Source organism: Bufo gargarizans, chromosome 5, assembly GCF_014858855.1.
Source record: "Bufo gargarizans isolate SCDJY-AF-19 chromosome 5, ASM1485885v1, whole genome shotgun sequence".
NCBI classification, from domain to species: Eukaryota; Metazoa; Chordata; class Amphibia; order Anura; family Bufonidae; genus Bufo; species Bufo gargarizans.
Genome location: NC_058084.1, coordinates 349734861 through 349879039, shown reverse-complemented (window position 1 = coordinate 349879039; position 144179 = coordinate 349734861). Strand labels below are relative to the sequence as shown.

The window sequence follows — 144179 nt, the reverse complement described above, 5'->3', positions numbered from 1 at the left end:
AACCAGCACAGAAGCAGATGCCTGGACCCCAAGCGGGATGGAAGCATGGCAGTCTCAGGCAGAGCTGCACATAGACTAGAAATACACACAGACTAGAGAGTCACACAGACTAGAGATTCCCCTACTGGGGAAGCCAGGGACCCTCTCATGAAGGCAGGACAAACACGGGATAGGAACAGAAGCAAAAAGGAACTACAGACAGACAAGAACAGACAAGGATCAGAAACAGTAGGCACTGCCAGGCAGGATATGGGACAGAACTACAATCAGATGCAGTGGCGCACTGCTAGGTGAAACAAGGAACAGACAGAATAACTTTATACAGGGCAGGTACAGATTAGATATGGACATAACATCAAGCACCATCACAGAACAGGTACAGGAGATAAGACAAGGCAATAACAACATACACCAATGCAAAACCAGGCGACACCACACTGAAGGTTAGATGGTGAAACCCCCTGGGTCAGCAGCAAGGGGCTACACCTAGCAAGACAAAAGATAGACTGACCTCCTGGGTGAGCGGCAAGGTGCTACACCCAGCAAGACACAAGAAAGACTGACCTCAAGTTCCACAGCTCACAAGTAGAAATAGTTGGATAATGAGGGCACCTGATAAGCCACACCCAGGCACAGATCAGGGGAAGTTAACCCCATCAGAACAGGAGTACAGAACCATAAAACGCACAGGCTGCAGTACAGTATGTTGCCCCTGGCAACCAGCATACACAAAGACCACCACAGCCAGTAAGCCAGAGCACAAACAACTCGTGCAACCATACACAGGCAGCAGTTCACAGAAGACACTGCAACCAGCACGTAGCCCTAAGTAAACCAGCCTGCATAGGAGGCAGCCTGTAGCCAGTATGCGAGAGGGAATGCAGCCAGCCTACACGGACACAACTGTCACAGTGAACCGCACATGTGACAGCATTATTGCAATCTTACTATAAGGCAGTACCCCATTTAATACCCCCATTTAATACAGACCCCAAATTAGAACCCACATTTATCCTGCACACGACCGTATATGTTTTGCGGTCCACAAATTACCGATCTGCAAAAAAAAGGATGACGTTCCGTATGACATCATTTTTTTTTTGCGGATCCGTAGTTTTTTTCTTTTTGCAGATCCATTGTAATAATGCCTATCCTTGTCCGCAAACTAGAAAAAAAAGGACATGCACAATTTTTTTTGCGGGACAACGGAACGGACATACTGATGCGGACAGCACACGGTGTGCTGTCCGCGTTTTTTAAGGACCCATTGAAATGAATGGGTCCGCATTATATCCGCAAAAAAAACTGAACGGACATGGAAACAAACAACGTTCGATATGCAACTGACAATACTGGCTAATCCCTCAGGCTGATGTTAAAAACTAAGACTTTAGCCAATGTATTCCAGTCAGGAACACAACGGAACCCTTTTGCACCACCGTCAAGGTATCTCAGTGTGGCATGGGTCCTACCACTAGACTACCTATGGTGTGTGAACACGGTCTGAGAGGTGCTAAGATCCAACTCACAGTGATTTATGTATTTGTATATTTTCATCCACACACTATGCCATCTTGTGTAGGATGCCTTTGTGGTGCATGTGGTCCGCTGCCGACATCCTCCATTGTATCCATTTTTGCTGGGGATTGCCGCTAGCAATGGATCACATGTGGAGGAATTGCTCCCCCGGTTATAAACATGATCCAGTGTTTGGGGTTTTGAGCATTTCCTCCCATTTAGGCCACTTTATTTTAGTGAATAGACTTAGGAGTATCCTCCAATTTATTCAGACCCCAAATCAGACTGCTGCTGTCCCCTGAACCTGCTCAACCCACTGGTGGATCCGGGGGGGGGGGGGGGGGGCAACGAGGCAATTGCCCCCCTCGAGCTGGCGGCGCGGCCCTGCTCAGAAGTAGGGGGCGGCGGCGGCGGGGCACAGGGAGATGAGCGCTTCCATTGTGGAAGCGCTCATCTCCATAGTCATCAGTATCGCCGTCCTCAGGACAGCGATACAGATGGCTGTGCTGCGGCAGGGAAGGGAGAGACATGTCCCTTTCCCTTACTCTTATAGGCTGCCGACCTAGTCCCCGCAGCCTATCAGAGGCCAACGCAGACGGTGCAATGACATCATCGCGCTGCCTGAGCCATACAGCATGGGACACAGGCCGAAAGAGGCCTGCATCACATCGCTGACATAGAGGTAAGTATATATATTTTTTTTATTTTTTTTTATATATATATACAATACTTTTACTGGCACATTGGGGAAGGCTCTAGTTACTGGCAGTGCTGGCACATTAGGGGAGCTTTTGTTACTGGCACATTGGGGGGGCTCTTATTACTGGCACATTGGGGGAGGCTCTTATTACTGGCACATGATGGGGGGGCTCTTATTACTGGCACATGATGGGGGGGCTCTTATTACTGGCACATGATGGGGGCTCTTATTACTGGCACATGATGGGGGGCTCTTGTTACTGGCACATGATGGGGGGCTCTTGTTACTGGCACATGATGGGGGGCTCTTGTTACTGGCACATGATGGGGGGCTCTTCTTACTGGCCCATTATGGGGCGGCTCTTGTTACTGGCACATGATTGGGGGCATCTATGGGGGCACATTTTACTGGCACATGATTGGGGGCACTTGTTACTGGCACATTATTGGGGGCACTTATTACTGGCACATTATTGGGGGCACTTATTACTGGCACATTATTGGTGGGCACTATAGGGGCATCTACTGAGGCCACAAATAAGGGGTATTTTATATAGGGGGCTCTGTACAGTAGAATTTTATACTAGGACACATTATGGTGGGTACTATGGGGAAGGGGGAGAGGAGTACTATGGGGTCATCTACAGGGGCACTAAAAAGGGGTATTTTATACTTGCAAATTATGGGGGAAACTGAGGGCATCTACTGGGGCCCTATATATGGGGCATTTTATACAGGTACATTATGTGGGGCACTAGGAGGAAGGAAGGAGAGGAGCACTATGGCGGTATTTACTGGGGGCACTATATAGAGGTATTTTATACTGGCACATTATGGTGGCAGTATGGGGACATTAGCTCAACTGGGGGCATTACATGGAGAATTATTTCTACTGGGAGAGTGCATTATGGTGGGCTTTATTACTCCACCATGGTATGACCGCCTAGTAGCAGCACCAGCCTCTCCCTGCTCTGCTATCCCTCTGCCCCTTCTCCAAATCCTTATTAGGAAATCGTTATCTTATTAGAATAAAACACATCAGCTCCACCGAGCCCCCCAGCCAAAGTGTTGAAGTGGTGTCCGAGATCCAAGTATTTGTAAGCCAAGTATTTGTAAGTTTTCATGTGAAATATGTCTGTTATACACATATAGCATACACTGTGCCACACAATATACAGTATACCTCTACACTATGTAGTCTGTTCTATAAGAACCATTGTTTTGTGGCGGTGGACAGAAAATAATCTGGAAGTGCCCCGAGACCAGGCTCTGGATCCTCCACTGGCTCAACCCCTCCATCCCATAAATGCAGACCTCAGAGCAGACAAAAGAAAATAGTCACCTCTCCTCCAGGCGCTGCCAACACTGTCGTGTCCTGGCATTGCACAGTGTCAAGTCCTAGTGTATGCCTACGCATGCTGCGTCCTGAAGTTGTACTTTGTTAGAACATAAGGCAGTGTTGGTGCCAACTGAATTGTATTACCAGTGCACTGCTAGCGGTGCTACAGCATATTTACCGCTCCATGGGACTCCTTTCCTGTACTAATGAGTGCTTCCACAATTGAAGCGCTGATTTGCTAATAACTAGGGATGAGCGAACTCGAACTGTATAGTTCGGGTTCGTACCGAATTTTGGGGTGTCCGTGACACGGACCCGAACCCGGACATTTTCGTAAAAGTCCGGGTTCGGGTTCGGTGTTCGTCGCTTTCTTGGCGCTTTTGTGACGCTTTCTTGGCGCTTTTTGAAAGGCTGCAAAGCAGCCAATCAACAAGCGTCATACTACTTGCCCCAAGAGGCCGTCACAGCCATACCTACTATTGGCATGGCTGTGATTGGCCAGAGCACCATGTGACCCAGCCTCTATTTAAGCTGGAGTCACATAGCGCCGCCCGTCACTCTGCTCTGATTAGCGTAGGGAGAGGTTGCGGCTGCGACAGTAGGGCGAGATTAGGCAGATTAACTCCTCCAAAGGACCTGATTAATCGATCGATCTGCAGCTGTGCATCATTGAGCTGCTGAAATTCAATTGCTCACTGTTTTTAGGCTGCCCAGACCGTTTGTCAGTCACTTTTTTCTGGGGTGATCGGCGGCCATTTTGTGTCTTGTGCGGTGCTGCGACCAAGTGCATCCAAGCTGCGACCAAGTGCATTTAACCCTCAATGGTGTGGTTGTTTTTTGGCTAAAGCCTACATCAGGGTGAAGCTGTCACACCAAGTGCATTTAACCAGCAATAGTCTGTTAATTTTTTGGCCATATACTAGATCAGGGGCAAGCAGCGCCCGTCACCAAGTGCATTTAACCCTCAGTAGTGTGGTTGGTCAAGCTGTCACACCAAGTGCATTTAACCAGCAATAGTCTGTTCATTTTTTGGCCATATACTACATCAGGGGCAAGCTGCGCCCGTCACCAAGTGCATTTAACCCTCAGTAGTGTGGTTGGTCAAGCTGTCACACCAAGTGCATTTAACCAGCAATAGTCTGTTCATTTTTTGGCCATATACTACATCAGGGGCAAGCTGCGCCCGTCACCAAGTGCATTTAACCCTCAGTAGTGTGGTTGGTCAAGCTGTCACACCAAGTGCATTTAACCAGCAATAGTCTGTTCATTTTTTGGCCATATACTACATCGGGGGCAAGCTGCGCCTGTCACCAAGTGCATTTAACCCTCAATGGTGTGGTTGTTTTTTGGCTAAAGCCTACATCAGGGTGAAGATGTCACACCAAGTGCATTTAACCAGCAATAGTCTGTTCATTTTTTGGCCATATACTACATCAGGGGCAAGCTGCGCCCGTCACCAAGTGCATTTAACCCTCAGTAGTGTGGTTGGTCAAGCTGTTACACCAAGTGCATTTAACCAGCAATAGTGTGGTTATTTTTTGGCCATATCCCAGTCTAATTCTGTCACTAAATCCATACCGGTCACCCAACGCCTAAATACTAGGCCTCAAATTTATATCCCGCTAAATCTGTCGTTACCGCTGTACTGTTGTGGCTGGGCAAGTTATTTAGTGTCCGTCAAAGCACATTTTTTGTTCAGGGTTGAAATACAATTCCCAATTTAGCAATTTCATAATTTAGTGGTTTCTGCTATATCAGAGCTATTTGAAATCTATCCCTAATAGGGTATATAATATTCAAGGTGCACATAGGGTCATTCAGAATAACTTCACACACACGCTACTGTGCATTTCCAAGTCTAATTCTGTTAGTAAATCCATACCGGTCACCCAGCGCCTACATACTAGGCCTCAAATTTATATCCCGCTAAATCTGTCGTTACCGCTGTACTGTTGTGGCTGGGCAAGTTATTTAGTGTCCGTTAAAGCACATTTTTTGTTCAGTGTTGAAATACAATTCCCAATTTAGCAATTTCATAATTTAGTGGTTTCTGCTATATCAGAGCTATTTGAAATCTATCCCTAAAAGGGTATATAATATTCAAGGTCCACATAGGGTCATTCAGAATAACTTCACACACACGCTACTGTGCATTTCCAAGTCTAATTCTGTCACTAAATCCATACCGGTCACCCAGCGCCTAAATACTAGGCCTCAAAGTTATATCCCGCTAAATCTGTCGTTACCGCTGTACTGTTGTGGATGGGCAAGTTATTTAGTGTCCGTCAAAGCACATTTTTTGTTCTGGGTTGAAATACAATTCCCAATTTAGCAATTTCATAATTTAGTGGTTTCTGCTATATCAGAGCTATTTGAAATCTATCCCTAAAAGGGTATATAATATTCAAGGTGCACATAGGGTCATTCAGAATAACTTCACACACACGCTACTGTGCATTTCCAAGTCTAATTCTGTCACTAAATCCATACCGGTCACCCAGCGCCTAAATACTAGGCCTCAAATTTATATCCCGCTAAATCTGTCGTTACCGCTGTCCTGTTGTGGATGGGCAAGTTATTTAGTGTCCGTCAAAGCACATTTTTTGTTCGGGGTTGAAATACAATTCCCAATTTAGCATTTTCATAATTTAGTGGTTTCTGCTATATCAGAGCTATTTGAAATCTATCCCTAAAAGGGTATATAATATTCAAGGTGCACATAGGGTCATTCAGAATAACTTCACACACACGCTACTGTGCATTTCCAAGTCTAATTCTGTTAGTAAATCCATACCGGTCACCCAGCGCCTAAATACTAGGCCTCAAATTTATATCCCGCTAAATCTGTCGTTACCGCTGTACTGTTGTGGCTGGGCAAGTTATTTAGTGTCCGTTAAAGCACATTTTTTGCTCAGGGTTGAAATACAATTCCCAATTTAGCAATTTCATAATTTAGTGGTTTCTGCTATATCAGAGCTATTTGAAATCTTTCCCTAAAAGGGTATATAATATTCAAGGTGCACATAGGGTCATTCAGAATAACTTCACACACACGCTACTGTGCATTTCCAAGTCTAATTCTGTCACTAAATCCATACCGGTCACCCAGCGCCTAAATACTAGGCCTCAAATTTATATCCCGCTGAATTTGAATACAATACATTGGGCCAAATAATATTTTTGTTGTTGTGGTGAACCATAACAATGAGGAAAACATCTAGTAAGGGACGCAGACGTGGACATGGTCGTGGTGGTGTTAGTGGACCCTCTGGTGCTGGGAGAGGACGTGGCCGTTCTGCCACATCCACACGTCCTAGTGTACCAACTACCTCAGGTCCCAGTAGCCGCCAGAATTTACAGTGATATATGGTGGGGCCCAATGCCGTTCTAAGGATGGTAAGGCCTGAGCAGGTACAGGCATTAGTCAATTGGGTGGCCGACAGTGGATCCAGCACGTTCACATTATCTCCCACCCAGTCTTCTGCAGAAAGCGCACAGATGGCGCCTGAAAACCAACCCCATCAGTCTGTCACATCACCCCCATGCATATCAGGGAAACTGTCTGAGCCTCAAGTTATGCAGCAGTCTCTTATGCTGTTTGAAGACTCTGCTGGCAGGGTTTCCCAAGGGCATCCACCTAGCCCTTCCCCAGCGGTGGAAGACATAGACTGCACTGACGCACAACCACTTATGTTTCCTGATGATGAGGACATGGGAATACCACCTCAGCATGTCTCTGATGATGACGAAACACAGGTGCCAACTGCTGCGTCTTTCTGCAGTGTGCAGACTGAACAGGAGGTCAGGGATCAAGACTGGGTGGAAGACGATGCAGGGGATGATGAGGTCCTAGACCCCACATGGAATGAAGGTCGTGCCACTGACTTTCACAGTTCGGAGGAAGAGGCAGTGGTGAGACTGAGCCAACAGCGTAGCAAAAGAGGGAGCAGTGGGCAAAAGCAGAACACCCGCCGCCAAGAGACTCCGCCTGCTACTGACCGCCGCCATCTGGGACCGAGCACCCCAAAGGCAGCTTCAAGGAGTTCCCTGGCATGGCACTTCTTCAAACAATGTGCTGACGACAAGACCCGAGTGGTTTGCACGCTGTGCCATCAGAGCCTGAAGCGAGGCATTAACGTTCTGAACCTGAGCACAACCTGCATGACCAGGCACCTGCATGCAAAGCATGAACTGCAGTGGAGTAAACACCTTAAAACCAAGGAAGTCACTCAGGCTCCCCCTGCTACCTCTTCTGCTGCTGCCGCCTCGGCCTCTTCTGCTGCTGCCGCCTCGGCCTCTTCCTCCGCCTCTGGAGGAACATTGGCACCTGCCGCCCAGCAAACAGGGGATGTACCACCAACACCACCACCACCTCCGTCACCAAGCGTCTCAACCATGTCACACGGCAGCGTTCAGCTCTCCATCTCACAAACATTTGAGAGAAAGCGTAAATTCCCACCCAGCCACCCTCGATCCCTGGCCCTGAATGCCAGCATTTCGAAACTACTGGCCTATGAAATGCTGTCATTTAGGCTGGTGGACACAGACAGCTTCAAACAGCTCATGTCGCTTGCTGTCCCACAGTATGTTGTTCCCAGCCGCCACTACTTCTCCAAGAGAGCCGTGCCTTCCCTGCACAACCAAGTATCCGATAAAATCAAGTGTGCACTGCGCAACGCCATCTGTAGCAAGGTCCACCTAACCACAGATACGTGGACCAGTAAGCACGGCCAGGGACGCTATATCTCCCTAACTGCACACTGGGTAAATGTAGTGGCAGCTGGGCCCCAGGCGGAGAGCTGTTTGGCGCACGTCCTTCCGCCGCCAAGGATCGCAGGGCAACATTCTTTGCCTCCTGTTGCCACCTCCTCCTTCTCGGCTTCCTCCTCCTCTTCTTCCACCTGCTCATCCAGTCAGCCACACACCTTCACCACCAACTTCAGCACAGCCCGGGGTAAACGTCAGCAGGCCATTCTGAAACTCATATGTTTGGGGGACAGGCCCCACACCGCACAGGAGTTGTGGCGGGGTATAGAACAACAGACCGACGAGTGGTTGCTGCCGGTGAGCCTCAAGCCCGGCCTGGTGGTGTGTGATAATGGGCGAAATCTCGTTGCAGCTCTGGGACTAGCCAATTTGACGCACATCCCTTGCTTGGCGCATGTGCTGAATTTGGTGGTGCAGAAGTTCATTCACAACTACCCCGACATGTCAGAGCTGCTGCATAAAGTGCGGGCCGTCTGTTCGCGCTTCCGGCGTTCACATCCTGCCGCTGCTCGCCTGTCTGCGCTACAGCGTAACTTCGGCCTTCCCGCTCACCGCCTCATATGCGACGTGCCCACCAGGTGGAACTCCACCTTGCACATGCTGGACAGACTGGGCGAGCAGCAGCAGGCCATAGTGGAGTTTCAGCTGCAGCACGCACGGGTCAGTCGCACTACAGAACAGCACCACTTCACCACCAATGACTGGGCCTCCATGCGAGACCTGTGTGCCCTGTTGCGCTGTTTCGAGTACTCCACCAACATGGCCAGTGGCGATGACACCGTTATCAGCGTTACAATACCACTTCTATGTCTCCTTGAGAAAACACTTAGGGCGATGATGGAAGAGGAGGTGGCCCAGGAGGAGGAGGAGGAGGAAGAGGGGTCATTTTTAGCACTTTCAGGCCAGTCTCTTCGAAGTGATTCAGAGGGAGGTTTTTGGCAACAGCAGAGGCCAGGTACAAATGTGGCCAGCCAGGGCCCACTACTGGAGGACGAGGAGGAGGATGAGGAGGAGGTGGAGGAGGATGAGGATGAAGCATGGTCACAGCGGGGTGGCACCCAACGCAGCTCGGGTCCATCACTGGTGCGTGGCTGGGGGGAAAGGCAGGACGATGACGATACGCCTCCCACAGAGGACAGCTTGTCCTTACCCCTGGGCAGCCTGGCACACATGAGCGACTACATGCTGCAGTGCCTGCGCAACGACAGCAGAGTTGCCCACATTTTAACCTGTGCGGACTACTGGGTTGCCACTCTGCTGGATCCACGCTACAAAGACAATGTGCCCACCTTACTTCCTGCACTGGAGCGTGATAGGAAGATGCGCAAGTACAAGCGCACGTTGGTAGACGCGCTACTGAGAGCATTCCCAAATGTCACAGGGGAACAAGTGGAAGCCCAAGGCCAAGGCAGAGGAGGAGCAAGAGGTCGCCAAGGCAGCTGTGTCACGGCCAGCTCCTCTGAGGGCAGGGTTAGCATGGCAGAGATGTGGAAAACTTTTGTCAACACGCCACAGCTAACTGCACCACCACCTGATACGCAACGTGTTAGCAGGAGGCAACATTTCACTAACATGGTGGAACAGTACATGTGCACACCCCTCCACGTACTGACTGATGGTTCGGCCCCATTCAACTTCTGGGTCTCTAAATTGTCCACGTGGCCAGAGCTAGCCTTTTATGCCTTGGAGGTGCTGGCCTGCCCGGCGGCCAGCGTTTTGTCTGAACGTGTATTCAGCACGGCAGGGGACGTTATTACAGACAAACGCAGCCGCCTGTCTACAGCCAATGTGGACAAGCTGACGTTCATAAAAATGAACCAGGCATGGATCCCACAGGACCTGTCCGTCCCTTGTCCAGATTAGACATTAACTACCTCCCCTTAACCATATATTATTGTACTCCAGGGCACTTCCTCATTCAATCCTATTTTTATTTTCATTTTACCATTATATTGCGAGGCTACCCAAAGTTGAATGAACCTCTCCTCTGTCTGGGTGCCAGGGCCTAAATATATGCCAATGGACTGTTCCAATGTTGGGTGACGTGAATCCTGATTCTCTGCTATAACATGCAGACTAATTCTCTGCTGACATGAAGCCAGATCCTCTGTTACGGGACCTCTCTCCTCTGCCTGGGTGCTGGGCCTAAATATCTGACAATGGACTGTTGCAGTGCTGACTGACGTGAAGCCTGATTTTGTGCTATGACATGCAGACTGATTCTCTGCTGACATGAAGCCAGATCCTCTGTTACGGGACCTCTCTCCTCTGCCTGGGTGCTGGGCCTAAATATATGCCAATGGACTGTTGCAGTGGTGGCTGACGTGAAGCCTCATTCTCTGCTATGACATGCAGACTAATTCTCTGCTGACATGAAGCCAGATTGTCTGTTACGGGACCTCTCTCCTCTGCCTGGGTGCTGGGCCTAAATTTATGAAAATGGACTCTTACAGTGGTGGGTGACGTGAAGCCTGATTCTCTGCTATGACATGAAGACTGATTCTCTGCTATGACATGAAGACTGATTCTCTGCTGACATGAAGCCAGATTGTCTGTTACGGGACCTCTCTCCTCTGCCTGGGTGCTGGGCCTAAATTTATGAAAATGGACTCTTACAGTGGTGGGTGACGTGAAGCCTGATTCTCTGCTATGATATGAAGACTGATTCTCTGCTGACATGAAGCCAGATTGTCTGTTACGGGACCTCTCTCCTCTGCCTGGGTGATGGGCCTAAATTTATGACAATGGACTGTTGCAGTGGTGGGTGACGTGAAGCCTGATTCTCTGCTATGACATGAAGACTGATTCTCTGCTGACATGAAGCCAGATTGTCTGTTACGGGACCTCTCTCCTCTGCCTGGGTGCTGGGCCTAAATTTATGAAAATGGACTCTTACAGTGGTGGGTGACGTGAAGCCTAATTCTCTGCTATGACATGAAGACTGATTCTCTGCTATGACATGAAGACTGATTCTCTGCTGACATGAAGCCAGATTGTCTGCTGACATGAAGCCAGATTGTCTGTTACGGGACCTCTCTCCTCTGCCTGGGTGCTGGGCCTAAATTCATGACAATGGACTGTTGCAGTGGTGGCTGACGTGAAGCCTGATTCTCTGCTATGACATGCAGACTGATTCTCTGCTGTCATGAAGCCAGATCCTCTGTTACGGGACCTCTCTCCTCTGCCTGGGTGCTGGGCCTAAATTTATGAAAATGGACTGTTGCAGTGGTGGGTGACGTGAAGCCTGATTCTCTGCTATGATATGAAGACTGATTCTCTGCTGACATGAAGCCAGATCCTCTGTTACGGGACCTCTCTCCTCTGCCTGGGTGCTGGGCCTAAATATCTGACAATGGACTGTTGCATTGGTGGCTGACGTGAAGCCTGATTCTCTGCTATGACATGCAGACTAATTCTCTGCTGACATGAAGCCAGATTGACTGTTACGGGACCTCTCTCCTCTGCCTGGGTGCTGGGACTAAATTTATGAAAATGGACTGTTGCAGTGGTGGGTGACGTGAAGCCTGATTCTCTGCTATGACATGAAGACTGATTCTCTGCTGACATGAAGCTAGATTGTCTGTTACGGGACCTCTCTCCTCTGCCTGGGTGCCGGGGCCTAAATATCTGAGAATGGACTGTTCCAGTGGTGGGTGACGGGAAGCCAGATTCTCTGCTATGGGACCTCTCTCCAATTGATTTTGGTTAATTTTTATTTATTTAATTTTTATTTTAATTCATTTCCCTATCCACATTTGTTTGCAGGGGATTTACCTACATGTTGCTGCCTTTTGCAGCCCTCTAGCCCTTTCCTGGGCTGTTTTACAGCCGTTTTAGTGCCGAAAAGTTTGGGTCCCCATTGACTTCAATGGGGTTCGGGTTCGGGACGAAGTTCGGATCGGGTTCGGATCCCGAACCCGAACATTTTTGGGAAGTTCGGCCGAACTTCTCGAACCCGAACATCCAGGTGTTCGCTCAACTCTACTAATAACGTCCCTCCCCCACACACCCCTTCTTTGGAGGCTGCATGTTTGAGACCCATGCTGTAAGGCAAGATTAAATGTTAACTTTTGAGAAAAAAAAAGAACTTTCTTCTTTAACCCACTTTAATGATGGTGCCCCTCATGAGCAGAGCGGGCTCCATGGCCACCGGTTGCATACTGTTTTAAACAGCAAGCACTCAGATCTAATGTCTGCGAGGATCGGGGGAGCCAGATGCAGTTTGCAGAAGCTTCTGTCCTAAATGAACAGAAGCTGCTACACATTAGGGGTAATTTATTATTAGATATATGCCAGTTTTCTGGTGTATATCTGCCGCAGATTGTGGCGCAAAGGTTATTTACGCTACAATCTGCGACTTTTCCTTGCACGCCAAGTCTAAAAAAGGGGTCGTTGTGTGGCCGGGAAAGGGGACGGGCTGGCAGGCCCATCTCATTTATCATTTTCTACACCTGTTTTAGACATAGAAAATGGTCTAAATTTAAATCAGCAAGGAAGTTGGCTTACATTTAGACTGGCGGTGGATGTGCCGAAGTTATGTAGAGGCATGTGCCTCTTCCTAACTTCGCTGGATCCACCGCCAGCACACAGGGTTATTAGGACCAGCGTCTATAACACCAGTCTTAATAAATGACCCCTATGGTTTATTTCTCATACACTCCAATGTTAATGCATTGGAGCATATGACAGAAGCAATCTAATGATTGATTGTTATAGTTCCCTAAAGTGTGGAAAAAATAAAAAAATAAAAAATAAAAAATTAAAATCATCCCCTATTTCCTGAAAAATAAACAGTATTTTTTGCCCTATAAAACACACTCCCCCCCCCCCCCAAAACGGGAGGAAAAAGTTTGTGCGTCTTATGGAGTGAATATAGGGGGGAAAAAGCATGTCCGGTGCTTGTGAAGTCACTGTACCTGCTGTCCTGCGATGAAACGGCTGTTGTGATCCGGCCGCGCTTTTGGTGCTTGGTAGGAGCCAGACGTGCTGCGGGTGTTCCTAGGCTGGGACTGGCCGGGCTGCATATGGTGATGCAGGGGCCGGTCGGTTCTGCGGGCTGTCCGTGGTGGGGACCGGCCAGCCCGAAGTGCTGCTATGGAGGAGGGAGGAAGAAGAAAGTTGGAGCGGTCAGCTCAGGAGCAGGCAGAAAGAGGGGAGGAGCAGACTTCCATGTCACACATGCCTGCTCCGCCTCTCGTCTCCGTCACTCTGCTTGCGCCTACAGTGTTTTAGGTATGATTTTCTGCTTTAGGTATGCCAATAACTCTGCTTGTCAGTGAATTGACATTCAGAGCCTGAAAACTTGTCCTTCTTTGACCATGGTCTTCTGTTTGTCTGTCTGTCTGCCCAGTCAGGGCAAATTGCCCGCCCCCCAATAAAGTGCCCCCCCCCCCCCAATAAAGTGTCCCCACCCTAATAAAATGATCCCCAATAAAGTGACCTCCCCTAATAAAGTGACCCCACTCCTAATAAAGTGACCTCACTCCTAATAAAGTGACCTCACTCCTAATAACAGGGTGTCATCAGCAGATCCCCCCATAATATTGTGTCAGCAGCAGAATCACCCGCATGTCAATATTATTTTAACACACCTTTGGTTCAAAAAAAAAAAAAAAAGTTATTTTCCTCCTCTAAAATCTAGGTGCGTCTTATGGGCAGGTGCGTCTTATGGGCAGGTGCGTCTTATAGGGTGAAAAATATGGTAACTAAAAATATGTATGAAAAAATAAATAAAGTACAGATCGCTCTGCAAAATATGAGCCCCCACACAGCTCCGTACACATAACTACAAAAAAGTCAGAATATGGAATAAAAAGTATTTATTTTCTTTTCAGTGTTAAAACGCAAGAAAACTATACATGTGTGGTACTGCTCCAATCATACTGACCTGGAGAATGAAAGTAACAAGTCAGTTTTACCATATAGAGACTGCCCTGGAAAAAAACAAAAAAAAAAAACATAAAACTGTTTCACCCATTTGGAATTTTTTTACCAGCTCCCCCCTACATCATATGAAATACTAAATGGTGCAATTAGAAAGCGCAATCTGTCCCGCAAAAAAAAACAAGCCCTCATAAGGCTATATGAATGGAAAAATAAAAAAGTTATGGTCCTGGGAAAGACAGGGAGTGAAAAACGAAAATGCAAAAACAAAAAAACGGGTTGTTGTTAAGGGATGTTTATACACATCAGACAATAGTTGGCTGAAACTGTCAATTTTGGCAGCTATCTAAAATGTATAGGCAGCTTAATATATATTTTTTTTTTAAAGACAGAAAACACTAAAGCTAGCACAAACACTTGTCAGGTCCTGACTTCACTATCAAAAGCTACAATCCATACTAAATTATGCTTTGAATCATCAACCTCTCCTTCCACTTAGGTCTAATGCCACTCTTTGTCAGTCAACCCTCTGGCTTAAAGGGGTTCTGCACTTTGTTTAAACTGATCGGCGGGGGTCCGACACCGGGACCCCCGCCGATCAGCTGTATGCGAAGGCAGCAGCGCTCTAGCAGTTTCACGGCCTTCTCAAGTGAACAGAGCTTAGCCGCACCCACGCTAGTTGATACTAGTCTTGACGTCACTGGGCCAGCGGTAAACAGTGAGAAGGCCACGGCGCTGCTATTGCGCCGCTGCCTTCTCAAACAGCCGATCGGCGGGGCCCCCGTGTGTCGGACACCCGCCGATCAGATGCTGATGATCTATCCAGAGGAAAGATCATCAGTTAAAACAAAGTGCAGAACCCCTTTAATCTTTAAAAGTCAATGTTGTTTCCAAAAGGTTTTCATAAATCAAATGAAGAAACTTTGTAACACATAATATTACAGGACAATGCCTCTTTCTTTACTTTTCAGCTACTTCTTCCCAACTATAGAACCCTTCCCCTTCCCCTTCTGCACTGATCAATTACTCTCAATTTCCAAGTAAAAGGCAGAGATGAAATGTTTTTTGAACTACAGGTTCAATCAGCTACTTATAGAAGTCTATTAAGAAGGGGAAGGGAAGAGCAGCCAAAGCGTGAGTGGCATAGACACACAGAGATGGCGCTGCTGTTTATAGTAGATGTTTCACTGTCTCATCATTGTGCTGAATATGGCAACTCTGCTCAGTACACTGCAGTAAAATGTCCCCCATGTCGCTGCTGATTTGGTGTGTGTGATACATGGGGGGCATGATCTCCTCAGTGTTTTGTGTATGGGAGACATTATCATCAGCGGTTAGTCTCCACGCATTGGCATGAAGAATACTGAAAAATGAAAACTGCTTACTGTCAGCGCAGAATGTTCCAAACCTGCTCCTATCCCTATCTTCACAGTGCTAAGAGACACACTGGGAAGATAGTTCTGTGCTGACAGTAAGTGTGCTCTGCTATTGTTAAGCACTGGCAGTCCTGACCCCTACTGTCTTTCCTCCTTACTTAGAGAGAAGAGCAGGGGAAAGGTATAAACTAGAAAATCAGCAATTGGCTAGTACTGACAGCAAGTCAGATAGGCAAGGACACAGCGGAGGCAGTGCACATAGAGGTAGGCAGTGGCTAGGGTAGTAACAAGAGCCTGGAAGCCTGCTTCTGTATTCTAGACTCAGGAGTCTTTAACTCTCAGTAGAATGCTGAAGATGGACTCTCCTTTGCAATGTTCAGTTATTATGTTGCTAAGAAGACTCTACACCCTTTTTTCTACTGAAAAAAAACCCACAATTCCCTAATAAAATATATTACAAACTATATTACAAAGCCATAAGGACTTTTTATATAATGTAGAGAATCACTGTCCCTACACTATTTTAAAACAATGAAATGACAGTTACATTTTACAAGCAACACAAAATTGCACAAATTGCATAAAATGTACTGCAGACTATCTGTTAGGCAACTAAACCAAGAATCCAAACAAAGTAAAAAAGAGCAAAAGACAAAACCGAACATAAGCTCCTTATGTGTCTTCGTTATTAGCTCTTTTTTCATCAGATATCACAGTTGCGGACCATAAAAAATACAATAGATAAGCAGTGCATCGTTCTCTCAGGCTGCAGTCATGTATTCTCTCCCACCCTCTCCCCCATCTGATGCTAGTGCACATGAGACAGGAAGTTTAGGAGCAGAAGCTCTGGATAAGTCTTTTCCACACAGTGAGTGCGGCGACTTTGTTAGAAGGAATCTCGTATTTACTAATAGCACAAAATAGATTTGGTAACAGCACCATCCATAGTACATACAGCTGAATAGCGAATCTTCCTGTTACGCAGTGATAATTTCTTCTTTCAAGTGTGCAGATTTGCCTTTCAAAAGCTTTAGAAAGCTGGGTAGCATGTGAAGGTATGCTACAAAACAAACCATATGCATAGTAGATACGGTTGTCCTGATATTATATTTATGTATATAGGGGCACATTTATTAAGACCTGAGTTTTAGACGCTGGTCTTAATAAAGGCCCATAGCTGGCGGTGGTTCCGCCGAAGTTGTAAAGAGGCGTCGGCCTCTGCATAACTTCAGCGCATTCAGTGCCAGTTCTAAATGTAAGACAGTTTCCGAGCTGTCTTACAGTTAGACCATTATCTATTGTGCCGCTCCCCATCATTGCACCCATCAGATGCTGTGTTCATAGCTGATCGCGGCATCTGACATTAATATTAAGTTCTATAATTTAAAAAAAACATACTTACCTCATCCAATTGATTGCAAAGATCCTTCTGATGCCATCTTGAGTGAAGATCTAGCGTGAAATCTCATGCAACACGTGATGACGTGGCGTGGTGACGTCATCCGTCACCGCGCACAAGATTTCACTCGGGATCTTCAATCAAGATGGCAGTGGCGGGCTCTTCATGCTCAAACGGATAAGGTGAGTATGATTTTTTTTTACCCCATTAACCACTCCAGGACCGCCGTACGCAGGATTGCGTCCTGCCGGCGGCCCTGCTCTTCTAGGTGGACGCATATACGCGTCCTCCCGCGAGAGCCGAGATTTCCTGTGAACGCGCGCACACAGGCGCGCGCGCTCACAGGAACGGAAGGTAAGCGAGTGGATCTCCAGCATGCCAGCGGCGATCGCTCGCTGGCAGGCAGGAGATCCGAATTTTTTAACCCCTAACAGGTATATTAGACGCTATTTTGATAACAGCGTCTAATATACCTCCTACCTGGTCCTCTGGTGGTCCCTTTTGTTAGGATCGACCACCAGAGGACACAGGTAGGTCAGTAAAGTCGCACCAAACACTACACCACACTACACCCCCCCGTCACTTATTAACCCTTTATGAACCCCTGATCACCCATGATCACCCCATATAAACTCCCTGATCACCCCCCTGTCATTGATCACCCCCCTGTCATTGATCACCCCCCTGTCAGGCTCCGTTCAGACGTCCGTATGATTTTTACGGATCCACGGATACATGGATCGGATCCGCAAAACACATGCGGACGTCTGAATGGAGCCTTACAGGGGGGTGATCAATGACAGGCGGGTGATCACCCATATAGATTCCCTGATCACCCCCTGTCATTGATCACCCCCTGTCATTGATCACCCCCCTGTAAGGCTCCATTCAGATGTCCGTATGATTTTTACGGATCCATGGATACATGGATCGGATCCGCAAAACACATGCGGACGTCTGAATGGAGCCTTACAGGGGGGTGATCAATGACAGGCGGGTGATCACCCATATAGATTCCCTGATCACCCCCTGTCATTGATCACCCCCTGTCATTGATCACCCCCCTGTAAGGCTCCATTCAGACGTCCGTATGATTTTTACGGATCCATGGATACATGGATCGGATCCGCAAAACACATGCGGACGTCTGAATGGAGCCTTACAGGGGGGTGATCAATGACAGGCGGGTGATCACCCATATACACTCCCTGATCACCCCCTGTCATTGATTACCCCCCTGTTATTGATCACCCCCCTGTAGGGCTCCATTCAGACGTCCGCATGTGTTTTGGTATCCATGGATCCGTAAAAATCATGCGGACGTCTGAATGGAGCCTTACAGGGGGGTGATCAATGACAGAGGGGTGATCACCCATATACACTCCCTGATCACCCCCTGTCATTGATCACCCCCCCTGTAAGGCTCCATTCAGACATCCGCATGTGTTTTGCGGATCCGATCCATGTATCCATGGATCCGTAAAAATCATGCGGACGTCTGAATGGAGCCTTACAGGGGGTGATCAATGACAGAGGGGTGATCACCCATATACACTCCCTGATCACCCCCTGTCATTGATCACCCCCCTGTAAGGCTCCATTCAGACATCTGCATGTGTTTTGCGGATCCGATCCATGTATCCATGGATCCGTAAAAATCATGCGGACGTCTGAATGGAGCCTTACAGGGGGTGATCAATGACAGAGGGGTGATCACCCATATACACTCCCTGATCACCCCCTGTCATTGATCACCCCCCTGTAGGGCTCCATTCAGACGTCCGCATGTGTTTTGGTATCCATGGATCCGTAAAAATCATGCGGACGTCTGAATGGAGCCTTACAGGGGGGTGATCAATGACAGAGGGGTGATCACCCATATACACTCCCTGATCACCCCCTGTCATTGATCACCCCCCTGTAAGGCTCCATTCAGACGTCCGCATGTGTTTTGCGGATCCGATCCATGGATCCGTAAAAATCATACGGACGTCTGAATGGAGCCTTACCAGGGGGGTGATCAATGACAGGGGGGTGATCAGGGAGTCTATATGGGTGATCACTCCCCTGTCATTGATCACCCCCCTGTCATTGATCACCCCCCCCCCCCCCCTGTAAGGCTCCATTCAGACATTTTTTTGGCCCAAGTTAGCGGAAATTTTTTGTTTGTTTTTGTTTTTGTTTTTTCTTTCAAAGTCTCATATTCCACTAACTTGTGTCAAAAAATAAAATCTCACATGAACTCGCCATACCCCTCACGGAATCCAAATGCGTAAACATTTTTAGACATTTATATTCCAGACTTCTTCTCACGCTTTAGGGCCCCTAAAAAGCCAGGGCAGTATAAATACCCCACATGTGACCCCATTTCGGAAAGAAGACACCCCAAGGTATTCCGTGAGGGGCATATTGAGTCCATGAAAGATTGAAATTTTTGTCCTAAGTTAGCGGAAAGGGAGACTTTGTGAGAAAAAAACAAAAAAAATCAATTTCCGCTAACTTATGCAAAAAAAAAATAATTGTCTATGAACTCGCCAGGCCCCTCATTGAATACCTTGGGGTGTCTTCTTTCCAAAGTGGGGTCACATGTGGGGTATTTATACTGCCCTGGCTTTTTAGGGGCCCGAAAGTGTGAGAAGAAGTCTGGGATCCAAATGTCTAAAAATGCCCTCCTAAAAGGAATTTGGGCACCTTTGCGCATCTAGGCTGCAAAAAAATGTCACACCTGTGGTATCGCCGTACTCAGGAGAAGCTGGGGAATGTGTTTTGGGGTGTCATTTTACATATACCCATGCTGGGTGAGAAAAATATCTTGGTCAAATGCCAACTTTGTATAAAAAAAATGGGAAAAGTTATCTTTTGCCAAGATATTTCTCTCACCCAGCATGGTTATATGTGAAATGACACCCCAAAACACATTCCCCAACTTCTCCTGAGTACGGCGATACCAGATGTGTGACACTTTTTTGCAGCCAAGGTGGGCAAAGGGGGCACATATTCCAAAGTGCACCTTTCGGATTTCGCAGGCCATTTTTTACACATTTTGATTGCAAAGTACTTCTCACACATTTGGGCCCCTAAATTGCCAGGGCAGTATAACTACGCCACAAGTGACCCCATTTTGGAAAGAAGACACCCCAAGGTATTCCGTGAGGGGCACGGCGAGTTCCTAGAATTTTTTATTTTTTGTCACAAGTTAGCGGAAAATGATGATTTTTCTTTTTTTCTCTTTTTTCCTTACAAAGTCTCATATTCCACTAACTTGCGACAAAAAATAAAAAATTCTAGGAACTCGCCATGCCCCTTACGGAATACCTTGGGGTGTCTTCTTTCCAAAATGGGGTCACTTGTGGGGTAGTTATACTGCCCTGGCAATTTAGGGGCCCAAATGTGTGAGAAGTACTTTGCAATCAAAATGTGTAAAAAATGGCCTGCGAAATCCGAAAGGTGCACTTTGGAATATGTGCCCCTTTGCCCACCTTGGCTGCAAAAAAGTGTCACACATCTGGTATCGCCGTACTCAGGAGAAGTTGGGGAATGTGTTTTGGGGTGTCATTTCACATATAACCATGCTGGGTGAGAAAAATATCTTTGTCAAATGCCAACTTTGTATAAAAAAATTGGAAAAGTTGTCTTTTGCCAAGATATTTCTCTCACCCAGCATGGGTATATGTAAAATGACACCCCAAAACACATTCCCCAACTTCTCCTGAGTACGGCGATACCAGATGTGTGAGACTTTTTTGCTGCCAAGGTGGGCAAAGGGGCACATATTCCAAAGTGCACCTTTCGGATTTCACCGGTCATTTTTTACACATTTTGATTGCAAAGTTCTTCTCACACATTTGGGCCCCTAAATTGCCAGGGCAGTATAACTACCCCACAAGTGACCCCATTTTGGAAAGAAAACACCCCAAGGTATTCCGTGAGGGGCATGGCGAGTTCCTAGAATTTTTTATTTTGGAATATGAGACTTTGTAAGAAAAAAATAAAAATAAAAAATCATCATCATTTTCCGCTAACTTGTGACAAAAAATAAAAAGTTCTATGAACTCACTATGCCCATCAGCGAATACCTTAGGGTGTCTACTTTCCGAAATGGGGTCATTTGTGGGGTTTTTCTACTGTCTGGGCATTGTAGAACCTCAGGAATCATGACAGGTGCTCAGAAAGTCAGAGCTGCTTCAAAAAGCGGAAATTCACATTTTTGTACCATAGTTTGTAAACGCTATAACTTTTACCCAAACCATTTTTTTTTTTTGCCCAAACATTTTTTTTTTATCAAAGACATGTAGAACTATAAATTTAGCAAAAAAATTATATATGGATGTCGTTTTTTTTGCAAAATTTTACAGCTGAAAGTGAAAAATGTCATTTTTTTGCAAAAAAATCGTTACATTTCGATTAATAACAAAAAAAGTAAAAATGTCAGCAGCAATAAAATACCACCCAATGAAAGCTCTATTAGTGAGAAGAAAAGGAGGTAAAATTCATTTGGGTGGTAAGTTGCATGACCGAGCGATAAACGGTGAAAGTAGTGTAGTGCCGAAGTGTAAAAAGTGCTCTGGTTATGAAGGGGGTTTCAGCTAGCGGGGCTGAAGAGGTTAAAGGGCAAATTGATTAGTTACCACGAAGCACTAGGAAATTTAGCTTCATGGCAAATTGAATTTTCCCTGAAATTCGAATCAAAATCCACTTCGGACACTTTGATTTGCTCAACACTAGTGATCTCTACTGTCTAAGGCTAGTTTCACACTGGCATACAGTTTTTTTGTCCATTTGAATCCCAGCACTAATGCCGGAAATGAATGGACTACTGCAGGGAAAGTTAGTTCTCAGCTTTGCCGGAACTGTTTAGAGCTAGTGTGAAACTAGCCTAAATAGAAAATGTGCACCTTGTAACTCTCACAGTCATCTCAGCTTTACCAACCCTGTGGCTTGTACTAGGGAACCATATGAACTCCATGTACTACTATACAGACTCTGTGATTCTGGGCCTAATGTGACATCACAATGAAGGTGCTATTACACTGCCCAGTGTACGGGCAGTGGGAACCCCGATGGATGAGAACAAATCCATTTGTGATAGTTTTCACTGGCTTGCAAACTGAATGCTGGTGGAATGATTGCTAGCGTGGTTGTTCATTCCTCATTCTGTTCTATTCATTAATGGCAGCACATCCCTGATTACATAGATATGCAATGCTCATTCATCAGCTGATCAGCTGCTTGATTATATGGGCCAATTATCAGGAACAAGCATTCCTATGAACGCTTGTTCGCAATAATTTGCCAATAATCATGCAGTCTAATAGTCCCTTTACAGTAGTATATTCCAGGAATGTGGATTTGTTATGTACAAAAATGTATGGCATATTTTTTGTCTTGCGTAACATGTACATGACAGTCAATTACATGGTAGCTAGTACGTAGGAGTTTTACAAATATCTCACACTTCATTATGTCTGTAGAAATTTATGCAAATTGTTATTAAAATGAAGAGTGTTTAAGATTGTGGGAGCCAAATCCAGATATTTTCCGAGGCAAAGTTCCAGATAGCAATGAGGAGAGATATGTTTTGGCAAACAAACAAACTGCAAGCAGTGGTGCCGGATGCGTTTTACTCGGTATGTTGATGATACAGTTACTTGATTAAGAAGAATGGCGGCACTGTAAATAGTGCCTCATTTACACGAGCAGAACTGAATACTCAAAATTAACACTTCTTATGTTTAGCCACTTGTCTTGTCAATGAGATTAGAGTCCAGATGGTAAATGTCTTGAAGATGTCAAGACTACTTCAGAGCAACACAATAACTCACAGTAATCATCATTTGCACAAGTGATCTAAGCAAATTCTAATGACCGGTTCAAAAGTGTAGATGGCTCATGTAAATGAATGATCACAGTGTACACACAGAACCGGACACCATCTATGTCTGCTGCATACCAGCCTAATTATGTGTTGACATATGTGATGTGCCGTGAGGAGAAGGTTTGCGTTAAAGTCAGACAATGGTTAGATAAGGACAGCCTTTGTTTTTACATAAGAAAAAATATAGATATGTTGAATAAATTTGATAAAATGCACAAATATGGTGCTATATCAGGCAACAAATAGTAATTGGATATGAGTTGTCCACGCAAAAAGAATTAGTCTATATTGCATTTAGTGATTTGTGTCTCAACAAGTTGACGACTAAAGCTAGTCATACATTTTAGAATGTAGAATGCTTACCGGACTGACACTTATCCATCCTGATCCCACAACATTCAAAGCAGAGCACCACCTAATAAAGGAGTTGTATCAAGTTTGGAAGTTATCCAGTATCCACAACATAGGGGATAACTGATGAGTGGGGGTCTGACCACTGGGCCTCCCCACCGATTCCAAGAACGGAGGTCCTGTTCCTCCAATCTTAAGAAGTGGCAGGGCACATACTCGACTCCATTCATTCTCCATTGGACTGTCAACTGTTGGCTATTTCTAATGGTCCTATAGAGAATGAATGGAGTAGGAGGGCGCATGCTTGACCTGCCGCTCCTTCAGATTGGAAAAACAGGAACCCTGTTCTTGGGATCGAAGGAGGTTACAATTGTTGGACCCCCACCGATCGGTTAGTTATCCCCTATCCTCTGGTAAGTGGTTAACTTCAAAACTTGGCATCACTCCTTTAGAACTTATCAGTGACTTCTACAGAACAAATTTCTTTGAGGTCTGGGCATTCTTAATTTTGGTGGTAGTTCATGCTCACAGGCTCTGTCAATAGGTTTTTGGCATGTAGTTAATAATAATAATAATAATAAGTCAGTATAGATAGAAATAGAATTAAGGTTCTCTAATTTTATTCATTCTCTATAGGACCATTAGAAATAGCCAATAGATTCTATACCCTAAAGGTGTTTTACCTGCAGATCATTCAGGTGCATGATTTATTTTCATGGCCTCTGGATATAACACCGCTTCTGTTGTGCAAATCAAGTTTGTCCAATGCACAGTTTTTTCTTGTCAAATTAAAAGTAAAAAAAAAAAAGTTAAGCCAATTAAAGCTCTATGGAAATATTGCAGCTTGTAGCACAGAAGTAGCAGAATAAGGACACCTTGTTAACTTGGAAGTAGAGATTTTGAGGGACATGCTGCACAGTACACGAGTGTTTCAACCTTTCCTGTGAAGATTCATCAATTCTTCAGCAGCTCCTGTGAAAAATCTTCATGACATGATCTGACTGGCTGCACAGCCTTGTGAATTCTAATCTTGACTACATTTTGACATGGTCTTGTCATATGAATGCTGAGCTGGTGTCCAGACAGACATAATAACCCTTAATTGACTATTCTTGATATCACTGTAATGTTTCCCATTTATAATGAAATTTTGCAATCCCCAGCTACAGGCATTTTAGGTATACAACAAATTGGCTTGGCATTAACAGGTATGAGTTGCTGACTGTCGGAATATGTTCTGAAACATTGCACCTCTTCTGGTAACCTTTCCAGCTGTCTTTGAAATTGTGAGGGGAAAAAATGAAAGTGTGCACGTGTTGTTTGGAGGTTAGACGAGTGCTAGTAGTGCACTAATGACTTGTGGAAGGCAGGGGGATAGAAGGCAACGAGAGAGCAACTACAGCTGGCTGCTAACCAAAGAAATATATTAATGCCAGAGGAACAATAAGAGGAAACCATAACATTGAAAAGACATATGTGTGCTGCCTTCCCCGGGAGTCACATATATATCGTGTAGTTTCAGGACAGGTTATTTTTGTCTACTTTACACTTTATTTGATGGTATCCTGTCTAGGTCCATTGGGGTTCATAATTTAGAAAAATCATGTAAATAATATATGTGAAGAACATGTATCATTTTGTTTTTCATCCAGGAGAATTGGAAAATCCTTTTTAGCGCTACATAATAAAATACCAAAAATATTCTGGCTTAGCATCTATAATTGGTTAAAAAAGTTCCTTCTTCAGTTGTAGCTGCTTTCTTTCATGTGTCATAGGCACTATATAAGATCCCAGCCGGAGAAGCCATGTATAGTCTGAACTTGTACATTTATGTGACAGGATGTTTGGCAGAGAGAGAAAAGCAAGCTTATCTTTAGACACACAATACAACTAGTTTAGGGTCAGACAGGGAGAGTGTTAGGGATGATACTAGCTTGTTAGATTTAATTAATTGATAGAGAGAGAGGTTTTAGCTAAGGACAAGACAGGGTCAGTGTACTTTAATCTAAGGTACTGAGCGTCATCCATTTCCGTCCAGTGAAACTCTACTTGCACTGCACATCAATATTTAAAGCTACAGTATTCAATTTTGTTCTTAATGTCTGTCAGCTAGCTACCAGCCCAATTTATATAAAAAATACAATCAGAGAGAGCAATCTTCTACAATATTAATGCTGGTGCTGATAGGACCAGTGGCAGGAACCCAGTTTGCCATCAGTATACTGTCTGGTCCAGCCTGCAGTGTACTGTCAGAGGGAATATTACATGTGGTAGGTGGCATCACCGTGCTGAAGCACACAAAATTGTCCTCCACAAGTGTGGAAAACATTACATTTGTATAAATGAATCAGGCATCTATTTATGAGGATCTTGACACATGCCAAGTAATTGATCTCCCATTGCTGACAGTAGAGACTAGCTAGTTATAACCAACCCATTCACACCAATGCTGCTGTCTGCCTGTCGATCATGTCCCATACCGTAATTCTGCTGCTGCACCTGCTATTTCCCCTGCTGCCACTATTACTACTCCTACTCAGCCACACATCTCCTGCCTTGTCTGTCAGGTTGCATGCTATACCTGCTGCTGCTCCCAAAAATGGAAGAATTTTTTTATGGCTTTTGTTAAAGCAAAATATATTGCTTCTTCGCTTTTAAGGAATTCAGGCATACTGTCACTGGCACATGTATTTAGCGGTAGAATTAGTGGCGATAAATATATGTATTTTATTTTACATAACACCAAACCTGTTGCTACTCGATAAAAAGGGATAATTTTTGGAATGTTTGTTCAAAACAAGTCCTTGCCTGTTGCAATACTGATGTGCATGCATAAACACTGGCATCTTCCCCACAAAAAGGGACAATTTTTGGAACTTTTTTCATTTTAAAAGCCATAATAAATTAGACAGTTCAAAGTGTTGTAAAACAGACTCTTTGCTACCGCCGACAAACATGCATTTACCCATACCCATACATGTCACTGTCACTTTGACATCACTAATATTGTCTTGGAGTTAGAGCTTGAAAGGGGTTGGATAAGGTCCTAGGAGACCCCAGAGTGTCACACGTGACTTTTTAGGGCAATCTGACCACTTTCAATTCAGGTCAAATTTATTCATATCCGAATTACTGTAAATCTGCCAAATGTTTTGTTTGAATCAGACCCAAAATTAATTTCAAGAAATTTGTTTATTTCTAATTACAACGAATCCTTAAAAATAACAAATAATAGTTTTTGTAAATGTATATAAAACTAACACCTTAATTTCAAGGTACAGACATTTGAAGGAAACTTTTCTCTCTACCTTTTGACACCATCATATACAGATAGATAAGTATAATAAATTATGGATAGATAGATAGATAGATAGTAGAATCTACTTAAAATGCTTGGCAAATATGTGCATACATCATTTATCTTGTTCTGATCTTTTGTTACAGCATATATTATAGCGCAGAGCTGCATTCATAATTCTGCTAATTGGCATTGAAGTAGTAAACAAGCATGGTCAGCAAACATTCCCCTAATAGATGAAAATAAGCCATAATACAAGTCGAGGCTGCAACTCTGGAGCAGCACAGGATGTGTAAGGAAGTATGTTTATAAAATGGTGCTAAACTTTTTAAGAATCTCGTAAAGAATTATTGTGAATTAGTGTTTAAAGGTGAGCATATTTAGTTGTATTAAAGGACACTGATAGTGTACACAATTTTAAAGATAACCTGTCACCACTAAATGCAATCTACAGGCAGAATATTATAGAACAGGACAAGCGGATTGATATATAGTAAAACTTGTAATTTATACATTTATATCTCTGCTTTTCCTAGCGTAACATCACACCTGTGAACAACGCCTAGTACACATGGGAGGTGTTGTCATTGATTGATAGCATTCTCATAACACATCCCCGTGGCCTAAGAACTGACCACATTGGTTTTACTATGCCCAGCTCCTCCTGCTCTATAACATACTGCTTGCAGATTACACTGCATTTTGTGGAGTCAGATCCTCTTTAAAGGGGTATTCCCATCACAGACTTTTGGGTACATATCGCTAGGCTATGCTCCCATTGTCTGATAGGTGTGGGTCCCACCTCTGGGATCCGCACCTACACCGTGAATGGAGTGGGGAGAGTGGTGGCTGGAGGTCCCCAGGTTTCCCGGGTTCCGGCTACCGCCAAGCACTCTCCCCATACAAGTGAATGGGAGCACACTGCACTTGCGTGGCTACCGCTCCCGTTCATATCTATGGGGCTGATAGAAATAGACGAGCCAACGCTTGGCTATTTTTGATGGCCCCATAAAAAGGAAATGGGGGGCAGCTGCTCCAACTGTGTTCTAGGTGTACCTATCAGACAATAAATGTTTCTACTGAATGGCTGTACATCGAGACTTGAAAAATGTGAGGAATCAATATCGAAAATGTATTGGAAAATTAGAGAACATTCCATTATATAAAAAATAACTATAGCTAAATATGGAATGTTATAAATAGTATAATAAACAAGTGCTGTTCACATGTCACATTTGCATATTGTAAATCTGACACATATTGTACTAGAAGATCTGCAGTAGAAATTTGAAGCTAACACTTAGATGTCTGCCACGGATGTGCTGCAGGTTTGTAGCAGATTCACACGAAGATTAGACCGGTTATCAATCAGCGGGTCTAATCCTTAGCTTTTACTTTGTCAAGTAAAATGCTTTTTGCAGCAGGTTTTTACATTGGAGATTTCACATGCATGAGATGTGTACTGTGGTCAAATTTGATGTAGATATCACAGCACAATTCGCACCCAAATCCAAGTCAGATCTGATGCGTGAACCTTAGGCCTCTTTCACATCTTAGTGAATCAAGAACGTGTGCTGTACATGTTATCCATGGGCATTGGGAAGAATAGGTATCCATTCATTTCAAAGTGCTTATTCAAGCATCCTTGACACCCATGGTCAATGGAAAAACAGAGGAGACACGCATTGCTTTGGTCCATGCCCATTAAAGTCCGGTCTCTCGGCTGTTTTTGTAAACTCGGCCACCTAGGATCAGCAGGTGGCCCCATATCATCATGGAAACAGCGAGGCGGGGAAACCACTTTAATATGACTGGTTTTGACTTGATGCCTTATATAATGTATATTCTGTCAAACTGTAACTGATGGGCAGTTTTACCCATATCATTTTTTGTAGGAGACAAAAAACTATGACATGGATAGGGATTATGTTCATAATGCGTGAACACAGTGGGACTATACACATTCTGAGTAAACACAGTGGGACTATACACATTATAAGTAAAAACACAGTGGGACTATACACATTCTGAGTGAACACAGTGGGATTATACACATTCTGAGTAAACACAGTGGGACTATACGCATTCTTAATAAACAAACACAGTGGGACTATACACATTATAAGTGAACACAGTGGGACTATACACATTCTGAGTAAACACAGTGAGACTATACACATTATGAGTAAACACAGTGGGACTATACACATTCTGAGTGGACACAGTGGGACTATACACATTATGAGTGAACACAGTGGGATTATACACATTCTGAGTAAACACAGTGGGACTATACACATTCTGAGTGGACACAGTGGGAATATACACATTCTGAGTAAACACAGTGGGACTATACACATTCTGAGTAAACACAGTGGGACTATACACATTCTGAGTGGACACAGTGGGACTATACACATTCGGAGTGGACACAGTGGGACTATACACATTCTGAGTAAACACAGTGGGACTATACACATTCTGAGTAAACACAGTGGGACTATACACATTCTGAGTGGACACAGTGGGACTATACACATTCTGAGTGGACACAGTGGGACTATACACATTCTGAGTGGACACAGTGGGACTATACACATTCTGAGTGGACACAGTGGGACTATACACATTCTGAGTGGACACAGTGGGACTATACACATTCGGAGTGGACACAGTGGGACTATACACATTCTGAGTAAACACAGTGGGACTATACACATTCTGGGTAAACACAGTGGGACTATACACATTCTGAGTGGACACAGTGGGACTATACACATTCTGAGTGGACACAGTGGGACTATTAACATTCGGAGTAAACACAGTGGGACTATACACATTCTGAGTAAACACAGTGGGACTATACACATTCTAGTAAACACAGTGGGACTATACACATTCTGAGTAAACACAGTGGGACTATACACTTTATGAGTGGACTTGGTGGGATTACACACATTATGAGTGGATACAGTGGGATTATATACATTATGAGTGACTTGTGCATCTCATCATGTTGGCTACAATGAGTAATTGACCTTTTTGGTTATGATTATAATAGATTGGTAATATAGCCATGATATTACGTTTATAGAAAAACATCTCCCACCCCATCTATATGTCTATTTGAATATCAGATTTGTTTCGTATTCTTTCATTTCTGAGCACTGCTTATTCTTATTTTTTTATTTGGCCTTAAATACAACAGAAGATAACAATTAGACTTCCCTAACACAAATAACAAGTGCATTCTCAACTAAGCAGATTACATGAACTGAAAATGCCTTCAAGGATTGACAGGAAGCACAGCAGAGGCCTCTGCTTGACTTATTAATAACACAGAATACAAGAATGAGCCCAGCACTGAAATTTACTCTACTTCCCAGACAGTACTATTAATACATATTGCAGAGGAAAATGGGATATTAATATCTGAAGATGACATAAAGCTGTAGATTTGTAGCTTCATTGTAAAGGAGCCAGCTACTTCATGGTTCTCCTCACAGTCCGATAGCTTATGAGTCAAAGAGTAGGGGGCACGTGGTAGTAAGAGTTCTATACATCTGTACAGCTATGTATAGTCTTCACTTAGTAATGTACATTTTCCAATACTAAAAATGATTTCAGCTCAAAATAATGATATTTCATATACAGTGCTGACCTAATAAGAGCTATACTGTTGGAAACTTGGACGCGTTTGAAGCCTCAGGCTGGGAAAACAACTGACCTCATAATGTCATAAACTATAGGTCCAGAAATCTGAACCTGAGTTTTCTACACGTGAGTCATTTTAACAGTAGGTGTAGAGAAAAATGGTTGTTGAATTATGAAATTACGTCTCTGTATGTCCTGTTGAAGTATAAAATAGTACAGACATGTAGGATTTATGACACTAAAAATTAAGCATTTTTAAACAGTATTTATGGTTCACTGCCTGGATATTAATATACATATTAAAAGGGGTTGCCCATCATGTCAACATTTTTAGGAAAGTTCTCAGAGTAATTTAAAAAAATGAAAGAATCTATACTCACTCTTACTAATCTCTTGCAGCTCCTGTTCTAATGCCTATGGCTCCCCTATGGTCTCTCCTTCTTGGTCTGGTCTTAGCACGCAGGATTTCTAGATTAAAGTGACCCTTAGGTTCAAGAGAAAAAAAAATCAATAACTAGCGAATGAACAGAATACTTACAGTATGTGGTGTGCTCATTTTAATCTTTTCAGCTGCAGATCCATCGATTAATGGACCCCCTTCCCTTCTGTCATCTAATATGTCCGCACCGCCTCTCAGACTACATGATGCATCATGATGTGGTTTGGTAGCCTAAGACACTTCCTGCTGCCCTCGGATTGGCCAGCACTGCTCATATGACCAGTGGTGGTCAATCCAACAGCATGACTGGATAAGCAGGAAGTGTATTGGCCTACTAAATACACATCAGGTAGTATCAGGTGGTTTAAAGAGGACCTGTCACCTCACCTGACATGTCTGTTTTAGTAACTTCTTGCATCCTCCATATAATAATTCTGGAGCATCTACTCTGTGAGACAGTGACAGGTCTCACACAGCTTAGAGGAAAGGAAGGGGTGGATAGTGCGGTCCACACCCCTATTCTACCACAGGTGAGGCAAGCTGGAGATAATAAGGGCTGGCATAAAGCACCTCCCAGGGTGTCAGCAAGGGGGAAGTGTTGTCTTGGGACAGAGACTGTGAAAGAGGCCTGGAGGCTCTGTGAGTGTGGTCTCAGCCAGGCAAGGCTGAGGGGCCACGAGGCTGGGTGGTAGCCTGGAGTTGGGGGACGTAGCGACGCCTGGGAGGGTCGCAGGGCCATAGTCAGGCAGACTACTGAACCCAAATCCCCCACAAGAAACAGTTAACTGGAGACAGTGGGCATACTGTGCTCTGTACAGCAAGGAGGCTGTGGGACATTTGGCTGACAAAGCCGCATGAGTTCACAAGGTGTGAACTCTGACCTAAGTGAGTCAGGAAACTTTGTGTTTAGTTAGAGCCTGGACGGGCGAGTGCTTATTATTTTGTCATTTTGTTGTTTCTGGTGTTGCACAATAAATGCAATGTTTGGACATTATATACGTGCCTGGTGAAGTAACCTGTGAGAATGACCCCCGGAGAAGAGCTAAACCCCCACAACTCCTATGACTCCATGTTGTGCCATTCCTCTGTTATTTGTACTAAAAGTTGTAAAAAGGTACCTGGAATCATCGTGGATGGAAGGTATGTGTCACCGAGGTTCCTTGCCTCGGTGAAGTAAGAGCCGGTATTTTATGTGTCAGCAGCAGCTATTGCTAATTGCCCCCTTGAGATTTAGCATGGCTGTCATAGCTGATCTGGGACGGCTCTTACTGGGAGTAGTCAAAGTGCTGGATGGGTGGCTACTCCCCATGTTCCAGGCTGGGTTTTGGCATGCATAAAAAACAGACAGCACTGCAGGTGGGTGGATTTACCTCCCTCTGATAGTGGAGCTCAGGAGTCTGTGTGCCGTGAACTGAGGGCTGTGCAGGGATTTGAGGTTTGAGCCAGCATGGAGGACTCAGGCCCCTTTAAAGAGGAACAGGCCGCCTATGGACTTCATGAGGCTGAACTGCTAACAGGGCGTGAATTAACACCCAGGAGAAAAAGGTGACTTTTATTGCTTATGGGCTTTCCTTGTGTGTGAACAAACACCAAGCCACCTGTGTTTTGTGATACAACTTATCTGCATTTTGTTATACACTAGTGTTGATCGCGAATATTCGAATTGCGAATTTTATTTTTTTTGAAAAATCATTCGAATTGTGAATTTTAATCGCGAATATCGGCATTTCGAGAATTCGCGTATATTTAGAATATCGCAAAATATATTCGTAATCGTGAATATTAGTTTTTTTCTAAATAACAGTTTATGCAAATTTTTATGCGAAAATAAAAAATAATGCCTGGAGATCACGAATTTGCGAATATTTGGCGAATATTCACCCAAATATTCACGAAATATCGTGAATTCGAATATTGCCCCTGCCGCTCATCACTATTATACACCAATGTGTGAATAAACACCGCTGTTTGATTCAAGAACTGTGTACTTTGCCTCTATACTACATCTGCTAGTCCTAACTACCAGAGCGATTCCCCACAAAGTATATAAATAGAGTTGAGCGAACACCTGAATGTTCGGGTTCGAGAACTTCGTCCCGAACCCCATTGAAGTCAATGGGGACCCGAACATTTCGGTACTAAAAAGGCTGTAAAACAGCCCAGGAAAGGGCTAGAGGGCTGCAAAAGGCAGCAACATGTAGGTAAATCCCCTGCAAACAAATGTGGATAGGGAAATGAATTAAAATTAAAATTAAATAAATAAAAATTAACCAAAATCAATTGGAGAGAGGTCCCATAGCAGAGAATCTGGCTTCACGTCACCCACCACTGGAACAGTCCATTCTCAGATATTTAGGGCCCGGCACCCAGGCAGAGGAGAGAGGTCCCGTAACAGAGAATCTGTCTTCATGTCAGCAGAGAATCAGTCTGCATGTCATAGCAGAGAATCAGGCTTCACGTCAGCCACCACTGCAACAGTCCATTGTCATAAATTTAGGCCCAGCACCCAGGCAGAGGAGAGAGGTCCCGTAACAGACAATCTGGCTTCATGTCAGCAGAGAATCAGTCTTGATGTCATAGCAGAGAATCAGGCTTCACGTAACCCACCACTGCAACAGTCCATTGTCATAAATTTAGGCCCAGCACCCAGGCAGAGGAGAGAGGTCCCGTAACAGACAATCTGGCTTCATGTCAGCAGAGAATCAGTCTTCATATCATAGCAGAGAATCAGGCTTCACGTCACCCACCACTGTAAGAGTCCATTTTCATAAATTTAGGCCCAGCACCCAGGCAGAGGAGAGAGGTCCCGTAACAGACAATCTGGCTTCATGTCAGCAGAGAATCAGTCTTCATGTCATAGCAGAGAATCAGGCTTCACGTCAGCCACCAGTGCAACAGTCCATTGGCATATATTTAGGCCCAGCACCCAGGCAGAGGAGAGAGGTCCCGTAACAGACAATCTGGCTTCATGTCAGCAGAGAATCAGTCTTCATGTCATAGCAGAGAATCAGGCTTCACGTCAGCCACCAGTGCAACCGTCCATTGGCATATATTTAGGCCCAGCACCCAGGCAGAGGAGAGAGGTCCCGTAACAGACAATCTGGCTTCATGTCAGCAGAGAATCAGTCTTCATATCATAGCAGAGAATCAGGCTTCACGTCACCCACCACTGTAAGAGTCCATTTTCATAAATTTAGGCCGAGCACCCAGGCAGAGGAGAGAGGTCCCGTAACAGACAATCTGGCTTCATGTCAGCAGAGAATCAGTCTTCATATCATAGCAGAGAATCAGGCTTCACGTCACCAACCACTGTAAGAGTCCATTTTCATAAATTTAGGCCCAGCACCCAGGCAGAGGAGAGAGGTCCCGTAACAGACAATCTGGCTTCTTGTCAGCAGAGAATCAGTCTTCATGTCACAGCAGAGAATCAGGCTTCACGTCAGCCACCACTGCAACAGTCCATTGTCATAAATTTAGGCCCAGCACCCAGGCAGAGGAGAGAGGTCCCGTAACAGACAATCTGGCTTCATGTCAGCAGAGAATCAGTCTTCATATCATAGCAGAGAATCAGGCTTCACGTCACCCACCACTGTAAGAGTCCATTTTCATAAATTTAGGTCCAGCACCCAGGGAGAGGAGAGAGGTCCCGTAACAGACAATCTGGCTTCATGTCAGCAGAGAATCAGTCTTCATGTCATAGCAGAGAATCAGGCTTCACGTCAGCCACCAGTGCAACAGACCATTGGCATATATTTAGGCCCAGCACCCAGGCAGAGGAGAGAGGTCCCGTAACAGACAATTTGGCTTCATGTCAGCAGAGAATCAGTCTTCATGTCATAGCAAAGAATCAGGCTTCACGTCACCCACCACTGTAAGAGTCCATTTTCATAAATTTAGGCCCAGCACCCAGGCAGAGGAGAGAGGTCCCGTAACAGACAATCTGGGTTCATGTCAGCAGAGAATCAGTCTTCATGTCATAGCAGAGAATCAGGCTTCACGTGAGCCACCAGTGCAACAGTCCATTGGCATATATTTACGCCCAGCACCCAGGCAGAGGAGAGAGGTCCCGTAACAGACAATCTGGCTTCATGTCAGCAGAGAATCAGTCTTCATGTCATAGCAGATAATCAGGCTTCACGTGAGCCACCAGTGCAACAGTCCATTGGCATATATTTAGGCCCAGCACCCAGGCAGAGGAGAGAGGTCCCGTAACAGACAATCTGGCTTCATGTCAGCAGAGAATCAGTCTTCATGTCATAGCAGAGAATCAGGCTTCACGTCAGCCACCAGTGCAACAGTCCATTGGCATATATTTAGGCCCAGCACCCAGGCAGAGGAGAGAGGTCCCGCACCAGACAATCTGGCTTCATGTCAGCAGAGAATCAGTCTTCATGTCATAGCAGAGAATCAGGCTTCACGTCAGCCACCAGTGCAACAGTCCATTGGCATATATTTAGGCTCAGCACCCAGGCAGAGGAGAGAGGTCCCGTAACAGACAATCTGGCTTCATGTCAGCAGAGAATTAGTCTGCATGTCATAGCAGAGAATCAGGCTTCACGTCAGCCACCAATGCAACAGTCCATTGTCAGATATTTAGGCCCAGCACCCAGGCAGAGGAGAGAGGTCCCGTAACAGACAATCTGGCTTCATGTCAGCAGAGAATCAGTCTTCATATCATAGCAGAGAATCAGGCTTCACGTCACCCACCATTGTAAGAGTCCATTTTCATAAATTTAGGCCGAGCACCCATGCAGAGGAGAGACGTCCTGTAACAGACAATCTGGCTTCATGTCAGCAGAGAATCAGTCTTCATATCATAGCAGAGAATCAGGCTTCACGTCACCCACCACTGTAAGAGTCCATTTTCATAAATTTAGGCCCAGCACCCAGGCAGAGGAGAGAGGTCCCGTAACAGACAATCTGGCTTCATGTCAGCAGAGAATCAGTCTTCATATCATAGCAGAGAATCAGGATTCACGTCACCCACCACTGTAAGAGTCCATTTTCATAAATTTAGGCCCAGCACCCAGGCAGAGGAGAGAGGTCCCGTAACAGACAATCTGGCTTCATGTCAGCAGAGAATCAGTCTTCATGTCATAGCAGAGAATCAGGCTTCACGTCAGCCACCACTGCAACAGTCCATTGTCATAAATTTAGGCCCAGCACCCAGGCAGAGGAGAGAGGTCCCGTAACAGACAATCTGGCTTCATTGTCAGCAGAGAATCAGTCTTCATATCATAGCAGAGAATCAGGCTTCACGTCACCCACCACTGTAAGAGTCCATTTTCATAAATTTAGGCCCAGCACCCAGGCAGAGGAGAGAGGTCCCGTAACAGACAATCTGGCTTCATGTCAGCAGAGAATCAGTCTTCATGTCATAGCAGAGAATCAGGCTTCACGTCAGCCACCAGTGCAACAGTCCATTGGCATATATTTAGGCCCAGCACCCAGGCAGAGGAGAGAGGTCCCGTAACAGACAATTTGGCTTCATGTCAGCAGAGAATTAGTCTTCATGTCATAGCAGAGAATCAGGCTTCACGTCAGCCACCAGTGCAACAGTCCATTGGCATATATTTAGGCCCAGCACCCAGGCAGAGGAGAGAGGTCCCGTAACAGACAATCTGGCTTAATGTCAGCAGAGAACCAGTCTTCATGTCATAGCAGAGAATCAGGCTTCACGTCAGCCACCAGTGCAACAGTCCATTGGCATATATTTAGGCCCAGCACCCAGGCAGAGGAGAGAGGTCCCATAACAGACAATCTGGCTTCATGTCAGCAGAGAATTAGTCTGCATGTCATAGCAGAGAATCAGGCTTCACGTCAGCCACCAATGCAACAGTCCATTGTCAGATATTTAGGCCAAGCACCCAGGCAGAGGAGAGAGGTCCCGTAACAGACAATCTGGCTTCATGTCAGCAGAGAATCAGTCTTCATATCATAGCAGAGAATCAGGCTTCACGTCAGCCACCAGTGCAACAGTCCATTGGCATTTATTTAGGCCCAGCACCCAGGCAGAGGAGAGAGGTCCCGTAACAGACAATCTGGCTTCATGTCAGCAGAGAATCAGTCTTCATATCATAGCAGAGAATCAGGCTTCACGTCACCCACCACTGTAAGAGTCCATTTTTATAAATTTAGGCCGAGCACCCAGGCAGAGGAGAGAGGTCCCGTAACAGACAATCTGGCTTCATGTCAGCAGAGAATCAGTCTTCATATCATAGCAGAGAATCAGGCTTCACGTCACCCACCACTGTAAGAGTCCATTTTCATAAATTTAGGCCCAGCACCCAGGCAGAGGAGAGAGGTCCCGTAACAGACAATCTGGCTTCATGTCAGCAGAGAATCAGTCTTCATATCATAGCAGAGAATCAGGCTTCACGTCACCCACCACTGTAAGAGTCCATTTTCATAAATTTAGGCCCAGCACCCAGGCAGAGGAGAGAGGTCCCGTAACAGACAATCTGGCTTCATGTCAGCAGAGAATCAGTCTTCATGTCATAGCAGAGAATCAGGCTTCACGTCAGCCACCACTGCAACAGTCCATTGTCATAAATTTAGGCCCAGCACCCAGGCAGAGGAGAGAGGTCCCGTAACAGACAATCTGGCTTCATGTCAGCAGAGAATCAGTCTTCATATTCATAGCAGAGAATCAGGCTTCACGTCACCCACCACTGTAAGAGTCCATTTTCATAAATTTAGGCCCAGCACCCAGGCAGAGGAGAGAGGTCCCGTAACAGACAATCTGGCTTCATGTCAGCAGAGAATCAGTCTTCATGTCATAGCAGAGAATCAGGCTTCACGTCAGCCACCAGTGCAACAGTCCATTGGCATATATTTAGGCCCAGCACCCAGGCAGAGGAGAGAGGTCCCGTAACAGACAATCTGGCTTCATGTCAGCAGAGAATTAGTCTGCATGTCATAGCAGAGAATCAGGCTTCACGTCAGCCACCAATGCAACAGTCCATTGTCAGATATTTAGGCCCAGCACCCAGGCAGAGGAGAGAGGTCCCGTAACAGAGGATCTGGCTTCATGTCAGCAGAGAATCAGTCTGCATGTCATAGCAGAAAATCAGGCTTCACGTCAGCCACCACTGCAACAGTCCATTGTCAGATATTTGGGCCCAGCACCCAGGCAGAGGAGAGAGGTCCCGTAACAGACAATCTGGCTTCATGTCAGCAGAGAATCAGTCTTCATGTCATAGCAGAGAATCAGGCTTCACGTCACCTACCACTGCAACAGTCCATTTTCATAAATTTAGGCCCAGCACCCAGGCAGAGGAGAGAGGTCCCGTAACAGACAATCTGGCTTCATGTCAGCAGAGAATTAGTCTGCATGTCATAGCAGAGAATCAGGTTTCACGTCAGCCACCAATGCAACAGTCCATTGTCAGATATTTAGGCCCAGCACCCAGGCAGAGGAGAGAGGTCCCGTAACAGACAATCTGGCTTCATGTCAGCAGAGAATCAGTCTTAATATCATAGCAGAGAATCAGGCTTCACGTCACCCACCACTGTAAGAGTCCATTTTCATAATTTAGGCCCAGCACCCAGGCAGAGGAGAGAGGTCCCGTAACAGACAATCTGGCTTCATGTCAGCAGAGAATCAGTCTTCATGTCATAGCAGAGAATCAGGCTTCACGTCAGCCACCAGTGCAACAGTCCATTGGCATATATTTAGGCCCAGCACCCAGGCAGAGGAGAGAGGTCCCGTAACAGACAATCTGGCTTCATGTCAGCAGAGAATCAGTCTTCATGTCATAGCAGAGAATCAGGCTTCACGTCAGCCACCACTGCAACAGTCCATTGTCAGATATTTAGGCCCAGCACACAGGCAGAGGAGAGAGGTCCCGTAACAGAGGATCTGGCTTCATGTCAGCAGAGAATCAGTCTGCATGTAATAGCAGAATATCAGGCTTCACGTCAGCCACCACTGCAACAGTCCATTGTCAGATATTTAGGCCCAGCACCCAGGCAGAGGAGAGAGGTCCCGTAACAGAGGATCTGGCTTCATGTCAGCAGAGAATCAGTCTGCATGTCATAGCAGAGAATCAGGCTTCACGTCAGCCACCACTGCAACAGTCCATTGTCAGATATTTAGGCCCAGCACCCAGGCAGAGGAGAGAGGTCCCGTAACAGACAATCTGGCTTCATGTCAGCAGAGAATCAGTCTTCATATCATAGCAGAGAATCAGGCTTCACGTCACCCACCACTGTAAGAGTCCATTTTCATAAATTTAGGCCCAGCACCCAGGCAGAGGAGAGAGGTCCCGTAACAGACAATCTGGCTTCATGTCAGCAGAGAATCAGTCTTCATGTCATAGCAGAGAATCAGGCTTCACGTCAGCCACCAGTGCAACAGTCCATTGGCATATATTTAGGCCCAGCACCCAGCCAGAGGAGAGAGGTCCCGTAACAGACAATCTGGCTTCATGTCAGCAGAAAATCAGTCTTCATGTCATAGCAGAGAATCAGGCTTCACGTCAGCCACCACTGCAACAGTCCATTGTCAGATATTTAGGCCCAGCACACAGGCAGAGGAGAGAGGTCCCGTAACAGAGGATCTGGCTTCATGTCAGCAGAGAATCAGTCTGCATGTAATAGCAGAATATCTGGCTTCACGTCAGCCACCACTGCAACAGTCCATTGTCAGATATTTAGGCCCAGCACCCAGGCAGAGGAGAGAGGTCCCGTATCAGAGGATCTGGCTTCATGTCAGCAGAGAATCAGTCTGCATGTCATAGCAGAAAATCAGGCTTCACGTCAGCCACCACTGCAACAGTCCATTGTCAGATATTTAGGCCCAGCACCCAGGCAGAGGAGAGAGGTCCCGTAACAGACAATCTGGCTTCATGTCAGCAGAGAATCAGTCTTCATATCATAGCAGAGAATCAGGCTTCTCGTCAGCCACCACTGCAACAGTCCATTGTCATAAATTTAGGCCCAGCATCCAGGCAGAGGAGAGAGGTCCCGTAACAGACAATCTGGCTTCATGTCAGCAGAGAATCAGTCTTCATGTCATAGCAGAGAATCAGGCTTCACGTCACCCACCACTGCAACAGTCCATTTTCATAAATTTAGGCCCAGCACCCAGGCAGAGGAGAGAGGTCCCGTAACAGACAATCTGGCTTCATGTCAGCAGAGAATCAGTCTGCATGTCATAGCAGAGAATCAGGCTTCACGTCAGCCACCACTGCAACAGTCCATTGGCATATATTTAGGCCCAGCACACAGGCAGAGGAGAGAGGTCCCGTAACAGAGGATCTGGCTTCATGTCAGCAGAGAATCAGTCTGCATGTAATAGCAGAAAATCAGGCTTCACGTCAGCCACCACTGCAACAGTCCATTGTCAGATATTTAGGCCCAGCACCCAGGCAGAGGAGAGAGGTCCCGTAACAGAGAATCTGTCTTCATGTCAGCAGAGAATCAGTCTGCATGTCATAGCAGAGAATCAGGCTTCACGTCACCCAACATTGGAACAGTCCATTGGCATATATTTAGGCCCCGGCACCCAGTCAGAGGAGAGGTTCATTCAACTTTGGGTAGCCTCGCAATATAATGGTAAAATGAAAATAAAAATAGGATTGAATGAGGAAGTGCCCTGGAGTACAATAATATATGGTTAAGGGGAGGTAGTTAATGTCTAATCTGGACAAGGGACGGACAGGTCCTGTGGGATCCATGCCTGGTTCATTTTTATGAACGTCAGCTTGTCCACATAGGCTGTAGACAGGCGGCTGCGTTTGTCTATAATGACACCCCCTGCCGTGCTGAATACACGTTCAGACAAAACGCTGGCCGCCGGGCAGGCCAGCACCTCCAAGGCATAAAAGGCTAGCTCTGGCCACGTGGACAATTTAGAGACCCAGAAGTTGAATGGGGCCGAACCATCAGTCAGTACGTGGAGGGGTGTGCACACGTACTGTTCCACCATGTTAGTGAAATGTTGCCTCCTGCTAACACGTTGCGTATCAGGTGGTGGTGCAGTTAGCTGTGGCGTGTTGACAAAAGTTTTCCACATCTCTGCCATGCTAACCCTGCCCTCAGAGGAGCTGGCCGTGACACAGCTGCCTTGGCGACCTCTTGCTCCTCCTCTGCCTTGGCCTTGGGCTTCCACTTGTTCCCCTGTGACATTTGGGAATGCTCTCAGTAGCGCGTCTACCAACGTGCGCTTGTACTCGCGCATCTTCCTATCACGCTCCAGTGCAGGAAGTAAGGTGGGCACATTGTCTTTGTAGCGTGGATCCAGCAGGGTGGCAACCCAGTAGTCCGCACACGTTAAAATGTGGGCAACTCTGCTGTCGTTGCGCAGGCACTGCAGCATGTAGTCGCTCATGTGTGCCAGGCTGCCCAGGGGTAAGGACAAGCTGTCCTCTGTGGGAGGCGTATCGTCATCGTCCTGCCTTTCCCCCCAGCCACGCACCAGTGATGGGCCCGAGCTGCGTTGGGTGCCACCCCGCTGTGACCATGCTTCATCCTCATCCTCCTCCACCTCCTCCTCATCCTCGTCCTCCTCGTCCTCCAGTAGTGGGCCCTGGCTGGCCACATTTGTACCTGGCCTCTGCTGTTGCAAAAAACCTCCCTCTGAGTCACTTCGAAGAGACTGGCCTGAAAGTGCTAAAAATGACCCCTCTTCCTCCTCCTCCTCCTCCTGGGCCACCTCCTCTTCCATCATCGCCCTAAGTGTTTTCTCAAGGAGACATAGAAGTGGTATTGTAACGCTGATAACGGCGTCATCGCCACTGGCCATGTTGGTGGAGTACTCGAAACAGCGCAACAGGGCACACAGGTCTCGCATGGAGGCCCAGTCATTGGTGGTGAAGTGGTGCTGTTCCGCAGTGTGACTGATCCAGTGCGTGCTGCAGCTGAAACTCCACTATGGCCTGCTGCTGCTCGCACAGTCTGTCCAGCATGTGCAAGGTGGAGTTCCACCTGGTGGGCACGTCGCATATGAGGCGGTGAGCGGGAAGGCCGAAGTTACGCTGTAGCGCAGATAGGCGAGCAGCGGCAGGATGTGAACGCCGGAAGCGCGAACAGACGGCCCGCACTTTATGCAGCAGCTCTGACATGTCGGGGTAGTTGTGAATGAACTTCTGCACCACCAAATTCAGCACATGCGCCAGGCAAGGGATGTGCATCAAACTGGCTAGTCCCAGAGCTGCAACGAGATTTCGCCCATTATCGCACACCACCAGGCCGGGCTTGAGGCTCACCGGCAGCAACCACTCGTCGGTCTGTTGTTCTATACCCCGCCACAACTCCTGTGCGGTGTGGGGCCTGTCCCCCAAACATATGAGTTTCAGAATGGCCTGCTGACGTTTACCCCGGGCTGTGCTGAAGTTGGTGGTGAAGGTGTGTGGCTGACTGGATGAGCAGGTGGAAGAAGAGGAGGAGGAAGCCGAGAAGGAGGAGGTGGCAACAGGAGGCAAAGAATGTTGCCCTGCGATCCTTGGCGGCGGAAGGACGTGCGCCAAACAGCTCTCCGCCTGGGTCCCAGCTGCCACTACATTTACCCAGTGTGCAGTTAGGGAGATATAGCGTCCCTGGCCGTGCTTACTGGTCCACGTATCTGTGGTTAGGTGGACCTTGCTACAGATGGCGTTGCGCAGTGCACACTTGATTTTATCGGATACTTGGTTGTGCAGGGAAGGCACGGCTCTCTTGGAGAAGTAGTGGCGGCTGGGAACAACATACTGTGGGACAGCAAGCGACATGAGCTGTTTGAAGCTGTCTGTGTCCACCAGCCTAAATGACAGCATTTCATAGGCCAGTAGTTTAGAAATGCTGGCATTCAGGGCCAGGGATCGAGGGTGGCTAGGTGGGAATTTACGCTTTCTCTCAAATGTTTGGGAGATGGAGAGCTGAACGCTGCCGTGTGACATGGTTAAGACGCTTGGTGACGGAGGTGGTGGTGGTGTTGGTGGTACATCCCCTGTTTGCTGGGCGGCAGGTGCCAACGTTCCTCCAGAGGCGGAGGAAGAGGCCAAGGCGGCAGCAGCAGAAGAGGCCGAGGCGGCAGCAGCAGAAGAGGCCGAGGCGGCAGCAGCAGAAGAGGTAGCAGGGGGAGCCTGAGTGACTTCCTTGTTTTTAAGGTGTTTACTCCACTGCAGTTCATGCTTTGCATGCAGGTGCCTGGTCATGCAGGTTGTGCTAAGGTTCAGAACGTTAATGCCTCGCTTCAGGCTCTGATGGCACAGCGTGCAAACCACTCGGGTCTTGTCGTCAGCACATTGTTTGAAGAAGTGCCATGCCAGGGAACTCCTTGAAGCTGCCTTTGGGGTGCTCGGTCCCAGATGGCGGCGGTCAGTAGCAGACGGAGTCTCTTGGCGGCGGGTGTTCTGCTTTTGCCCACTGCTCCCTCTTTTGCTACGCTGTCTGTTCGGTCTCACCACTGCCTCTTCCTCCGAACTGTGAAAGTCAGTGGCACGACCTTCATTCCATGTGGGGTCTAGGACCTCATCGTCCCCTGCATCGTCTTCCACCCAGTCTTGATCCCTGACCTCCTGTTCAGTCTGCACACTGCAGAAAGACGCAGCAGTTGGCACCTGTGTTTCGTCATCATCAGAGACATGCTGAGGTGGTATTCTCATGTCCTCATCATCAGGAAACATAAGTGGTTGTGCGTCAGTGCAGTCTATGTCTTCCACCGCTGGGGAAGGGCTAGGTGGATGCCCTTGGGAAACCCTGCCAGCAGAGTCTTCAAACAGCATAAGAGACTGCTGCATAACTTGAGGCTCAGACAGTTTCCCTGATATGCATGGGGGTGATGTGACAGACTGATGGGGTTGGTTTTCAGGCGCCATCTGTGCGCTTTCTGCAGAAGACTGGGTGGGAGATAATGTGAACGTGCTGGATCCACTGTCGGCCACCCAATTGACTAATGCCTGTACCTGCTCAGGCCTTACCATCCTTAGAACGGCATTGGGCCCCACCATATATCGCTGTAAATTCTGGCGGCTACTGGGACCTGAGGTAGTTGGTACACTAGGACGTGTGGATGTGGCAGAACGGCCACGTCCTCTCCCAGCACCAGAGGGTCCACTAACACCACCACGACCATGTCCACGTCCGCGTCCCTTACTAGATGTTTTCCTCATTGTTATCGTTCACCACAACAACAAAAATATTATTTGGCCCAATGTATTGTATTCAAATTCAGCTGAATATAAATTTGAGGCCTAGTATTTAGGCGCTGGGTGACCGGTATAGATTTACTGACAGAATTAGACTTTGAAATGCACAGTAGCGTGTGTGTGAAGTTATTCTGAATGACCCTATGTGCACCTTGAATATTATATACCCTTTTAGGGATAGATTTCAAATAGCTCTGATACAGCAGAAACCACTAAATTATGAAATTGCTAAATTGGGAATTGTATTTCAACCCAGAACAAAAAATGTGCTTTGACGGACACTAAATAACTTGCCCAGCCAGAACAGTACAGCGGTAACGACAGATTTAGCGGGATATAAATTTGAGGCCTAGTATTTAGGCGCTGGGTGACCAGTATGGATTTACTGACAGAATTAAACTTGGAAATGCACAGTAGCGTGTGTGTGAAGTTATTCTGAATGACCCTATGTGCACCTTGAATATTATATACCCTTTTAGGGATAGATTTCAAATAGCTCTGATACAGCAGAAACAACTAAATTATGAAATTGCTAAATTGGGAATTGTATTTCAACCCAGAACAAAAAATGTGCTTTGACGGACACTAAATAACTTGCCCAGTCAGAACAGTACAGCGCTAACGACAGATTTAGCGGGATATAAATTTGAGGCCTAGTATTTAGGCGCTGGGTGACCGGTATGGATTTACTGACAGAATTAGGCTGGGATATGGCCAAAAAATAACCACACTATTGCTGGTTAAATGCACTTGGTGTGACAGCTTGACCAACCACACTACTGAGGGTTAAATGCACTTGGTGACAGGCGCAGCTTGCCCCTGATGTAGTATATGGCCAAAAAATGAACAGACTATTGCTGGTTAAATGCACTTGGTGTGACAGCTTGACCAACCACACTACTGAGGGTTAAATGCACTTGGTGACGGGCGCAGCTTGCCCCTGATGTAGTATATGGCCAAAAAATAAACAGACTATTGCTGGTTAAATGCACTTGGTGTGACAGCTTCACCCTGATGTAGGCTTTAGCCAAAAAACAACCACACCATTGAGGGTTAAATGCACTTGGTGACAGGCGCAGCTTGCCCCTGATGTAGTATATGGCCAAAAAATGAACAGACTATTGCTGGTTAAATGCACTTGGTGTGACAGCTTGACCAACCACACTACTGAGGGTTAAATGCACTTGGTGACGGGCGCAGCTTGCCCCTGATGTAGTATATGGCCAAAAAATAAACAGACTATTGCTGGTTAAATGTACTTGGTGTGACAGCTTCACCCTGATGTAGGCTTTAGCCAAAAAACAACCACACCATTGAGGGTTAAATGCACTTGGTCGCAGCTTGTGCTGGCACACCACAAGACACAAAATGGCCGCCGATCACCCCAGAAAAAAGTGACTGACAAACGGTCTGGGCAGCCTAAAAACAGTGAGCAATTGAATTTCAGCAGCTCAATGATGCACAGCTGCAGATCGATCGATTAATCAAGTCCTTTGGAGGAGTTAATCTGCCTAATCTCGCCCTACTGTCGCAGCCGCAACCTCTCCCTACGCTAATCAGAGCAGAGTGACGGGCGGCGCTATGTGACTCCAGCTTAAATAGAGGCTGGGTCACATGGTGCTCTGGCCAATCACAGCCATGCCAATAGTAGGCATGGCTGTGACGGCCTCTTGGGGCAAGTAGTATGACGCTTGTTGATTGGCTGCTTTGCAGCCTTTCAAAAAGCGCCAAGAAAGCGTCACAAAAGCGCCAAGAAAGCGACGAACACCGAACCCGAACCCGGACTTTTACGAAAATATAGTTCGAGTTCGCTCATCCCTGTATATAAATTATTTCCAGCAGTCTGCAGTAAGGGTACAGATGAGTGTTACCAGTTGGGTGTGTGTACCTGCACAGTATGACATTATCCCATCAGAGCTGCTGGGGTCAGACTGCGCAGGGACACACCCACAACTGTTAACACCCATCTGTACCATTACTGCAGTCTTCTAGAAATTCATTTATAACTTTTAGTAGAAATAATAAAGGAATGGCACAAATAGTTACTGAAACAGACATGTCAGGAGAGGCGACAGGTCCTCTTTAACCACCTCCCGACCGCCTAATGCGCCAATGCGTCCGGGAGGTGGTTGATTTGTTCCTCCTGGACGCATCGGCGCGTCATCTCGCGATACCCGAGATTTCCTGTGAACGCGCGCACGCAGGCGCGCGCGCTCACAGGAACAGAAGGTAAGCGAGTGGATCTCCAGCCTGCCAGCGGCGATCGCTCGCTGGCAGGCTGGAGATGTGATTTTTTTTAACCCCTAACAGGTATATTAGACGCTGTTTTGATAACAGCGTCTAATATACCTACTACCTGGTCCTCTGGTGGTCCCTTTTGTTAGGATCGACCACCAGAGGACACAGGTAGGTCAGTAAAGTCGCACCAAACACCACACTACACTACACCCCCCCCTGTCACTTATTAACCCCTTATAAACCCCTGATCACCCCATATAAACTCCCTGATCACCCCCCCTATCATTGATCACCCCCCTGTCATTGATCACCCCCCTGTCAGGCTCCGTTCAGACGTCCGTATGATTTTTACGGATCCACAGATACATGGATCGGATCCGCAAAACACATACGGACGTCTGAATGGAGCCTTACCAGGGGGTGATCAATGACAGGGGGGTGATCACCCATATACACTCCCTGATCACCCCCTGTCATTGATCACCCCCTGTAAGGCTCCATTCAGACGTCCGCATGTGTTTTGCGGATCCGATCCATGTATCCATGGATCCGTAAAAATCATACGGACGTCTGAATGGAGCCTTACCAGGGGGTTGATCAATGACAGGGGGGTGATCAGGAAGTCTATATGGGTGATCACCCCCCTGTCATTGATCACCCCCCTGTCATTGATCACCCCCCTGGTAAGGCTCCATTCAGACGTCTGTATGATTTTTACGGATACATGGATACATGGATCGGATCCGCAAAACACATGTGGACGTCTGAATGGAGCCTTACAGGGGGGTGATCAATGATGGAGGTGATCAGGGAGTCTATATGGGTGATCACCCCCCTGTCATTGATCACCCCCCTGTAAGGCTCCATTCAGACGTCCGCATGTGTTTTGCGGATCCGATCCATGGATACATGGATCCGATCCATGTATCCATGGATCCGTAAAAATCATACGGACGTCTGAATGGAGCCTTACCAGGGGGGTGATCAATGACAGGGGGGTGATCAGGGAGTCTATATGGGTGATCACCCCCCTGTCATTGATCACCCCCCTGTCATTGATCAACCCCCCTGTAAGGCTCCATTCAGACATTTTTTTGGCCCAAGTTAGCGGAAATATATATTTTTTTTGTTTGTTTTTTCTTACAATGTCTCATATTCCACTAACTTGTGTCAAAAAATAAAATCTCACATGAACTCACCATACCCCTCACGGAATCTAAATGCGTAAACATTTTTAGACATTTATATTCCAGACTTCTTCTCACACTTTCGGGCCCCTAAAAAGCCAGGGCAGTAAAAATACACATGTGACCCCATTTCGGAAAGAAGACACCCCAAGGTATTCCGTGAGGGGCATATTGAGTACATGAAAGATTGAAATTTTTGTCCTAAGTTAGCGGAAAGTGAGACTTTGTGAGAAAAAAACAAAAAAAAAAAAATCAATTTCCGCTAACTTATGCAAAAAAAAAAAAATTCTATGAACTCGCCAGGCCCCTCATTGAATACCTCGGGGTGTCTTCTTTCCAAAGTGGGGTCACATGTGGGGTATTTATACTGCCCTGGCTTTTTAGGGGCCCGAAAGTGTGAGAAGAAGTCTGGGATCCAAATGTCTAAAAATGCCCTCCTAAAAGGAATTTGGGCACCTTTGCGCATCTAGGCTGCAAAAAAGTGTCACACATCTGGTATCGCCGTACTCAGGAGAAGTTGGGGAATGTGTTTTGGGGTGTCATTTTACATATACCCATGCTGGGTGAGAGAAATATCTTGGTCAAATGCCAACTTTGTATGAAAAAATGGGAAAAGTTGTCTTTTGCCAAGATATTTCTCTCACCCAGCATGGGTATATGTAAAATGACACCCCAAAACACATTCCCCAACTTCTCCTGAGTACGGCGATACTTCTCACACATATGGGCCCCTAAATTGCCAGGGCAGTATAACTACCCCACAAGTGACCCCATTTTGGAAAGAAGACACCCCAAGGTATTCTGTGAGAGGCATGGCGAGTTCCTAGAATTTTTTATTTTTTGTCGCAAGTTTGAGACTTTGTAAGAAAAAAATAAAATAAAATAAAAATCATCATTTTCCGCTAACTTGTGACAAGAAATAAAAAGTTCTATGAACTCACTATGCCCATCAGTGAATACCTTAGGGTGTCTACTTTCCGAAATGGGGTCATTTGTGGGGTTTTTCTACTGTCTGGGCATTGTAGAACCTCAGGAATCATGACAGGTGCTCAGAAAGTCAGAGCTGCTTCAAAAAGCGGAAATTCACATTTTTGTACCATAGTTTGTAAACGCTATAACTTTTACCCAAACCATTTTTTTTGTTTGCCCAAACATTTTTTTTTATCAAAGACATGTAGAACAATAAATTTGGCGAAAAATATATATATGGATGTCGTGTTTTTTTTGCAAAATTTTACAGCTGAAAGTGAAAAATTTCATTTTTTTGCAAAAAAATCGTTACATTTTGATTAATAACAAAAAAAGTAAAAATGTCAGCAGCAATAAAATACCACCAAATGAAAGCTCTATTAGTGAGAAGAAAAGGTGGTAAAATTCATTTGGGTGGTAAGTTGCATGACCGAGCGATAAACGGTGAAAGGAGTGTAGTGCCGAAGTGTAAAAAGTGCTCTGGTCATGAAGGGGGTTTCAGCTAGCGGGGCTGAAGTGGTTAAGAAAAGATATGGCAATCTTGGATGATCGAGGAGGAATCAGCGGAACTGCAGCTATTAAGATTAAAATGAGGTCAACAGGTTAGTGTTCTGCTCATTCCCTAGCTAATGCAATATTTTTTCTATTAACCGAGGGGTTGCATTAGGATTCTTAGGAAAGGAAAGGAACTCCATAGGGTTTTTGGAAGGCAGATTTTGATGGACTGGTTTTTTGACACCATGTCCCATTTGAAGCCCCCCTGATGCTCCCCTAGAGTAGAAACTCCAAAAAAGTGACCCCATTTTAAAAACTACACCCCTCAAGGTATTCAAAACTGATTTTACAAAGTTTGTTAACCCTTTAGGTGTTCCACAAGAATTAATTGAAAATTGATCTGAAATTTCAGATTTTTTTTTTTTTGGGCAGGTTTTCCATTTTAATTATTTTTTCTGCTAACAAAGCCAGGATTAACAGCCAAACTATACTCAATATTTATTGCCCTGATTATGTAGTTTACAGAAACACCCCATATGTAGTCATAAACTGCTATACGGGCACACGGCAGGGCGCAGAAGGAAAGGAACGCCATATGGTTTTTCAAGGGCAGATTTCACTGGGATAATTTTAACTTGCCATGTCACATTTGAAGACCCCCTGATGCACCCCTAGAGTAGAAACTACAAAAAAGTGACCCCATTTTGGAAACTATGGGATAAGGTGGCAGTTTTATTGGTACTATTTTAGGGTACAGATGATTTTTGGTTGCTCTATATTACACTTTTTGTGCACTGTTTTAATGTTTTGTTATTTACGTTAGATCATGAGCTATTTTCATAGAGCAGGCTGTTACGGACGCAACAATACCAAATATACATAAAAAAAAAAAGATTTTATAGTGTCTCCATATTCTAAAAGCCATAGTCTATTTTCATTTTTTGGGCGACTGTCTTATATAGGGGCTCATTTTGTTTCAGTATGAGGTGACGGTTTGATTGGCACAATTTTGGGGTGCATATGACTTTTTGATCACTTGCTATTGCACTTTCTTTGATGTAAGGTGACCAAAAATTGCTTTTTTGACCACATTATTATTATAATTTTTTTTTTTTTAACGGTGTTCCCCTGAGAGGTTAGGACATGTGGTATTTTTATAGAGCAGGTTGTTACAGATGCGGAGATACCTAATCTGTATACTTTTTTTTTTTTACATTTAACACAATAAAGTCAGAGCCATAGTTTTTTATTTTTTAAGCGATTGTCCTATGTTGTGGCTCATTTTTTGCGGGATAAGGTGACGGTTAGATTAGTACTATTTTGGGGGCATACGCCTTTTTGATCGCTTGGTGTTGGCTTTTTTTTTTAATATTTATAGAGCCGGTCGTTACGGAGATACCTAATATGTGCGTTTTTTCTTTTTTTTTCCTTTTTTTTCCCGCCCCAATCAGTCCACCGTGCATGTATGGCGGAATGCATTCTGGCAATGCATCCCCCGCCGTACATGCACAGTATTTTGCTTTAAGTGGTTAAAGGATGCTTAAAATACACAATACGTTTTTCTTTGTTGTTTTCTGTTCTTTTGACGGATCAGCAGAACAGAAAACAAAACGGTTATATAACACCTGCCTTAATGAGTTTCACTTCAGATTTAATACTGCTAGTTTTTTGTTTTGTTTTTATGAAGAAGCACAAAGTTGCAAACTCACTCAAGTACGGTGGCATAAGAAAACGGCCACCAGAGTGGCCGGCACTTTTTCCTAGAGGGTGCAAGCATGGCCACCACTGCTGGATTGCAGGGTGATCATAACACCTGGATGTGAGCAGTGCATAATGTGATGAAACAATGAATCAAGCCAGCAAAGAGGGAAATGTGGTCAATCACAATACATTAGTAAGTGCCTTGTATTAAATTTGACCACATGATGAATTCCATTTGCTGAAGTGAGACATTCCCTTTAACCAACATCACGCAACATTTAATACATTTGGTACAAAATACGCCAATGCAGACACAAGCATATCTGACTTCAAATCTTCTGCACATGATACATTTCTCCCTACATGTATAATGTTTATGTCAACATAAGTAGAGATGAGCGAGTCGAAGTTGACAAAGTGGAATTCGATTTGCACCAAATCCGAATTTCCTCACTCTTTGTGGTAACGAATCACATTTTTTTACTAAAATGGCTGCTGCACATGTGAGGACATGGAGCAAGGAACTCTGGGAAAGAGGGATCACCCACAATACCATGCATGCAGCCTATCAGCAGCCAGCCAGCCCTGTGATGTCACAGCCTTATAAATAGCCTCAGCCATCTTGGATTCTGCCATTTTCCAGTGTACTTAGTGCAGGGAGAGACATCAGCAGGCGCTAGGGACAGTGCTAGGAAAGACTTTATTGTGCTAAAAAAACTATTTACAAGTTCAGGGAAAGATTATTCAAGGTGTAGGGAAAGGATAGGGAGGAATCTTTCCACAACATTTATGTAGAACAGGGTTCAGTAGGGGAGGTTACAGCCAGGGTAATAGGAACAATTCTATTACACCTTGCTGCACTGAGTGAGGATTCAAATTGCTATTATACAGCTCTGTAATTCCAGCAAACCGTTGTTGTTATTGGGGTGCAAGTGCTGTTTGATACAGCCATTAACAGGGTTTATTACAAGGTAACATTTCTACGTCTTATTTACCCTTGTGCGGTGCAGTTATATGTTCTAAAGCATCTGGCTTGTATTAGTGGGAAAAAAGGGCTTATTAGCCTTTTTGGCGTGTATTAGTGGCACAAAAATTATTTTTATTTTTTTGCCGTTAAACTGTGCAGTTAAATGTTCTAAAGCCCTTTTTGTCGTGTATTAGTGGCAAAAGAAAAATGCACTGAACAAAAATGTAAACGCAACACTTTCGGTTTTGCTCCCATTTTGCATGAGCTGAACTCAAGGAACTGAAACATTTTCTACATACACAAAAGACCCATTACTCTCAAATATTGTTCACAAATCTGTCTAAATCTGTGTTAGTGAGCACTTCTCCTTTGCCGAGATAATCCATTCCACCTCACAGGTGTGGCATATCAAGGTGCTGATTAGAAAGCATGAATATTGCAAAGATGTGCCTTAGACTGCCCACAATAAAAGGACACTCTGAAATGTGCACAGATTTGCCTTACTGGGTCAGAAAACCAGTCAGTATCTGGTGTGGCCAACATTTGCCTCACGCAGTGCAACACATATCTGTGGCATAGAGTTGATCAGGTTGTTGATTGTGGCCCGTGGAATGTTGGTCCACTCCTCTTCAATAGCTGTGCGAAGTTGCAGAATATTGGCAGGAACTGGAACACGCTGTCGTATACGCCGATCCAGAGCATCCCAAACGTGCTCAATGGGTGACATGTCCAGTAAGTATGCTGGCAATGCAAGAACTGGGATGTTTTAAGCTTCCAGGAATTGTGTACAGATCCTTGCAATATGGGGCCATGCATTATCATGCTGCAACATGAGGTAATGGTCGTGGATGAATGGCACAACAATGGGCCTCAGGATCTCGTCACGGTATCTCTATGCATTCAAAATGCCATCAATAAAATGCATCTTTGCTCGTTGCCCATAAAATACGCCTGCCCATATTATAACCCCACCACCATCATGGGCCACTCAATCCACAACGTTGACGTCAGCAAACCTCTCACCCACGCAACGCCACACACGCTGTCTGCCATCTGCCCTGAACAGTGAAAACCGGGACTCATCCGTGAACAGAATGCCTCTCCAACGTGTCAGACGCAATAGAATGTGATCATTTACCCACGCAAGTTGGTTACGTCGACGAACTGCAGTCAGGTCCAGACCCCGATGAGGACGACGAGCATGCAGATGAGCTTTCCTGAGATGGTTTCTGACAGTTTGTGCAGAAATTCTTGTAGCTGTCTGGGTGGTTGGTCTGAGATGATTATGGAGGTGAACATGCTGGATATGGAGGTCCTGGGCTGGTCTGGTTACACATAGTCTGCAGCTGTGAGGCCGGTTGGATGTACTGCTAAATTCGCTGAAAAGCCTTTGGAGACGGTTTATGGTAGAAAAATTAACATTCATTGCACGGGCAACAGCTCTGGTAGACATTCTTGCAGTCAGCATGCCAATTGCACACACCTTCAAAAGTTGCGATATCTGTGGCATTGTGCTGTGTGATCAAACTGCTAATTTCAGAGTGGCATTATATTGTGAGCAGTCTAAGGCACACCTGTGCAATATTCATGCTGTCTAATCAGCACCTTAATATGCCACACCTGTGAGGTGGGATGGATTATCTCAGCAAAGGAGAAGTGCTCAAGTCATTAACACAGATTTAGCCATATTTGTGAACAATATTTGATAGTAATGTCTTTTGTGTATGTAGAAAACGTTTCATATCTTTGAGTTCAGCTCATGCAAAATGGAAGCAAACCGAAACTGTTCCGTTTATATTTTAGTTCAGTGTATATTTGCCGTTCAGCAGTGCAGTTCTATGTTCTAAAGCCTTTTTTAGAGTGCATAAGTGGAAAAAATAAAAATATATTTGCCGTTCAGCGGTGCAGTTATATATTCTAAAGCCTTTTGTGTTGTGTATAAGTGGAAAAAAATAAGGGCCTATTTGCCGTTCAGAGATGCAGTTATATATTCTAACGCCCTTTTGTGGAGTGTATAAGTGGAAAAAAGAAAAATATGTTTGCCGTTCAGTGGTGCAGTTATATATTCTAAAGCCCTTTTTTGCGTGTATTGAGGGCACAAAAAAAGAATTTGCCGTTGTGTGGTGAAGTGAGAAAATTACAGCCATTTTTGGCGTGTATTAGTGGAAAAAAAAGGGCTTATTAGCTGTTGTATGGTGAAGTGAGTTAATTAGAGACTTTTTTGGGGTGTTTTAATTTCCTTCTTATTTATTTATTTGATCTAACAGTATGTAAGACAGAGAAGTGCCAGGCCCTGCACAGGGGAGTGGCAGAGGACTAAATGTTTTTGGCGCAGGCACAGGTCTCAGCAGAGTAAGGCTACTTTCACACTAGCGTTCGGGGCTCCGCTTGTGAGTTCCGTTTGAAGGCTCTCACAAGCGGCCCCGAACGGATCCGTACAGCCCCAATGCATTCTGAGTGGATGCGGATCCGCTCAGAATGCATCAGTTTGGCGGACACCCGAACGCAGCTTGCAGCGTTTTCGTGTCCGCCTGGCCGTGCCGAGCCAAACGGATCCGTCCAGACTTACAATGCAAGTCAATGGGGACGGATCCGTTTGACGTTGACACAATATGGTGCAATTTCAAACAGATCCGTCCCCCATTGACTTTCAATGTAAAGTCAGGAGTCCCTATTAATATACCATCAGATCGGAGTTTTCTCCGATCCGATGGTATATTTTAACTTGAAGCGTCCCCATCACCATGGGAACGCCTCTATGTTAGAATATACCATCGGATTTGAGTTACATCGTAAACCTCAGATCCGACAGTATATTCTAACACAGAGGCGTTCCCATGGTGATGGGGACGCTTCATGTTAGAATATACTGAGAACTGCGTACATGACTGCCCCCTGCTGCCTGGCAGATGCTGCCAGGCAGCAGGGGGCAGACCCCCCCCTCCTGTAATTAACTTATTGGTGGCCAGTGCGGCCCTCCTCCCTCCCCAGTATTAATTGTAGCCAGTGCGGCCCCCCTCCCTCTATATTCATCTGTGGCCAGTGCGGATTCCCAGTATTAAATATGACCAGTGCGGCCTCCCCCTCCAGTATTAAATATGACCAGTGCGGCCTCCCCCTCCCTCTATATTTATTGGTGGCCAGTGCGGATTCCAAGTATTATGACCAGTGAGGCCTCCCCCCCCCCCTAATTAAAATCACCCCCCCCCCCATCATTGGTGGCAGCGGAGAGTCCCAGAGACCATTACGGAGGACATCAGTGACGTGCAGACAGTACTGGATGATGATGATGTAGCTTATCGCACTTGGGAGCCGGGTGACGAAGGGACTTCATCATCATCGGGAGAAGAGGGTGTCAGCTTGCCCGTGAGGCAGCAGAGGAGCCAGCAAGTCGCTAGCATGGCTGGGAGCAGCAGGGTGGAAGCAGTGGGAGGTAAGAAGCCCGGGGTAGACCACCCGCTTTGCAGGAGCCTACATGCCCGGGAAATAGCAGTGCACGGTCAGTGCGTAGTGTTGGGGGTAAAATCACCTACTTGGCGGCGTGGCAGTTTTTTGTTAAGCCGCCGGAGGAGGTGAATATGGCCATATGTAGAATCTGTGGGCAGAAGGTGAAGCGTGGCCAGTGTGTCAATGTTGGCACCACGGCCCTGCATCAACATATGCAGCGTCGCCATAAAGTGGCCTGGGAGAACCGTGGCTCCAATGTGGTGGTCCAGCCTGCCGCAGCAACCACTGCATCACCCAGTGGCTCGCCCCAGATTTCAAGCAATCAAGGCTCCAACACCTTATCTGTCCTTCCCATTATCTGCTGGCCCTGATGCTCCTGCTCTTCGCCCTCCTACTTCTCGTCAGTCATTCTGTCAGCAATCGATCACCGAAGCGATTGCCAAGAGAAAACAAGATGCGTGCACTCACCCAACGGCGCTGAAGCTGAACGTGCTCCTGTCCAAGTAACTGGTGCCTTTTCAAGTGGTGGACTCTGCACCTTTCAGAGAACCGATGGCTTGTGCCCAGCCAAGGTGGAGAGTCCCAAACCATCATTTCTTTGCCAAAAAGGCAGTACCAGGCCTGCACACACATGTATAACAGAAGGTGGGCCAGTCCTTGAGTTTGTCGGTGTCTGCCAAAGTGCACGGCCGCGCTGACGTGTGGAGCTGTAACTTTGGTCAGGGACAATACATGTCCTTTACGGCTCACTGAGTGAAGGTGGTTACTGCACATCCACACCAGTAACTTAGCCAGGCGACGCCGCTTCCGCCTCCACGTTGTCACGCCGTTGGTCCTGCGACAATTTCCCCCTTTGCCTCCTCATCGTACCCCGTGTCCTCATCCTCCACTGCAGGGACAATGCACAGTGCCCTCCCAGCATACCACATTTGCAGGGCACCGAGGTCTCACGCTGTTCTGCACCTTGTTTGCCTTGGAGAACAGAGTCACACAGGGGAGGAACTGCTCCGTGTCCTTCATCAAGAAATTGAATCCTGTCTTTCTCCGCGACAACTCAAAATCGGAACCATGGTGACCGACAACGGGAAGAACATGGTGTAGGTGCTGTGTCAAGGAAGGCTGAGCCATGCGCCCTGCATGGCAAATATGTTCAATATCGTACACTTCAAAGCACACCCTCCTTGAGCTGCAGCGGCAGAATGGCATCCCCCAACATAGGCTGATCTGTGACTTTTTCACCCGTTGGAATTCCACCCTCCATATGTTGGACAGACTATACAAAACAGAGAAAGGCCATAAACGATTTATTGATGATCCAAGTGGACATGAATACTCCTCTCCTAACTTCGATGTCAGCCAGTGGCAGCTCATGTGTGACACCTGCCGTTGGCTCAGACCCTTTTAGGAGGCCACGTTATTTGTCAGTCGCCAGGACTACGAGATGAACAACGTCATTTCACTGCAAAAGATGCTGGAAAATCTGGCTGATCAGGGGACTGGAGATGTGGCGCCTAGATAAGCCCTGTAGGGGCTGAACTGGAGGAAGAGGAGCTACAGGGCAATGAGGAAGATGAGGCAGAGGACCCAGTGGCAGTATGCAGTGGAGATGGAGGCAGGGAGTCCCTCCAAGTCACTTGCACAAATAGCCAGATGCATGCTAGCTTGCTTGCATAGTGACAGACGAATTGTCACCATTAGGCAGAGGGATGACTTCTGGCTCTCCACCTTGTTGGACCCTCGCTACCGGTCCAAAATGGAGGCCTTTTTTACACCCGCTGAGAGGGAGGACAAACTGAACTACTATAGAGGCATCCTATGTATTGAGTTGGTCGCTGCCTATCTGTGCCATCATTCATCCTTTCACGGGTCTGACCGGGTGGGCCCTCTGCGCTCATCTACCTCTGCCATGGCTGCTGTGGCAGGGTGGGCGGGTAGGAGCAGTTCCAGCTCCACCAGCAGCAACTTGAGTCTAGAGTTGCTGATGAGCAGCTTTCTTCACCCGCCTAGTGAAGAAACTACTCACCAGCAGCAGCAGCTAGACCTGGAGCAGGACCTGAACCAGCAGGTGGTGGCGTACACTTCCAGCCCACATTGAAGATCCGCTGGACTACTGGGCAGCCAAACTGGATTTGTGGCCGCAACTAGAAGAGTTTGCACTGGCAAAGCTGTCCTGCCCAGCCAGTAGTGTAGTATTAGTGCGGGTGTTTAGTGCGGAAAGGGCCATATTTACCCCAAGAAGAACTCGCCTGTCCACCCAAAATCTGGAGAGACTGATCTTTGTCGAGATGAATCAGGTGTGGACCACCCACCAATGCCTGATGCATCAGACTAGATCATCCATGGTGCCACACCAACACTTTGACAAAAGAGACCGGTTTCTTCAGGCTACCTGCCTCAACTACTACTCTGATGCTGCCATCCGCCTGATGTCACACAACTGATGCCAAGTGCTCCATATTTCACCCACCATCTACAGCTGGTACTCGCATTGCCACCCACCTCCCCACTGTGTCACCGGGTCACTCTGTGGTCTCCTGATGCTGCTGCCACCTCCACACTATGTCACCTTACCACTCTGTGGTCTCCTGATGCTGCTATTACCTCTACACTATGTCACCTTGCCAGTCTGTGGTCTCCTGATACTGCTGGCACCTCCACACTATGTCACCTTGCCACTATGTGGTCTCCTGATGCTGCTGTCACCTCCACACTATTTCACCTTGCTACTCTCTGGTCTCCTGATGCTGCTGTTGCCACCTCCACACTGTCATTGTGCCACTCTGTGGCCACCTCCTGATGCTGCTGCTGATGCCATCACCTCCACACTGTCATTGTGCCACTCTGTGACCTCCTCCTGGTGCTGCTGCCACCTCCAGACTCTGTCATTGGGCCACTCTGTGGTTTCCTCATGCTGCTTCCACCTCACCACTATGTCATAGGGTCACTCTGTTGACTTCTCATGCTGTTCACACCCTCCCCACTTCATGACTGGGACACTATTTTGCCTTTCGGCCAGGCTGACATCATCATTTATTTGACCCTTCTTCTGATCTGTCAGAAGGAAGGAAAAATTAGTGATTTGGTAGCCAAAAGCAGGAGTGGGTACAAAACACAGAAGACATGCAAATATTCAATTCACGTATCATCTCTGTTTTGGATCCACTCCTGTTTTTTTGGGCATTAGCAATACTGATGGATTCATGACCAAATGTTGACTGAGTGAAGGCAGATGCTCAACAGACAGGATCAGTTTTTTTGTGGGTTATTGTTCTGATGGATCATAGGAAGGGCAAAATAATCAGTGACATCAACACAAACTTACTGCTGACACCCTCTCTACTATCTGTATAAGCGTTTAATAGACCAGGTTCTGTGGGATCAGCTGACGATGGTGTAAAAGGAGTGCGCCTGTATTATTTCACTACCACAGCAGACTCCCTATGTATGTTACTGCAAGGCACAGTGTTCTACACCACTAATAAAGGCTCTCTGCAGCCAGGAAATAGCAGTTTTTAATGCTCATCTCTAAACATAAGTATTGTGAAAGGCAATTTTTTAATTATTCTTTTAGACCTTGGAAAATAGCCATTAATCTTCGGTATTCAGAAAGATTCTAAGAGAAGGTAATAACAATAAACCTTTTTATTATTTTGTGTTGACATATGAAAGTTGTTGCTGTCAGTCGTGATTACATGTCAGCCACAGTTGTTTTAGGTTTGGCAAGTAGATTGTCACGTTGTCATATCTGCAATTCTCACCTGAAAGCTTTGTCTGAGTTTAGCAATACAGGAAGTTAAATATAGGCCAATTCGTATATAATAATACTTTCAGTAGTATTACTATTGTTACCTATGAAGTGCAGATTTGTTCCCAAGTAAGGGCTTATTAACATGAGCAGATTGTTGGGACAATTCTTGGGAATTAATTTTTGGGAGAACACTTGTTCCTGACAATTGTCCATGTAAATGTGCCTCCAAACTCCTGACAAATGTACAAAACATTCATTTGTTGGATGATACATAATTTATGCAGCACTTAAAGGGGTTATTCGGAAATTTATATTGATGACTATCTTCAGCATAGTTCATCAATATCACATCGGTGGAGGGTCCAACTCTTGCTGATCAGCTGTTAGAAGAGGCCAGCCCTTTTTGAGCACTGCAGCCTCTTCCTAGGCCATGTGATGTCACCATACATTGGTCACATGGCCTAGTTGCAGCTCAGCCCTATTGAAGTGAATGAGTCTGAGCAGCAATACCAAACACAGCTGCTGTACAATGTACCGTATGGCGCTGTGCTTGGAAAGATGACAGAGCTCTGGTGAGTATGGTGGCTCCCTGTAACAGCTGATCGGTGCAGATGCCTGGACTCGGACCCCTGCCGATGTTATAACAATGAACTAATCCTATCCTGACCATAGGTCATCATTATATTTACCTGAATAACCCCTTTAAAGTCATGATTTGTGGGCAGCACCGTGCCATGTGTACACAGGAATGTGCTGCTGACAAACAATGGATCTGTATAGGGATGAATGATCGCAATAGCAATTGCAATACTGTTCTGTCACTCCCTAGAGTATGAATAAATTTGACTTGAAACAAAAGTGCCCCAATGCCCTGAAAAAGTCATGTATGGCACACTTGGGTCTTCTAGGGTTGTATCCAACCCCTTTCCCTCTCTTTAACATAAAGACAGCAATAGTAATGTCAAAGTGACAATGACATGTATGGCTATGGGTAAATAAATGGTATTCAGTGGAACAAACAGTCTGTTTAACCACCTCCCGACCGCCGTACGCGTATATGCGTCCGGGAGGTGGTTGTTTTACTCCTCCTGGACGCATATACGCGTCCTCTCGCGAGACGCGAGATTTCCTGTGAACGCGCGCGCACAGGCGCGCGCGCTCACAGGAACAGAAGGTAAGCAAGTGGATCTCCAGCCTGCCAGCGGCGATCGCTCGCTGGCAGGCTGGAGATCCGAATTTTTTAACCCCTAACAGGTATATTAGACGCTGTTTTCATAACAGCGTCTAATATACCTCCTACCTGGTCCTCTGGTGGTCCCTTTTGTTAGGATCGACCACCAGAGGACTCAGGTAGGTCAGTACAGTCCCACCAAACACTACACTACACTACACCCCCCCCCCCCCCCCCCGGTCACTTATTAACCCCTTATAAACCCCTGATCACCCCATATAAACTCCCTGATCACCCCCCTGTCATTGATCACCGCCCTGTCATTGATCACCCCCCTGTCAGGCTCCGTTCAGACGTCCGCATGATTTTTACGGATCCGATCCATGTATCCATGGATCCGTAAAAATCATGCGGAAGTCTGAATGGAGCCTTACAGGGGGGTGATCAATGACAGGCGGGTGATCACCCATATACACTCCCTGATCACCCCCTGTCATTGATCACCGCCCTGTCAGGCTCCATTCAGACGTCCGCATGATTTTTACGGATCCGATCCATGTATCCATGGATCCGTAAAAATCATGCGGACGTCTGAATGGAGCCTTACAGGGGGGTGATCAATGACAGGCGGGTGATCACCCATATACACTCCCTGATCACCCCCCTGTCATTGATCACCGCCCTGTCAGGCTCCATTCAGACGTCCGCATGATTTTTACGGATCCGATCCATGTATCCATGGATCCGTAAAAATCATGCGGACGTCTGAATGGAGCCTTACAGGGGGGTGATCAATGACAGGCGGGTGATCACCCATATACACTCCCTGATCACCCCCTGTCATTGATCACCCCCCTGTCATTGATCACCCCCCTGTCAGGCTCCATTCAGACGTCCGCATGATTTTTACGGATCCGATCCATGTATCCATGGATCCGTAAAAATCATGCGGACGTCTGAATGGAGCCTTACAGGGGGGGTGATCAGTGACAGGGGGGTGATCACCCTGATTACCCTGATCACCCCCTGTCATTGATAACCCCCCTGTAAGGCTCCATTCAGACGTCCGCATGTGTTCTGTGGATCCGATCCATGTATCCATGTATCCGTAAAAAATCATGCGGATGTCTGAATGGAGCCTTACAGGGGGGGTGATCAGTGACAGGGGGGTGATCACCCTGATTACCCTGATCACCCCCTGTCATTGATAACCCCCCTGTAAGGCTCCATTCAGACGTCCGCATGCGTTCTGTGGATCCGATCCATGTATCCATGGATCCGTAAAAAATCATGCGGATGTCTGAATGGAGCCTTACAGGGGGGGTGATCAGTGACAGGGGGGTGATCACCCTGATTACCCTGATCACCCCCTGTCATTGATAACCCCCCTGTAAGGCTCCATTCAGACGTCCGCATGCGTTCTGTGGATCCGATCCATGTATCCATGGATCCGTAAAAAATCATGCGGATGTCTGAATGGAGCCTTACAGGGGGGGTGATCAGTGACAGGGGGGTGATCACCCTGATTACCCTGATCACCCCCTGTCATTGATAACCCCCCTGTAAGGCTCCATTCAGACGTCCGCATGCGTTCTGTGGATCCGATCCATGTATCCATGGATCCGTAAAAAATCATGCGGATGTCTGAATGGAGCCTTACAGGGGGGGTGATCAGTGACAGGGGGGTGATCACCCTGATTACCCTGATCACCCCCTGTCATTGATAACCCCCCTGTAAGGCTCCATTCAGACGTCCGCATGCGTTCTGTGGATCCGATCCATGTATCCATGGATCCGTAAAAAATCATGCGGATGTCTGAATGGAGCCTTACAGGGGGGGTGATCAGTGACAGGGGGGTGATCACCCTGATTACCCTGATCACCCCCTGTCATTGATAACCCCCCTGTAAGGCTCCATTCAGACGTCCGCATGCGTTCTGTGGATCCGATCCATGTATCCATGGATCCGTAAAAAATCATGCGGATGTCTGAATGGAGCCTTACAGGGGGGGTGATCAGTGACAGGGGGGTGATCACCCTGATTACCCTGATCACCCCCTGTCATTGATAACCCCCCTGTAAGGCTCCATTCAGACGTCCGCATGCGTTTTGTGGATCCGATCCATGTATCCATGGATCCGTAAAAAATCATGCGGATGTCTGAATGGAGCCTTACAGGGGGGGTGATCAGTGACAGGGGGGTGATCACCCTGATTACCCTGATCACCCCCTGTCATTGATAACCCCCCTGTAAGGCTCCATTCAGACGTCCGCATGCGTTCTGTGGATCCGATCCATGTATCCATGGATCCGTAAAAATCATGCAGACGTCTGAATGGAGCCTTACAGGGGGGGTGATCAGTGACAGGGGGGTGATCACCCTGATAACCCTGATCACCCCCTGTCATTGATAACCCCCCTGTAAGGCTCCATTCAGACGTCCGCATGCGTTCTGTGGATCCGATCCATGTATCCATGGATCCGTAAAAATCATGCAGACGTCTGAATGGAGCCTTACAGGGGGGGTGATCAGTGACAGGGGGGTGATCACCCTGATTACCCTGATCACCCCCTGTCATTGATAACCCCCCTGTAAGGCTCCATTCAGACGTCCGCATGCATTCTGTGGATCCGATCCATGTATCCATGGATCCGATCCATGTATCCATGGATCCGTAAAAATCATACGGACGTCTGAATGGAGCCTTACCAGGGGGGTGATCAATGACAGGGGGGTGATCAGGGAGTCTATATGGGTGATCACCCCCATGTCATTGATCACCCCCCCTGTCATTGATCACCCCCCCCTGGTAAGGCTCCATTCAGCCATTTTTTTTGGCACAAGTTAGCGGACATTTTTTGTTTGTTTTTGTTTTTGTTTTTTCTTACAAAGTCTCATATTCCACTAACTTGTGTCAAAAAATAAAATCTCCCATGAACTCGCCGTACCCCTCACGGAATCCAAATGCGTAAACATTTTTAGACATTTATATTCCAGACTTCTTCTCACGCTTTAGGGCCCCTAAAAAGCCAGGGCAGTATAAATACCCCACATGTGACCCCATTTCGGAAAGAAGACACCCCAAGGTATTCCGTGAGGGGCATATTGAGTCCATGAAAGATTGAAATTTTTGTCCTAAGTTAGCGGAAAGTGAGACTTTGTGAGAAAAAAAACAAAAAAAAAATCAATATCCGCTAACTTATGCAAAAAAAAAAAAATATTCTAGGAACTCTCCATGCCCCTCATTGAATACCTTGGGGTGTCTTCTTTCCAAAGTGGGGTCACATGTGGGGTATTTATAGTGCCCTGGCTTTTTAGGGGCCCGAAAGTGTGAGAAGAAGTCTGGGATCCAAATGTCTAAAAATGCCCTCCTAAAAGGAATTTGGGCCCCTTTGCGCATCTAGGCTGCAAAAAAGTGTCACACATGTGGTATCGCCGTACTCAGGAGAAGTTGGGCAATGTGTTTTGGGTGGTCATTTTACATATACCCATGCTGGGTGAGAAAAATATCTTGGTCAAATGCCAACTTTGTATAAAAAAATGGGAAAAGTTGTCTTTTGCCAAGATATTTCTCTCACCCAGCATGGGTATATGTAAAATGACCCCCCAAAACACATTGCCCAACTTCTCCTGAGTACGGCGATACCAGATGTGTGACACTTTTTTGCAGCCAAGGTGGGCAAAGGGGCACCTTTCGGATTTCGCAGGCCATTTTTTACACATTTTGATTTCAAGGTACTTCTTACACATTTGGGCCCCTAAATTGCCAGGGCAGTATAACTACGCCACAAGTGACCCCATTTTGGAAAGAAGACACCCCAAGGTATTCCGTGGGGGGCACGGCGAGTTCCTAGAATTTTTTATTTTTTGTCACAATTTAGCGGATATGATGATTTTTCATTTTTTTCTTTTTTCCTTACAAAGTCTCATATTCCACTAACTTGCGACAAAAAATAAAAAATTCTAGGAACTCGCCATGCCCCTCACGGAATACCTTGGGGTGTCTTCTTTCCAAAATGGGGTCACTTGTGGCGTAGTTATACTGCCCTGGCAATTTAGGGGCCCAAATGTGTGAGAAGAACTTTGCAATCAAAATGTGTAAAAAATGCCCTGCAAAATCCGAAAGGTGCACTTTGGAATATGTGCCCCTTTGCCCACCTTGGCAGCAAAAAAGTGTGACACATCTGGTATCGCCGTACTCAGGAGAAGTTGGGCAATGTGTATTGGGGTGTCATTTTACATATACCCATGCTGGGTGAGAAAAATATCTTGGTCAAATGCCAACTTTGTATAAAAAAATTGGAAAAGTTGTCTTTTGCCAAGATATTTCTCTCACCCAGCATGGGTATATGTAAAATGACAGCCCAAAACACATTCCCCAACTTCTCCTGAGTACGGCGATACCAGATGTGTGACGCTTTTTTGATGCCAAGGTGGGCAAAGGGGCACATATTCCAAAGTGCACCTTTCGGATTTCACCGGTCATTTTTTACAGATTTTGATTGCAAAGTTCTTCTCACACATTTGGGCCCCTAAATTGCCAGGGCAGTATAACTACCCCACAAGTGACCCCATTTTGGAAAGAAGACACCCCAAGGTATTCTGTGAGGGGCATGGTGAGTTCCTAGAATTTTTTATTTTTTGTCGCAAGTTAGTGGAATATGAGACTTTGTAAGAAAAAAAAATAAAAAATAAAAATCATCATCATTTTCCGCTAACTTGTGACAAAAAATAAAAAGTTCTATGAACTCACTATGCCCATCAGCGAATACCTTAGGGTGTCTACTTTCCGAAATGGGGTCATTTGTGGGGGTTTTCTACTGTTTGGGCATTGTAGAACCTCAGGAAACATGACAGGTGCTCAGAAAATCAGAGCCGTTTCAAAAAGCGGAAATTCACATTTTTGTACCATAGTTTGTAAATGCTATAACTTTTACCCAAACCATTTTTTTTTGCCCAAACATTTTTTTTTATCAAAGACATGTAGAACTATAAATTTAGCGAAAAATTTATATATGGATGTCGTTTTTTTTGCAAAATTTCACAGCTGAAAGTGAAAAATGTAATTTTTTTGCAAAAAAATCGTTACATTTTGATTAATAACAAAAAAAGTAAAAATGTCAGCAGCAATAAAATACCACCAAATGAAAGCTCTATTAGTGAGAAGAAAAGGAGGTAAAATTCATTTGGGTGGTAAGTTGCATGACCGAGCGATAAACGGTGAAAGGAGTGTAGTGCCGAAGTGTAAAAAGTGGCCTGGTCATGAAGGGGGTTTCACCTAAGCGGGGCTGAAGTGGTTAATAACACACTGAACTGTTGGATTTTTTAAAAATAAAAAAAAAGGTCAAAAAATTTCCCCTTTTTAGGAGCAGAAGCCTTTTGAGCAGTTTGTTGGAATCCGAAGTCTTGTAAAATTGGTAACAAACTTAAGTTTGTTAGAATTGATTTGCTCAACTTTATTGACAACCCCATATGTTTTATAATAATTTGATGCAGGCCTTCCTTTCATCTCTAATTGTGTTAAATCATTTGAATAAACCATAAAGGTGGTCAATATCATTACTAGACTCATTATGACTAACTTGATTTATCTACTTATATACTAGAAAGCTGGCAATACTCGCTTGATTAATGTAGGGCAACTTGCTGATCTCGGGTCAACCATCTAATGTTGGGGCAAAATAAAGATCAGGCTTTTGGATTTCCACATGTTCATTCCTTTGTTGTTGGGGGGAAGAGCCACTTGTCACAGCGCGGTCTAGGAGACGGGCACGTCCGGAGCGCGCACGCATCATCAGTGCGTCCAGCGTCGCCCGCGCTCCTGATATTACTATGCACGCCCCCCAGGCGTCTATGCGCATTCATGAGAATGGTTTTATGGCTGAGCGCCGAGCTGATCACTCGGCGCTCGGCTGTGTAGTCTGTGTGGAGTCATGTGACATGGCCAGCGTACTTACCTCCTGCTGAATTCCTGACAATCCTCTGCCTGCTCCTTGTGTACTTTGCTGCTCTCCTGGTATTCTGACCCTGGCTTCTTCCTGACGATCCTCTGCTGACTGCTTTGGTACTTCACGACATTCTTGGTATTTATGACCCCGGCTTCTCCTGACTATTCTCTGCTTGCTCCATTTGTACTTCGTAGCTTTCCTGGTATAGACTCGGTCCGTTCACATTCTGTTGTTTGTCTGGTCTGTCCTCCCTGCACTTATTTCAAGCTAGGGATTGCCGTCCAGTTGTCCCCTGTCATTAGGACTCGCGAGGCAAGTAGGCAGGGCCAGGGGTTAGGGTGGAGCGCAATGGTCACTTCCCTCCCCCCTGTGTGTGTGTGTACACGACCGTTACACTACTGACAAAGTTGTGTAAGAACAGCTTGCTGCCTTCTTCCCATTCAGGACATGTGCTTAGCCAAGTATGCGTGTGTATTTGGGGCCGAGAGAGCGGTTGACCAAACAAATATTTGGCCAACAGCTATATGTGTATGCCCAACTTTACTTAAAATCTCACAAAAGTCATTTCAGCAAGCCTTTACCAACCACAATTGTGATCTACGCTGGCAAGACAATATATAAAGACTTTAATATTTAAGAAATTTTACATTTGCTTTTGTTGGAGGTTATATCAGTGTTAAATTTATAAATGTGTACTGGATATCATTTAGTGATTGTATAATATACCAGGATGCATGGACTTATTTTAATAATATCCAAAGCAATTCTGACTTCTTAGTCTATACACAATGATTAAGTGATCTCTGCTCTCATGACCATAACATACTTTTGAGGTCAGCAAATTCTTGAGGAATGCAGTGTATTTCTATAGTAACCCTTTGATCTCATCACGTGTTTAGCAAATGAGATCCTTCAATACTTGTCTTTTAACATGACCATAATTACTCAGTGACAAGGCATTTAGCCTGATAGAACTGTCTATTTAACCCACTATTCATTTAACATCCATTACTATGGAGCTGCAGAATGCTGTTGAAAAGTACTGAACATGTTTTCTGTAAATTTTCTCATGACATAGTGGATGCACATGTTACAACCAACGTTTGCATTCTATTTTAAGGCCTCATTCACATGGAAGTATGTGAAAACAAGAAGTGAAAGCCACACAGAGAAAATAAATCAATGCTACTCTATGCTTTAGACCCACTCCTGGTTTTGACGTACAAATATGAATGCAAAATAAACCTGCCTATGTAAATACTCTCTTAATGGGGTTTTCCGGGATTTTTTTAACAGATAGGCTCATATAGTTGCTTACTTGGTCTCTCTTAGGCTTGTATTATACTGGCCAAAGGTAGGCCAGATCATCGCTAAAAAGCATGTGTATAACTGCCTGTGTAAAAGTGCCGCCAATTATCCGATGATCAAGCAAATGCTCATTCATTGGGCGATTCAATTTTTGGGGCACGCTAAAAAAATCTGTTTGACGGTGGCAGATCATGCTGTCTAATCACCCTCTGTTGCCAGCATATAATGATTCTGTATGAGGATGATGAATGGCATTAGCGATTTCTCTACCCCATACTGTGGTCTCCTTCACTGACAAGCAGGCGATTGTTGGGAAGGAATGCTTCCTTCAGAATCATAATGCACATCTGCAGATCTAATAAAGTCCTTAGTTTTCTTCCTATGTTTCTGGTCGCTCTAATATGTTATGATTTGCTGCCTATACTTCTTCTCTTCTTTGTCTTGCTGTTGGGGGTCCCCAGGGATCAATCTTAGATCTCTCCTCTTTTCTTTCTACACAGCCCTTATTGGACAGACTCGGTTTTCAGTACCATCTCTATGCTGATGACACCCAACTATATTCTCCTTCCTATGACATTACCCCAGCAATACTACAAAACACCAGTGATTGTCCACTGTCTGTTACATAATATCCTTTCTCTATCTGAAATTGAATCTCTCAACAATTGAAATAATCTACCTAAACCTAGTATCTCAATTTCAGTCTGTGGTGCTACTGTAGCTCCTGGGCAGCATTCCCACTGTCTTTGGGTTATGTTTGACTCGGATCTCTCCTTTCCTCCATATATTCAATCTCATGTGACCTGCAGGTCAAGAACATCTCCGGAATCTGCCCTTTTCTCCCAAGGTGGAAACGTCCAAAACTCATTTAGGGGGATTTATCATCTTGCTGCGGCTCTGTTTTAAAAAAGGTTGGAAACCTTGTGTTTGCTACTTTTAATATCCCACAAATTTTGTTGCAACTGGTGCTTCTGCCACTTTCTGAAAAGGGTGTGTGATGAGGACAGGGGTGGGTTGGGCCAGGCACAAATGAAGACAGAAATCTACAGCAGCTCTGAGTTCCCATAGAATTCATACTGGCACACGGATAGCCGGAGCCGGAGGATGAGTCTAATGTATGACAAGGTATGCCTCATCCTATGGCAGCATAGGAGCTTTGAAAGACCGGCATAAAATGCGATCTTTGATAAATTTTCCCCATTCTTGTCTTGACTACTGTAACTCATTACTAATCAGTCTTCCCCTCACTTAACCCCCCCTTCCTTCTCTCCTAATAACAACACTTAGGCTCATCTTGTTTTCCAACTGCCACACCAATGCTTCTAGGATGTGCCAGTCACCTCACTGGTTACCCATCCACCACAGTGACCACACAATACAATTTTCTCTTCTTACTCTGCCCAACAAAGCTCTTCTCATTGCTGCAGTTTTGGACATATCCTCCCTCATTTCTGTCTACCACTCTACCCGAGCTCTACATTCTGCCAATTATCTATGGTTAATATCCTCCATAATTCAAGCCAAAACACTTTTTAAGCAGTCTTACCCTCCTCCCCCTGCTGCTTATTGTTCAGAAAAAGATGCCATTATTCAACAGTAATCCCCACACTCAATGCACTGGCTGATACAGCTTTATCTGCAATACCACTATAAGGCCCCTTACAGACTAGTGTCTCTGGATTTGGTCTCGATGCGTTGCGAATTACTTCATTGAAAAATGCACAATTTTGCAGGCAAAGTCATTTTTTTTTATCGCGAGGGTGCAATGCACTTGCTTGCGGATGCGAAGCAATTTTCACGCAGCTCCGTTCCCTTCTATGGTGCCAGCGTTGGGTGAAAAATATAGAACATGCTGCGATTTTCACACAACGCACAAGTGATGCGTGAAAACCAACGCACAAGTACACAGCCCCATTGAAATGAATGGGTCTGGATTCCGTGCGGGCACAATGCGTTCGCATTATGCATTGCACCCGTGCGGAATACTTGCTCATGTGAAAGGGGCCTAAAAGAGAGGAGATTTTTACCTTTTGTGTTACCCCTAATTCCTCTTAGACTGTGAACTAAAGCGAGCAGGACTCTCATTCCTAGTGTTTGAATTGTATATTCATTTGTAACTGTGATGTCTAATTTGGTTTGTACCTTTTCAATGGTAAAGAGCTGAGGAATATATTAGTGCTATATTAATAAAGATAATTATTATTATTATTATTATTATTATTAACATGTACATTTTCCCAAAGCTTTTTTTCAATTTGGACTCTGTTTGACCATGTAAACAAATGACTCTGGTTTCCATCCTGTATGTAGTACTTCCTGTTGTATCCAACCAAACCCATGATGCACTTCTCCTTCCTCTGCTACGGCAATTGCCGAGCTAATTAATAGCTCCTCCCACTCAGCTAGTTACATAGACAATCCCATAGTACTGCCCCTGGTGGTGCTTACATGTCCATGGATATAAATAACATCACAGGAAATAAGAAAGATCTGCGTGAAAGGTGCAATGGAAGATAGGTGCAATAAAGGTAAAATAAATATATTATAGGGAGCATGGCATTATTTTATAATGTCAGCTTTTTAAAACATTTCAATATTTTAACATATCAGTACATTTTTGGAAACCATGGCAAACACTTGAAGAGAATAGAAACGCTATGCAAATGTTTGGTTGAATTTGAATATAGGTCCCCGATGCTGTAAGGTAACAGTGCAAACATCTGAGCCACTATTGCCCAATTGTTCACATTGACTGTAACCGTTTTTGCAGTCCTACCACATAGACAACTATGCAAGTGGTTTGAGCAGAAGTACCACACATTTGAGGAGCAGCTTGAATCTGAAAAACACTTAGAGACAATTTCAGTTGCCCTGTTTCTGCATAGATACATTTTTGCCTGGAAGTAGGCTTTACAGCAAAAACAATTCTAAGTATACCCAGACTTTTTTTTAGCAATACAATTCTCTAGTATTCCAGTTTAACAGTGCTGCTTACATTGACATAAACATCAGAAGGGTGAGACATTTTTTCACAACTTTTTGATTTGTTCGCCCCTGGCATATGTCACCTAGGTCTCTGTTGCTGTAGTTGTTCATAAAGCCAGACCCTGAAGTTTATCTCCTTTTCTGTTCCACATATCTGTAAAAAACAGCGCACACCTGGGACTATGTTTGGAGGTTAGATGATTTGCTGATGGCACAAGCTATGTTATGTTTAACTTTTCAAGTGGAAGGTCAGTCCCGCTATGCTTAGCTCTCCTGACCAGGCTCACTAAAATAAACATTTCCTTGCCTGAGAAATATTTCACCAATTGCATTTACAATGGTCAAATCACTCAAGATGTTTAAAGCACTAGAGGAGTAAAGATAAACAGACAAGCGCATGTTGTGTTTGGATGGACCCTTCAGGGTTCGTAAAACCTTCTCATGGCAGCCTGAATTATGCCACCATGTCCTGTCTACAATGTGATTCATGTACGTTTTTCATTATATGCCATGGAATTATATGTCCTACCCTCCCAAAAAATAAAGAAATTATAAACTTTAATGAAACAAAAACTTAGCTAGATGACTAAACTACATAAAAGATCATGACCAGATATAACAGCCCCAAAGCTGAATAGCACAAGCCTCAAACAAAGCTCACAAAAATAAAGATTAGTTATAAAAAGAAGAGTGGGTGAACCCCTTGGTCTAAGTTCTTGACAAATGAACACCTCAGACCAGCTGTCCATGGTTTAAATAACCCAGAGATTGCCATAAACCCAAATTGGCTGGTCAGCAGCTGCCTTGACCATGCAAAGCTCCTGTAGAATCTTCTATAAGCAGCTTTTGTACTACTAATATTAACTCATAATTCGCCACAATGGTTTAATATAAAATTATACATCATGATAGTACAGAACAGAGCACAATATATTGCTTGGCTGTAGGGTAATTGGCAAATGACATCAAGAACCTGTTGCTACATGGCAAGGAGTAATAGGGCAGATATTTTGTAAGAAAATGAAATTGACAAAAGCTATCCGAATGTATGTATAAATGCCTATACTAATCTGTATTTTTATGCTGTATTAAAACACTGTGTTTCTTGCATTTCTAATGGAGTCTTTACTGTGTTTGTATTTTAGGTCAAAACTTACTTCAAAGTCAGTAGCAAAATACTGAAAGTGTATATACAAAGCATTTTTTTTTTATTGTGCTTTTGGATCAGTGTTTTTTTCCCCAAAATGTATGCACTAATTATGGTATTTTTCTATAGAATGACAGAAAAAATGCATATACAAAACATTCCAAAATTGAAAATTAAACACAAAAGACCTTTTCAGTTAAAAATTCATGATGTTATTTAAAAACATTTTTAAAATACAAAAAAAAAAATGTTTTTTGAAGGAGCCCTTAAAGGAGTTATCCAGGATTTAACAATTCACGAAGTATCCCTAGAATAGGCTGTCAATATTGGAGCGGTGCATCACTCGACCAACTACAGGGAATGTACCCGAAGCGAAAATAGATTTTTTTGGCACATTCACAAGTAAAAACTAACTTTAAGGACATATTAAAACAAGGTTCTATAGTGAAGGACTTGAGTAGGTTTGTACAATTAATCTCTTCTGTATGACCATTGGAAAAGGGGACATTGTTAATACTGTATATTGATAGCTTGTAATTCTGAAGAGATCCTTCTTTACGTTAAGGCCTGGGAGAAAACTTCAATCTACATACATTGCTGTGGACCCTCCAAATGTATAACCCTACAGGAAAGTAGCTAAAGCTGGTTAGTAGATAGTATAGAACACCAGTACTCTTACACACATATAAGTCAATACCTGACACATGCGGGAGACACCAAAAACATCAAGGCTCCTACTGTCAACAATAGTGGGACTGTGAAGCTATTAAACCATTTTGGATGAAGATAATCTGATTGTAGAGACATCTGATTTGGCTCTCAGCCAGTAACACCCTGTTTAATTTTCCTAAATCTGATTTTTCTGATTACCTCACTGGTATACAACAAAGCACTCTGGAAATGGTGAACCTACCCTTTTCACATTGAATCAGGAAGGTAGCCCAAATTACTAGATTTGCAGAATTATACTGGACTGATTAGAGAAATCATAACAAATTTCCTAGACATGTTCTCAGTAGCTATCCCTCTATCAAAGCCAGGAGCTAGTAATTCGAATGACATCATCAATGCTTTCCCCTACAACTTCTACATAACTTTAAAAAGTAATTAAACTTTTAAATAACTTTGTATGAAAATGCTGAAAGTGTCCTAAATAGGGATGAGCGAACTCGAACTGTATAGTTCGGGTTCGTACCGAATTTTGGGGTGTCCGTGACACGGACCCGAACCCGGACATTTTCGTAAAAGTCCGGGTTCGGGTTCGGTGTTCGTCGCTTTCTTCGCGCTTTTGTGACGCTTTCTTGGCGCTTTTTGAAAGGCTGCAAAGCAGCCAATCAACAAGCGTCATACTACTTGCCCCAAGAGGCCATCACAGCCATGCCTACTATTGGCATGGCTGTGATTGGCCAGAGCACCATGTGACCCAGCCTCTATTTAAGCTGGAGTCACATAGCGCCGCCCGTCACTCTGCTCTGATTAGCGTAGGGAGAGGTTGCGGCTGCGACAGTAGGGCGAGATTAGGCAGATTAACTCCTCCAAAGGACTTGATTAACTGATCGATCTGCAGCTGTGGATCATTGAGCTGCTGATCCTCAATTGCTCACTGTTTTTAGGCTGCCCAGACCGTTTGTCAGTCACATTTTTCTGGGGTGATCGGCGGCCATTTTGTGTCTTGTGGTGCGCCAGCACAAGCTGCGACCAAGTGCATTTAACCCTCAATGGTGTGGTTGTTTTTTGGCTAAAGCCTACATCAGGGTGAAGCTGTCACACCAAGTGCATTTAACCAGCAATAGTCTGTTTATTTTTTGGCCATATACTACATCAGGGGCAAGCTGCGCCTGTCACCAAGTGCATTTAACCCTCAATGGTGCGTTTGTTTTTTGGCTAAAGCCTACATCAGGGTGAAGCTGTCACACCAAGTGCATTTAACCAGCAATAGTCTGTTTATTTTTTGGCCATATACTACATCAGGGGCAAGCTGCGCCCGTCACCGAGTGCATTTAACCCTCAGTAGTGTGGTTGGTCAAGCTATCACACCAAGTGCATTTAACCAGCAATAGTCTGTTCATTTTTTGGCCATATACTAAATCAGGGGCAAGCTGCGCCCGTCACCAAGTGCATTTAACCAGCAATAGTCTGTTCATTTTTTGGCCATATACTACATCAGGGGCAAGCTGCGCCCGTCACCAAGTGCATTTAACCCTCAGTAGTGTGGTTGGTCAAGCTGTGACACCAAGTGCATTTAACCAGCAATAGTCTGTTCATTTTTTGGCCATATACTACATCAGGGGCAAGCTGCGCCCATCACCAAGTGCATTTAACCAGCAATAGTGTGGTTATTTTTTGGCCATATCCCAGTCTAATTCTGTCACTAAATCCATACCGGTCACCCAGCGCCTAAATACTAGGCCTCAAATTTATATCCCGCTAAATCTCTCGTTACCGCTGTCCTGTTGTGGCTGGGAAAGTTATTTAGTGTCCGTCAAAGCACATTTTTTGTTCTGGGTTGAAATACAATTCCCAATTTAGCAATTTAAAAATTTAGTGGTTTCTGCTGTATCAGAGCTATTTGAAATCTATCCCTAAAAGGGTATATAATATTCAAGGTGCACATAGGGTCATTCAGAATAACTTCACACACCCGCTACTGTGCATTTCCAAGTCTAATTCTGTCACTAAACCCATACCTGTCACCCAGCGCCTAAATACTAGGCTTCAAATTCATATCCAGCTAAATCTGTCGTTAGTGCTGTAGCTGGGCGAGTTATTTAGTGTCCGTTCAAGCACATTTCTTGTTCTGGGTTGAAATACAATTCCCAATTTAGCAATTTCATAATTTAGTGGTTTCTGCTATATCAGAGCTATTTGAAATCTATCCCTAAAAGGGTAGATCATATTGAAGGTGCACATAGGGACATTCAGAATAACTTCACACACCCGCTACTGTGCATTTCCAAGTCTAATTCTGTCACTAAACCCATACCTGTCACCCAGCGCCTAAATACTAGGCCTCAAATTTATATCCAGCTAAATCTGTCCTTAGTGCTGTAGCTGGGCGAGTTATTTAGTGTCCGTTCAAGCACATTTCTTGTTCTGGGTTGAAATACAATTCCCAATTTAGCAATTTCATAATTTAGTGGTTTCTGCTATATCAGAGCTATTTGAAATCTATCCCTAAAAGGGTATATAATATTCAAGGTGCACATTGGGTCATTCAGAATAACTTCACACACACCCGCTACTGTGTATTTCTAAGTCTAATTCTGTCACTAAACCCATACCTGTCACCCAGCGCCTAAATACTAGGCCTCAAATTTATATCCTGCTAAATCTCTCGTTAACGCTGTCCTGTTGTGGCTGGGAAAGTTATTTAGTGTCCGTCAAAGCACATTTTTTGTTCTGGGTTGAAATACAATTCCCAATTTAGCAATTTCATAATTTAGTGGTTTCTGCTATATCAGAGCTATTTGAAATCTATCCCTAAAAGGGTATATAATATTCAAGGTGCACATTGGGTCATTCAGAATAACTTCACACACACCCGCTACTGTGTATTTCTAAGTCTAATTCTGTCACTAAACCCATACCTGTCACCCAGCGCCTAAATACTAGGCCTCAAATTTATATCCCGCTGAATTTGAATACAATACATTGGGCCAAATAATATATTTGTTGTTGTGGTGAACCATAACAATGAGAAAAACATCTAGTAAGGGACGCGGACGTGGACATGGTCGTGGTGGTGTTAGTGGACCCTCTGGTGCTGGGAGAGGACGTGGCCGTTCTGCCACATCCACACGTCCTAGTGTACCAACTACCTCAGGTCCCAGTAGCCGCCAGAATTTACAGCGATATATGGTGGGGCCCAATGCCGTTCTAAGGATGGTAAGGCCTGAGCAGGTACAGGCATTAGTCAATTGGGTGGCCGACAGTGGATCCAGCACGTTCACATTATCTCCCACCCAGTCTTCTGCAGAAAGCGCACAGATGGCGCCTGAAAACCAACCCCATCAGTCTGTCACATCACCCCCATGCATACCAGGGAAACTGTCTCAGCCTCAAGTTATGCAGCAGTCTCTTATGCTGTTTGAAGACTCCGCTGGCAGGGTTTCCCAAGGGCATCCACCTAGCCCTTCCCCAGCGGTGAAAGACATAGAATGCACTGACGCACAACCACTTATGTTTCCTGATGATGAGGACATGGGAATACCACCTCAGCATGTCTCTGATGATGACGAAACACAGGTGCCAACTGCTGCGTCTTTCTGCAGTGTGCAGACTGAACAGGAGGTCAGGGATCAAGACTGGGTGGAAGACGATGCAGGGGACGATGAGGTCCTAGACCCCACATGGAATGAAGGTCGTGCCACTGACTTTCACAGTTCGGAGGAAGAGGCAGTGGTGAGACCGAGCCAACAGCGTAGCAAAAGAGGGAGCAGTGGGCAAAAGCAGAACACCCGCCGCCAAGAGACTCCGCCTGCTACTGACCGCCGCCATCTGGGACCGAGCACCCCAAAGGCAGCTTCAAGGAGTTCCCTGGCATGGCACTTCTTCAAACAATGTGCTGACGACAAGACCCGAGTGGTTTGCACGCTGTGCCATCAGAGCCTGAAGCGAGGCATTAACGTTCTGAACCTGAGCACAACCTGCATGACCAGGCACCTGCATGCAAAGCATGAACTGCAGTGGAGTAAACACCTTAAAACCAAGGAAGTCACTCAGGCTCCCCCTGCTACCTCTTCTGCTGCTGCCGCCTCGGCCTATTCTGCTGCTGCCGCCTCGGCCTCTTCCTCCGCCTCTGGAGGAACGTTGGCACCTGCCGCCCAGCAAACAGGGGATGTACCACCAACACCACCACCACCACCTCCGTCACCAAGCGTCTCAACCATGTCACACGCCAGCGTTCAGCTCTCCATCTCACAAACATTTGATAGAAAGCGTAAATTCCCACCTAGCCACCCTCGATCCCTGGCCCTGAATGCCAGCATTTCTAAACTACTGGCCTATGAAATGCTGTCATTTAGGCTGGTGGACACAGACAGCTTCAAACAGCTCATGTCGCTTGCTGTCCCACAGTATGTTGTTCCCAGCCGGCACTACTTCTCCAAGAGAGCCGTGCCTTCCCTGCACAACCAAGTATCCGATAAAATCAAGTGTGCACTGCGCAACGCCATCTGTAGCAAGGTCCACCTAACCACAGATACGTGGACCAGTAAGCACGGCCAGGGACGCTATATCTCCCTAACTGCACACTGGGTAAATGTAGTGGCAGCTGGGCCCCAGGCGGAGAGCTGTTTGGCGCACGTCCTTCCGCCGCCAAGGATCGCAGGGCAACATTCTTTGCCTCCTGTTGCCACCTCCTCCTTCTCGGCTTCCTCCTCCTCTTCTTCCACCTGCTCATCCAGTCAGCCACACACCTTCACCACCAACTTCAGCACAGCCCGGGGTAAACGTCAGCAGGCCATTCTGAAACTCATATGTTTGGGGGACAGGCCCCACACCGCACAGGAGTTGTGGCGGGGTATTGAACAACAGACCGACGAGTGGTTGCTGCCGGTGAGCCTCAAGCCCGGCCTGGTGGTGTGTGATAATGGGCGAAATCTCGTTGCAGCTCTGGGACTAGCCAATTTGACGCACATCCCTTGCTTGGCGCATGTGCTGAATTTGGTGGTGCAGAAGTTCATTCACAACTACCCCGACATGTCAGAGCTGCTGCATAAAGTGCGGGCCGTCTGTTCGCGCTTCCGGCGTTCACATCCTGCTGCTGCTCGCCTGTCTGCGCTACAGCGTAACTTCGGCCTTCCCGCTCACCGCCTCATATGCGACGTGCCCACCAGGTGGAACTCCACCTTGCACATGCTGGACAGACTGTGCGAGCAGCAGCAGGCCATAGTGGAGTTTCAGCTGCAGCACGCACGGGTCAGTCGCACTACAGAACAGCACCACTTCACCACCAATGACTGGGCCTCCATGCGAGACCTGTGTGCCCTGTTGCGCTGTTTCGAGTACTCCACCAACATGGCCAGTGGCGATGACACCGTTATCAGCGTTACAATACCACTTCTATGTCTCCTTGAGAAAACACTTAGGGCGATGATGGAAGAGGAGGTGGCCCAGGAGGAGGAGGAGGAGGAGGAAGAGGGGTCATTTTTAGCACTTTCAGGCCAGTCTCTTCGAAGTGACTCAGAGGGAGGTTTTTGGCAACAGCAGAGGCCAGGTACAAATGTGGCCAGCCAGGGCCCACTACTGGAGGTCGAGGAGGACGAGGATGAGGAGGAGGTGGAGGAGGATGAGGATGAAGCATGGTCACAGCGGGGTGGCACCCAACGCAGCTCGGGTCCATCACTGGTGCGTGGCTGGGGGGAAAGGCAGGACGATGACGATACGCCTCCCACAGAGGACAGCTTGTCCTTACCCCTGGGCAGCCTGGCACACATGAGCGACTACATGCTGCAGTGCCTGCGCAACGACAGCAGAGTTGCCCACATTTTAACCTGTGCGGACTACTGGGTTGCCACCCTGCTGGATCCACGCTACAAAGACAATGTGCCCACCTTACTTCCTGCACTGGAGCGTGATAGGAAGATGCGCGAGTACAAGCGCACGTTGGTAGACGCGCTACTGAGAGCATTCCCAAATGTCACAGGGGAACAAGTGGAAGCCCAAGGCCAAGGCAGAGGAGGAGCAAGAGGTCGCCAAGGCAGCTGTGTCACGGCCAGCTCCTCTGAGGGCAGGGTTAGCATGGCAGAGATGTGGAAAACTTTTGTCAACACGCCACAGCTAACTGCACCACCACCTGATACGCAACGTGTTAGCAGGAGGCAACATTTCACTAACATGGTGGAACAGTACGTGTGCACACCCCTCCACGTACTGACTGATGGTTCGGCCCCATTCAACTTCTGGGTCTCTAAATTGTCCACGTGGCCAGAGCTAGCCTTTTATGCCTTGGAGGTGCTGGCCTGCCCGGCAGCCAGCGTTTTGTCTGAACGTGTATTCAGCACGGCAGGGGGCGTCATTACAGACAAACGCAGCCGCCTGTCTACAGCCAATGTGGACAAGCTGACGTTCATAAAAATGAACCAGGCATGGATCCCACAGGACCTGTCCGTCCCTTGTCCAGATTAGACATTAACTACCTCCCCATAACCATATATTATTGGACTCCAGGGCACTTCCTCATTCAATCCTATTTTTATTTTCATTTTACCATTATATTGCGAGGCTACCCAAAGTTGAATGAACCTCTCCTCTGCCTGTGTGCTAGGCCTAAATATATGCCAATGGACTGTTGCAGTGGTGGCTGACATGAAGCCTGATTCTCTGCTATGACATGCAGACTAATTCTCTGCTGACATGAAGCCAGATTGTCTGTTACGGGACCTCTCTCCTCTGCCTGGGTGCTGGGCCTAAATTTATGACAATGGACTGTTGCAGTGGTGGCTGACGTGAAGCCTGATTCTCTGCTATGACATGCAGACTGATTCTCTGCTGACATGAAGCCAGATTGTCTGTTACGGGACCTCTCTGCTCTGCCTGTGTGCTAGGCCTAAATATATGCCAATGGACTGTTGCAGTGGTCGGTGATGTGAAGCCTCATTCTCTGCTATGACATGCAGACTGATTCTCTGCTGACATGAAGCCAGATCGTCTGTTACGGGACCTCTCTGCTCTGCCTGTGTGCTAGGCCTAAATATATGCCAATGGACTGTTGCAGTGGTGGGTGACGTGAAGCCTCATTCTCTGCTATGACATGCAGACTGATTCTCTGCTGTCATGAAGCCAGATTGTCTGTTACGGGACCTCTCTGCTCTGCCTGTGTGCTAGGCCTAAATATATGCCAATGGACTGTTGCAGTGGTGGGTGACGTGAAGCCTCATTCTCTGCTATGACATGCAGACTGATTCTCTGCTGACATGAAGCCAGATTGTCTGTTACGGGACCTCTCTCCTCTGCCTGTGTGCTAGGCCTAAATATATGCCAATGGACTGTTGCAGTGGTGGCTGACGTGAAGCCTCATTCTCTGCTATGACATGCAGACTGATTCTCTGCTGACATGAAGCCAGATCGTCTGTTACGGGACCTCTCTGCTCTGCCTGTGTGCTAGGCCTAAATATATGCCAATGGACTGTTGCAGTGGTGGGTGACGTGAAGCCTCATTCTCTGCTATGACATGCAGACTGATTCTCTGCTGTCATGAAGCCAGATTGTCTGTTACGGGACCTCTCTGCTCTGCCTGTGTGCTAGGCCTAAATATATGCCAATGGACTGTTGCAGTGGTGGGTGACGTGAAGCCTCATTCTCTGCTATGACATGCAGACTGATTCTCTGCTGACATGAAGCCAGATTGTCTGTTACGGGACCTCTCTCCTCTGCCTGTGTGCTAGGCCTAAATATATGCCAATGGACTGTTGCAGTGGTGGCTGACGTGAAGCCTCATTCTCTGCTATGACATGCAGACTAATTCTCTGCTGACATGAAGCCAGATTGTCTGTTACGGGACCTCTCTCCTCTGCCTGGGTGCTGGGCCTAAATTTATGACAATGGACTGTTGCAGTGGTGGCTGACGTGAAGCCTGATTCTCTGCTATGACATGCAGACTGATTCTCTGCTGACATGAAGCCAGATCCTCTGTTACGGGACCTCTCTCCTCTGCCTGTGTGTGTGCTGGGCCTAAATATATGCCAATGGACTGTTGCAGTGGTGGCTGACGTGAAGCCTCATTCTCTGCTATGACATGCAGACTGATTCTCTGCTGACATGAAGCCAGATTCTCTGTTACGGGACCTCTCTCCTCTGCCTGTGTGTGTGCTGGGCCTAAATATATGCCAATGGACTGTTGCAGTGGTGGCTGACGTGAAGCCTCATTCTCTGCTATGACATGCAGACTAATTCTCTGCTGACATGAAGACAGATTCTCTGTTACGGGACCTCCCTCCTCTGCCTGGGTGCTGGGCCTAAATATATGCCAATGGACTGTTGCAGTGGTGGCTGACGTGAAGCCTCATTCTCTGCTATGACATGCAGACTAATTCTCTGCTGACATGAAGACAGATTCTCTGTTACGGGACCTCCCTCCTCTGCCTGGGTGCTGGGCCTAAATATATGCCAATGGACTGTTGCAGTGGTGGCTGACGTGAAGCCTCATTCTCTGCTATGACATGCAGACTGATTCTCTGCTGACATGAAGACAGATTCTCTGTTACGGGACCTCTCTCCTCTGCCTGTGTGTGTGCTGGGCCTAAATATATGCCAATGGACTGTTGCAGTGGTGGCTGACGTGAAGCCTCATTCTCTGCTATGACATGCAGACTGATTCTCTGCTGACATGAAGCCAGATTCTCTGTTACGGGACCTCTCTCCTCTGCCTGTGTGTGTGCTGGGCCTAAATATATGCCAATGGACTGTTGCAGTGGTGGCTGACGTGAAGCCTCATTCTCTGCTATGACATGCAGACTGATTCTCTGCTGACATGAAGCCAGATTCTCTGTTACGGGACCTCTCTCCTCTGCCTGTGTGTGTGCTGGGCCTAAATATATGCCAATGGACTGTTGCAGTGGTGGCTGACGTGAAGCCTCATTCTCTGCTATGACATGCAGACTAATTCTCTGCTGACATGAAGACAGATTCTCTGTTACGGGACCTCTCTCCTCTGCCTGTGTGTGTGCTGGGCCTAAATATATGCCAATGGACTGTTGCAGTGGTGGCTGACGTGAAGCCTCATTCTCTGCTATGACATGCAGACTGATTCTCTGCTGACATGAAGCCAGATTCTCTGTTACGGGACCTCTCTCCTCTGCCTGTGTGTGTGCTGGGCCTAAATATATGCCAATGGACTGTTGCAGTGGTGGCTGACGTGAAGCCTCATTCTCTGCTATGACATGCAGACTGATTCTCTGCTGACATGAAGCCAGATTCTCTGTTACGGGACCTCTCTCCTCTGCCTGTGTGTGTGCTGGGCCTAAATATATGCCAATGGACTGTTGCAGTGGTGGCTGACGTGAAGCCTCATTCTCTGCTATGACATGCAGACTAATTCTCTGCTGACATGAAGACAGATTCTCTGTTACGGGACCTCCCTCCTCTGCCTGGGTGCTGGGCCTAAATATATGCCAATGGACTGTTGCAGTGGTGGCTGACGTGAAGCCTCATTCTCTGCTATGACATGCAGACTAATTCTCTGCTGACATGAAGACAGATTCTCTGTTACGGGACCTCTCTCCTCTGCCTGGGTGCCGGGGCCTAAATATCTGAGAATGGACTGTTCCAGTGGTGGGTGACGGGAAGCCAGATTCTCTGCTATGGAACCTCTCTCCAATTGATTTTGGTTAATTTTTATTTATTTAATTTTTATTTTAATTCATTTCCCTATCCACATTTGTTTGCAGGGGATTTACCTACATGTTGCTGCCTTTTGCAGCCCTCTAGCTCTTTCCTGGGCTGTTTTACAGCCTTTTTAGTGCCGAAAAGTTCGGGTCCCCATTGACTTCAATGGGGTTCGGGTTCGGGACGAAGTTCGGATCGGGTTCGGATCCCGAACCCGAACATTTCCGGGATGTTCGGCCGAACTTCTCGAACCCGAACATCCAGGTGTTCGCTCAACTCTAGTCCTAAACATAATTTTTCTAATATACTTTATTTATGGATTTAGAATTTTTACTAAATAAATAGGCAGCTGAACTTGGGTTCGCACTTCGCTCAGCTGAAAGCTCTCCTGTGAAAGGGGCTATTCAGAGCTTTCACGTGAGCAGAGCGCTCACAGACAGAAGCCCACTCCACTCAGCTAAATCTGGGCATAGCACAATGGTAAGTGCTGTGCCAGGATTTAGTCAAGATAAGGGGGCACAGGCAGAAGCAGCAATCCGTACATCGCTCACTGCTGCCCAAACACATACGTTCAGATAATACAACCACATGCATCCGTTCAGAATGGATCAGTTTGTATTATCTTTAAGATAGCCAAAACGGATCCGTCTTGAACACCTTTGAAAGTCAATGGGGGACAAATCCGTTTTCCATTGTGCCATATTGTGTCAGTGAAAACTTCGTGCAAGCAGGGTTTTGGTGTCCGCCTCCAAAGCAGAATGGAGGCGGAACGGAGCCAAACTGTCACTGCCAAATCTCTGAGAAGCTTTGACAGACGTTCTTCAGTACCTCTTGCTTGAGGTTCTTTTGTTTTGGTTTTGTTTTGTCATCTCGTTTCCCTCTCTCAGCTGTCATCTAGTTGCACTGATTGCATCCCTTTATATCCCCTCCCATACTGCATCACTTTGTGGTTTATACAACTTCTTGGATTGTGCTCACTGCTAGATGCTGTAACTGCTGGTTCCTCAGATAAGTCTTTTCCTTTATTTGTGTTTTCCTGTTGGCTTGGCTTGGTTTTCAGGTGTCACACAGTCTAGGTACGAGGACATGCATCTTTCTATCATAAAGATCTTTGCATGAGCTGAGCAGTCAGGGAGAGCTCTAGGGCTTTTATAGGGCTCACCTATTTGTTCCTTAGTTTGGGATCAAGTCAGTCGGATCAATATTTGTGACTTCTAGTTTTCTGCAACACCATCCGTGACATTATAAACCGCCAAAACCGTCTTAAGCATGGATCCGGTTTCAGCCTTGATTAACCGCGTGCAGGGTCTTTCACTGGAGGTAGAAGATCTCCGTAAAACTGTCTCTCAGTTGCAGGTGACCGGTTCTGCTTGCGTTCATGGAGTTTGTACTGAGCCTAAAATGTCGCTTCCGGATACGTTCTCCGGGGGTAGTGATTTTGTTCATTTTAGAGAGGCTTGCAAACTTCATTTTCACCTACTTCCCCATTCATCTGGTGATGAGGAGCAGAGGGTGGGGATCATCATCTCGCTGCTCAGGGATAACACTCAGTCTTGGGCCTTTTCACTACCGGTGGGGGCACGGCCCCTCCGATCCGTGGATGAATTTTTTGTAGCCCTGATGATGATGATGATGATCCGGACCGTGTTGCTCTGGCTGAATCTAGACTGCATCTTTAATGCCAGGGTAAACAGTCCACAGAGATATACTGTTCAGAATTTCGGAGATGGGCAGCCGATTCTGGTTGGAATGATGCTGCACTTCGAAGTCAATTTTGCCATGGTCTTTCGGAGGGATTGAAAGATGCATTTGCCTTTCATGAGAGACCTGCCTCCTAGGAGTCTGCCATGTCTCAGGCTGTTCGTATTGACAGGCGTCTTAGAGAGAGAGGAGAGATCACTCCTTCCTGTCATATTCCGTCTAAGGACAGTGGGGCTGTCTCATTCAGTGTGCAGGGGTCTCAGTCTCTCTCAAGCCCCTCTGAGGAGGAGCCCATGCAGCTGTGTTTGCTTGCCTCTAATAATAGAAGATTCAGCTCTCCAAGGAGGGTTTGTTTCTGTTGTGGAGGTATAAATCATTTAGCAAATGTTCGCCCCTCTAGGAGATTCAGGGAGTTTTTTGAGGGTAATGCAGAAACTAAAAGAAAAAAATCCTCTAAAAACATTCCATCTGTTACTATTGGCAAGGTTGATGTGGAAATTGAAGGTTTTCCATTTGCTTGTAGTTCCCGTTTTGTCCTAACTGCCAGGGTGGCGCTAGAGAGCAAGAACATTGTGAGATTTTTGTAGATAGTGGAGCAGCTGTCAATCTCATTGATAGTCAATTAGCTATGGTTTCCAGGTGCGCACTTTGGGAAAGGATATTCCTGTTTTTGCTATTGATTCCGCTCCACTTTCTCAGAAATCATTAAAAGGCATAGTTCACAATATTCGTTTAATTGTGAGTGATGCTCATGTTGAGGATGTGTCATGTTTCGTCCTCAGCGGATTACCTACTCCTCTTGTGTTGGGGCTACCCTGGCTCACTAAACAAATCCCCACCATTGATTGGCAAGCAAGGCAAATAAAGGGTTGGAGTGACTTTTGCGCAGAGAATTGCCTCTCGGCGTCTCTTTCAGAGGTCTCCACCAAGACTGTACCATCTTTTCTCTCAGAATTTTCGAATGTGTTTTCAGAGAGTGGTGTCCAGGAGCTGCCCCCTCATCGGTAGTACGATTGCCCTATTAATCTCATCCCAGGCGCCAAGCTCCCTAAATCTCGTTTATACAATCTCTCCCAACCTGAAAGGGTCGCTATGCGTACATATATCTCTGAGAGCCTGAGAAAGGGACACATCCGACCCTCGAAGTCACATGTTGCCGCTGTTTTTTTTTTTTGTTAAGAAAAAAGATGGTTCTTCAAGACCATGTCTGGATTTCAGGGAGCTGAACTGTATCACAATTCGTGACCCATATCCGCTTCCTCTGATCCCGGACCTGTTTAACCAGATTGCTGGGGCTAAAGTTTTTTCTAAGTTAGATTTGAGAGGGGCATACAACCTGGTCAGGGAAGGGGATGAATGGAAGACGGCCTTCAATACTCCTGAGGGCTATTTTGAGAATTTGGTTATGCCCTTTGGTTTGATGAATGCTCCAGCCGTCTTCCAACATTTTGTGAACAGCATTTTTTATCATGTAATGGGGAAATTTGTACTAGTGTATCTAGATGACATTTAGATTTTTTCTCCTGATTTCAAAACTCATAGGGACCACCTACGTCAGGTCTTGCTCATTCTGTGGGAGAATAAATTGTACGCTAAACTGGAAAAATGTGTGTTTGCGGTTCCAGAAATTCAATTTCTGGGTTTTCTTCTCTCAGTTTCTGGTTTTCGCATGGACCCTGAGAAGGTCCGCGCTGTGCTTGATTAGGAGCTTCCTGAGAATCAGAAGGCGCTGATGCGCTTTTTGGGTTTTGCCAATTATTACAAGAAGTTTATTTTGAATTATTCCTCTGTTGTTAAGCCACTCACTAATATGACTAAAAAGGGGGTAGATTTTTCCTCCTGGTCTGTAGATACGCGTAAGGCCTTTTCTAGTATCAAAGAGAGTTTTGCTTCCGCTCCCATCTTGGTGCAACCTAATGTCTCTCTACCTTTCATTGTTGAGGTGGACGCTTCTGAGGTGGGTGCGGTCTTGTCTCAGGGTCCCTCTCCTGCCAAATGGCGACCGTGTGCCTTTTTCTCTAAGAAACTCTCCTCCGCAGAGAGAAATTACGATGTGGGAGATAGGGAGTTGTTGGCCATCAAATTAGCTTTTGAGGAATGGCGCCATTGGCTAGAGGGAGCCAGACACCCTATTACCGTATTTACTGACCATAAAAATCTGGCCTACTTGGAGTCAGCCAAGCGTCTGAACCTGAGACAGGCCAGATGGTCTTTGTTCTTTTCTAGGTTTAATTTTGTTGTCACGTTCCGCCCTGGAGTTAAGAATGTGAAGGCAGATGCCCTGTCACGTTGTTTTCCGGGAGGCGGGAATTTTGAAGACCCGGGTCCCATTTTGGCTGAAGGTGTGGTGGTCTCGGCTCTTTTTCCTGAATTGGAGGCAGAGGTGCAGGCAGCCCAGTCAGAGGCTCCTGATCTTTGTCCTCCTGGGAGGTTGTTTGTGCCTCTCGCTTTAAGACACAAGATTTTTAAAGAACACCACGATACGGTCCTTGCTGGGCACCCGGGGGTAAGAGCCACACTGGATCTCATCGCTCGGAGATTCTGGTGGCCTGTGCTTCGTAAGTCGGTTGAGGGTTTTGTGGCAGCCTGCGAGACTTGCGCTCGTGCCAAAGTCCCTCATTCACGGCCATCAGGTCCTCTCCTTCCCTTACCCATTCCTTCCCGTCCTTGGACACATCTGTCCATGGACTTCATAACGGACCTGCCTCGTTCCTCGGGGAAGACTGTGATTCTGGTGGTGGTGGACCGTTTTAGCAAAATGGTGCATTTCATCCCTTTTCCTGGTTTGCCCAATGCTAAGACGCTGGCCCAGGCATTTATTGATCACATTGTCAAATTGCACGGTATTCCTTCAGACATAGTCTCTGATAGGGGCACGCAGTTTGTTTCCAGATTCTGGAAGGCTTTCTGTTCTCGCTTGGGGGTTCGGTTGTCATTCTCTTCTGCTTTCCACCCGCAGTTGAATGGCCAGACAGAGCGCGTCAATCAGAATCTGGAGACATATCTGCGCTGTTTTGTGGCGGAGAATCAAGAGGATTGGTGTTCTTTTTTGTCCCTTGCTGAGTTTGCTTTAAATAACCGTCGTCAGGAGTCCTCTGATAAATCACCATTTTTTGGTGCATATGGGTTTCATCCGCAGTTTGGGACTTTCTCGGGAGAGGGGTCTTCTGGTTTACCTGATGAGGACAGATTCTCCTCGTCTTTGTCATCTATTTGGCAAAAGATTCAGGATAATCTAAAGAGCATGAGTGAGAGATATAAGCGTGTGGCAGATAAGAGACGTGTGCTTGGTCCGGACCTGAATGTTGGTGATCTGGTGTGGTTGTCCACCAAGAATATCAAATTGAAAGTTCCCTCCTAGAAGTTGGGTCCTAGGTTTATTGGGCCTTACAAAATCCTGTCATCAATCCTGTTGCATACCGTCTTGATCTTCCTCAGACTTGGAAGATCCATAATGTTTTTCATAAGTCCTTATTAAAACCTTATGTTCAACCCATTGTACCCTCGCCTTTGCCTCCTCCTCCGATTATGGTTGATGGGAATCTTGAATTTCAGGTCTCTAGGATTGTGGATTCTCGTCTTGTCCGCGGTTCTCTTCAGTACCTTGTTCATTGGGAGGGGTATGGTCCTGAGGAGAGGATGTGGGTCCCAGTGACGGACATTAAGGCCTCTCGTCTCATCAGGGCTTTCCATAGGTCCCATCCTGAGAAGGTGGGTTCTGAGTGTCCGGAGTCCACTCGTAGAGGGAGGGGTACTGTCACAACCAGACAGCTGAGAAGCTCTGACAGAGGCTTTTCAGAACCTCCTCCTTGACTTTCTTTGTTGTGGTATTCAGTTCCTCATCTCGTTAGCCTCTCTCAGCTGTCATGTGTTGGACTAATTGCTTCCCTTTAAATTCCTCCCCAGAATGCTTTTCTGGGCGGCTTATACTTCTTCCTGGAGTGTGTGTGCATGCTGATCTTGTTCTCCTCTCTGCTACAAAGTTAAGTGTTGAACATTTATGTGTTATTTTCTGTTTGCTGGATCCCAGGTGACCCTGACTCCCTCCGTATCTTGTGTAGGGAGCCGGTGGTCGTGTCCCCTCACTATTGTAGGGTGCTCAGGGGTTATATAGTCAAGGTTTGTGGATATGCAAACCTCCACCATTCGGATCTTTGCATAGGCTGAGCAGCCAGGGACAGTGCCAGGTCTTCTGCAGGGGTCTCCCTTTTGTTCCTTAGCTTTTGGATCCAGCGAGTCATTTATGCATGTTGCTTTGCCTTGTTTCCTGTACACCGTCCGTGAAACTAGGATTGTGGATTCTCGCATTATCCGCGGTTCTCTCCAGTACCTTGTTCATTCTGAAGGTTATGGTCCTGAGGAGAGGATGTGGGTCCCAGTGGCGGACATTAAGGACATGAGGGCTTTCCAAAGGTCCCATCCAAGGAGTCATTGGCCCACAAGCAAGAAGCAGGGAGGAATCATGTTTTTACTTGGCAATTGAGAAATTTGCGATAAAAATTAGCATTACGAAAATTCGCAATCAACACTACTCCTAAAGTCAAAGATACTGCAGCCTTCTCATTGGCCCAAAAGCTAGAAGCAGGGAGGGATCATGTGTACTGATTAAAACAAAATCTCAAATATTCGAAATTTTGAATATATTTCACTATATTCTAAATATTCGCAAATTTTCAAAGTATCTATTTTCCAGATAAAAATATTTTATGTTCGCAATTCAAATGTTCGTGATCAACACTACTGTTTATGCGCTTTTGTAATAAGTAGAGATGAGCGAAGTTATCAAAAACTCGATTTGGCTGCTTCAACTAAATCACAAAGAAATTTGATTTGTTCCGAATTGCTTTGTCACAAATTGCATTACTTTGTATGTAGCGGGCGCAATAACGGGGAACGGCGACTGTGCGCCCCCCCCCCCCCCCCCGTCATTGAACCTCTCAGATGCTGCGTTTATTGCTGATCGTGGTATTTGACATTAACATTTTGGCCTGTCAGGGGTTAATCAGTGGTAAAAGATACAGATTATAGTTATTAGATTTCTGGAGAAGGGTCATTGATCCAGGGAGTCGGGAAGGAATTTTTTTCCCCTAAAGTGAGGAAAATTGGATTCTACCTCACAGGGCTGTTTTGTCTTCCTCTGGATCAACTTTTGCTTACAGAGAGGCCGTCGTGGCCATCATGATTAAACAAACCATTTGAAATCTCCACGTCATCACGTTGGCCGGACGTGGTGATTTTGCACGGTTTCTTCAATCAAGATGGCCATGACAGGGAAACTCAGCTTTGCGGCGAATCGGCGACCAGCGTGATGACATCATTACGCACCATGCAAGATATCGCACTGCCTCAAATGTATAAGGTGAGTCTTTTTTATATTTTTCAAACATATTAACCCCTGACAGCACTCAATGGTCAACTCAGATGCTGTGACCAGCAATGAACGCGACATCTAAGGGGTTCAATGATAGGGGGCAGCACAATAGCTGTTGCCCATTATTGTGCCCGATACTCACAAAGAAATGCTCATCATCATGAAGAGAGTTCCCTTGTGAGATTTGGCGAAGCAGCCAAATTGAGAACTTCGCTCATCTCTAGTAATAAGGAAAAACAGTATTGTATTATTTTGGTTAAATAGTACTACTACTTGAAGATGTAGGATTGTGGATATGTTATTATGTTATTCTGGAAATGTCATTCTAGAAATGTTCATTTGTTAATCATATGTTTATGAAAAAAAATAGTAAAAAGATATTTGACAAGGAAAATTGTGAATAAGAAATGACATATGCCAAAACAGTCATTTTGCATTGGGGCTGTATAAATTGTCATGCCTTTTTTTAAATAAAATAAAACTCTATTGAAAGAATTCATGCTTTCAATAGAGAAGCAACCTCCAAATTAGTATGGCATGAGGTGTGTGGGATTTTGTTTTTATACTTAGGCCTCTTTCACATGTGCGTCCCGGATTTGCTCCAGGTGCATCGCCTGTGCATTGCAGGAAAACCGCACGAGTAGGCACGCAATTGCAGTCAGTTTTGACTGCGATTGCATTCCGATGTTCATTTTTTTCCGCGCAAGTGCAATGCATTTTGCACACGCGTAAGAAAAAACTGAATGTGGTACCCAGACCCGAACCTGGACTTCTTCACTATTCATTTTATTCCTTTTGCAGGTCCTGAAAGAAGAAGCAAGAAGACGATGCCGGCTGCGCGATCAATTGGATAAGGTGAGTTATTATTTTTTATTTTTTAACCCCTCAATCGACATTTTAGTAAGCATTCTGTATTAAGAATGATATTATTTTCCCTTATAACTATGTTATAAGGGAAAATAATACAGTGAATACACTTTAATGGGGTCCGGGGCTGCTTTCATCCCTATAATCTACTAGCAACCATGCATGAAAATCGCACAGCATCTGCACTTGCTTGCCGATGCTTGCGATTTTCACTCAGACCCATTCATTTCTATGGGGCCTGCATTGCGTGAATGAATATAGAACATGCTGCGATTTTCACGCAACGCACAAGTGATGCATGAAAAACACCGCTCATCTGCACAGCCCCATTGAAGTGAATGGGTCCGGATTCACCCGCATGGAATTCTCGCCGTGTGAAAGGGGCCTTAGAGTCAATGTGTGACGTATAAAAGCACATGGCATACAGGTACATACTGTACATTGGGGCTATGCATTTCAGCATTTTTTTTCTGTAGAAATAAATACACAAGAACAAAAATATTGAGTTGCCAAGTTGACTGTCAGTACCAACTGAATTGTATTCCTACTGGATCATAGTTCAGCTTGTTTATACCTTTGATTTAAAAAAATTGAAATCCATAAGGAAGATTGTAAAATGCCGGGCTGCAGTACGCTGTATATATTTTATTTATAATGCCTATCATTGTAGGGAATTCTATATAAATAGTGGACGTTTTTACATACATGGTTTATGGCAGCGGTTGGGTGATATGCACTGCCTGCATAATGTGTATAATTTTTTTCAGTTTAGTAAAAAAATAAATAAAAAAGACACTTCTGAAACAGTATATATTCCTCCAAAGAGAGGTCTGCAAAAATGTAAATGTTATTTTCCTTGGCAAAATCTTGTGTCAGGAGTGAAATGTAAATACGTTAAATCAAATACGATTTACATATCTCTGTAATATTTGCATAGACATTCCAACGAACACCACACAGGCCACTTGAGATGGCAATTTTCATTCCTTAGTCCTGCAAGTTGGTTCTCTCCCGATGCAGAGACAAAACTGTTCATAAAGACTTTGACATTCTTTTAAACCATCCACATACATTTCTAAATCTGTGGGTACATCGTTTTTTACATATTGAACTCATCTACATTTTCCAGAACTGTGATACTTCATATTGCTTTCATTAAGGAGGACCTGTCACCACAAAATGCTGCAATCTGTAAGCAGCATGTTATAGAGCAGGAAGAGCTGAGCAGAATGATGTACAGTTATGTGGGAAATGCTCCACTGACACTTGTCATTTATACATTTATATCCTAGTTTTTTTGACTTCCTGTAAACAGCTATCGGTACATGGGGGAGGGGTTATCAGTGACTGACAGCATTGTGAGTATTAGTGTGCATACAGGGATAGCTGTCAGTCACTGATAACTCCTCCTCCCTGCACTGAAAGTGGAAAAACCAGAGATATCAATTTATAAAGTTTTACTGAATCTTTTCCCTCAAAACTGTATATCAATCTGTTCAGCTCTATGAGGCCTGCTTCACACTAATGGAAAAAGGGATCCGCCAAGGTGTTCCGGCCAGGAACAGCTTGTCGGATCCGACCTTGCCGGGCACGGCCATGCGCTGCTGGCAATCCGTCCAGCCCTATTGATTATAATGGGGTCTGGCAGAGATCCAGCTGTAACCCGGCAAATATGCTGAGGAACGGCCGGATGAAAATTGCTGTCTGCAGCAGTATTTGTCCGGCCGATCCTTGGCATATTTGCCGGGTTTCGGCTGAATCTCTGCCGGACCCCATTATTGCAGGTTATTTGTGCTGCAATCTGCAAATTCTCCCAGCTCAAACAGGTCTAAAAAAAGAGGTGTGATGTGGGTATGGAAGAGGGTGGGCCAGCAGGCCCGTCTTATTTATAATTGTTTACAATTGCTTTAGGCATAGAAGACGGTCTAAATCTATGCCAGCCAGGGATCTGGTGCAGATTAAGACAGGCAGTGAATATGCCGAAGTTACGGAGAGCCAAGCACCTCTACAAAAATCAAGTGCATCCACCACCAGTTAAGAGGGTATTAAGACCAGCGTCCAAAATACCTTTCCTAATAAATGACCAACCTAATCTAATAGACCCCCATATCAGACCTCAGATCAGACCTCCATATCATACCCCCTATTAGACACCCAATATCAGATCTCAGATAATACCCCCATATCAAACCCCCATTTCAGACTTTCATGTCTGACTCCCATATCAGACCATCATATTTCATCAGATCTCCAAATCAGACACCAAATCTTCATCAGACCCCCATATCAGAGCTAAGATTATACCCCCAATATTCATTAGACCCCCAAATTAGACACCTAGGGGGTCATTTATTAGATGGTAGTCTCAATAAGCCTCTGCGCTGGATCTGCTGAAGTTATGTAGAGGCACTGGCCTCTACAGTAAATAACTTCGGCGTATCTAGCACTGGTCTAAATGTAAGACAGGTTTCTCGCTGGCTTACATTTACACCATTTTCCACGACTTCCCTGCCCATGCCATGACTTCTTTTTTAGTTTTAGACCTGACATGAACGGGGAAAAAGTCACAGATTACGGTGCAATAATTGTTTTATTAAATTAAATTAAATGTAATGTTATAAGGTATATCGTCAACCCATTATGAGGTTAAAAGCACTCTGGAGAAAGTTTTCATCGAGGGTATCTATGTACTTTGCTCCTGTAATGACCGGCAACACGCACAGGGAGGAAAACAGGGAAAGCCCTGCCCAAGGGAGAGGGAAAGGTGGTGACCCCTAACTCACCTTGCAGCTGGCACCTGCCTGCCCTGACATCCCTAGACGGGTTCCTCACCCGTGCGGCGATCACGTGCCTAAACCCTGGCTTTCCCTGAAATGAGCCCTAGATAATGAACGGGCCGGTGGGATCGCTAGTCCTCACCACTGCACTAAGAGGGAAACACCAGGGAGAGGACAGACAAACACAGACAAACACAAACACCCAGGTGGACGGCAACAATTGTCCACAAAGGTCCAACAGGGATCCGGAGGGTAGCGTTCTAAGGCAACACTCAGAGAACGCAGCAACACAGCTCCAGTGGGTCAGAATAGATGTCCAGGCAGGAAGCTCTATATCTGGCAACCAGAGAAGTGTGAGAGGGGAATATAAGGAAGATTGGGAGTGCTGGACAAGGAACAGCTGAGAGAAGGAGCTACGGATCCCTGAGTGAGCCAAAAGGGTTTGTAAAGCAAACCCAGAAAGCTACAATAAGGAAACTTCCCTATCTGACATAGAGCGTGCAGCCAACCGCTGCGACCTCCTGACCCCGGGTACAACGGAGTCAGGCGTGGCTCTTGACACCCTCGTGACAGCTCCATTCTTCTCTTCGTTGATCCTTGATCTCTAAGTTCCTACAGATGAAACTCATCACCTCAGCATGATGCTGCCACCATCATTCATCACCACACAACACCCCAAATTTTTTTTTTTGCCATGATTTTCAGAAATCACACCCCCAGGATATGTTCACATGTGGTAGATGCAATGTGGGTTTTCTACAAAAAATCTGCAGCAAATATCAACCGGCAGATTTAACACTCTGTAATGGATAAGGTGAATTCTATGGAAAATCTGCAATAAATTTGGGTATGGGCGTTAGGGTACAGCCACATGGTCAGGTTTCTGCATGCAGTTTTGGAAGCCAAAATTCAGAGAGGATCTTAAAAGGACAGAAAGTATAAAGGACAGGTACGACTTCTCTTTTTTGAATTCACTCCTGACTTTGGCTTCCAAAACTCATCAAGTAGCCTGAACATGCGGCTGTACCCTTACCCCTGGCCACAAATGCATGTATTATAGCATTATTATTCTGCAGCAATTTTTTTTATGTTTATTCTCATTTTATTGAACAAAAGTATTATCTGAATACAAAGCTTCATTGCCATTCTTACATATACTTATAGTTCACATTTTAAACCAACATTTACAAACATGTATCATGAGTACATTAGTTATTATGCCGCCTATTGCGTTTGTACATATTTAGTGTTATCCAACATCAGAGCATACTTATTCAATATATGAACAAAAGGCAAATGAAAAGAAAGAAAAAGAAGGAGAATCAAGTTATAGAAGGGAAAGAGAATGGGGGTAGAGCATGTGGTGAGTATCTAACCTTTATTTCGTACCTCTTCACTAAAACTTATCTGGAAAGCTCTCTGTGTAATACAGACAAGTCTGAAGAATAAAGAAACTCAGAAAGGGACTTCCACCAAGTGTAAAACCTAACCCTCTGATCATGAGAATGTGCAATCAGTTCCTCCATTCTAAGTAAATGTCTGATCTCATCTGCCCACTCACAGAGAGAGGGCGCCTCTCCCGACTTCCAGTGCCTCGGTATCACCATACGCGCTGCCTTGAGGAAGCAGCAATTTTTTTTAGCTACATATAGACCGGCATAGCATTTCCAAATTGTGTCCAATTAACTGAATTTACCACAGTTAGATGCATCTCAAGGATGATTATTGGAAACAGGATGGACCTGAGCTCAACATTGAATGTTATAGTATTGTCTGAATACCTATGTATTTGTGATATACACTTTTATTTGTATATCACATTGTCATTATGGAACATTATGTGTAAATAGATAAGAAAAAAACACAATGTTGTCCAATTTAGGGCTCATGCACACAACCGCTGCCTGTTTTAGTGGTCCTCAAATTGCTGATCCCCAAAGCACGGATACCGGCCATGTGCATTCCGCATTTTGTGTCATGGAACCTACGACCCATAATAGAACAGTTCTATCCATTTTTTGCAGCCCCATTGAAAAAATGCGGATCAGATGAGAACCAAAAATACGGTTGTGTATAAGGCTGTAATGTAACAAAATGTGGAAAAAGGGACTCCTTGGACCAGCTATGCCGTCCTTGGAAAGTATTCTTTTCCACATTTCTGAGAGCTCATAACTAATCTAAAAGCTGAATTCTTATGAGTTTGATAAGAATTCAGCTTAAGGCCCCTCTACACAGGCCAACAATCGGGGAAATTTTAGGGAAGGAGCATTCATAGGAATGTTTGTTTTCGATAATTGTTCTGTATAAAGATGCCACCGATCACCCAATAAACGAGAAAACTGTTATCTGCTGCCCAGAGACAATGAATCTGTATAAGGATGAGCAATCGGAGTAATCATTGCTCATACTCATACAGCAGATAGCATTATCATACAGCATTATTTACAGTACATGCAGCAATCACCTCTGGTCATGATCAGCCAATTATCAGGAACAGACGGGGCCTTTAGATGATCATTTATGAGCTCCCAGAAGTGTAGAGGTAAGGGAATACAGAAAAAGCTGTTAGACCAGCCCCTCTGACAGATTTAATTTAGAATGAGAAACAGCAATCTGCATTGTATTTGAAAAGTGAGCAAATGGTTGGAAATTTCTAACAAAGACCAAATGGGGAAATGCTTTTTTTTTCCAAAATAGATACATGCAATGATACAAAAAACAATAAACAATACAAAAAATAATAATAATACAAAAATATGCATTCAAGGGTGTCCATAGCCTATACATAAGCTTCTTTATAATATTATATAATAATAATAATATAATGGGTGGTCATGATTAAGACGTACAGTCGAAACGCGGATAGATTTTATGGATTTTATAATATAATTTTATCCTGAGCCTGCTGCTGGATTTTTTCTACTGTTCTGATTGATTCCTGGTCTGGGATCCGTGCACGGCGAAGGAGGACTGTGGGCGAGCTAAAATCTTTTTTTTCAATAATAATATAATATTCAATATTCATGAACAAATTCAGTAATATGTATCATACAATACACTGAGCCATGCAGCAAAGTAATAGAGAAATAAGTGTTTTGCAGACTCTTCAACAAGTAGGTCAACATTTTCTCGAGCCACTTGAGACAAGACAATTGTGCCGCTGAGTGTGAGTGTGAAGATGACTTTTCCTTTTTTATTTTAATGCTGTTATGCAGTTATTCTACTCGAAATGTGCAAATTAAGCCCTTTGTATATCATGTTCATATCTGCTTTCACATATGTATATATATATATATATATATATATATATATATATGTATATAAAGGAGAGAAGGTAAGAATTCCCTAAGGAAACATGAGAGAATATTTCATGTCCCTTGTGCAGACATAAGATTTTTTTTAAATTAAAAATAGCACAGTGAATCTTTCAAAAATAATGTATAAGGACTAGCCAAAGTTCAGCATGAAGTTATGTATCTTAAGGAGATTTCAACGTGTCCCATCTTTGTTACTGGGCAATATATTTGGCTGCAACTTGTCGCTGATTCTCTACTGGACATGAAATGCAAGCTCAGCCAGTAGAAACATGTATGCTTATTGGGAGTTAAGTGCGCTTGTTTGGGCAATAGCTATTTGATGTGTATGGCTAGCCTTAAAACTAAGCTGCTAAACCACATAACTGACAGCAAAGTGGTGCTGTCTATATTAAAGGACATCTGTCAGCAGATTTGTATGTTTGTACATATGCAAATGAGCTTCTAGGAGCAAATGGGGCATTGCCATTACTCCTAGAGGTTCTGCCTTCTCTGCAACTGCTGCAACTTCTGTACTTTGATTGGCAGGGCCAGGCAGTGTAACCGTGATCGTGCTCCGACTTGTCAGAGTGCAGAGAGTGCGGCAGTTGCAATGAGAGCAGACCTTCTGGGTGTAATGACAACGCCCCTGTTTCTCCTAAAGGCTCATTTGCATATATTAAAACTTAATTTTTCTAAGCAATGTGGGCACATATGAACGACCAACACAGATGCCTTCAGCTGCCAAGCGCAAATGTAATAGGTAAGCCAGTGTCATAGGTACAAATCTGCTGACAGATGCCCTTTGATTAGAAGCCAGAGAAAAGTCAGAAGCAGTCACAGTCAGTGTAGCCTTGATGAAAAGCAGTTAAAGGCCTCATGCACTCAAATATTGTTTTGGTCTGCATCCGAGCCGCAAACGGACCCATTCAGCCTGATCTGGATTCTTCATACATGTCTTGCAGTGGACTTGAACATCTGAGAGATATCAAGGTGAAGTTGGCCAGTACAGACAACCATAGCCATACTGTAAAAAATTAAATGCAACAGCACTCTACAAACCAAATAAAGTACAAAAAAGTATTCTAATGCTAATGCTATACTTATTATGTAAATTAGGGATGCTTGGAAAATAAATTTTGTACAAAATTATTTGGGCCCATCTGCCACACGTCAAGGCGATTTCTGTAAGACGTGAACCTGACACTAAATTATACCTGTTATGTGCCATGACGGCTTACATATAATTCTCACACTAATTAAAATCAGCCTATGGTGCAGACAGGCTGGTCAGGAGTGCACGACTGAGGTGTCAGCCACACCTGCAGTACAAACTGCAAAGAAAAAAAAGCTTAGCCTGCTCTCCCTCACTCACTGGAATCCATTTGGCACCAGGAGAGGTATAGGGTGGACTCTAATTGCATTAGTTGGTAGGCATTTGGCACCAGGAGAGGTGTGGAGTGGGCTGGGCATGCATGTTGATATGTGCATTCCCGGGATTTAATGGAGGCCATTTTGGCACCAAAGATGGCAAAAATCTAGGTCGGCCCAGCATGCATGTGGAACCTACACTCCCTGAATTGTATGATAGCCGTCATGGCACATAACAGGTAGAATTTAGTGTTAGGTTCCCATCTTACAGAGATCGCCTTGACGTGTGGCAGACGGGCCCAAATAATTTTGTACAAAATGTATTTGCCAAGCATCTCTAATTTACATAATAAGCATAACATTAGCATTTGAATACTTTTTTGTACTTTATTTGGTTTTCAGAGTGCTGTTGCATTGCATTTTTTACTTTGTGTTTTCAGCCACAGCAACGTGCACCTGCGCATTGGGATGTGCTGACTGACCCCCCTTTTTTTTCATAGCCATATTGTGTCATGAGCCTCACACTTCAGCCTAGGTAATGAGTCAGAACACATGTACCTACATTTTCTGCTGTGGACAAATCTATCACATAATGTGCATGTCTTACCTGGGGATTTTGATGTGAATCTGCACCAGAAATGCTGCAGATCCCAACTGTTGCATTGCATTACTAACAGAGAAATCCACAGAGAAATCTACAGTGTGTGTAAAAATGCCCTACCTTGGCCTAACCTGTTCATGTTGAAGTGATGACAGATATAGCCCTATGGATATACATATCCCATGTCCACAGACAAAATATAAGTAAGCCAAGCTGTGAATTAAGAAATGAAGGAAACCCTCCAAATCTATCTTACAAATCTCATTCTGCCAGCGCAACATATACTGAGTTCTTAGCGAGGCAGTAGACTTGTCCTCATACACCGCAGCCAATCTGAGGAGACAGAGCCGCTGAGGGACTGAGCAGCAGCCTAAACCAATGGTAAAAAAAAGTGTGCCCCAGATTACCTCAGACTCCCTGTAGACACTGTCATGGGTGGCTAGGTCATAGACCCTACAGGGAAATTTCCTGTTGGGGTAATACCCAGTGGGCCACTTAATCCCTCCTGTTGGCCATCATCAAGGTACATAAAAGTCTGATGCTCTCAGCATTAATTCATGTAGGAACATCAGGTACTTATGGGCCTGGCATGCGGCAGCAGGTGCTATCCTGAATTCAATGATACAGCTTGATACTGTGGGGCGTGTGGCAGTATTTTGTGCTGTACTTTGGTACTTGATTGTACTAGGGCAGTATATTGTGATTAGGAATCAGCGAATCGACTTTGGATGCCTTATCCAAAGTCAATTCACATAAAACTTCATTTAAATACTGTACGGAGCGAGCGCTCCGTACAGCATTAGAATGTATTGGCTCCAATGAGTTGAAGTTATTACTTCGCTAAGTCTCGCGAGACTTCGGGCAATAACTTTGTAAATTAATTTCTACTGTAACAAACCTTGCCACTAAACTCGGGTTCGTTTCCAGGTGGTACCTTGGTCATCTAAGCCAATACATTCTAATACTGTACAGAGCTCGCTCCGTACAGTATTCAAACAAAGTTTTATGTGAATCGACTTCGGATGAATCATCCAAAGTTGATTTGCTTATCCTTAATTGTGATGCACTGTGGTATTTGGTTCTGCTGGGGTGGTATTATGTCCTGTACTACACTGTTGTTGGCCCTGTCTACTTCTGTTTTCCCACCTTCTGTCAATTTGGACCCGCCTACAACATAAGGCCACTTTTAGTTTTTTTCAGGGCCACTTTAAGATCCCAATCTGCCCCTGGACACGGTCACTAACTTACAGTCACAGATCACAACTCTGCCCTAATAGGAATAAGGTAAAAAGCAGCCAAGGAGCAAGATCTGAAGAAGATTTGAGTTTCTGGTGTAAATAATTATCAATTACCCGGGGATGATGGCACTGCCCTCACAATGCCCTTACTTTACCATCACCATGACACTTTTCAAAGACTTGGTGAGGATGGCATAAAATGCTGATTGTGACTAGAAAACTCGTAAATTCATTGAAAAGCTTTCTACCCCAAAAACAGGGCATAAGAAAAATAATAGATTTCCCCCAAATCTTCATTTGCTGATAAACATAGGCAAAACTTGATTACAAAGGCATACACTGATTCCTCCAGGCACAATCTCTAATTGGCCACAATGTCAAATTTATAGCAGCCAGATTATTGTACAAATAAAAATCAAGTGAATCAAGTCAAATCACCCAATCATTGCACAGTGTAAACACGAGCAGAATGGAACGATGATAAATGTTGCTTGTTTCTTGTTGAATGCATCATGTTTTAGGATCCATAAATTATTTGTGTGTAGTCTATTAATGTAAACCGCTATTGTCATCCAATAAGACGTTGAGTCATTAAGCATGAGGGTTGGAGAGGGGGACCGCAAAAATAAATACTTTTGAATGCACGCAGATCACTAAATGGTCAATTTACACTCAATATTGGAAGAATATCTTTACGTGTTAATGGACTTTAACCTGTCAACTTTTCTAGATACTTTTTTAAATTAGTGAGAAGCAAGAAAAGTTGTTAATTTTTACACAATTACAGTGTGCACCATCGTTTATAATTAGTCTTCTCCATACTGACACAAATCAAAGGGTACATTTTTGTCAATATCTTTTAACCCCACATGTTGTCAACAGTTGTCCATAAAACAGGCATGTTCTAGGTGTCTGCATCTTGGAAGATGCAGACATATTCTTGGTGATAAAAGCAACTTTCCATAGCCTGTGTCTGAGCTGTGCTTAATCATTGTCTGGGTAAAGCGATGCCTGCCCAGATCAGCTAACGAAGCATCCAGTCCTTCTTTTGTTGTCCAAGAAGAGTAACAGGAGCTAGCTAGTACTTTCATAAGACAGAACTATCAGCAAGCAAGGAATTTCAGCGTGGGATAGGATATGCAATATAATCTTTCCGGATGGACCACCCTGGGGCAAACAGATTACAGTCAATTGTAGCTATGTTGGTGGCACAGCTAACTTTTCAGAAGGTTCAGATATGAATCAGTATAGGTCTATTTCAAGCTGTCTATTTCACAGCTATGACCTTTTCTTTGAGTCTTTGAGTCAGATCATTAAGGGATTTAGTTTCTTAAAATATCTGAGTGCATTGCCGTAATAAAATGTAGACTTTCTAGAGCTGAAAAAAATACAAATATAACCAAACATAAAGATGCAATAATGTAGAAATACCACTTGCTTACCCATATGAGATGTCGCACTCAGAGGTAGCTATATAAGGCACACCTGAAGACCTTATCTATCTGATAACAATCTTGTGGCAGAAACTCAATCACACAATTATAAAGATGTGTTCCTGAGGTTCCATTAGATTTCAATGGGGAAAAAAAACTGCATGAGGAATGTGAACTCAGTGACTTTGACCATGGATTAATTACTGGTGCCAGACAGGGTAGTCTGAACATATCAAAAATGCCAGCTAGAAAACCCAAGGTAATAGTCCGATTCATGTATTAATATACACTCCAAAAATGCAATCACGCAGGGCAAATTACAAGAACAGAAGCACAGAAATATACATTACATTTTTTAAATAAATCAACTTTACTTTGTTCTTTTGGCCCTCTGTGGGTTCATTTTCAACCTTGTTTTGTATATTTTTGTGCTTCTATTCTTAACGCTTTGTAATTAAGATACATTGTTATTATGTGTTCTACATAATTGGGTTTTTGGAGTCCATATCTCAAATGTCCAATCTATAGTGACTTTCTAAAACTGAAGACTCTAGAGTTCACAGAGAATAATTTACCAAAAACAGAAGAAAAAAGAAATTCATGTATGCTACAGGAGCAGATTGAGAGTGTAAAGACAGCCCTGAAAAAGATAAAACTGGCAAATGTTGTAGACAGGGCAAACACTGAGTAGGCATGGCCAACACAAGAAATACCACTAGCGATGAGAAAAGTTTTCAAAAATTCAATTTTTTCAAGAAATTTGCTTCGTTCAGAATAAATTAGTCACGAAGCATGCTAAATCAGCTATTTCCCAGCCTGCAAGGAGAGTGTATCTTGGTGTACATCACCGTGCATTGCAGCAACATACATAGCTAGTCCTTTTTGGTAGTGAAACAGTTACTGTAACAGGCAGGTGGACAACCTAATAACAGCAGAATTAGACAGCTTATTCACCCCAATTTGAGAATCAAGGCCTAATAGAATTGCTTATCTATTAAAGAAGGAAGACACTGTTCAATTAGATACAGTCAGGTCCATAAATATTGGGACATCAACGCAATTCTAACATTTTTGGCTCTATACACCACCACAATGGATTTGAAATGAAACGAACAAGATGTGCTTTAACTGCAGACTGTCAGCTTTAACTTGATGGTATTTACATCCAAATCAGGTGAACGGTGTAGGAATTACAACAGTTTGCAAATGTGCCTCCCACTTGTTAAGGGACCTTTTGGTGTTGCTTTTAGCAACACTGTCCCTAGCACTTGTCACGTATCTCCCTATGCTTAGCTCACAGTGAAATGGCAGAGACCATGTGGGACGAGGCTTTTAAAGTGTTGACTAGCTGCTGATTGGCTGTCTGCACTGCGTTATGGGTGATCTTACGTTCCCGGGCTTCTTAGGAACATGTGTAGCCCGCTATTTTAGGAAAAAATTATTGGTTAGCACAAAGCACAGGGAAATTCGGATAAGTTGCACATAAATTTGGTTCTAAAAATCAAATCAAATTTCACTTCGGATGCTTTGATTTGCTCAACCCTAAATACCACATTCCAAATACCATAGTCAGGGGCGTTGCTAGGTTAAAACATTCGGAGCCTCTGATGTTTTGTCCCAGGCCCAGAATGTCCTGCCTGCCAGCTATATACAACTGTATTGCTGTCCTCAGGACGGAGTGATGTTATTTACATGGGACGGTATGTTGATGGTGGATGTGGGAGGGATTTATGTTATTTACATGGGACTGTATGTTGGAGCGGGCTGGGGAGGGAGTGATGTTATTTACATTGGACTAAATGTAGAGGGGGCGATGTTATTTACATGGGACTGTATGTTGAAGGTGGCTGTGGAAGGGGATTATGTTATTTGCATGGGACTGTATGTTGGAGGTGGCTGTGGGAGAGAGTGATGTTATTTACATGGGGCTGAAATATTGAGGGGGCGATGTTATTTACATGGAACTGTATGTTAAAGGTGGCTGGTGGAGAGGAATGATGTTATTTACATGGGACTGAATGTTGAGGGGGTGATGTTTACATGGGATTGCATGTTGCAGGCAGCTGGGGAGGGGGTGATATTATTTACTTGGGACTTTATGTTGAAGTCGGCTGGAGATGAGGTGATGTTATTTGCATGGGACTGTATATTGGAGGGGGCTGGAGAGATGGTGTGATGTTATTTACATGGGACTAAATGTTAAGGAAGGTGATGTTATTTACATGGGACTGTATATTGAAGGCGGTTGTGGAAGGGGTCTATGTTATTTACATGGGACTGTATGTTGGAGGTGGCTGTGGGAGGGAGTGATGTTATTTACATGGGACTGAAATGTTAAGGAGGCAATGTTATTTACATGGGACTGTATGTTAAAGGTGGCTGGTGGAGAGGAACAATGCTATTTACATGGTACTGAATGTTGAGGGGGTGATGTTTCCATGGGATTGCATGTTGCAGGCGGCTGGGGAGGGGGTGATATTATTTACTTGGGACTGTATGTTGAAGTCGGCTAGAGAGAAGGTGATGTTATTTATATGGGACTGTATATTGGAGGGGGCTGGAGAGACGGGGCCTTATTACTACTGAGGGCTCTATGAGGGTATTATTAATACTGGAGGGCTCTTCTAATAATGGGGGCACTTAATTATCACTGTTGAGGGCACTGTAGGGGGCAGTATTACTAATGAGTTCAAAGGGAAATCCCAGCAGTCGTCAATTGTGAATAAGGATATTATTTTTATTTAGTCATAATAGTATGCTGTGCCCGCTGTGCCCGCTGTGTTCTCCAATTCCCTAAAATACTATACTGAAGAAAAAATGTATATCCCAGTAATGATGGGTGCACATGGAATACATTATGGCTGCAGGATCAGACTACAAAGTAGTGGTCTGTATACGGTTACCATGGCAATGCCTCAGTCTGCATAGAAGCTGCAGCAACAAAAAAGTTATCTATTTTTTTATTCTAAACAAATTGTGAGTAATTGTGATAATTCAAAAATGGATTTCATAATGAGTACATAGCCTTGGAAGCATATATAAAAGGTCCACAACATGAATTTTAGTATTTAAATAAACATCATATTACCTTGATCACTTGTTTGCCACAAATACATTCAAGTTGCAAAATAAAAGACGCTGTGGAAGAAGGATGTAGAACTTAGGCCCCTTTCACACGAGCGTGACGGATTTAGGTCCGGATGCGTTCAGGGTGCGTTCAGTGAAACTCACACTATTTTGCAAGCAAGTTCAGTCAGTTCTGTCTGCGATTGCGCTCAAGTTGTTCATTTTTTTCCGCGCGGGTGCAATACGTTTTGATGCGTTTTTCACGCACGTGATAAAAAAACTGAAGGTTTACAAACAACATCTCTTAGCAACCATCAGTGAAAAACGCATCGCACCCGCACTTGCTTGCGGATGCAGTGCGTTTTTCACGCAGCCCCATTAACTTCTATGGGGCCAGGGCTGCGTGAAAAACGCAGAATATAGAACATGCTGCGATTTTCACACAACACAGAACTGATGCGTGAAAAAGCAACGCTCATGTACACAGCCCCATTGAAATAAACGGGTCAGAATTTAGTGCGGGTGCTATGCGTTCACCTCACGCATTGCACCCGCGCGGAAAACTCGCTCGTGTGAAAGGGGCCTTAGGCTACTTTCACACTAGCGGCACAAATCTCCGGCAGGCTCTTCCTTCAGGCGAACAGCCTGTCGGATCCGTCCTGCTGCTAGTGACCGTGTGCCCCCGGACTGCCGCTCCGTCCCTATTGACTATAATGGGGGCGGAGTTCCAGCGGAGGTATGGCAGCGCACGGCGAGAAGCTGCCGGAATAAAAGTAAGACATGTCTGACATTTATTCCAGCAGCCTCTTGCCATGCGCTGCCGTGCCTCCGCGGAAACTCTGCACCGCCCCCTGTCCAGGGGCACAGGGTCACTAGCGGTAGGACAAATCCGACAGGCTGTTCACCAGACGGAACAGCCTGCCGGAGGGTCGTGCCGCTAGTGTGAAAGTAGCCTAACAGAGTGTAAATGCAGCATCATGTACTTGGCCATGGACAGTGCACAATGTTCTCATTTCAGCAATATCATCAACGTGCTGTATAGAGTTCAGTAAACCAGTCAGTTTATATAAAAAGCATGTACTGTACCCTCAGCAAGCGTGCTCTGACAGAGGCCTTGTAAGGACATTAAACACATCAATATGTTGGAGTAACCCTCCATCTGTTAATTTTGACAGAAATATAATATTTTGCATCATGTCAGTCTTTGAAGTGGCTTTGCTTTATGAGCCAAGGATAGTAAAAGCATTTACATTCAATTGTTTTCATGAGTGTTTGTTTTGTTTTTAGGAATCCTTGAAACTGAAGGCCATGTAGGTCTTTTATTCTTTTGTCCAGAGAGGGTACTATTTCAATTTTATAGTTTAAGTTTTAATATTCAAGATAACATTGTTAGTGTTGTATCTGATCATTTTGTACCTGCATGTCATGATTTCTGGATGTTTATTTACTTCATTTTTTACTTACATTTTTCTTCATTCTTTAAAATTTTCCATTTGATTTCACTTATTTACAATTTACAATTTTTCTTTTTTACATCTATTAATTTCAGTGATAAAAATGGTAGTTTAAAGGGGTTGTCCAGATTTTTTTTTTTTTTTTTTTTTTATCTATCCCCCAGACATCAAGACCTGTGGAAAAATCCATGCTAACCTGCTCCCTGTTATTCAGTTCCTGCTTCTTGACTCCCAGGCTGTCTCCACTGGATTTATAATCTGATCATGTGCGCTGCTGCAGCCAATGATTGGCCTCAGTGGTGACATGTTCGCAAATGGCATGTCAGTCCAGGGATGTGTGACCATTGAAGCCAATCAATGGCTGCTGTGGCGCACTTGACCCTGTCCATGTAGGAAATTGTCAGATAGGGACTTGCAGATCAGTGAAGACAGTCCAAGAGCCACAGTGCTAGAATCGAGCAGTGGGGATCAGGTCAGTATAGATTGCTCCACAGTCCTGATGTCTTGGGATTAGATAAAACTTGACAACCCTTTTAAGACCTGAGAATAATATCTTGAGAAATCAGGAAGATACAAAATCATGATCTAGAACAATGCATTCCATCTGTTACATCTGCTAAACTAGTGTGGCTCGATGTGTTTAAAGTGAGTATTTCTATTGTTCCATCTCTGTACAAGTTTCTCAATTATGTTAGTTCAGGAGAAGATAACAGTATATATTTTTATGAGTTTTAAGATAATTAGGGGTTTTAGTTATAGTCATCATGATAAAAAAAAGAGAGAAAAAAATGCAAAACTGGTAAAAAAAAATATGGGGTTGTTACTGGTAATGCAGATCATGGAAAAGAGTAGAGTTGAGTGAATTGAAGCACCGAAGTGGAATTTAATCTGAATTTAGGGGAAAATTTGATTCACCGCAAAGATGATTTTCCTCATGCTTTGTGGTAACTAATCAATTTTCACTGAAATAGCAGTCAAAAAAGAATTCATAGTCATCTCATCCATTTGTGCTCATAGAGGCAGCCGCGGCCATCTTGATTAAAGATCCTTCTCGAAATCTTGTGCGCGGTGACATATGGCGTCACCACGCCAGCCAGTGTAATGAAACACCGCTTAAGATTTTGCGTGTGATCTTCAATCCAGATGGCCGTGATGACCTTTTCATGCTCAAATGTATAAGGTGAGTAATATATATATTTTTTTATGGTTTAACCCCTAAAAGCCCTCACTATTATTCTCAGATGCCGCGATCAACGATGAACATGGCATCTGAGGGGTTTAATGACAGGGTGCATCACAATCACCCTTCCCCATAATTGCGCCTGCTACTTGTAAAGAAATACACGTCGTGATAAAGTAATTCATTACAAAGCGAATTTCTTTGTGAAATTTGGCGAAGCAGCCAAGTCCAATTTTTGTAAGCTTCACTTACAAAAGAGTAATGTTGTTTAAGGAAAAAAACTGCCCTAAAAGTAGCGGTATATTCAGTACTTATACTGTCATATATTATGTCATACTATACTTATACATATATACTTGTACAGTGTCCTAAAATACACTGCAAAGCATTGAAAGTGTTAATATCACTGTATTTCATGTATTACTAGCAGAAGGACCAGGCTTTGCACGGGCATATTTCAACTATTTAGCAGTGAGTTTCACAGCACCCCACTTCATTAACAGTGACCTCCTCAGGGGCCCGCCCCTTTAACAGTGACCTCCACAGTGCCCTCCCCTTTAACAGTGACATACACAGCAGTTGCCCCTTCAACAATGGCCCCTGCCCCTTAACAGTCACCTCCACAGTGCCCACCCCTTAACAGTGGCATCCACAGTGCCCGTCCCTTTAACAGTGACCTCCACAGTGCCTGCCCCTTTAACAGTGACCTCCGCAGTGCCTGCCCCTTTAACAGTGACCTCAACAGTGCCCTCCTCTTTAACAGTGACCTCCACAGTGCCCCCCCCCCTTTAACAGGGACCTCCATAGTGCCTGCCCCTTTAACAGTGACCTCCACAGTGCCTGCCCCTTTAACAGTGGCCTCCACAGTGCCTTCCCCTTTAACAGTGACCTCTACAGTGCCCGCACCTTTAATAGTGACCTGCACAGTGCCCACCCCTTTAACAGTGACCTCCACAGCAGCTGCCCTTTTAATACTGGCCCTTGTCCCCATACCAGTGTCATCCACAGCATCCTACCCCTTTAAAGCTGAACTGTGTGTATGTGGAGACTAAGGACCTGCAAGCTTCTATTGGCTGATAAGGGACATGTGGTCTTGTGTAAGGCAGTTAGGATATGAAGAGAAAGACCTGTAGGCTTCTATTAACTAATATAGGTCATGTGATGTGCCATATTAGTATTTTTTGGGGAATATCTTAGGAACGGTACATACGAGGGAGCTATGATCCCCACAAGATTTCTTTCCAGGTAGCAAGGGATGTGTATACCAAGTTTCGTTGAAATCAATGGTTGCGTTTTAGAGTGATCCCGGAACATACATACATATATATGTCCTTCTTTATATATATAGATGTGCATGTACTTCAAATTCCATAAGGTTGTATAGTGAGTGGGAGGTCCCATGAGGCTAGTCAGAGCTGGCTCCACCCTTTCTCCGTAGGACATAGATTCTGGAGTTAATGGCTAACTGCTGAGCAGCAGGGAGATTCCATTCCCTTTCATCCTAACCAGCAGCACAAGTGGGGTATTCGCCCCTGTGAAGCTGGTCAGGACAGGCGGAATTTTTGCTGAATAAAATTCTGCATCCTTAGTAATTAATTAGTTAATTAACTCCCCCCTCCTTATATAGGCCGCCCTCCATAGGGCTAGTTGCTTTTTTTTTTGTCCTGTGTGTTGGTCTGACAGGCATGACTCTACCCAGAGTCTCTCCCCCTGTAGTTTGGGGAGAAATTGCTAATTTCTGCATTGTTATATTTACTCTTATGTTTATAATCTTCTCTTACAGGTTCAGGCAGAGGACGGCTGTCTCCTGCCTGTCAGCGAGCGTAAGTATGAGAACATCCTGGCTGTAGGTAGCCGGTAAGTTAGACAGGGAAGTGCACAGAAAGCGGAGCTGTGGAGCTCCCTTCCCCCTGTCCTTTCTCCGCTCCGCTCCTGTCCGCCCGCCCCCTCCCTCACCTCCCTCTGTAGTCTTCGGTCCGGCCCTGAGATCGTGTCTCAGCTCCGGTGAGTCGGACGCGAAACCAGAAGTGCGTCACTGACACTTCCAGTCCGCAGCTTAATTCAGGGCCGCGACAAAATAAAGTTGATAATCTGTATTATTCTTGCGGGGGGAGGGGGAGAAGGGAAAAGATTTAAGTCTTAGTGGGAACTTTCTATATTTCATAAGTTAGTCCCACAGTGGGGAGCCTGGGGATTGTTGGAGGAGGAGCTGTTGCTCCCTCCTTCCCCCTTCCTCCCCTTCCTACTATATAAGGCCAGGCTGCTGGCTGGGTCAGTGTTGCACTCAGTTTCTGTGTGCAGCTGACCTTGACTGTTGGCTGATCCAGTGTTCGTCTCCTTTCTCTGATCAGAAGGCTCAAGGTTGTGCTCAAAATTCTTAAAGTCATGACGTCACCTTCTCACGGTAAGATTGACGTCTGGGCTAGACCCTTTCTTTTTTTTTTGGGCGTTGGAACCATTTTATAGTGCTTACTTCTTTTCTTAGGAAAAGCCGCCCACAAGCAGAAGCACCTGTCTTGTTCCAGTTGTGGCACCCCGTTACCTGATGCCTACGAGTTCCATTGCTGTCCAGGCTGTCGCCCTAGGCCGGCCAATCCTGAGCCTACGGTCGTAGAAATGTTCTCTTGGATGAAAAAGTTCTTGGACACCTCCGTTCCGGAGATCAAGGGGGCGGTCTCCAACAAGAGACCTAGGCAGGCCTCGTCTGGGCCTGTTCCAATGTCTGAAGACGTGATCTCGCTTGGCGAGAATTCTTCCTCTGAGGAAGAGGAGTCGGTCTTTTCCTTTCCAGCCGAAAAGACACAGAGATTACTGCGCTCCATCAGGTCAAGGGACCAGGATGTTGAGCATGGGGAAGCTCCACACTCCACCGCTAGGGAGCCAAGGGCCTTTAAAGTGGACGAGTCGCTTAAAAAAATTAATGGCGACAGAATGGAAACATCCAGAGAAAGGAGCGGTCTTAACCAAGAGGTTCAAACTTATGTTCCCCCTACAGGACGGGGACTCCCTGGATTGGGTCCCACCACCTAAGGTGGATATGGCAATAGCCAAGCTTTCCAGAAGAACCTTGGTGCCTTCCGATGACGGGAGTAACCTGAAGGATCCCCTGGATAGACGCGCAGAATGTTCGCTTAGGCGTAATTATGCTGTGGCGTCCACCTCTGTGGCCATAGCCGGTACCGAGGTGTCTAATTTCATTTGCGCCCGCACGCTGAAGATACAAGCAGATATAGATTCGGGAGTCGCCAGAGATGACATCCTGGATCAATTTAAAACCCTCTTATTAGGCATAGATTTTATGGCGGATGCGTCTCAGCAGCAGCTAAGGCTTGCTGCCAAGTCAATGGCTTTGTCTGCTGCCAGCAGACGGCCTTTATGGCTGAAGCCCTGGGTAGCGGACAATATATCCAAATTTAACTTGTGCTCCCTCCCTTACCAGCCTGGCAGGTTGTTCGGCTCCGAGCTAGACCTCATGGAGCCTCATGGAAAACCTAGCAGACAAGAAGGGGAAATCTCTCCCTCAGCAATCCTTTCGAGGACGTGGGAGAGGCAGAGGTGGAAGATTCCAGGGAAGAGAGGGGAACCAGAGACGTTCCGAAGGTAACAGGAGAGGTAGAGGTCACGGTCGCGGGAACCGCAGGGCTGATCAATGACTCTCGGCAGCCCACCACCTCCCCATCTTCACCCCCCACGCTTCCACACAAATCTCCCTGCCTGAATCCTCCAGTAGGAGGTCGTTTATTTTTGTTCAAAGATTTTTGGAAGCAAATAATTCCAGATCCTTGGGTGCTGCAGGTCATCAGCACCGGTTACAGGATCGATTTCAGTTCCCAACCTCAAGAGAGGTTCGTCCTTACAGGACGTCTAACACCCAGCAGACAACTGATCCTGGAGGACTCTGTACTCCAGTACATTGTCAAAGGGGCCTTAGAGGAGGTTCCTCCTCGAGAGCTCGGTCAGGGAGTGTATTCTCCCATCTTTCTTGTTCCAAAGCCGTCAGGAGACTGGCGCATGATTATCGATCTGCGTTACCTAAATCGGCTCATCAGAAAGAAGCGTTTCCGGATGGAAACATTCGCTCAGTCCTAAACATCTTGAACCCGGCAGATGTGATGGTGACGATAGATCTGAAGGATGCTTACCATCATGTTCCTATCTGTCCGGCCCACAGGAAATATCTCAGAGTTGCTGTCTTCATAAAAGAGGTAGTGAAGCACTACCAGTTTGCTGTGTTGCCCTTTGGCATCTCCTCTGCGCCACACACCTTCACAAAGGTTGTGGCTCCTGTGGTCGCCCACTTAAGGCTCCTCGACTTAGAAGTCGTCCCTTATTTAGACGACTGGCTTTTAAAAGCAGCGTCCGCAGACATCTTACAAGCCCAGCTTCAACAAGCTCTCCACACTCTGCAGAACCTGGGGTGGCTCGTGAATTGGGACAAATCAGAGTTGGCCCCCTCTACCACAAGGCGGTTTCTGGGGTTTGTGATAGATTCACAACTAATGACCCTATATCTATCTCCACAGAGGAGAGACAAAGTAATAAAAGCTGCAGAGTTTCTCTTCTCTTTCTATTCGGGTTCTCATGAGGATGTTAGGCCACATGTCAGCGTCTGCAGAGGCAATACCTTGGGCCTTGTGGCATCTTCAGCCACTACAAGAGGAAGTCTTAGCGGTTTGGAATCGCAAACCCAGAGACCTAGATCGGAATCACTCCCTGTCTGTAGAAGTCCGTTCCTCCCTCAGGTGGTGGAAGAACTTAGTGGATGGAATGCCTCTATCCCAACCTACTTGGGTGATCCTGACCACGGACGCCTCCCTTCTAGGCTGGGGAGCCCATCTGGGACACAATACAGTTCAGAATACCTGGAATCCTCAGGAGAGACTCCTATCGTCCAATCTGAGAGAGCTGAGGGCGGTGAGATTAGCCCTCAATCACTTCTCACCTCTCATCCAAGGTCAAGCCGTGAGAGTACGGACCGACAACACGACTGTGGTTGCTTATCTAAACAGACAGGGAGGAACGAGATCCCGGACCCTCCTGAGGGAGGTGGGATTAATTTTATCTTGGGCAGAGAGCAATCTATCTCATCTAATGGCAGTCCACATCAGAGGGGATCTCAATATAGTAGCAGATCGTCTAAGTCGGGGCCTTCCGGTACCAGGAGAATGGTCCCTGAACGACAACATCTTCTCCAGGATAGTCCAACGCTGGGGGACTCCCGAGATCGATTTGATGGCATCCGGTCTGAACTCCAAAGTAAGCAAATTCTGCTCCTTGTACAAGGAGGACAATCCGGTAGCGATAGATGCTCTGTCCATAACATGGAGGTTCAGGCTGGCCTATGTATTCCCTCCAATTTCCATGATACCAAGGGTATTGGTGAAGATGAAGCAAGACCAGACCTCAGTGATAGCCATCATCCCATTCTGGCCGAAGAGGTCTTGTTTCACTCAGCTCATGCAGATGAGTCATGGCAATTATTGGAGACTTCCCCTAATACAGAACCTAGTGTACCAGAACACAGGTCCCTGTCTAGATCTGAGGAGGCTCAGTCTGACAGCCTGGAGACTGACCGGTCCCTTCTAGAAGCTAGAGGTCTTTCGGTGGAGGTCCTGAGAACAATCTCTCACTCCAGAGCGGATTCTACGAATCAGAAATATTCCCGCATATTCAAAATATTTAAGCGATGGTGCACGGATAGAGAGGTAGTTTCCTCAGATCCTCCTCTCTCTGATATTCTTCAATTCCTGCAAGATGGTCTAGACAAGGGTCTAAGCCCATCTACATTGAGAGCTCACGTTGCTGCCTTGTCAGCATGCCTTGGTAAACCAATTTATCAGGACCCCCTAATCAAGAGGTTCCTTAAAGGTGCTCAGAGGCTTAGGCCCAGCATCCAGAGACCAGTCCCTGAGTGGGAGCTGCCAGTGGTCCTAAGGGGGTTGTGCTCCCCCCCTTCAAGCCTTTGGAACAGGTAGACTTAAAATACCTTTCCCTCAAAGTTGCCTTTCTCTTGGCCATAACCTCAGCCAAGAGAGTTGGGGAACTCCAGGCTCTGGGGGCAGCGGAACCATATTTAAGGTTTCTGCAGGACAAGGTCCTGTTAAGATTTCTGCCTACTTTTCTACCAAAGGTTCCTTCATTTGTGAATACCAACCAGACAATAACACTGCCGGTGTTTTCTCCTACTTCTAACACTCCTGAGGAGGAGAGATTACTTTCCTTGGACATCCCAAGGGTCCTCAGAATATACTTGAACAGAACTGAAGAGTTCAGGAGATCAGAAAATCTGCTGATCTCTTATCCAGGGAACAACAGAGGGCTCAAAGTTTCCAAGCCCACCTTGAGCAGATGCATTAAAGAGGCTATTAAGCTGGCGTTTACGTCCCAAGACTTACCACCGCCATCCTTCTTATCTGCCCATTCTACAAGGGCAGTTTCTACATCATATGCGGAAAGGAAACTAATCCCTTTAGAGCAAATTTGTGCTGCTGCCTCGTGGAGTACGCAAAACACCTTTATTTCCCATTACCGCCTGGAGAATAGGCGTTCAGAGGGAACAGCCTTTGGACGGTCTGTGTTAAATGCTGCTCGTCCATAGGTCAGCTCTCTAACTCCTGTGGGATAATTCAACTATTTAGTAGTAGTCCTTTAGCCCTCCCAAGATTTGTGCGAGGTTCCTTGTTACTTCCCCACTTGTGCTGCTGGTTAGGACGAAAGGGAAGCGTCAATTTTGACGTAAATTTGTTTTCCCTTAGTCCTAACAGCAGCACACAAATATCCTTCCCTCTATGCTGTTATGATTACTTGTTAAAAAAGCAACTAGCCCTATGGAGGGTGGCCTATATAAGGAGGGGGGAGTTAATTAACTAATTAATTACTAAGGATGCAGAATTTTATTCAGCAAAAATTCCGCCTGTCCTGACCAGCTTCACAGGGGCGAATACCCCACTTGTGCTGCTGTTAGGACTAAGGGAAAACAAATTTACATCAAAATTGACGCTTCTCTACAACCCATAAGCAACTTATGTGCTAGCCCTCAGAAGGGAAAAGATCTACAGAAAGTTTAGCGGACAGAAAGGGATTGCAGACTTTGGCAAATAAGGTAATTACTGCTATTCTGACTACAGCCTCCTCTGTATTTGGTGGAAACACTGTAAGCTACAAGCTTCTCACCATAACCCAAGGACAGGAGGGCCCCATGTTCACAGACTGTATTCCTCCGAGGATACTGTGGATATCATATACTGTATATATCTGATGATAGAGAAAGTACATCCCTTTAGGCTGGGAAAAGGAGAGATTGACCAGACTGATTGAGAGAGAGAACTAGTTGAATCAACTATAAAGACTTTTCAACTATAAAGCATTTCATGTGAATAGTACTTGTGTGGATCACCTGCTGACCTGCTTCAGTAAAGTACTGTGGATTTGTTATACCAATACTGGTCTCATCATTATACCGCACTACATATGCACCGCATGGTGTTGGCATCACGACAACCAGGACCCTGCCTCACACCGTAAAATAGCAACATCAAAGGCACCTCAACCACCATCAGGCAGGAGAACTCCAGAACCAGAGTGTGCCCCAAAGGGAAGAACTCGTGTACCCTTCTCGTCACTGCACCATGGCCTAGGGAGCTACAGGAAACCGGGAGTATGACTACTTCACCCATCTGGCCCCCAACAATCGTGTGTCCCTGCAGCCCGATCACTGCACATGTACATACTGTAAGTATATGTACACTAGTGCTTGCTTAACACATACTGTAAAATGTTTCTTTAAACCACGCGTACTGTAAAATTTATCTCTTTATAGTTTACTTCATGGAGCTTCTGTACTCTATATACAGCTGGCTCCTATTTTCTTTAGAACTAAATGAATGGCTTACAGGGTTTTATTTAAATTTTGGTCTGTATTGTGAAAAGTATACACTGCTGCTCACTCTGCCTCTCTCATGTGTCTGTGGGTATCTTCCGCAAATGTAAGAACTGTTTATTGTTGTTACCGAGTTCTCTTCATTTAATTTTATAAACCATGTAAATCATATTTATATAGGATCACTTTCCGTTATATATGGAATTTCCCTGGGAGAAATTTACCTTTGGATGATAAATGTTCTCCTCTAAACTTGATCTATCAATTTGTGTTGGAGTCCATGAATAATAGAGAATATTGATCATTTCATTGAGGAAAGCAGATCTGCCATTATAAGAAAAAAAATATTATAGTATACTATAGTATATATATTACAGAACTTCTGCCACTACTCTGGTAAAACGTTACATATGTATGCAAACATTTGACCAGCCTTTCAGATAATTATTTAATAGAATGGTAATGGTAATCCCCAAGAAATGTGATTCATTCTGAATTAATTTGTCACGAATGGCCATTCTGACGAATGATATCCTTCCCAATTGGTGGCCCAATCTCAGTGTGAAGGCTTGGAAGTTAAACTGCAGGGAGAGTGCAGGGAGAGTGAAGAAGACTGCTGAACTACAGACTGCTACAATATATTGCTGTGTATATAACTATGCTGTGTACCAATATTCAAGTAGTGGCCCCATGACAGAGTGGGGAGGGTGGCAGCAGAAGCAGTGGCAGTAACAGTGACAGTGACAGTAGTGTCTTCATGACAGAGTGGGAGCAGATGAGCCGAAGTCAGTTATTGACAAAGTGGCATGAGACTTCATTGAATAGCTTCAGTAGTTGATTTTCAAAGTGGAAAACCACTTTAAAACTTGTATTCGAACTTGGCAGTACGAAACTAAACAAAGTTCGGTTCCAAGTGGTTTTCCACTTTAAAAAATCAACTAGTGAAGTTATTCAACGAACTCTAATGCGACTTCGTGAATAACTGACTTCGGCTCATTGGAGTCCATATATTTTAATGCTGTACGGAGATGGATCTCTGTACAGCATTAATCTGAAATTTTGAGCAAAGAGACTTTGAATGTAGCATCTGAAGCTCGCTTGTCACGGTCCCTCCCATGACAGAGGTGAGAAGAACGGAGAGACTGGCGGCACGTGAGGGTATCTGACAGTCTCTCTGTTTTTTCCTTTCAGTGTTGAGTTTGGTAATGACTACACCCCTTGTCAGGTGCAGCTTGGAGTCATTGCTTAGGGCCTATTTAGTTCTGACTCACACTGCTTAGCATGTGGTTAATATTTTCTGCTGGAGTTGGTTGAGCTGGTGTGTTGTTCCTTTGGATCTCCTGCTCCTCCATTTTGCTTTAAGCTAAGTGCATTTTGTCTTGTATTTTGTTGTTCGTTTGTGTGTGTTGTTGTCTAGGCCTCAGGGAGATGCTGGTTCCTTCATCTGGGAAAGAACCAGTAGTCTCCTTCCTTGCCATTATTCCTAAGGCCTTCCAGGGTCTTTAGGGCCTAGGTTCCGATGTATGAGTATTTCCACCTTCAGGGCCTACTCATATCGGCAGGAGTTAGGGAGAGGTCTAAGGTTTCCTAGGAGATCACCATCCCTCTCCCTTAGCTTTGAGGCCTAGACTCCGGTCTATTCCTTCTGTGTGCCATTTGGTGTTATCCCCTCCCCATTACTCATGACATTGCTTCGCTCATCACTAGTAGGGATACTATCCTCTACTGCAGACCCCTTTTCCACATGGGCCCCATAGCAGCATCACGGTCTTCCTCTATTGTAGATACACCACTGCTTGGGACTCACCACGTTGGGTGGACACAAGCCATTAGTTCTCAAAATGTTTGCAGAGTCTACTACATGCACAAATCACAGCAAAAAATGCACCAAAATGATACACAACTGACAATACTAGCTAATTCCTCAGGACGATGCTAAAAGCGGAGAACTTTGCCAATATCTTCCAGTTAGGAACATAATGGAGCCCCTCATGCTTCACGTCACGGTGTCTCAGCATACATGGGGTCCTACTACTCAACTGCCTGTGGTGTGCGATCAGGGCCTGAACACTGCTAGAAACAAACTCACAGCCAGACTCTCACATGCCTCCATAGTGGTATCACCAATGTACTGTGAGGTACTGTAGGATAAAGCTGTGAGCCGTACCCACAACAGACCATGTGACACAGAAGCTACCAGGTGCAAAAGAATGTTACCAACTAAATAAAGTGGCACATTCCATACACAAATACAAAAACTCACTGAAAAAGTGGCCTAAACGGGTGAAAATGCTCCAAACCCAGACAGTGTAGCGTGTCTATAACCAGGGGAGCAATTCCTCCGCATGCGGTCCGCAGACAATGGCGATCCCCAGCAAAAAATGCGTACAATGGAGGATGCCGGGGCGGACCGCATGCACCACAAGAACATCTTGCACAAAATGATACATTGTGCAGATGAAAAAATATACATGCACAAATCACTGCAAAAAATGCACCAAAATGATACGCAACTGACAATACTAGCTTATTCCTCAGGCCGATGTTAAAAGCTGAGAACTTTGCCAATATCTTCTAGTCAGGAACATATCGGATTTGTGTATGTATATTTTTTCATCTGCACAATGTATCATTTTGTGTAAGATGTCCTTCTGGTGCATGCAGTCCGCCCCGGCATCCTCCATTGTACGCATTTTTTGCTGGGGATTGCCGTTGTCTGCGGACCGCATACGGAGGAATTGATCCCCCGGTTATGGACACGCTACATTTTTACCCGTTTAGGCCACCTTTTTCAGTGAGAGTCTACTACATGGAAAGGGAGGGATTGTAGTACCAGGAACTTGGCCAGGTGCACATTCAGCTTCTGCACGCATACTGTAGTTTTTTTGCAATTGCCTCGGTGAATGATTGCTGTCGAAACAAGTGACGAAGAGAAGGAGGAGGAGCATCAGGAGCAATAGATGACATTGAAGTCAATGGGAATGAACAACAGCTTTCTTCTGCTGATGTTGACGCGCCCTGACTGCTGGAGAGGGGGTGCGGCCCGGTGGGAGATACACAAGTTGCTGTATCATGCTGTAGCACTAAATTAATGACATTGGTTTCCAACACCACTTTGTGGTGAAACTCCATGTGTTGATGCAGGGCTGTCGTGCCAGCATTAGTACCCTGGCCACACCTCAGCTTCTTCCCACACATCCTGTATACCACCAATCTAACGTCCCCTAGTTACTTTGTGAAAAATCCCCACACTGCTAAGTATCACATTTTCACTTCACCACTGCACAGTTCACTTCTGCAGCTATATGTCTTGAAAGCATTTAGTGGCATAATTCAGTACAAAAAGAAAAATATATTCTCAATTCACTTCCGCAGTTATATGTGTTGAAAGCGTTTAGTGGCCTATTTCAGTACATAAAGAAAAATATATATACGCTAGTGTTGATCAAGCACCAAAGTGCTCGGTTGCTCTGGCCGAACACATCGGGATGCTTGGGTGCTGTACCGAGCACCTGAGTAAAATGGAAGTCAATGGGAGAACCCGAGCTTTAAACCAGGCACCCCCTGCTCTGAAGAGGGGAGGGTGCCTGGTTCATAGGAAAAGGTCAGAAAATGATGGAAACACTACCTAAATGGTTCGGGAACAGCATGGGGAAGATGTCTGGATGCATCTTCGACTCCCAGGTCGCTGCTAGGAACGATGTTGTCCGAGTAGTACGCCACTTTTATAGACTGACAATAATACACACCAAACCTATATAAAATCTATTTTATAGAGGAAAAATTGTTCGGAAACATTCTTTCCTGTATATTTACTTGTATATAAAGTGCAAGTGCTGCCAAAAATTACAAGGAAGAGGCACTCCGATACAACCTGAATATCACATAATGGAGGGCTGCATTCACATTTTAGTACAATTGTTCAGGTAGTGGAACTCATAGGCCCCTTTCACACGGGCATCTTATTTTTGGCCTGGATAAGAGGCGGGTGCGTTGCGGGAAAATGCTTGATTTTTCCGTGCGAGTGCAAAACATTGTCATGCGTTTTGCACTCGCGTGAGAAAAATCGCGCATGTTTGGTACCCAAACCCGAACTTCTTCACAGATTGATGTTCTGAAGATTGTATTATTTTCCCTTATAACATGGTTATAAGGGAAAATAATAGCATTCTGAATACAGAATGCATAGTATAATAGTGCTGGAGGGGTTAAAAAATAAGAAAAAAAAGTGAACTCACCTTATCCTCTTAATCGCGTAGTTCCCGGTCTCTTCTTTACTAGCTGTGGGCTAAATGACCTGTGGTGACGTCAGATCACATGCTCCAATCACATGGTCCATCACCATGGTGATGGAGCATGTGATCTGACGTCACCACAGGTCCTTTAGCCCACAGCACATCATTCAAGAAGTAAAAAGACCGGGAACTACGCGATCAAGAGGAGAAGGGGAGTTAACTTTTTTTTTTTTTAACCCCTTCAGCACGATTATACTATGCATTCTGTATTAAGAATGCTATTATTTTCCCTTATAAACATGTTATAAGGGAAAATAATACAGTGAATAGACTGTCACCTAGCAACCATGCGTGAAAATCAAACCGCATCCGCACTTGCTTGCGGATGCTATGCGATTTTCACGCATCCTATTCACTTCTATGGGGCCTGCGTCGCGTGAAAATCGCACAATATAGAGCATGCTGCGATTTTCACTCAACGCACAAGTGATGCGTGAAAATCAACGCTCATGTGCTCAGCCCCATAGAAATGAATGGGTCAGGATTCAGTGCGGGTGCAATACGTTCGCCGCACGCATCGCACCCGCACGGAAAACTCGCACGTGTGAAAGGGGCCATACACTCATGATGCCTATGCACTAAGGGAAAGGGCTTCCAAAAATTACAAGGAACCGGCACTCCAATACACCCTTTGTTACACATAAAGGAGGGCAACATACACAGCCTTGAAAAATTATGATTGATGGCCTGCTGGTGACACTCAAAAACATTTGGAGCAAGGGCCTGCTGATCTGACCATCTAAAACATTATGGGTGAGGGCCTGCTGCCGCTTTGGTGACACTAGATAACCTAGGGCCGATCTCATGTCCCCATGACAGGGACGATCCATTTGGATGTCTGCCCTATCAACTTTCAATGTTATTTTCAGCCCAAACCATGTAGATCATGGATAACAGGGGAATCATGGTTCGATTCCAGGGGGAGGGAGCCTGAGAAACAGCTACGGGTACCACAACCAAGCAAGGCAGCATGCGTGCAAATTACCTGTTAGGTATAATTAGGTGAGGGCTTACAGGTAAGCTGACCCTGTAAAAGATTTTAGGTGCGGGCCTGCTGGTGAGCTGATTCTGTAAAAGATTGTAGGTGAAGGCCTGCTGGTAAGCTGACCCTGTAAAAAATTATATGCAAGGGCCTACTAGTGAGCTTACCCTGTAAAATTTTATATGTGAGGGCCTTCAGGTGAGCTGGCCCTGTAAAAGATTTTAGGTGTGGGCCTGATGGCAAGATGACCCTGTAAAAGAGTTTAGGTGCGGACCTGCTGGTGCGCTGACCCTATAAAAAAATTAGGCGCAGGCCTGCTGGTGAGCTGACCCTGTAAAAGATTTTAGGTGCGGGCCTGCTGGTGAGCTGACCCTCTCAAAGGTTGTAGGTGAGGGTCTGCAGGTAAGCTGACCCTCTAAAACATTATATGCGAGGGTCTGCTGGTGAGCTGACCCTCTAAAAAATTATATGCGAGGGCCTGCTGTTGAGCTGACCCTGTAAAACATTATATGCAAAGGGAATATATGCGAGGGCATTATATGCGATGAATAAGCATGTGTTGATATGATGGAAGAGGAGGAGGAGGATGAGAATGTCACGGTAGGTGAGGGAAGAGAAGAAAACCAAATACAACAACAGTAACAAAAACACCATGCTAGGCCCCAAAGCTAGGGAAGAGGGACAGGTCACCACCTGACAATACCTGAGCCTTTCCCTGACTGCTGACAGCATGAGCAAATCCTAAAGGTGGAAGTGCTCATGCGCTGGAACCTAAGCCCTGCTGACACTGAAACAAACTCTCAGCTAGGGAACAGGAAATAAGGTTCCTTGCTCTTGTGAAGGAACCAGCGTCTCTCTGAGGCCTAGCAAGAACACACAACAAAAGGGAAGGAAGGAGAACTTAGCTTTAGATGGACAGGGAGCAGGAGATTCACCAAACACTAGCTGAGAACTCCAGGAGCAAATATAAATAGCAAAGGCTATAGTGAGAGGCGGGCATAAATAGAACCACTAAATAGCTAATGAACAGAACCTGAGGGGAGGTGGGATCCTGCCCAAAAAAACAGCTAAGAAAAAGAGAAAGATCTGTCAGATAGACTCATGGGCAGCAAGTCTATCAGATCTTCTCAGACCTCTCACAGGGCAGGCTGTGGCAGTACCCCCCCCCCCCCCCTCAGTACCAGAGGAGCAGGCAAACCCTTCAGTACAAAACAAGAAATTGACTCAACATGAGAATCACTAACCCTCAAATGAATATCCTGCACAATATGAGTTAAATACTTTTGCGAGAGAGGAGCAGAATCAAAAGCTAACACCGATATCCCTTTGCTTAATGCTCTTGTTTTAAAACCATGACTCTGAACAAATTGATAATAAATAAGTTTAACCCCTGCACCACTGTCAACAAATACTTTTAACTCAATATATCGAGTCTAGCCAAACATGGCAGGCAGGAGAAATCGGGTACTGCAGGTAGAAGACAAATATACCTTTTCTGACTCCCCATTCACGCTACCAAGAGTAAGGGAACTAGATTTTTTGGAAAGAACCCCCTGGACAGTCTGGTCTCCAATTCCCTGCCAAAGCTCTGCGGCAATGTGCAGTTTGTCACCTAAGCAGATCAGCTTAAGCACAGCCTGTTGACGCTTCCCCACTGCAGTGTTACACTGCTTCCAGCTACCGACTGATGACTGACTGGTGCTGCACACGGATAGTTCGGAGGTGGAAGTGGAGGAGGAGGCGGAGGAGGAAAAGTGGGGTTTGGAGCCACAAACATAGGTGTTGGCAGAAACCCTGATTGACGTAGGGCCTGCAATTCTTAGTGTCCATAGCACTTGTGCCATCCCAGGCTATGACTTGCTCCCAGCCCGCACAACATTCACCCAGTGTGCCATCAGGGAAATGTAGCGTTCCTGGCCGAATGCGCTTGTCCATGTGCCCGTGGTTAAGTGGACCTTCCCAGTAACTGCTTTGGTAAGAGCACATGGTGTAAGGCAAGCACGGCACACCTTGAAAAATAGTGGTGGTTGGGGACTGCATAACGCGGGACGGTCACTGACATCAGGATGCGGAAGGCCTCAGTGTCCCCAAGCCTAAATGGCAACATTTACAGGGCAGGTAATTTGGAAAGCTGTGCATTTAGTGCTATGGTCTGTGGGTGGGTGGCTGGGTATTCAAAGGCCTGGGGTACACGGAAGTGGATGTGGTCGCTGATGGTTTTTGCGAAGGTCCAGTTGCAGGGTGGGAGGCATCCGGGCCTCCACCTTTGACAGGGGATTGGCCAGCATGTAACATAGAAGAAGAGGAGGCAGTGGTTTAACCCACAGACACAGATTGTGGACCCAGGCGTTCGTCCCACTTATTACGATGCTTGGATGCCATGTGGCGGATCATGCTGGTGGTTGTGAGGTTGCTAGTGTTCACGCTCCAGCTCATTTTCATATGGCACAGGTTGCAAACTACTATTGTTTTGTTGTCAGCACTTTCCTCAAAAAAGAAAAGAAGAGAAAAATCCGGCTCGCTTCAGATGAAGTATAATAGCTTTTATTCCAAACATGTGGTATATCTCATCACATGCACAATGTGCTCCTTGCTATATGTGGGCTGTACCACTAATCCATTAAAGAATTGGATCCGCAGACACATATCCGATGTGCCACATTACAGAGACCGGAATGTCTCTGCAGTCAGCCTACATTTTGCAGTTGCACATGCAGGTGATGTGTCCCATCTACAAGTTAAGGGCATAGAAAGGGTCTTTCTGCCGCCTAGGGGGGGAGATCACAGAAGGAAACTCCTTAATAGGGAGGCCTTCTGGATCTTCCAGCTAGAATCTCGACAGCCCTATGGACTGAACAAACGCCATGATCTCATCTTACAATATTGATATGAGACCATGGTGTTTTTTCTGTTATATACACTTATTGTCCTTTTGATTATTGCTCTCTTTGAACTTTTATCTATATACTATGATGATCATTGTTCTAGTGACATTATTTATACCTCAGTCCTTTTCCTCATATTTGTTTTGCTTTTGGTTATAAAGGGTTTTCATGTTTTTTTGTCATTTTGCATGGGAACGCCCTCTCAGGTCTCCTCCCCCCAGGTGATACTCATCAACCAGGGGTTAGTTTGGGATACTTAAGAGGGTGCTCCCACTTCATATGCATGTTTGTCATGAGGAAGGACCCACATACCTCAGAGGTCTGAAACGCGTAGATTGTTTCATGTACACCTGTTTACGGATTTTACTTCGCTGGAATAAAAGCTATTATACTTCATCTGAAGCGAGCCAGATTTTTCTCTTCTTTTCTACTTTGGATTTTACCGCACCCAGGGCGGTATCCGTGCACCTCAGGTGATTCTACCACTGCAGGTGAGAGCTGCCTTACAATCTTCTTTCCTCAAAAAAGCGCCAGACTGCGGAATATCTACCCCTTGGGAAGGGAGATTTCCCCAAGGGGGTGCTCCATGGAACAGTTGCGGGCCTGTTTTGGTGCGGCCCACCTTCTCCCTTTTTCCACCTGCCACTGCCTCTTCAAGCCTTTTGCTGTGCTGCAGATCCCTCCCCTCTGTACTGCTGTCTTAGCTCGGAACTTCACCTTCACAGGTTGGGTCTTCCACTTCTTCACTCTGATCATCCTCTTGATTTGTTGACCTAACCACAACCTTACTGATTGACAACTGTGTCTCATCCTCTTCATCAACCTCTTGAGACAGTAATTGTGGTTGACTCATTGGCAACTGTGTCTCATCATCATCCACTTCATTAAATACTAATTGTCATTCATCATCGTCATGTTCTTGTGACTGTGGATGCTCAAGAGGTTGGGAATCAGGGCACAAGATCTCATGTCCCGCTTCAGAGGTGCTTGGGGAGAGGGCCAAATATAGTAATGGTGATGAAAAGAGGTGCTCGGAATATCCGAGTGTGAGATCACTTGTTTGGCCAGACTGTACATGGTGGGAGGAACGAAGATCAGTGTGAGGATTGTGTTGACCAGACTCCTGGCTACTGAGACTGGACTTGGTGGAAGACAGTGTGGTGCTTAACCGACTGGAAGCATTATCTGCTGCCATCCATTCGACCACCTACTCGCACTGGCCTGACTTTGCGAGCGTTGTCCTGCACCACCCTGCAAACTGGGACATGAAGCTAGGTATTGTGGATAATTGCGCTGGCAGCAGGCACAGTTTCTCCACGCACAGGACCACGGCCTCTGCGTGCACCATCAGCATCACGGCCACTTCTCTGTCCTTTACTGCTAGCCTTCTTCATTTTAAATGTGATATATGCTTGAAAGTATGTCATACGTACAGTAGCGTAGGATTTGGAAGTGTGTGCGCAAACAAATTTGCAAAGGTATTTGTGATGAGGAAACGTTATACAGGACAGGTACCACAGGTAATGTCACAGTTCACAGTGTTTATGGAAAAAGTACACTGGATGTCACTGATATTTTAGGGATGCGTACACTTTACACAGGAGATGTGGCGCAAATAATTTAACTGTCTGCAGCGGACACCGTCTACGTAAAAAGTACACTGGATTTCACCGATATTTTAGGGATGCGCACCATTTACACAGTAAATGTGGCACTAATTATTTAACTGTCTGCAGCGGCCTATTACACGGTATTTAGCGCAGGATGCGCTAAAAATATATATTGCTGCTGTCACACACAATAGTCTTTACAAGGACATTTGGGTCTCTGAAACATTTTTGTACAAAAAAAAATTTCAATTACACTCCCTACAATCTCTGTCCCTTCCTATACTCAGCTCTCCCTGACTACGAATGAGCCGAACATGCATCATGCTATATAGCACCCAATGACGAGTTCCGACCAGCCAATCACTGTAATGGCAGTAGCAAACATGGTTTCTGGTGCAGGCAAAGGTCGCAGCAGAGTTTGGGGGCGTGACAGCAGGAGTCGCAGCAAGAGGCATGAGCTCCCGGTGTCACCTAGCGGTCGTTTCTTGACCAGCAACTCAGCGGTTCTTGAATGGTTGACTCGGTCATCTACTTCGTCCCAACTGACAAAAGACACCCAAAGCCAAGAGTCATTGGGTTCCTCTGACACAACGCTTAGTTGGCATGTCCTGGGAGAAGTCCCTGTGCCCCCACCTGCCCTGAACCTTCTTCTCTCATTTTCAGTTTCCTCACAGCGAGAAGTAGTATATGCCGTAGGCTCGGCTCCACATTTCAGCGAGGAACAGCTACTAGAGGGCAGTCAGCAGCTACTGCCCAGCCAAGATCTGGAGGAGACATCCTCCGATTCATCCGCTAGGCAGGGCCGGATTAAGAGCATCATGGGCCTGGTGCTGAGGATTTTGCTGGGCCTTTTTATGGAACTGCACTCAGTGTCTTAATTACATATATATTTTATCGATACCATTAAAGTATTTTGTTTCTGCAACTACCCCTTCATTTGGTGTCTATCTTAGCAACATGGAGGGGGACCACGGGAGGGGGACCCTGAGGGTGGGGGCACCCTCAGGGCACTATAGTGTCAGGAAAACCGTTTGTTTTCCTGACACTATAGTGATCATTTAACATGAAGATGACGGTGCTAGGTATGTAAGTAGTGATAATGAGAGTGTTATGGGAGGTGGTGTTGCGAGCGGTCAGACCTACAGACCGTTGAGGAGGACATCAGTGACATGCAGACAGTACTCGATGATGATGAAGCCGATCGCACTTGGGATCCGGGTGCAAAAGGGGCTTCAACATCATCAGGAGAAGAGGGTTGCAGCTTGCCCGTGAGCCAGCGGTGGAGCCAGCAAGTTGATAGGCTGGGTGGCAGCAGTGGGAAGTCGGGAGCAAAACAAGCCCGGATAGACCACCTGCTTTGCAGAATCCTTCCTCCATGAGAAGTAGTGGTGTAGGGGTTCACAGAGGCAGAGGTGGTAGCAGTCAGTCAGTGTGGACTGTTGGATGGAATATCACCTACTTGGCGGTGTGACAGTTTTTTGTTAAGCCACCGGAGGAACGAGGCCATATGTAGAATATGTAGGCAGAATGTAAAGCATGGCCAGGGTACCAATGTTGGCACTACAGCCATGCTTAAACATATGCAGTGTCGCCATACAGTTGGCTGGGAGAACCGTGGCTCCGATGTGGTGGTCCAGCCTGCTAAAGCAACTACTGCATCACCAAGTGGCACGCATCCGATTTCAGCCAGTCAAGGATCTACCACCTCAGCTGAAGGGAGCTGTTACTCATTCCGTCAGCAATCGATCACCGAAGCGATTGCAAAGAGACAACAGCATGTGTGCACTCATCCAACAGTGCAGAAGCTGAACGTGCTCCTGTCCAAGTTGCTGGTGCTGCAGTCCCTCCCTTTCCAAGTGGTGGACTCTGCACCTTTCAGAGAACTAATGGCTTGTGCCGAGCCGAGGTGGAGAGTCCCAAGCCGTCATTTCTTTGAGAAAAAGGCAGTACCAGCCCTGCACAAATATGTAGAACAGAAGGTGGGCCAGTCCTTGAGCCTGCGGTGTCTGCCAAAGTGCATGGTAGCGCCAACATGTGGAGCTGTAACTACGGTCAGGAAACGTACATGTCCTTTATGGCCCACTGGGTGAATATGGCTCCTGCACAGCCAAACCAGCAACTTGGCCAGGTGATGCCACTTCCGCCTCCACGTTGTCACGCCGTTGGTTCTGCGACAATGTCCCCCTCTGCCTCCTCATTCTCCACCTTGTCCTCAGCCTCCACTGCAGGGACAAGTTACAGTGCCCCTCCAGCATACCACATGTGCAGGACACGGCGGTGTCACGCTGTTCTGCACCTCATTTGCCTGGGCGAACGGAGTCACACAGGGGAAGAACTGCTCAATGTCCTTCGTCAAGAAATCTAATCCTGGCTTTCTCCCCGACAACTCATAATCAGAACCATGGTGACCGACAACGGGAAGAACATTGTGTTGGCGCTCTGTCAAGAAGGGCTGAACTATTCGCCCTGCATGGCACACGTGTTCAATCTGGTTGTAAAGTGGTTCCTAAAGTCCTCCACCCATCTGCAAGACATCCTAAAAATGGGCAGGAAACTTTGCATGCACTTCAGCCACTCATACACCACAAAGCACACCCTCCTTGAGCTGCAGTGTCAGAACGGCATCCCCCAACATAGGGTGATACCCGTTAGAATTCCACACTCCATATGTTGGACCGACTATACGAACAGAGAAAGTCTATTATCAATTTCTTGATGATGCAAGTGGATAGGAGTACCCTCCTGTGTAACTTTGATGTTAGCCAGTGGCAGCTCATGCCGTTTGCTCCGGCCTTTTGAGGATGCCACGTTATTTGTTATTCGCCAGGACTACTGGATGAACGACGTCATTCCAATGCATCATGTCCTGAAACAGATGGTGGTAACAATGGCTGATCAGGTTACTGGAGACGTGGTGCCCAGATTTCACGGCCTGTTGGGGCTGAAGTGGAAGAGTAGGAGGAGGGGGATGAGGACATTGGAGCACAGTTAATGTGTAGCTAAATAGGTGGTTTTTCTATTCAGGTGACAGGAGAGGAGGAGCAGGAGCAGCTAGAGGAGCTACAGGGCAATGAGGAAGATGAGACAGAGGACCGAGACACACTGTGGCAGTATGCAGTGAAGATGGAGGCAGGGTGTCCCTCCGAGTCACTTGCACAAATTGCCCGATGCATACTCACTTGCTTGCGTAGTGACAGCTGAATTGTCACCATTCGGCAGCTCTCCACCTTGTTGGACCCACCATGACTTCTGGCTCTCCACCTTGTTGGACCCTCAATACCGAACCAAAATGGGGGCCCTTTTTACATCCACTGATGAGCTACTACGGAGACATCCTATGTAGTCAGTTGGCCGCTGTCTATCTGCGCTATCATCCGGGGCCATCTGCGCTCACATTCCACTGCCATGACTTCTGGGGAGGGGTGGGGTGGCAGGAGCAGTACTAGCTCCATCAGCAGCAGACTAAGTCTACAGTCGCTGATGAGTAGCTTTCTTCACCCGCATAGTGAAGAAACTACTCACCAGCAGCAGCAGGTAGACCTGGAGCAGGATCTGAACCAGCATGAGATGGCATACTTGGACAGTACACTGCCACCCCACATTAAAGATCCGCTGGACTACTGGGCAGCCAAACTGGATTTGTGGCCGCAACTAGCAGAGTTGGAAAAGCTGTCTTGCCCTGCCAGTAGTGTGGCATTAGAGCGTGGAGAGACTGATCTTTATCAAGATGAATCAGGCATGGATTAGCCAGGATTTCCAATCACCAATTTCTGATTCATCAGACTAGTTCATCCATGGTGCCACACCAACACTTTGACAAAAGAGACAGGTTTCTTCTGGCTACCTGCCTCAACTACTACTCTGATGCTGCCACCCGCCTGATGCCACACAACTGATGCCAAGTGCTCCTTATTTCACCCACCTTAGTCAGAGGGTACTTGTATTGCCACCCACTGCCCAACTCTGTCAACGGTTCACTTTGTGTTCTCCTGATGCAGCTGCTCTGCCATCTCCACACATGTCACCTTGCCACTCTGGTCTCTTGCTGCTGCCATCTCCACACTATGTTACCTTGCCACTCTGTGGTATCCTCCTGCTGCTGCTACCGTATACAGACTATGTAACCTTGCCACTCTATGGTATCCAGATGCTGCTGCCATCTCCACACTATGTCACCTTGCCACTCTGTGGCCTACTCCTGATGCTGCCAACTCCAGACTTGGTCATTATGCCCCTCTTTGGCCTCCTGATACTGCTGCCAACTCCAGACTTGGTCATTGCGCACTTGATGGCCTTCTCATACTGCTGCCAACTCTAGACTTTGTCATTGTGGCACTCTGTGGCCTCCTGATGCTGCTGCTGCCGCCACCTCCACACTCTGTCATTGTGCCACTCGGTGGCCTCCTCCTGCTGCTGCCACCTCCACAATCTCTCGTTGTTGTGCTACTCTGGCCTCCTCCTGCTGCTTACACCTCCACTCTTTGTCGTCGTGCTACTCTGTGGCCTCCTCATGCTGCTGCCACCTCAACAATCTCTCGTCGTCGTGCTACTTTGTGGCCTCCTCATGCTGCTGCCACCTCCACAATCTTTCGTCATCGTGCCACTCTGTGGCCTTCTGATGCTGATGCCACCTCCAGACTCTGTCATTGGGCCACTCCTACTCTGTAGTCTCCTCATGCTGCTTTCACCACTGTGTCATAGGTCCACTCTGTGGACTTCTCATGCTGTTCCCACCTTCCCCACTTCATGACTGGGCAACTATTTTGCCTTTCGGCCTGGCTGGTCCCATAAGAATTAGCTTATGATTTGGTAGCCAAAAGCAGGAGTGGGTACAAAACATAGAAGACATGCATCGGCCACAGCAGCCGTTTTATTAAATAAATAAATAAAAAGAATAAATAACATAAATACTAAAACAACCAAACATATATTAACCAATGACGAGGGAGGTCCTAGAAGCCCCAATAACCACATAAACACAAGTAAAACAGGCGACTCCATCTTGACCCCAGCAGTTGAACCCAGCTCGAAGGTAGCAACTGATTGATGCCTAATTTGTTAATTCCAGATCCTCCATGAGAGTCCAGCTACTCCCGCGGGGCCCTTCCATCCTTAAGTACCACAATATTTACCAACTTCGAGGACCTCCCCCACCTCACGACTGCGGCGACAAGCACCATGCCTATCACCGGCCCTTCTCGTCTAACCTAACTTAATTCTCCTCCTAATCCCCTCATTATACCTTCTCTGCATAAACTGTGCACCACTTAAACTTGTATACTTCTCTTCTCCTTTTTTTTCTTCTTTTTTTTATGCGTATCTCCCACTTACCATAAAACCAAGCTCCCAAGGGTGGGAGGGTGGGCGTTCGCCTGGCTTAACCTCGAATGGCGCCTTATCCTGGTATCTTTCCCCTTTTCTTTCCACCATTAGCCACCCCCCTCACCCCCGTTACCATGACAAAAACTCCTCCCTCCCCAACTGCCTCCACTCATTAACCCTTCCTATGCTATCCCTCACACCCAAACCATCCTCATGATGGCCTTCCCCTAAAGCTGCGCTCCTAATCCAGCCTTACTTGATGATGGTATTGGCTACCTGTTCGGTCTTTTAAACCATACCCCTGCTGATAAATAACACAAAAAAACATGGTTCGTATTTAATCGGCCACAGCAGCCATTTTATTAAATAAATAAATAAATAACATAAATACTATAACAACCTAACATATATTAACCAATGACGAGGGGGGTCCTAGAAGCCCCAATAACCACGTAAACACAAGTAAAACAGGCGACGCTATGTTGCCCCAAGCCATTGAACCCAGCTCAGAGGCAGCAACTGATGGATGCCTAATTCGTTAATTCCAGATCCTCCATGAGAGTCCAGCCCCTCCCGTGGGGCCCTCCTATCTTCAAGTATCACAATATTTACCAACTTCGAGAACATCCCCCGCCTCGAAATACGCACAGCTTGACCTACTTAAGCCTGCGCCTCCCTCTACATATGTCACCCTGTTTCTATCCCACCCTGGATCCGCAGGGTCCACAAATCTATTTCAACAGCATTAAGATGTACACCTTCCGGCCTCCAAAACCTACCAACACCTTTTTCCAATTCCTCATGCCAAACCGCGACCGCCCCATTTTTTGCCCTATTAACCTTAAGCCCAAACCCGAAGCAGGTCAAACTTAACATCCCTTATCAACTCCCTAAATAGTCGCACACCCAGGTCATTCCCCCCAACATGAAGCACCAAAATATCCAGAAGGCGATCCAATCGCACAAACCGATGAACCTCCTGCAGGACCCCCCCACAACTACCCTCTCACCCCCAACCACCTGTCCCTAGCCACCTCACTACCAAAACTGAGTTGACAGCTGTTCAACCTCGCATCCAATCTGACTGTCCCCCAAAACACATAGGAGTGCCCAAAGATCCACACCAAGGCTGCTGTCAAACCTGAAGAACAACAAAAGAAAAGAATTAAAACACTAACATGAACAAATGACAGCATAACATCTATAAGAGGCCAAGTCTAACGTAAGACCGAAATCGAACCGATTCCTAGTGTCCAATTTTTTAATTACGTCCTCACTAACCCCCAATCTGTCTGCCTCCGTCGCCGCTCCAATCCTAAATGAGTGCCCCGAATACCTGGTTCCCTCAACCCCCAAAGCTTTTAAACATTTTTTGAACACCGCGAGAAATTGAATACGGGACAAAAAAGAACCGTCCTCATGCCGCAAAAAAGGAGCGGAATCACTCCCTAAGCCTGAAAAATAACCCTCCACACACCAAACCGGGCACATAAAACAACTAGGGACCGAAAATAATGTAAACTGGTAACCCCTACCCTCCTGATCCATTTTTGACTTCCGGATACAAACAACAACCCTGTCCAAATATAAGTCAACATTGTCACACCTGAACTCCCCCCCCCCACTCTGCTGACACTGCCACTCACCAATTCCCCTAATCTAAACGCCCCAAAAAATGCTAACGCAAACGCAGCCCTGAATAAGACCACTTCCCATCCAGAACTACAAACGACACCCAACTTTTCTCCCATCCCCAAAAGCAACTTAAAAGAAACAGGCCTCCTCTGATCTTTAACCTTACCTCTCCTGTGCCAACCCTTCAAAACCTGTCGAACCAGAAAGGCTTTTGTCTGGTCAGCTAAGCCCCGCAACTTGAAACCAAACGCTAATCCTGCAATGAAACGGTTTACCTGAGAAACAGACCAACCTTTTTCCTTCAAATGCCCTAGTGACAGCACCAATATCATCTCTCCGTCTTCAACGCCTGCCTCCATCCGGGCAGTCCATCTCTCCCAAGTCTCCCACACCTTACCATATGCCCTCCAGGTACCAGGACTCAGCGAGTCCTTCAACAACCTCATTATTGCTCCTCCAGGATCTCCCAAAGCCAGTTCGTAAACCCCAGACCCTCTTCCTCCACTTCTGGAACTAGAAGCCGGAACCGCTCCTACTATGAACGAGAAAGAGCATCTGCCACAGAATTAGACACCCCAGCAACATGCTCCGCAACCACCCAAGTATTAATCGACAAACAACGCAAGACCAAAAATTGCAAGAGCCTGACAACTGGCGGGGAAGATGCCGATAAGCTGTTGATGGTCTGCACCACCCCCAGATTATCACAATGGAAATGCACCTTCCTATTTGCGAATCTCTCCCCCCACAACACCACCGCCATGACAATGGGAAAAAGTTCTAAGAGAGCCAGGTTCTTAATCCAACCCCGCGTAACCCACGTCTCCGGCCACGTACTAGCGCACCATTGTCCCTGGAAATAAGCCCTAAAACCAATTCCCCCCGACTTGTCCGTATATAACTCAAAGTCCACATTGTCACAAGCGTACCCCATAAGCAATGTCCGAACATTGTACTGTTGTAAAAACTCTGCCCATACCTGTAAGTCCCCTTTTAACTCTTTTCGTACAAAGTGATATTGCGCGGAAACTCCAACCATAGCCGCGGCCAAGCGTCTGCAAAAATTTTTGACCCAATGGCATAATCTGACATGCGAAATTAGGTTTCCCTAATAAGGACTTCAAGTCCCGCAACCTAATCTTTTTCTGCTTTATAGCCTCAGAAACCTCCTGCCGCAGATTCAACAGTTTTTCCTCTGGAAGTCTACACTCCATCTTTACAGTGTCTATGATAATTCACTGAAAACACCATTCCATCACCTGTCCAACCGCCTTGTCACTCGCCAGCGGTACCCCAAAATGTGCAAAAACCGACTGCAACGTATGAAGTAACAAAGAACAAACCCGAGAATCCGCCGGCCCTAAACACAAAAAGTCATTCAAATAATGAATGACCGACGAACAACCCGAAACGTCAACCACCACCCATTCTAAAAATGAACTAAACGTCTTAAAATATTCACAAGAAAGTGAACACCCCATAGGTAGGCACATGTCTACAAAATAACCCCCATCCCAAAAACAACCCAACAAATGCATGCTCTCCACGTGAATCGGTAACAAGCGAAAAGCCGATTTAATGTCAACCTTCGCCAGCAATGTCCCCCTGCCCCACCGCCTTACCCACTTCACAGCTGCATCAAATGACGTATACACCACCGAACACAAATCAGGGTTCTATACCGTCATTGACCGACGCTTCTTCAGGACATGACAGATGGTGAATGAGCCGAAACTTGTTTGGCTTTTTCTTAGGCACCACGTCCAATGGCGAAACTTTTAAATTGACCAACGGAGACTCCCTGAAAAGGCCAGCCCTTTACCCCAACTCCACCTCCTTCCTCAATTTTTCAGCAATAACTTCAGGGTGATCAAGCGCGGACCTCAGATTCTTATGGACGAGAGGCCCCGCCGGTGTAACTGAAGGAATACAGAAACCGAACTTAAAACCGTTAGCTAACAAACTGTCCGCTGCCGGATCCGGGTAACTATCTAGAAACTCCTGCATCCTTTCCACCCGCATCGGCGCCTGACCATTTTCCAGCAGCGTCCCCCCTTTATGTTCCCCCCCTAAAACAATGGCTCGCTCCATGGGGCCCCCGCACGAAGTGCATTCGTGTTTAAATTTGTACTTAGCCCCTAATCTGCAGTTTACTTTGTTGAAAAGGAAACACTTCACTGATGCTGCCGCAAGTGTTCCCGGTGTAGACCCCCCAATCTCCCCACGAAAGGGCTGCACTGTCCTAGTCTGTGCTGTGACCTTTAACCAAAGCTCTATATCCATGTCATCCCACCTAATATCCGGCCTCATCGCCTTGCGTTGTCTGGACTGTTCATCATAGCGGAGCCACCCAATCCCCCCCCGTAAACCCGATACACCTCACCTATAGCATCCTGATAACAGCATTCAAGGAGACCTTTCCCCAATGGCACTCGCTAGTATAGTGAAAGCCTGCAGACAATTGGTAAACGAGCATGGAATTAACCAATAGCGCCGCTTTTCATCCTCCTCTTTATTCCCGTCGTCCCTCTTACTTCTATCCAAATCAAATCGTTCCAAGGGGAGCAGTGAAAATATTTCCACATAGTCCCCTTTCCAAATTTTTTTCTTTTGCCTCCTGTTTCAAGTGGGCCCCCAAGGGGCCTTCAGAGACCACATACACTTTTCCCTGCGCCCTATTGTCTAGCCTGGGACCCTCCTATTCCCACCCGGCTTGCGTTTCCACCGTTACCGACAATACTGCACCCCCCACTGACCCCAGCCGCGTCCCCTGACCCAGCCCCTAGGCCGGCAACAGGCGACCCCCCAGTCGTCCCCAGACTCGACAACCAACCCGCCAGTCCCTCAAAAAACTGGCCTAAACCCCTGCCTAAATCACCCGTGACATCCCTCCCCGACACCCCTCAGGGTGTAAACCTGAGCTAAAGAGAAGCCCCCTGATGTCTCACCAGGCATCGCGAGTGCAGTGACATCCGCTGCCGCAGGTCCGGACTCTGGATGGTCAGAAACTCCTGCTCCGCTGCTCCTGGAAGTTGACGGCCGCTCATCCTGGACAACATGGGATATCCTCTGAACACCACTGGGAGGCCTGTAGCGTTGCAACATGGCTCCTGCCACGTGGTGGACGAAGCCCTCTTCCCATTTTTCTGGGCCTGCACTGGTCTTCCTTCCCTCTCTGCTCAGCCCACACACCCTTGACATGCTGCCTCCGCTGAGTGGACCACCCGTTGGAAGGCGAGCCGGGCCAGCTCACAGATCCTGGTCCTGAATCTGCCGCACGTGCTGCAGAGAGTGGGGGAGGGGGCGTCCCATTCTGCTCCTGGTCCCGCCGCATGACCGGATTCCTCCCGCGGCGGGAGCGCCTCACGGCAGGCAGCACTGGCACTCTCCACTGTGGAGGGTCCCCTGAGGGGCTCCTAACTTGGCGCCGGACCCTGGTGGTGCATTCAGGGCTCAGGCACGCCGGCCGCGTGACCCCGCCGTTGCCGGGAAGCCTGTTCCGAGGGGGTAGCCTCCGCTGCCGGTTCGCCCAAGCAGCCACCGACCTGTTCTTGAAGCTAGCCAGGCCCCCACACCTCCGCCTCCCTTCTGAGCCGCACAAGTAAGTCCTCCACCGACATGTTCAGCGCTGCCATTGTCTACTGCGCCCTACGTTCACCTGGCTTAACCTCAAATGGTGCTTTCCCCTTGTATCTTTCCCCTTTTCTGCCGTTAACCCCATGACTGCCCAAATAAGTGTGCAGTGATTCTAAGAGCGAATCCTGTCATCTGCATGTCAAACGAACGCACAGTATTATTTCACTACCAAAGCAGACTCCCTATGCGTGTTACTGCAAGGCACAGTGTTCTACACCACTATAAAGGCTCTCAGCAGCCAGGAAATAGCCATTTTTTTTACATAATTCGCCCGCAAATATATTCGGATCGAACCAAATCTTTCCAGAAAAATTTGGCGAACCGGCGAATCGAATTTTTGAAAAATTTGCTTATCTCTATTGGCTAGCCAAAGGAGCAGCAAAAGCAAGAGGCAAGTTGGCAAGTTGAGGACAGATGAGGGCATTGAGGCAGTTCCTGGTGTCAGAGGAATTCACCGATTCCTGGCTGTGTTTATCTGTTGTCACTTGAGATGATTGTGAAGAGTGAGTCAACCATTCCAGTACAGCTAGATTGCTGGTCAAAACATGACCGCTGGATGACAGTTGCAGCTCTGGCCTGTTGCTGTTACTGCTACCACCCCCATTCTTCTGCTTCTTTTTGTTCCAGCTACAGTATCATTTTTGACATTGCCCATTCCTTTGGAGGGCCCAGGCAGCTGTTTGTTGGCCATAGTGTATAACAAATATCTACTATGAATGTTGGTGCACTTGACAGTGATGCACACAATGATATATTACACCTGCCTTTAATACTAAGGCAGGGTAACTGTATCACTAACAGAACAGATTAACTATGAATGTCGGTGTACTTGAAATTGATGCACATGGTGATATATTACACCTGCCTTTAAAACTGAGGCATACTAACTGTATCAGTAAAGTTACAGATGAACTCTGAATGTTGGTGCACACAGCAATATATTACACCTGACTTTAATATTGAGGCACACTATAACTAAAATAACGGATTAACTGTGAATGACTGTGGACTAGAACATGATGCACACAGTAATGTATAACACCTGCCTTTAATACTGAGGCACACAAAATGTATCATTAAAATAACGCATTAACGCTGAATGTCGTTACACTAGAACGTGATGCACACAGCGATATACTCTCCTTGCAGTCTCCCTGCACTCTCCCTGAAGCCTCCCTGTACTCCCTCTTTCCAATAATCTTCTATTAATAATTTTCAGCAACAGCGTCCCTAGCGCAAGAGTGCTTGCTACGTCTTTCCATATGCTAAGCTTGCAGGACAATGGTAGAGACTGCGTGGGGTGAGGTTTTAAAGGGTTGCAACATCACAGGGGATTGCTATCTGCGGATTGTGCATTATGGGACATCTTGATTTCCTGGACTTCTTACTTTCACTTTGCAACACGTGTAGCCGCCATTTTAGGAAAAACTGATTCATTACCATAAAGCGTGAGAAAATTCAGAATCGTTGCAAATTAAAGTTTTCCTGAATTTCGGACCGAATTCCACTTTGAATGCTTCTCTTCACTCAACATTAATGGTAATATATACAAGCAAATTTAATTTGTACAGTATCACAATGACTTTAACTTCTTAAAGGCTATGAACACATTCTATGGTAATCTTTTATGATTGCATTTTACTCCTTTTTGGGCCAAAAATCTTTTTTTTACACTTGGCTTTTACTAAACAAGTTTTTGGTCTTACAGGGTTAAATTTCAGCCTTGCTGTGGAGCATCTTGTTTCCAGATTTACTCTTAGTCTTGTCATGTTGCTGTTCTGATAGCTGGATGTGTAGCTCTTATCTCTGAACTCCTGACAGCTCATAAATACTTATTTAAGCCATATTCTTTTCACATTGTTAATCATTTAGCTATAACAAGTGTTTGTGAGCTGTCAGAAATTCAGAGATAAGGGCTATACATAGTCATCAGAAGGGCAACATGACAGGACTCAGTGTAAAACTGAAACTAAGATACTCTGCAGATAGGATGGAATATAACCCTGCAGGAGATACAATTCTAAAAATGTTTAATAAGCATCAAAATCAGCAGCAAAAATTATTTTTAGGCCAAAATTACTAAAATGCATTCATAAAAAAAAAATGCCCCGAGGATCTTCATAACCTTTAAAAGGGATTTTCAAGATTTTATAACTGATGACCTATCCTCTACATACAGCGGCAGTGTACAGTACTGCACACACATATACAACGGCAATGTACAGAATCACACACACGTATACAGTGGCAGTGTACAGTATCGCACACACATATACAGTGGCAGTGTATAGAGTAGAGTTGCTGCAATACCACATTTTTGATTAGATTTTGATACCATAAAAAAGTATTGTGATACTCTATACCATTCGATACCACGCGAAAAAATAAACAAAAAAAGCCACGTGCATTCCGCATTTTAAAAAAATGGCGAATCGCACAGTTTTATTTTATTTTTTCTGTTCCGGCGTTCACCGCATCAATTTTTTTTTATATTTTAATAGATTGGACTTTTCTGACGTGGCAATATGTGATATATTTATTTATTTATTGTTTATATATTTTATATGTGAAATTGGGAAAGGGGGTGAGTTATACTTAATATTTGGGTGGGTTTTTTTAACTTTTTTTTTTTTTTACACTTTTTATTTATTTACTATTTCCCACCTAGAGCTCTATCAGGGTGAATAGGACCTCACACTGTCCCTGCTGCTCTGTGCATAGTACATACAGCAGCAAGGAGCTGACTATGGCAGCCAGGACTTCAGTAGCGTCCTGGCTGCCATAGTAACTGATCGGAGCCCCAGGATTACACAGCTGGGGCTGCGATCAGAAGCTGCCACTGCCACCAATGAAGAGGAGCGGAGGGGACCCTGTGGCCACTGCCACCAATGGTTTTAATACTGGGGGGTTGAGAGAGGCGGGCGCGCTGTGCCACCAATGATTTTAATGGGGTGGGGGGAGGTAACACTGCGCCACCAATGATAATTAACCCTTAATGCAGGAGGCGGGTACTGGCAGGTCAGTGGCAGTTAACCCCTCAGGTGCCGCACCTGAGGGGTTAGCTGCTGCTGATCGCAGCTCCCTGTCACAGGCAGTGTGCTGGTTATGCAATTCTGCTGCTCGCACATGCCTCCTGTATTATGTGTTAAAGACAACCTTATATGGGTCCAGAATTTAAGTAGTAGGCTACACAGAGCGGCGCCCAGAGATGTCCTAACATTTACTATTATTCCTGGGCTCCGTTTGCCCGCCGTGCCCCATTACTGACTCCTGCTCCATATGCTAATTACTATCGGAGCAATGGGGAGGAGAAATCAGCTTCTCTCCTGGGCATTCCTTCTCCCTGCGCTGCGATTGGACAGCGCTTCAGCCAGGGAGAAGGATCGCCCACCAGAGAAGCTGATGTCTCTAGCCACAAGCAGCATCCAGTGAGGGGGCGGGGCGGATCCGGGTAACTCCTTCCCTGCCAGACTGTCCGAGAAGTCCGCGTAGAGGCGGCGGAGTGCCAAGAGCACCCTGAATTACTGAGGGCATCCATGTGAGGGCAAATACCCAGGCCCCAGGACAAAATTCCTGATCGCCATGGCAACCTGGCGCCTGGGATTTGTCTAGCCCTGTTCTAGGCCACCTGACCGATGAATGTGTCATCACTGGAAAAATATAAGAGAAGCAAAAGCTTAAGCAGCTGATCAGCGGGGGTCACGTGTGTTTGACCCCCAGCAATCGTATACTGATGACCTACCCTTGAAATATATTATGTACACAATTGGTTTAACTTTCACACTGAATAGAAGTAAAACCAAACTCTCAATCCTTTTACATCAGACACATTTACTTCCATAAATACAAACCTCTCCAAAGTATACTGTGTGAACAGCACTTAGAGAACTGACATTTTTGGACACTTAAAGCACTGTTTTTATTTGAATTTCATGGTTGTTACCTAAACATTAAGTTTCTTTTAAAAACTCTCCTCTTTCTCAAATGCTTTGATCATGGCAAATGAAAGGAAATTTCTAAGAGCTAAGAACATTATTAATTTTACTTTTTAGGGAGGTTTTCACTTAAATTACTTTTAGTGTTTTTAATATCCAGTAAGTGTCTGCTGCTTGTTTAAATATATCATGCTACAGGATCTTGAGAGCTAAATGATTTAAACATGTGGATATATGCAATGTAATTGAATTCTTGTGAGCATTTTTTGCATAGAAGTGGGTATATATAAAGTAAGGTTTAGCTAGAAAGCCTGGGCTCAAAATGTAGAATGTACTTAATTTGGTGTTAATAGATAAAATGAACAAAAATGTATATGACCTGGACATTGACAAGGACATTTATAACCCCAGTATGGCAGGACACTGGTGTCAAAAAGTTGCAAAGTTTGATGCACGCCATTCTTGTGCAAAATTTGGTAACTTAGGAGGTTTAGAGCCCTACTTATTACTTTTTCAAAGAACAAGTCAAGGAGTGTGTGGTGTCAGGTATCCTTAGCCAGTCAGTCACATTTATTATAACCTACACAGCGAAACTGGCGTAGATTATGCCAAAAATCTACACCATTTCCCTTGCTGGCGTAGATTTGTGATTTGGTGCACGAGTATCCACAAATGAGCCGTAATTATTAGGAAGTGTGCTCCTTTTATAATTATCGAACATACAATGCCAGCGGGGTATAGATCAAGAGAGGCATGTAATACTGCGGCCTTCATAAATGCCCTTACATACATTGTCTATGTAACTTTGCACATGTATTAGTGTTCCTGCAATTTAAGTTTACTCAGAGCATGGCATGTGGTTGGTCACCGTTTACCGTACGTACCTGCCTCTACACTGCTGTAGAAAATGGTTAGGAGCAACCTAATTAAAAACAACTTTAGACAGAATGGAGACCGTGCATACAGTAGTATTACATGGAGTAGTGCATACAGTAGTATTACATGGAGTAGTGCATACAGTAAAATGTCCCCCTCCTGTTACACACCTTTGTGCTTGTTTGCGTTAGCATTGCAGTCACATGCTATTTACTCACTCTTGCATACTTCACTTTCTTTGGAGGTGCTAGCTTTATTTTTTGCATTGCACATATGAGTGTGGGGATTGCCTCCATCTTGGTTATGCACTCCTACCACCAATCCAGGGCCCTTTTATTAATTAGCTTGCACCTATGAGTTCAGTTTGAAGGGCTAGGTAAAAGAGAAAGAGGTAAATCTCCACTTACACAGGTACACTGTTTAGTGTAGTCCCCTTCTCTATGAACTTGCCTTCTTGTGGTAGGGGACTGCTGGTACCCAGGGGAAACCCAGGAATGGGGAGGGAAAGGGGGGAGAACCAGACCCTCAGGCCCCTTGCTCATCAACTCGTCAAATAACCACACGGACACCATCTTTAACTTAATCAACTCTTTACTGGGTGATGATAGGCCACAGCTACAGATTACACGGCAATAATCGTCATACCATCCTCCCCCACCAATCATTTCTCCGCTGCAGTGTGCCAACCTCTGCTCCCAGAGTGCACGTACGCCCAATATCACTTGTTCCGATCCGTTTTGTTATAACCTTGCCGCCAGCTGTGACTTTCAAACCGTCCGAAGCCCTCGAACCTCAATAAAAGAAAGAGAACATGAACAACAAAGTCCAACAACCACAATTCCGTTATACAAAGGGAGGGCGGGCGGGACCAGCACTTCCCACGCCGTCAAGAGGAAGTACCGAGGGAAGGAAGGGGGTTATATCCACTCCTTCCCCCTCCCCTTCCTGTCCCTCTGTCCTCCCTCCACTGCCTCTCTTCTGTCTCCCATTGCCCATTATTAACCCTTCCGCCCCCACTATTCACCTGCTGCCACATTAACTCCTCCTGTAACAGGGAAACCCGGAAAAAAGGGGGGCTAAACTACCCCATAAAAGAAAGGGGGGGGGGCAAAAAGGGGGGAAGGAAACCATCAGTCCTTCAGCTCTCCACTCTCACAATTTCATCACAATTGTAGGCTAAGAAGTATTTAAAAAAAAGTAGTTATTTGGGGGGAAAATAGCAGTGCGTCTTATACGGCGAATGTAGCTTATTTTGCCCAGTTTTCAATGATACACCCGCCGCGATGCCGTGCGGCGGGTGTATCAGCTGTGAGGGAGGAGGGGCTGGGGGCGGCATCTGCATTTATAATGACAGCGGGGCCCGTGCAGTGACTGTATTCTACTACACGGGCCCCGCTCACTGTATAATCATATCCCTAATAGTTAATCGTTGTATGCATGTAATCGCATAATGAGCGATAATGAGCGCTGTGTATTACTTACAATTAGAAGCGCTCGCCGTTCGGAGCAGAGAGGAGGGAAGAGGCAGGCCGGGAGGACGGGCGCTGGCAGTGTGAGTCATACGTCACGCGCCTGCGCCGCCCACTTTATGAATGAAGCAGGAGGCGTGGGCGCATGACGTATGACTCACGTTGCCAGCGCCTGTCCTCCCGGCCTGCCTCCTCCCTCCTCTCTGCTCCGAACGGCGAGCGCTTCTAATTGTAAGTACAGTAATACACAGCGCTCATTAACGCTCATTATGCTTTTACATGCATACAACGATTAACTATTAGGGATATGATTATACAGTAAGCGGGGCCCGTGTAGTACAATACAGTCACTGCACGGGCCCCGCTGTCATTATTAAAGCAGATGCGACCCCCACCCCCATTATAAAAGCAAATGCGACCCCCACACTTATGGAGGGGATCTGTGGATGACACATAGCATAAGATGCTATATATGTGTCATCCACAGATCCCCCCCATAACTGTCATACACAGATCCTCATCCTCATAACAGTGCCATCCAGAGAGGATCCCCCATAAGTGTCACCCACAGATCCCCCATAACAGTGCGTCACCCACAGATCCCCCCTAACAGTGCGTCATCCACAGATCCCCATAACAGTGCGTCACTCACAGATCCCCCATAACAGTGCGTCACCCACAGATCCCCCATAACAGTGCGTCATCCCCAGATCCCCATAACAGTCTGTCACTCACAGATCCCCCATAACAGTGCGTCACCCACAGATCCCCCATAACAGTGCGTCACCCACAGATCCCCCATAACAGTGTGTCATCCACAGATCCCCATAACAGTGCGTCACTCACAGATCCCCCATAACAGTGCGTCATCCACAGATCCCCCATAACAGTGCGTCACCCACAGATCCCCCATAACAGTGTGTCATCCACAGATCCTCCATAACAGTGCGTCACCCACAGACCACAATTAGTTCAAAAACCACCAAAAGCACACCTTTTGGTTCAAAATATTTTTTTTCTTATTTTCCTCCTCAAAAACCTAGGTGCGTCTTATGGGCCGGTGCGTCTTATACAGCGGAAAATACGGTAAATATACTACTATACTCTTACAAAATTTATATCTTTATTTTTGTTTGTCTTTGACTGTTTCCATTGACTCTGCACTGGGCTTCTGACATCGCTCCTGTGCCCTGCTGCAGCATGCAACTGTATCATCAACATTAGAGTTGAATAAAAAGAGACAAGTGCTCTTTTCCCATGACCCTACTGCCACCCTAACTTGTCTCCTAGTCGCGCCTCCTGAGGCAATCACCTCACCTCGGCTCATTGGCAGTGGGACTCTGCATCCAGCAGTTAGATGTTCTCAAGGAAGATAAACACTGGTATACTTATGTCATGTACACATAATGGCAATGCAACACTAAAACAAAAATGTGCAGGTTTTTTTAAAATATTTTTGTATATTTCTTTAAAAAATTGTCATGCACATTTTTGTTTCAATGCTGCATTATAATGATCACCCAATGAACAGTAGACCTCAACAGCACATAACTTGATATATGCATTTTCTCCAATAAGCTTGGGACTGTAATAAAAATTACTGTTTTAAGTACTTCAGGATTGCATAGTACATTTACAGTAGTAGTACATCACTAGCACTAAATGATTGTGGGCTAAAGCCTTTGTGTCTGGACAGATATCATTCTACTAGCTTCTAAAGCTTCAGAAGTTTTTCTTTGATGCTGTTTAGTCCACTTGTCACAACAAAGTAAGGCTAACATCCTCTCATTTCATATTTTATGCACTTTTTCTGGACATAGGAATGTTGATCCCCAAATTAACTAGTCAGACAAAGATACAATATAATCCATGTTACCTCTAAGCACTGAAGATGTATTATTGCATTTCACATTCCCAACCAGAACAGACATCCCTTCATCCATCTGTGTCTTTTTACCAGGCTGTCTAAGAAGAAGCACATTACAAAGTGTGTCTTGTGTATATACCTCACTCATCATTAAGTCTAATTGTTTTCTTTTAGACAATAGCAAAAAAAAGGCATATTCTAAAAATTCAGAAGATATGCTGTAGGTCACTGTTGTCATGTGGTCTACAAACATCTTTTTGATGTCCTTTAAGACAGTTAGTAGATGGAATATTAAAAGAATCCAAACTTGACTGAAGGCTATATTAAAGATATTTTATAATATCATTTTTACTTCCAACTTCAAACCTGTATATGCTTTATGCAAACCACATGTCTTAGAACTGGCCATATACATGAGAGAATGGTCTGCTGTTTTTTCCAACTGCACCGTACATTCAGCCTGGCTGAGTTTGTAAGTTTATTTCAGTGGAGAGAGTGGAATAAGCCACTGACAGATTCCTCTGGCAGCAGCTTATCTTCAGTAATAAAAGATCAGTCATGTTGAAATCCAATATATACCTTCAAAGGAGAGTCAGGAGACCTTCATAGAAATAAGACAGTTGGCTAAAAATGGTTTGGCGAACAACTGGTTGTTTGTCCCATTTTAATCTCATGTTTATGGCTAGCTTGAAGGGCTTTTCCGGGATTAGAATACTGATAACTAGTGTTGAGTGAATCGAAGTGAAACAAATCGATTTCGATCTGAATTTCAGGCAAAATGTGATTCACAACGAAGGCGAATTTACTTGCACTTCGTGGTAATGAATCAATTTTTCCTGAATTGGCAGCAAAGAAAATACTCACCACATCCATTTGCTCACAGAGAGATAGTCGCGTCCATCTTGATGAAAAAAAAGCACAAAATCCCCAAATTTTTGATAATTTCACTAAATTCTGCTGATGACCCATACACAGGGTAGGTAATAAATATCTGATCTGTTAAGGTATGACTCCTGGTACACCCACTGATTAGCTATTTGAAGAGGCCGCTGATCTCCGGTGAATGATGCAGCCTCCTAACAGTTTACTAAGCAAATCCCCATACATTTATAGCATCTGTGCTTGATATGATACTTGAATGAGACTGAAATACATATAGTTCCTGAGACCAATGAATGTGATGTCACTGGCCTTGGAAGAACAAAGGAGCCTCTTCAAACTGCTGATTCGTAGGGGTTCTAGGAGTCAGACACCCACCAATGAGATACTGATGACCTATTTTTGAGAATTGAAGCCAGGGGTCATATAAGACATTCGAAGGGGCTGTGTGAATACATCAAGGTAGACCTTTAGAGAAGTTAATTCACCACTATGTCTTCGTCTTCTAGCGACAGGTTTGAATGGAGCCAGAAGTCATCTCAACAGCAAGCCTTTAAAAAATATTGCAGCTTCAGTACATAAGCGGCTAGCTACCCAAAACACAAACTGTGTCCATGTGTTTGCGTAACTCATTTAGAAAGATGTCGATATATTTGTTCAAAAGACCAGGGGAAAAAATGGAGATTAAAAATCTTAAATATTTCTCATTGTCATAAACATGCAAAACATTCTCAGGATAATAAGAAACATGAACACTATTCAAGAAACATCATCTTTTAATTCACAGAGCTCCTACAATGAACTAAGGCAAAGTCTTGCTAGAAGCAATCATTTTTTACTACTATAAATAATAAATGACTTATCAGATGTATTTGGTTGCAGCAGGAAATCTTGTAGTAAATTTTCCTATGCCTGCAAAGAATATTTTAATATTAAATCCAGCTGAATTAAACAAATGGCCAGCTAAAATAGTTATGAATAGAACATTGCATATGATTCACAATGAAAATAAAAGTGAAGACTAAGACTTACAATGGGTGTGTTTAATATGGGGACACCGTATAAATGTGAATTTCTTGCCTTGGTAGAAATGGTGTCTCTCTTTTCCTCTGTATAAGGCTTCATGCACACCAAGGATGCTCAACTTGCGACCCTCCAGCTGTTGCAAAACTACAACTCCCAGCATGCCCT

The 144179-nt window shown here is 45.4% G+C and overlaps 1 protein-coding gene across 1 annotated transcript; it reads right to left on the bottom strand.

Moving 5' to 3' along the window:
• Positions 1–28593: 28593 nt before the first annotated feature.
• On the bottom strand, positions 28594–98290 carry LOC122939453 (repetitive proline-rich cell wall protein-like). The gene is made up of 2 exons (XM_044295525.1): positions 98246–98290; positions 28594–29376 (listed from the first exon to the last, which is right to left on the bottom strand). The coding sequence occupies exons 1-2, from the start codon at positions 98288–98290 to the stop codon at positions 28594–28596; spliced, it is 828 nt and encodes a 275-aa protein (XP_044151460.1).
• Between the last annotated feature and the right edge of the window lie 45889 nt (positions 98291–144179).

Excerpts from the sequence above, each read along its gene's own strand:
- LOC122939453 (XM_044295525.1), bottom strand. The coding sequence starts at position 98,290 with ATGACCAAGGTACCACCTGGAAACGAACCCGAGTTTAGTGGCAAG. Across the intron at positions 29,377-98,245 it reads AACCCGAGTTTAGTGGCAAG|AATGTGTATAGTCCCACTGT; the intron begins GTTTGTTACAGT and ends TGTGTTTACTAG.